At 34.5% G+C, this 144179-nt stretch overlaps 3 protein-coding genes across 6 annotated transcripts in view; 2 read left to right on the top strand and 1 right to left on the bottom strand.

Moving 5' to 3' along the window:
• The first annotated feature begins 5724 nt into the window (after positions 1–5724).
• Positions 5725–7961, top strand: nkx2.1 (NK2 homeobox 1). 2 transcript variants are annotated; one of them, XM_078798970.1, is made up of 3 exons: positions 5725–5815; positions 5852–6121; positions 7239–7961. In XM_078798970.1, exons 1-3 carry the CDS (start codon positions 5725–5727, stop codon positions 7958–7960), a joined length of 1083 nt encoding a protein of 360 aa, XP_078655096.1. In that variant the 3' UTR covers position 7961. The 2 variants fall into 2 exon arrangements, with proteins under 2 accessions (XP_078655096.1, XP_057912447.2); XM_058056464.2 differs by having other exon boundaries at positions 5725–6121.
• Positions 7962–37721: 29760 nt separating this feature from the next.
• Positions 37722–84255, top strand: mbip (MAP3K12 binding inhibitory protein 1). Of its 2 annotated transcripts, XM_058056466.2 has the most exons (10): positions 37722–37861; positions 38361–38477; positions 38559–38729; positions 41588–41684; positions 41982–42047; positions 43268–43423; positions 43496–43593; positions 48935–48973; positions 49050–49163; positions 83643–84255. In XM_058056466.2, the coding sequence occupies exons 1-9, from the start codon at positions 37736–37738 to the stop codon at positions 49155–49157; spliced, it is 978 nt and encodes a 325-aa protein (XP_057912449.2). In that variant the 5' UTR covers positions 37722–37735; the 3' UTR covers positions 49158–49163; positions 83643–84255. The 2 variants fall into 2 exon arrangements, with proteins under 2 accessions (XP_057912449.2, XP_057912448.2); XM_058056465.2 differs by lacking the exon at positions 83643–84255 and having other exon boundaries at positions 49050–49751.
• A 48397-nt stretch (positions 84256–132652) lies between these two features.
• The window catches only part of rps6ka5 (ribosomal protein S6 kinase, polypeptide 5), a 28650-nt gene continuing 17123 nt past the window's right edge, over positions 132653–144179 (bottom strand). For both annotated transcript variants that reach the window (XM_058056493.2, XM_058056494.2), the window contains exons 12-18: positions 143281–143414; positions 143110–143203; positions 140793–140963; positions 139238–139429; positions 138831–138990; positions 138589–138752; positions 132653–135013 (exon numbers count right to left, since the gene is read on the bottom strand). In XM_058056493.2, coding sequence (XP_057912476.2) covers positions 134690–135013; positions 138589–138752; positions 138831–138990; positions 139238–139429; positions 140793–140963; positions 143110–143203; positions 143281–143414 — 1239 coding nt within the window. In that variant the 3' untranslated portion in view covers positions 132653–134689. The remainder of the gene's footprint in view (positions 135014–138588; positions 138753–138830; positions 138991–139237; positions 139430–140792; positions 140964–143109; positions 143204–143280; positions 143415–144179) is intronic.

Below are 144179 nucleotides of genomic sequence, written 5' to 3'. Positions count from 1 at the left end.
GTTCTTGGACTAACGTTCTTGGACTAATGTTCTTAAAAACAGCGTTCTTAAAAACAGCTTTCTTAAAAACTCCTACCATAAATAGTCTTTGACTCTGTTTTTTTATGGAACTACCGTTGAGGGGCTTGGACTATCTTTTTTTTGGAGTAGGTCTTTAAAAATAGCTAAGTAGTTTTTCATATAGAGGATCTTTGACCAACATTTTAGCAATTAGTCCTTTAAAAACAACTGATTAGGTCTGGCTTGTACTGTTGAGGACCATTGACTAGGATTTTGCAGTAGGCCGAGTAGCTTTGTTATTAGAGGATCTTGGACTAACGTTCTTGGACTAATGTTCTTGGACTAACGTTCTTAAAAACAGCGTTCTTAAAAACAGCTTTCTTAAAAACTCCTACCATAAATAGTCTTTGACTCTGTTTTTTTATGGAACTACCGTTGAGGGGCTTGGACTATCTTTTTTTTGGAGTAGGTCTTTAAAAATAGCTAAGTAGTTTTTCATATAGAGGATCTTTGACCAACATTTTAGCAATTAGTCCTTTAAAAAGAACTGATTAGATCAGTCTTGCACTGTTGAGGACCATTGACTAGGATTTTGCAGTAGGCCAAGTAGCTTTGTTATTAGAGGATCTTGGACTAACGTTCTTGGACTAACGTTCTTAAAAACAGCGTTCTTAAAAACAGCTTTCTTAAAAATTCCTACCATAAATAGTCTTTGACTCTGTTTTTTTATGGAACTACCGTTGAGGGGCTTGGACTATCTTTTTTTTGGAGGAGGTCTTTAAAAATAGCTAAGTAGTTTTTCGTATAGAGGATCTTTGACCAACATTTTAACAATTAGTTCTTTAAAAACAACTGATTAGGTCTGTCTTGTACTGTTGAGGACCATTGACTAGGATTTTGCAGTAGGCCAAGTAGCTTTGTTATTAGAGGATCTTGGACTAACGTTCTTGGACTAACGTTCTTAAAAACAGCGTTCTTAAAAACTCCTACCATAAATGGTCTTTGACTCTGTTTTTTTATGGAACTACTGTTGAGGGGCTTGGCCTATCTTTTTTTTGGAGTAGGTCTTTAAAAATAGCTAAGTAGTTTTTCATATAGAGGATCTTTGACCAACATTTTAGCAATTAGTCCTTTAAAAACAACTGATTAGGTCTGTCTTGTACTGTTGAGGACCATTGACTAGGATTTTGCAGTAGGCCAAGTAGCTTTGTTATTAGAGGATCTTGGACTAACGTTCTTGGACTAACGTTCTTGGACTAACGTTCTTAAAAACAGCGTTCTTAAAAACAGCGTTCTTAAAAACAGCTTTCTTAAAAACTCCTACCATAAATGGTCTTTGACTCTGTTTTTTTATGGAACTACCGTTGAGGGGCTTGGACTATCTTTTTTTTGGAGTAGGTCTTTAAAAATAGCTAAGTAGTTTTTCGTATAGAGGATCTTTGACCAACATTTTAGCAATTAGTTCTTTAAAAACAACTGATTAGATCAGTCTTGTACTGTTGAGGACCATTGACTAGGATTTTGCAGTAAGCCAAGTAGCTTTGTTATTAGAGGATCTTGGACTAACGTTCTTGGACTAACGTTCTTAAAAACAGCATTCATGGAAGTACTGCAAAAACAGCACTTTAGCAATTTATGAAATCTGTTTTTAAAAACAGCTGATTAGATCCATCGTACATTGTTGAGGGGCTTGGACTATCTTTTTTTGGAGTCGGTCTTTAAAAACAGCTCAGTATTTTTTGTATAGAGGATCTTTGACCAACATTTTAGCAATTAGTCCTTTAAAAACAAATAATTAGATCAGTCTTGTACTGTTGAGGACCACTGACTAGCATTTTGCAGTAGGCCAAGTAGCTTTGCTATTAGAGGATCTTGGACTAACGTTCTTGGACTAACGTTCTGAATCATCAGTATGAATTAAATCAGAATTCCAACAAAGTACCCTTTAAAGGGTTAAAACTTGAAATTGATTGAATATTTTGGAGCATGGCTCAAGCGATTTGGATAAAACACCACAGCACTTCTGTTATATAAACAATCTTTGGCAGTCGGTCCCTAAAAACAGACTGTCACAGGTGGAATCGAACTCCGGTCTCCTAGCTGTGTGGCCTGCATGCTACCCACTCATCCTTAAGTGTGACAAACATGCAAAAAAAATTTAAAAATCAGGAAAAAGGAAAATACTTTTTCACACCACCGTAAAGGATCTTGGAGTATTCCTATCAGATATTATCTTTGAATTACTTATTATTATCTTTGACATGAAAATTATCTCCACTAGATGGCGCCGTAACACCTCCAAACCTTTCAATCAGACCCTGCGTTTCCCTTTGTGGCCTGCACGTATATAGTCGTCCACCAGAGGGCGCTTTGCACCTGGATATGAGCGCCCTTCTGCTTGCTCTTTGTGACGTCACGGCCCCGCTGCCAGTTCACGGGGAATTACGGACACGTGATGTGGAACACATTTATTAGTATTTCTTACAAGATTGGATACATTTGCAGTAAATGTATATAATTTTATTAATTTTTATAATTTAGTTTGTGATTTATACCACAGTTAAATCATTCTTATTATACAAAAGCTGTATATTAAATTTGACTAATTAGGGCTTGGTTGTTTTATTCTATTTTGACCTTAACATAAAATGGATATGATTATTAATTTATTACTTAGTGTTTCTATCACTTATTAATATACAATACAATAATATTGTTCTGCATCTTGCTGTATTTTGACAGCCCGTGCTTGTTGTTTCTTCATGAAGACGTCAAATCAAAAAAAATAAATAAAAAATAAAAAATAAAAAATAAAAAATAAAAAATAAAAAATAAAAAATAAAAAATAAAAAATAAAAAATAAAAAATAAAAAATAAAAAATAATATTAATTCATTCATTTTCTACCGCTTTTCCTCATGAGGATAATAAATAATAAATAATAAATAATAAATAATAAATAATAAATAATAAATAATAAATAATAAATAATAAATAATAAATAATAAATAATAAATAATAAATAATAAATAATAAATAATAAATAATAAATAATAAATAATATATTATTATATATTATTATTATAATATTCATTCATTCATTTTCTACCGCTTTTCCTCACAAGGGTCATAAATACTAAATACTAAATACTAAATACTAAATACTAAATACTAAATACTAAATACTAAATACTAAATACTAAATACTAAATACTAAATACTAAATACTAAATACTAAATACTAAATAATATTCATTCATCCATTCTTTTTCTACCGCTTTTCCTCACAAGGGTACTAAATACTAAATACTAAATACTAAATGATAAATACTAAATGATAAATAATAAATAATAAATAATAAATAATAAATAATAAATAATAAATAATAAATAATAAATAATAAATAATAAATAATAAATAATAAATAATAAATAATAAATAATAAATAATAAATAATAAATAATAAATAATAAATAACAATCCTGACCTGTATGTAGTTATTTACAGTACGGGTGCAGCTATAACCAGAATTATAAATACTTACCAATTATATAGTATACTGGAAAAATATTTGTAAAAAAAATACATACATCTCAGTAATATGCGGAAAGTCTTCTAAAATAATTTGGTATGAAAGAGTCTCCATAATTACAGTAAATAAAATGAATCAAGCTCTCAGTTTGGTCAAGTCGTAATAAATTACCATAATACCTAAAAAAATGAGCATCTATTATTTTTCTAAGGCATGTTTTTCAGAAAGAAAGTATCACATATTATCCAATATGCACCATCAAGGATCAAGGATGATGCCGGTATCATCTCCACATAGCCGGCTGCCATTTGACGCCCCTGCACAACCTGAAGCTCCATTGTTCCATTAAATGGTTTTTCGACTGGTCTTAATAAATTGATAAGAAGTACATACACATGATATCGGTATCAGATTTTTTCGTGAAAACTGATATAAAAAATGGAGAGATATGTCACGGTACATATATCGTTATCAGTATCGGCTGATATCAGTATCCGAAACTGGGCAAAAAAAAAAAAAAACAATATCGAAACATCCTTCCACATTACAGTAATAAAGTACTCCGCAAAAACATAATACATACACGACATGCATGTATTACTCTGACCGTGTACTGTATTATGTACATCAACCACTATAATAAACATATTGATAAACAAACACAAACCTTGTCAAAAATATGAATTATTTTTGTGATTTGGATTTCAGGTGTACCTAATGAAGTGTCCCGTGAGTGTACATGAGTATTTTAGGGGGGCTAAAAATGTGATATTTTTTAATTATTTTATATTATTATTCATTATTATTATTATTATTATTATTTATTATTATTTTATAGATTTTTTATATTTTTTTACATTAAAAATCTCTGACAAATTTCATATAATAGGGCAAAAGCAGGCTAATAAGCAAGCCAATAAGCAGGCTAATACTAGTAGTAATAATCAAAAGAAGAATAATGATAGTAATAATAATAATAATAATAATAGGCTAATTAATTATATAATAATGATTATTGCATAATTGATTCTTGTTCGTTATTTGATTTTTTTTAGATGTTTTACATCTAAAATTTTTTACATTTTTTGTGCATCTCCAGGGGGCTAAGCCCCCCCCCCTCTTGTCCTCAGAGCCTAGTGACGCCCGTGACATCACATTAAAAAAATACATAAATTAATAATCTACTAAATACTTTCATGCCTTAGCACCAATTTAGTATTTTTTTAATTTTTTTAAATCATTTTGCTGTCAGTGTTAATAAACGCAAAAAGCGTTAAATTACCGTAATACCTCACAAAAAATGACCACGAAAATTTTCAGCCCGTGTCGTTTTGTGTACCTAATAAAGTGTCCCATTATGCGATATGATTTGCTTGCAAAATGCAATATTTGCTTTACTTCGGTGCTATTTTTTTTTCCCCGTGGAGTGGGGTGTGAAGGTATCTTTCCCGGTGATTGAGGCGAGGCGCCTCGGTGATTAAGACAAGATGTCGCCGGTGGAGAGCGGGCCACTTTAGTCGGCGCTAACTTCCCCCACAAGAGCCTCTTCTTCTTCTACTTCTTCTTCTCTATCTCATTCCGGACCACGCTCGGCTTCCTTGCATGTTGCTGCGTGGACGCCAAAACAAAAACCAGTGGGGGTTAATCACTCACTGCGAGTGTTTTGCAAGTGCGCTTTTTTTTCTTCTTCTTCGTCCTCCACGCAAATACTGCAATCACGCGTGTGAGGCTATTAAAAAAAAAAAAAAAAAAAAAAAAAAAAAAAGTCACCACGCGTGAGGAGTCCCTCTCAACTCGTGGGGCCCCTCCTGTTCATGAAGAGGCCCTCGTAAACATCAGTTCAGTTAATAAAGTGCATTGTGGCGCAAACTCTGCAGAAGTGACGTTGCCGCAAGTGGGAGTAAGAGAAGAGGTAAAAAAAAAAAAAAGGGGGAGAGGCGGGGCGAGTGTGCAGCACAGCACGCATGTCTTGTTGCAAAGTGACATGACAGCTCGGTTCTGCCTGCATTGTCACCGATGCCCCGCCTCTGCTCGCATGCAGCCTTAAACCCCGCAGCCCGGTTAAAAGACACCCGGAGCCCAGTACCGAGCTCCATACAATTAAAGGCGGACTCAGCTGCAGCCTACCCGGGACAGGAACCACAGTGAGGGGCTTGTGGGCTTTCCAAAGAAGCTAAATCTAATTCAGGACAATGTCGATGAGCCCCAAGCATACGACCCCCTTTTCAGTGTCCGACATCCTGAGTCCCCTGGAGGAGAGTTACAAGAAGGTGAGCATGGACGGCAACAACAACAACAACAACACCACCGGAGGAGGAGGCGGAAACCTCGGGGCCCAGCTGGCAGGCTACCGGCAGCCGCAGGTGTCCCAAGCGGCCATGCAGCAGCACCACATGGGCCACAACGGCAGCGTGTCGGCGGCGTACCACATGAGCGCCGCCGGGGTGCCGCAGCTGTCGCACGCCGCCGCGGTGGGCGGCTACTGCAACGGCAACATGGGGGAGCTGGCCCCCTACCAGGACGGCATGAGGGGCAGCGCCACCGCCGCGGGATGGTACGGAGCCAATCCGGATCCGCGCTTCTCCACCAGTGAGTTCTCCATTATTATATTATTATTATTATATTTTTAGTCGTTTTTTTAATATTAGGCCTATAATTTTTTCTAAAATTTTTCTTCACTTTATTCAAATTTATTATTATTAGTTATATTTCTAATGTCTAATAATAATAATAATAATAATATTCTTTAGAATCATATTTCATATATATTTTTTGACTTTCTTACAACATTTATGATCATTATTAAACCTATTATTTTTATTTTCTTAACACTTTTTAAAATTTATTTTTATTTTAATTAATTTTAATAAATTGTACCACAACATATTCTATTATTTCTAATATTTTTAACCCCAAAAAAGGACAATAAAATGTACACTTTTTGAATCTAATGTTATATTTTTTATGTTATAATACTTATATTTAATTATAATAGTACTATGATAATTTTTTTATACTATTATAGTATATAATAGTACTATTATAATTCTCCAAAAATATCTAAAAAAAAATACACAGCAGGAATTAATATGACTATTGACAAATACTGAATGAGTACATAAAAACTCAAATGTATTTATATGACATATTAATAATACTAATATTAAAATACAATACTCCGAATCGCTTATATTTAAGTCTAGCTTATTAATGTCATTTATGTTATAAATTATATCAAATTATGATTATTAATGAATGGGAATATTTTAAAAAGTCATTATTTTTGGAAATAAAACACGCAAATGAAGAATATAGGCCCATATTGTGTATTAATATTTTTTTTATGTTTTATTTTATTTTATAAATATATATATATATCGCCTCACTGTAGGTTTTATGCTTTCTTTGTAGTACTTTGAGATTTATGTAATGTAAAGTGCAATATAAATAAAATTTATTATTATTATTATTATTATTAATAATGCCTTAATAATTTTAAAATATTGTTTGTGTTGAGGAAAAATGCAAAAAAAAAATCATATAGCGTGGTGAAAATGCCAACTTTAAGAACATTTATATTTTGTATAATTGATAAAAAAAATATGATTTATGATAAATAAGCAGTTTCCATAACGGTTAAATCGTGGGCGACAAAAGTGGAGTCCGGGTTTGAAAATGTGTTTTTTCTCCGCCCCGGGCCTTCCAGTTTCCCGCTTCATGGGCTCGTCTTCCGGCATGAACATGAGCAGCATGGGCGGCCTGGGTTCCCTGGCGGAGGTCCACGCCAAAGGCATGGGCTCCCTGGCCTCCACCCCGCGGAGAAAGCGCAGGGTGCTCTTCTCCCAGGCCCAAGTCTACGAGCTGGAGCGACGCTTCAAGCAGCAGAAGTACCTCTCCGCCCCGGAGAGGGAGCACCTAGCCAGCATGATCCACCTGACCCCCACGCAGGTGAAGATCTGGTTCCAGAACCACCGCTATAAAATGAAGCGACAAGCGAAAGATAAAGTGTCCCAGCAGCAAATGCAGCAAGAAGGGGGGTCCTGTCAACAGCAGCAGCAGCAGCAGTCCCCACGCAGGGTCGCGGTGCCCGTGCTGGTGAAAGACGGGAAGCCGTGTCAGAACAGCGGCCACACGGCCTCCAGCGCGCAGGCTCCCCACCATCACCACCACCAGCACCAGCAGCACCAGCATCACCACCAACAACAACCCGCTAATGTCATGATCATGTCCGCGAGCAGCAACCACGCCCCCGGGTTGGGGCACCAGCAAGTGGGCAGCGCCGGTCATTCTCCGGATTTGGGCCCTCACTCCTCCAGCCCACCGGCGCTGCAGAGCCAAGTCGCCGGCCTCTCTCACCTCAATTCCCCCGGCGCAGAGTACGGCTCTGCGCTGCAGTGTTCCGCTCTCTTGTACGGCAGGACTTGGTGACCCCCCCACCTTATATTATCTCTATTTAATATCACTCCAGATATCTTTTTTAAAACATTTTTTTGACATTTTGGAAGAGTGACGGACACATAACGGACATTTTTTTTTTTACCGGAATCCGCACTCCTCCAGCCCACCGGCGCTGCAGAGCCAAGTCGCCGGCCTCTCTCACCTCAATCCCCCCGGCTCTGCGCTGCAGTGTTCCGCTCTGTTGTACCGCAGGACTTGGTGACCCCCCCACCTTATATTATCTCTATTTAATATCACTCCAGATATCTTTTTTAAAACATTTTTTTGACATTTTGGAAAAGTGACGGACACATAACGGACTTTTTTTTTTTCTACCGGAATCCGCACTCCTCCAGCCCACCGGCGCTGCAGAGCCAAGTCGCCGGCCTCTCTCACCTCAATCCCCCCGGGGCAGAGTACGGCTCTGCGCTGCAGTGTTCCGCTCTGTTGTACCGCAGGACTTGGTGACCCCCCCACCTTATATTATCTCTATTTAATATCTCTCCAGATATCTTTTTAAAAACATTTTTTTGACATTTTGGCAAAGTGACGGACACATAAGGGACATTTTTTTTTCTACCGGAAGCTTGAAGTCTTGGGATTTATTTATGTAAATTATATAAAAAAAACACACAAAACATGAAAATTCAGAAACGCATTTTAATGTCAGCGGTATAGATTTAGCATTTTAGCTTTATTGTTGTACGGTATTTTTTTTTTTGGACACTTTGTTGGTATTTGTACGTTTCATTTATTTGTAACTTATATCGATATTTCACTTACAACGAAAAAACAGTACTATTAATAAATTATGGAAGAAGAAAACTTGTGGAATATTTTGGTGTTAAAACTAAAAACACTTACTGCGGGGATAATATTCATTTTATATTAATGCATTTTTTCCATGCGTGAGTTTCGTGTCCGTGGGGAATTCTATTTATGGGCAAGGCAAAGTAAACTAAACAGCTTTATCAGCGGCTTTTATTCCGGAATTGGGTAAATACTGAGGCCATTCTTGTAGGTTTATTTAACAGTTTAAACACATCGTTTGCAGAGTAAACTGCGTGTGTGCGTGTGTGTGTGTGTGTGGGCTTTTCTTCATGTTTGCGGCGGGTGGGGGTGGGGGGGGGATCAAACACAAGCTTATCGATAACCAAAACGCGTCTTATCACCAATCAGTCATGCCAAGAATGAGTCATTTATTTGAAGGCGGCCTATAATAATCATTAGGGACCATCTAATGGGGCCGGACCCTAACAATGTGGTTGCTAGGCGACAAGGATCCCGCCAAAGGGTGGAAATCAGTTTTCAATTCAGTGTTGACATATTACTATGATTTGGAACGGCCACGTGCTGTAAATGTATCAATATGGCAGAATAATTCATTTTAAAATGTGTTATTATAATAGTAATAGTAACTCTTACGGGTAATTGCGAGTGTATTATATTGGATTTTTAAATAATCTTATCATTATGGGCAATTTACCTGTGCAGTTTGAGGTTTATTTGAAATTTATTCCCGAGATCACGGGTGTCAAACTCAAGGCGCGGGGGCCGGATTTGGCACAACATATCATTTAATGCTTGGAAATAATATTTATTTATTATTTTATATTTATAGCATCATACAAATATTTGTATATGCATTTTATTATTTGCATTTTATTTTTATTATTTTTTATTATTTTTTAATAATTTCTTATAATTTATAATTTTTTTATAATTAATATATATATTTTTTTAAATATACCATATAATTGAATGTGGCCCACAGAAGCTTGGAAATAATATTTATTTATTATTTTATATTTATAGCATCATACAAATATTTGTATATGCATTTTATTATTTGTATTTTATTTTTATTATTTTCAATAATTTTTTAATAATTTTTTATAATTTATAATTTTTATAATTAAGATATATATATTTTTTAATATACCATATCATTGAATGTGGGCCACGGAAGCTTGGAAATAATATTTATTTATTATTTTATATTTATAGCATCATATAAATAGTTGTATATGCATTTTATTATTTGTAATTTATTTTCATTATTTTTTTATAATTTTTTAAATAATTTTTTATAATTTATAATTTTTTATAATTAAGATATATATATTTTTAAATATACCATATCATTGAATGTGGGCCACGGAAGCTTGGAAATAATATTTATTTATTATTTTATATTTATAGCATCATACAAATATTTGTATATGCATTTTATTATTTGTAATTTATTTTCATTATTTTTTATAATTTTTTAAATAATTCTTTATAATTTATAATTTTTTATAATTAAGATATATATATTTTTAAATATACCATATCATTGAATGTGGCCCACAGAAGCTTGGAAATAATATTTATTTATTATTTTATATTTATAGCATCATACAAATATTTGTATATGCATTTTATTATTTGTATTCTATTTTTATTATTTTTTGATAATTTTTAAATAATTTTTTATAATTTATAATTTTTATAATTAAGATATATATATTTTTTAATATACCATATCATTGAATGAGGCCCACGGAAGCTTGGAAATAATATTTATTTATTATTTTATATTTATAGCATCATACAAATATTGGTATATGCATTTCATTATTTGCATTTTATTTTTATTATTTTTTAATATTTTTTAAATAATTTTTAAATAATTTTTTATAATTAAGATATATATTTTTTTAAAATATACCACATCATTGAATGTGGCCCACGGAAGCTTGGAAATATTATTTATTTATTATTTTATATTTATAGCATCATACAAATATTGGTATATGCATTTCATTATTTGCATTTTATTTTTATTATTTTTTAAATTTTTTTTATAATTTATAATTTTTTATAATTAAGATATATATTTTTTTAAATATACCATATCATTGAATGTGGCCCACGGAAGCTTGGAAATAATATTTATTTATTATTTTATATTTATAGCATCATACAAACATTCGTATATGCATTTCATTATTTGCATTTTATTTGTAATATTTTTTGTTTTTTAATTTTATTTATACATTTTAATATTATTGTGGTATGCATTTTAAGATATATATTTTTTTTAAATATATAGTTATATTACCTTAAGTTTTATTTCAAATTTATTCCCGAGATCACGGGTGTCAAACTCAAGGCGCGGGGGCCGGATTTGGCACACCATGTCATTGAATGTGGGCCACGGAAGCTTGGAAATAATATTTATTTATTATTTTATATTTATAGCATCATACAAACATTTGTATATGCATTTCATTATTTACATTTTATTATTTTTCTTACAATGTTTTTATTTTATTCATACATTAAGCATATAAATATTTTTTTTTAATATATAGTTATATTACCTTAAGTCAAAAATAACAAACTATTTATTAATGAATAATGAATGAAATCATTAATTGACGTTTTTTAATGTAAATTTGTTGGACAAAATTATAATAATCAAATGTGTAGGGATACTACTACTAGTAATAATAATAATAATAATAATAATAATAATAATAATAATAATAATAATAATAATAATAATAATAATAATAATAATAATAATCATGTGATTACAGATGAACACGGTTTCAGGAGGCCCCCCCGAGGGACGAAAATGAATTTGATGCCCCTTCTCTAGATTTTCACATTTTATTTATATATATAAAATTCATAAAAAAATCAATTTAATGTTTATTACATACGTTACATTCAGTTGATGTTACATGTGTATTAATTGTGACCATATCTTAGTTTATTATGATTTATTTGTGGTCTATTTGTTTCTTTTTTTAATGTAAAATTGTAATATCCATTGAGTGGACCTTACTTAATTTTTTTTTTTTTTTACAGTTGACCACAATACATAAATAATATTTTTTTATAGGTTTGTTATAGTTATTTAGTATTTGAGGTAAGAGTGCTATTGGAGTTTACAGTAATTCTGTGTAAAATAGTTGGATTTTTTTATTATTAATAATATAGTAAGTGGTAGTATTTTTTTGTTTTTAGATTAAAAAAATAATGTAAATAATGTAATTTTTTAAAATTTTCTACATTTTCATTTTTTTTCATTTTTATTCATACTCTCATAAATATTTTTACAACAAGAAGCAAATTGGGTTTAGCAGGCCAATTATGATTTTGCGAGTTTTTTTCAATTTTTTTTCACATTTTTTTTTTATTATTAATAATATAGTAAGTGGTAGTAATTTTTGTTTTTAGATTAAAAAAAAATAATGTAAATAATGTAAATTTTTTAAATTTTCTACATTTTCATTTTTTCATTTTTATTCATACTCTCATATTTTTACAACAAGCAGGCCAATTAGGATTTTGCGAGTTTTTTCATTTTTTTTCACATTTTTTTTATTATTAATAATATAGTAAGTGGTAGTATTTTTTGTTTTTAGATTAAAAAAAATAATATAAATAATGTAAATTTTTTAAATTTTCACATTTTCATTTCTTCATTTTTATTCATACTCTCATATTTTTACAACAAGCAGGCCAATTATGATTTTGCGAGTTTTTTTCATTTTTTTCAAATTTTTTTTATTAGTAATAATATAGTAAGTGGAAGTATTTTTTGTTTTTAGATTTAAAAAAATAATGTAAATAATGCAAATTTTATAAATTTTCTACATTTTCATTTTTTCATTTTTATTCATACTCTCATACTTTTACAACAAGCAGGCCAATTATGATTTTGCAAGTTTTTTCACATTTTTTTCACATTTTTTTCAAGTGAGTCATTCCAGTCTGTCCCCCCCCATGCAAGAAAAAGCTCAGAGTGAATCAACTTTCGTCTTCTTTCATAGCGGACAAGTTTTTTGGTGGTGGGGGGGTTGGGTGGGATTACATTAACATGTCTTTGGCGCCGTGTGTGGTCTTTGTGTGGGTCTTGTAGCTGTTGAGGATGACTTGTCGGAGGCGTGTGCGCTCTCATGGACCTCCTTTGTGGCCGAACGCCCCCCCCCCCCAGCAATTAGTCTCTAATCTCCAGCTCATCATATTTGACTTACAAGACGGGCCGCTGCATTTTATTCGCCCGTTTAGCCGCGCTGACACCACTTTTGGCTCCGATGCAGCTCAATATTCCCGTTAAATGGAGAGGATTACCAAAAAGCAGGGAACTGAAGAAGCGCTATTGGAAATGTTCATTTTACTTGCAATATTTTAACATTTTAATTTGAATATATTTGTATTTATTAATACAGTTATGTCTAATTTTATGTTGGATTAGGATTACGTTTATAAGGCTGTCCATGCTGCAAAACTGGGCAATTTCTTATTGCAAATTGGCTCCTTCTGTTTTTATTGTATTTTTAAAAAATATTCAAAGATATACAACATTTTGAAAATACCTTAAAACATAAAAAAATATAAAAAAATAAAAATGAATAAAAAAAAATAGAAAAATAAAAAAATATGTAAAAAATAAAAATAAAAAACAAAAAATAAAAAATAAAAAATAAAAAATAAAAAATAAAAAATAAAAAATAAAAAATAAAAAATAAAAAATAAAAAATAAAAAATAAAAAATAAAAAATAAAAAATAAAAAATAAAAAATAAAAAATACAAAATAAAAAATACAAAATAAAACAAAATAATAAATAAAACAAAAACAAAAACATGAATAAAATTATGGATTAGGATTACGTTTATAAGGCTGCCCAGGCTGCAAAACTGGTCAATTTCTTATTGCAAATTGGGTCCTTCTGTTTTTATTGTATTTTTTTAAATATTCAAAGATACACAACATTTTGAAAATACCTTAAAACATAAAAAAAAATAATAAAAAAATAATAAAAAATAAAAATAATAAAAAAATATGTAAAAAAAAAAAAATAAAATAAAAAGAATAAAAAAAATAAAAAATAAAAAATAAAAAATAAAAAATAAAAAATAAAAAATAAAAAATAAAAAATAAAAAATAAAAAATAAAAAATAAAAAATAAAAAATAAAAAATAAAAAATAAAAAATAAAAAATAAAAAATAAAAAATAAAAAATTGGGTGCTTCTGTTTTTATTGTATTTTACATACACAACATTATTTTAGATACACAACATTTTGAAAATGCCTTAAAACATAAAAAAAATTAAAAAATTAAAAAATTAAAAAATTAAAAAATTAAAAAATTAAAAAATTAAAAAATTAAAAAATTAAAAAATTAAAAATAATAAAAAATAAAAATAACATTAAAAAAATATATAAAAAATAAAAAGTACAAAATAAACCAAAACCAAAACCAAAAACCAAAAACAAAATCAAAAACAAAAATATAAATAAAATTATAAAATTATAAAATTATAAAATTATAAAATTATAAAATTATAAAATTATAAAATTATAAAATTATAAAATTATAAAATTATAAAATTATAAAATTATAAAATTATAAAATTATAAAATTATAAAATTATAAAATTATAAAATTATAAAATTATAAAATTATAAAATTATAAAATTATAAAATTATAAAATTATAAAATTATAAAATTATAAAATTATAAAATTATAAAATTATAAAATTATAAAATTATAAAAAAAACCCTGAATATTTTGGGTGTTAATTTCTACAATTTCCTTGAACTGGTATGCCTCCCCCCCTCCCCCCCACCGCACGGAACGCGAGATGAGTTTGGAAAAACTAATCCGAACTCAACAATGCAGTCACAAACTGGCCTATTTGTAGCATTTTCATTTGAATTAATATAAAAGCTGCACCTGGGTTGCTGTCCAGGGTACTGAAGCTATAAACCCAGTTCATAAGCAGCTTTTCAAAGTAAGAATTCTTGGTACAACCTCGTAGCGAAAGTATCATATTTGTCAAGATGTCACCGCAGCGATGCGGCCGCGTATCCACGTGCACAATTACGCCGCAGCGGCAATCACCCGGGCCTGAATAAACGTTATTGCCAGGTTGGTGCAAAGAAGAAAAAGCAACATTTTCCAGCCTTTATCTGCTTCTTCAAGGTATTGTACCACGAATACTTTGCATGCCAGGCGGAGCCCAATATGTCGTAATACTTGACCTTTCGGCATGTCATTGTCGGCGGCATGAAATGCTGCATTCAGAGCTCGCCGAGTGCAGGAGAGCTTTTCTCCGACAAACGCAGCGCTCTTTACGTGCGCCGCCTTTGTTTCTCTTTCCAGGCGTGACTGCAATTTGTCTTAACTTTAATAGGAGGCCTTTTTTCCCTTTGCCACTTAACTGGAGACAGGAAAAAAAACATGTAAATGTGTCCATTTATGGAGGAAAAGATGCATAAACCGGCTGTGCTGGTACGGCGTATCGGGGGAAAGTAAAGGATGATTGCGTTAACATGCAAACAATACCCAAGGACGACAGCGTTGCCGTCTTTAGCGTAGCAAAGGCATCTTTATTCATGCCTTTGTGGGACATGCATGGCGGACCTTCTTCACACTTACTGCACACGCTCGCACACGCTCGCACACGCTCGCACACGCTCACGCGCTCGCACGAAAAATTCACAACTACAGTGGAGTCTTGAGTACGTCTTCATATTGTAGTCCTGTGTAAGTCTTTATATTGTAGTCCTGTGTAAGTCTTTATATTGTAGTCCTGTGTAAGTCTTTATATTGTAGTCCTGTGTAAGTCTTTATATTGTAGTCCTGTGTAAGTCTTTATATTGTAGTCCTGTGTAAGTCTTTATATTGTAGTCTTGTGTAAGTCTTTATATTGTAGTCCTGTGTAAGTCTTTATATTGTAGTCTTGTGTAAGTCTTTAGGTCGTATAGTCTTGTGTACGTCTTCATATTGTAGTCCTGTGTAAGTCTTTATATTGTAGTCCTGTGTAAGTCTTTATATTGTAGTCCTGTGTAAGTCTTTATATTGTAGTCCTGTGTAAGTCTTTATATTGTAGTCCTGTGTAAGTCTTTATATTGTAGTCTTGTGTAAGTCTTTATATTGTAGTCTTGTGTAAGTCTTTAGGTCGTATAGTCTTGTGTACGTCTTCATATTGTAGTCCTGTGTAAGTCTTTATATTGTAGTCCTGTGTAAGTCTTTATATTGTAGTCTTGTGTAAGTCTTTATATTGTAGTCTTTTGTAAGTCTTTATATTGTAGTCTTGTGTAAGTCTTTATATTGTAGTCCTGTGTAAGTCTTTAGGTCGTATAGTCTTGTGTCGCTCATTACATTGTAGTCTTGTGTAAGTCTTTAGGTAGTATGGTCTTGTGTAAGTCTTTACATTGTAGTCTTGTGTAAGTCTTTAGGTCGTGTAGTCTTGTGTAAGTCTTTATATTGTAGTCCTGTGTAAGTCTTTATATTGTAGTCCTGTGTAAGTCTTTATATTGTAGTCTTGTGTAAGTCTTTAGGTCGTATAGTGTTGTGTATGTCTTCATATTGTAGTCCTGTGTAAGTCTTTATATTGTAGTCCTGTGTAAGTCTTTATATTGTAGTCCTGTGTAAGTCTTTATATTGTAGTCATGTGTAAGTCTTTATATTGTAGTCCTGTGTAAGTCTTTATATTGTAGTCCTGTGTAAGTCTTTATATTGTAGTCCTGTGTAAGTCTTTATATTGTAGTCCTGTGTAAGTCTTTATATTGTAGTCCTGTGTAAGTCTTTATATTGTAGTCTTGTGTAAGTCTTTATATTGTAGTCCTGTGTAAGTCTTTAGGTAGTATAATCTTGTGTAGTTCTTTACATTGTAGTCTTGTGTAAGTCTTTAGGTCGTATAGTCTTGTGTCGCTCATTACATTGTAGTCTTGTGTAAGTCTTTAGGTCGTGTAGTCTTGTGTAAGTCTTTATATTGTAGTCCTGTGTAAGTCTTTAGGTAGTATGGTCTTGTGGAGCGCTTTACATTGTAGTCTTGTGTAAGTCTTTACATTGTAGTCTTGTGTAAGTCTTTAGGTAGTATGGTCTTGTGTAAGTCTTTACATTGTAGTCTTGTGTAAGTCTTTACATTGTAGTCTTGTGTAAGTCTTTAGGTAGTATGGTCTTGTGTAAGTGTTTACATTGTAGTCTTGTGTAAGTCTTTACATTGTAGTCTTGTGTAAGTCTTTACATTGTAGTCTTGTGTAAGTCTTTAGGTAGTTTCGTCTTGTGTAAGTCTTTAAATTGTAGTCTTGTGTAAGTCTTTAGGTTGTAGTCTTGTGTAAGTCGTTTGTGTAAGTCTTTAGGTTGTAGTCTTGTGTAAGTCTTTTGTGTTAGTCTTTAGTTTGTAGTCTTGTGTAAGTCTTTTGTCTTTAGTTTAGATTGTAGTCTTGTGTAAGTCTTTAGATTGTAGTCTTGTGTAAGTCTTTTGTGTAAGTCTTTAGGTTGTAGTCTTGTGTAAGTCTTTTGTGTAAGTCTTCGGTTGTAGTCTTGTGTAAGTCTTTTGTGTTAGTCTTTAGGTTGTAGCCTTGTGTAAGTCTTTTGTGTAAGTCTTTAGGTTGTAGTCTTGTTTAAGTCTTTAGGTTGTAGTCTTGTGTAAGTCTTTTGTGTAAGTCTTTTGTGTAAGTCTTTAGGTTGTAGTCTTGTGTAAGTCTTTTGTGTAAGTCTTTAGGTTGTAGTCTTGTGTAAGTCTTTTGTGTAAGTCTTTAGGTTGTAGTCTTGTGTAAGTCTTTTGTGTAAGTCTTTTGTGTAAGTCTTTAGGTTGTAGTCTTGTGTAAGTCTTTTGTGTAAGTCTTTAGTTTGTAGTCTTGTTAAAGTCTTTAGGTTGTAGTCTGGTGTAAGTCTTTTGTGTAAGTCTTTAAGTTGTAGTCTTGTGTAAGTCTTTTGTGTAAGTCTTTAGGTCGTATAGTCTTGTGTAAGTCTTTAGGTTGTAGTGTTGTCTAAGTCTTTTGTATACGCCCCTACGTTATAGTTTTGAGGTTACTTTGTAGACACAAGCGTTTCTCACCCCACCACTGTCCAAAGACGTCTCCTTCAAGCATATTTAGCTAGAAAGCGACATTAGTTTCATTGGCAAATAGAAGCCAGATTGCCGCCCTCTCCTCCAAATGACCAAGTGCCCCCTCCAAACTCGGCAGCTCCTCACATTTGCATCCCATCAACATCCCAACATCCAGCTCCACCGCCTTTAAACGGATTGTTGCTTTCAAATCAATTCAGGGAAGATATTTCATGCATGTGATATCCCCTGCATGCCGCAAGTCAGCATTCCAGTTAAAAGTGCCGGGGCATGTCGCTGTCACCCCCCCCCCCTTCTTCTCTCTGTGTACAAGGCCAGCAGGGGGTCCTTTCAGGCCCGACGAACCATCACTAACCGAGTTAAGACAACTCTCTCCGGGTCCCGCAGGGATAACTTCTCCATTTAATGAGAGGCTGAATAGTCCAAGGGCGTCTCTTTCAGCCAATGGAAATAGACCTGCTGTTCCGCACTAAAGGAAATCACCTCATCGACCACATCATTAGGTACACCCGGTCATATACAACAACATATAGGGCTAAGTTACTATAGTAACAGTAGTAACTCATTTATTTCATTAATTATGTTAATTTTTGTTTGTTATCTCTTACTTGTTAACTCTTACTGGATTTAAGTATGCCCAGAAGCCCGGAAAATAAACTTAAAACATGTTAAATCAACTTAAATTACACAGTGACTTTATAACGAGGTTTTAAAACTATTACCGAAATCGATTTTTTTTTTTTTTACATTCAAATACATTCAATACATTCAAATATAAAGGATGTCATTCTGGTAATTCTTTTTACGGTAAAATACAGGAACATTTCAAAGACTTAAAAATAGTGATTAATTGTGATTAATTCATATGAAAACTGCAATTAATCTGATTAAAATGCGTATCATTTAACAGCTTAAACAAATACAAATATGACAGAAATGTTACATTCAAATATATTCAAATATAAAGGATGTAATTCTGTCCTGTCTTTTATATTTTTTTCCCGCAAAATACAAAAAAATTTGGTCTATTTCAAAGACTTAAAAAATACTGATTAATTGTGATTAATTCATATGAAAACTGCAATTAATCTGATTAAAATGCATATCATTTAACAGCTTTAATAAAGCACCAATATAGATTTAAACAGATCATCATAATAAGTGAAATTAATGAAATGAAATAGACATAAATAAATATATCAATAAAAAATTATGTAGTAATACATAATAACATATATAATAATAATATATATAATATAATTATATAATAATATAATTAATTTAATTATAAAATAATATAATAATTGCAACCGCAATAATACATTATTACTTTAACAAAAGAGAGAATTATTATATAATATTATTATATTATAAATAAACATATCAATAAAAATGTATGTAATATATATAATAATATATATGATAATAATATATATAATATAATTATATACTAAAATAATTAATTTAATTATAAAATAATATAATAATTGCAACTGCAATAATACATTATTACTTTAACAAAAAGAGAATTATTATATAATATTATTATATTATAAATAAATATATCAATCAAATAAAAAATTCATGTAATAATATACATGATAATAATACATATAATATAATTATATAATAATATAATTAATTTAATTATAAAATAATATAATAATTGCAACCGCAATAATACATTATTACTTTAACAAAAAAGACAATTATTATATAATATTTTTATATTATAAATAAATATATCAATCAAATAAAAAAATATGTAATAATATACAATAATATATATTATAATAATATATATTATAATTATATAATAATATAATTAATTTAATTATAACATAATATAATAATTGCAACCGCAATAATACATTATTACTTTACCAAAAAAGAGAATTATTATATAATATTATTATATTATAAATAAATATATCAATCAAATAAAAAAAATGTAATAATATATAATAATATATTATAATAATATATATTATAATTATATAATAATATAATTAATTTAATTATAACATAATATAATAATTGCAACTGCAATAATACATTATTACTTTAACAAAAAAGAGAATTAATACATAATGTTATTATATTATAAATAAATATATCAATCAAATAAAAAAATTATGTAATAATATATAATAATATATATTATATTATATATTATTATAATTATATAATAATATAATTACTTTAATTATAACATAATATAATAATTGCTACCGCAATAATACGTTATTACTTTAACAAAAAAGAGAATTATTATATAATATTATTATATTATAAATAAATATATCAATCAAAGAAAAATATTTATGTAATAATATATATTATAATAATATATAATATAATTATATATTAATATAATTAATTTAATTATAAAATAATATAATAATTGCAACCGCAATAATACATTCTTACTTTAACAAAAAAGAGAATTATTATCTTTATAGAAGCTGGAGGTTTTGGTTATATTTTTGGTTATATTACTTATAAAACACACAACGTGCAGCCATTTACACACACACACACACACACACACACACACACACATGTTAATGAATGCTAGTTTGTATGCTTTGGGAGGCCGACCCCCCCCCCCCCAAAAAAAAAAAAACCTTGAATGTTCCAATACAATAAGCAATCAAGATCCCAAATGAGACAGCTTAATAAGGTCTGGCGGAGCGCTCCGCCCGGACCACATCATGATCCCAGCTGAGAAAAGGCACAAATGTCCATTTAACCCCCAGCGAGGACCACCCCCAAAGTTCATTTAACAGTGCAAGGGGGCGTGTGTAAATAGGTGCCTCATATTAGGACCTGTTGAGACTGAACGTATTTTCTTCTGCACCCTGCAGGGGATTAGATGGGAGGAGTCGGTGCTGATATTTACCCCCCCTCCCCAAATGAAATATGTCATTAGGAGGAATTCATGTGACACAAAAGGGGCGACAGTCAAAAAAAAAAATGGAGCAGTAATTATATAGTTTGCCCTGGCAGAGCCCGCAGGCAGGTGGCTGGTCCATCATGCAAATGGCTTGGCTGCGCCGACGCAATTAGCCTCTGGCAGCCGCCTCAATTAACAATTAGCTAACATGCAATTCACCGAGCGACGCCCCCGCTTCTCTTTTTAGCCTCGATTGTCACGCGTTTTGTCACGTGGTCAATTTATACGCTCAATGAACGCAAGTCTGGGCGGGGCTTATGGAGGACTGATTTAAGGCAAAATTTGAGCATGTTTGTTCACAAACTGAAAAAAGAATGGCTAATAACCGAAAGGGACGTTGCAAAAGAAGGAGAGAGATTCTTATTAGAAGTCACAAAAATTAGAGCACTACACTGCCTGGTTATGACAAAGCAGATAGTTTAGCAGCAGAAACCGTGTTCAATTTGTTCAATAATACTATCATTTCTTTGCTCTAAAAGTCTATTTTACAGGCTTTTGATGAAATTTAAAATAGTAAGTAGTAGAATATAAAAATAACCTACGTATTTAACCCATCAGACGGCATTGTGTCTGGATGGAGTATATGTTTTATCTCATGTAATATGCCATGTAAACTCTTCAAAAGTCTATTTTACAAGCTATTGATGAAATGTAAAATAGTAAGTAGCAGAATATAAAAATAACCTACGTATTTAACCCATCAGATGGCATTGTGTCTGGATGGAGTATATGTTTTATCTCATGTAATATGCCATGTAAACTCTTCAAAAGTCTATTTTACAAGCTATTGATGAAATTTAAAATAGTAAGTAGCAGAATATAAAAATAACCTACGTATTTAACCCATCAGATGGCATTGTGTCTGGATGGAGTATATGTTTTATCTCATGTAATATGCCATGTAAACTCTTCAAAAGTATATTTTACAAGCTATTGATGAAATTTAAAATAGTAAGTAGCAGAATATAAAAATAACCTACGTATTTAACCCATCAGATGGCATTGTGTCTGGTTGGAGTATATGTTTTATCTTGTGTAATATGCCATGTAAACTCTTCAAAAGTATATTTTACAAGCTATTGATGAAATTTAAAATAGTAAGTAGCAGAATATAAAAATAACCTACGTATTTAACCCATCAGACAGCATTGTGTCTGGATGGAGTATATGTTTTATCGCATGTAATATGTCATGTAAACTCTTCAAAAGTCTATTTTACAAGCTATTGATGAAATTTAAAATAGTAAGTAGCAGAATACAAAAATAACCTACGTATTTAACCCATCAGATGGCATTGTGTCTGGATGGAGTATATGTTTTATCTCATGTAATATGTCATGTAAACTCTTCAAAAGTCTATTTTACAAGCTATTGATGAAATTTAAAATAGTAAGTAGCAGAATATAAAAATAACCTACGTATTTAACCCATCAGATGGCATTGTGTCTGGATGGAGTATATGTTTTATCTCATGTAATATGCCATGTAAACTCTTCAAAAGTCTATTTTACAAGCTATTGATGAAATTTAAAATAGTAAGTAGTAGAATATAAAAATAACCTACGTATCTAACCCATCAGATGGCATTGTGTCTGAATGGAGTATATGTTTTATCTCATGTAATATGCCATATAAACTCTTCAAAAGTATATTTTACAAGCTATTGATGAAATTTAAAATAGGAAGTAGCAGAATATAAAAATAACCTACGTATCAAACCCATCAGACGGCATTGTGGTCTAGATGGAGTATATGTTTTATCTCATGTAATATGCCATGTAAACGCTTCAAAAGTATATTTTACAAGCTTACAAAAAGTATATTTTAGAAGCTTTTGTTGAAATGTAAGCTAGTAAGAAGAGCAGAATATAAAAATAATCTACATATTTAAACCAGGAGATGGCATTTTCCTTTGGAATATTTGTGCGACATCACAAAATTTGTCACAAGAGCTCTTTAAAAGTATATTTTAGAAGCTTTTGTTGGAATGTAAGATAGCAAGAATAGCAAAATATAAAAATAATCTAAATATTTAAACCAGGAGATGGCTTTTTGGTTTGGGATATTTGTGTGACATCACACAATTTGTCACAAAAGCTCTTTAAAAGTATATTTTAGAAGCTTTTGTTGGAATGTAAGATAGCAAGAATAGCAAAATATAAAAACAATCTAAATATTTAAACCAGGAGATCGCTTTTTGGTTTGGGATATTTGTGTGACATCACACAATTTGGCACAAAAGCTCTTTAAAAGTATATTTTAGAAGCTTTTGTTGGAATGCAAGATAGCAAGAATAGCAAAATATAAAAATAATCTAAATATTTAAACTCGGAGATGGCTTTTTCCTTTGGAATATTTGTGTGTCATCACAAAATTTGTTACAAAAGCTCTTTAAAAGTATATTTTAGAAGCTTTTGTTGGAATGTAAGATAGCAAGAAGAGCAAAATATAAAAATAATCTACATATTTAAACCAGGAGATGGCTTTTTCCTTTGGAATATTTGTGCGACATCACAAAATTTGTCACAAGAGCTCTTTAAAAGTATATTTTAGAAGCTTTTGTTGGAATGTAAGATAGGAAGAATAGCAAAATATAAAAATAATCTAAATATTTAAACCAGGAGATGGCTTTTTGGTTTGGGATATTTGTGTGACATCACAAAATTTGTCACAAAAGCTCTTTAAAAGTATATTTTAGAAGCTTTTGTTGGAATGCAAGATAGCAAGAATAGCAAAATATAAAAATAATCTAAATATTTAAACTCGGAGATGGCTTTTTCCTTTGGAATATTTGTGTGTCATCACAAAATTTGTTACAAAAGCTCTTTAAAAGTATATTTTAGAAGCTTTTGTTGGAATGTAAGATAGCAAGAATAGCAAAATATAAAAATAATCTACATATTTAAACCAGGAGATGGCTTTTTGGTTTGGGATATTTGTGTGACATCACACAATTTGTCACAAAAGCTCTTTAAAAGTATATTTTAGAAGCTTTTGCTGGAATGTAAGATAGCAAGAATAGCAAAATATAAAAACAATCTAAATATTTAAACCAGGAGATGGCTTTTTGGTTTGGTATATTTGTGTGACATCACAAAATTTGTCACAAAAGCTCTTTAAAAGTATATTTTAGAAGCTTTTGTTGGAATGCAAGATAGCAAGAATAGCAAAATATAAAAATAATCTAAATATTTAAACTCGGAGATCGCTTTTTGGTTTGGGATATTTGTGTGACATCACAAAATTTGTCACAAAAGCTCTTTAAAAGTATATTTTAGAAGCTTTTGTTGGAATGCAAGATAGCAAGAATAGCAAAATATAAAAATAATCTAAATATTTAAACTCGGAGATGGCTTTTTCCTTTGGAATATTTGTGTGTCATCACAAAATTTGTTACAAAAGCTCTTTAAAAGTATATTTTAGAAGCTTTTGTTGGAATGTAAGATAGCAAGAAGAGCAAAATATAAAAATAATCTACATATTTAAACCAGGAGATGGCTTTTTGGTTTGGGATATTTGTGTGACATCACAAAATTTGTCACAAAAGCTCTTTAAAAGTATATTTTAGAAGCTTTTGTTGGAATGCAAGATAGCAAGAATAGCAAAATATAAAAATAATCTAAATATTTAAACCAGGAGATGGCTTTTTGGTTTGGGATATTTGTGTGACATCACACAATTTGTCACAAAAGCTCTTTAAAAGTATATTTTAAAAGCTTTTGTTGGAATGCAAGATAGCAAGAATAGCAAAATATAAAAATAATCTAAATATTTAAACCAGGAGATGGCTTTTTGGCTTGGGATATTTGTGTGACATCACATAATTTGTCACAAAAGCTCTTTAAAAGTATATTTTAGAAGCTTTTGTTGGAATGTAAGATAGCAAGAATAGCAAAATATAAAAACAATCTAAATATTTAAACCAGGAGATTGCTTTTTGGTTTGGGATATTTGTGTGACATCACAAAATTTGTCACAAAAGCTCTTTAAAAGTATATTTTAGAAGCTTTTGTTGGAATGCAAGATAGCAAGAATAGCAAAATATAAAAATAATCTAAATATTTAAACTCGGAGATGGCTTTTTCCTTTGGAATATTTGTGTGTCATCACAAAATTTGTTACAAAAGCTCTTTAAAAGTATATTTTAGAAGCTTTTGTTGGAATGTAAGATAGCAAGAAGAGCAAAATATAAAAATAATCTACATATTTAAACCAGGAGATGGCTTTTTGGCTTGGAATATTTGTGCGACATCACAAAATTTGTCACAAGAGCTCTTTAAAAGTATATTTTAGAAGCTTTTGTTGGAATATAAGATCAACCGATATCGCCAAATTGCCGTATCTGCTGTCGATGGTAAAAATGTCGGCTTAGCAGCCGTCAGACCACATGCTGTGTCTGAGGCGTCCCCAGAAGGTTTTGCTTTCCTAACCCCTCCACTGATCCCCTTTGCCTCTGCGCGGGCCAATCAGGGCCCACCCACATGCTCATTATTCCTGCTGGCCTTCGACATGACACGGGAACAAAGTAGACATTAAGCGACATTAAACCCTGGGATGGAAGTAATCAGGAAGCCGTTATCTCTTAATGAAGGCAAACACATGCGCGGCGATACACCAAGGCGCCAATCAATAGAGGCCCCCACCCCGGACAAAGAAGATGGAGGCGGTGTTAGCCCCCCCCCCCCCCCACACTCCCCAAGCTTCCCACCACAAAAAAAGGAAATCAATTAGAATCGTTGTTTGCTTTGACGGCGTTCAGTCCATTTTCAATAATGGCGTGTTCATTAAAAGTAATTCGTTCCAGGCAACGACGAAGACGCATGGCTCATGTCCAAGTCATGTCCACTTGTTGGACACCCTTAACGTCACTTTTAAAAATACCGTTTGTGGACCGACTCACAGTGACTTCCTGTTCAGTGCAAAGTAAGCTTCAAGACAACTAAAAAGTCACAAAAGGCACACGTTTCATTTTTTTTTTTAGTACTTTAGAAAGCCAGCCATTGATGCAAATTGAAGAAAGGTTCTCCTCCCATTCTGTGTGGAAGTGGTAAGTTTGTGGCGTCTCACTTTGTCCGACTTCCCTTTCTTAAGTATAGAAAAAATTAATTTGAGGTTCATGGGTTTGCTGACGGCTGCACGGTGTGCAGCGCGAGTGGTTAGCGCACAGGCCTCACAGCTCGGAGACCCGAGTCCAATTCCACCCGAGGCTATCTCTGTGTGGAGTTTGCATGTTCTCCCCGTGTATAACTTTGTTTTCCTCCCACATTCCAAAAACATGCTAGGTTAATTAGCGACTCCAAATTGTCCATAGGTATGAATGTGAGTGTGAATGGTTGTTTGTCTATATGTGCCCTGTGATTGGCTGGCAGGCCACCAGTCCAGGGTGGACCCCGCCTCTCACCCCAAGATGGCTAAGATAGGCTCCAGCACCCACCGTGAGGATAAGCGGTAGAAAATGAATGAATGAATGAATGAATGAATATTTATTTTAATATTATATTCTAATATTCGTGATACTATATGTATATTCTCAGAAATTATATAGAAAATAAAAAAAATTTAAAAAATATATAAAAAATATAAAGATATATATAAAAATATAAAACATATAAAAAATATAGTCTATATTCTCAGAAATTATATAAAAATATTACATGTTAAATATAAAAATATAAAAACATATAAAAAATATAAAAATATAAAAAATATAGTCTATATCCTCAGAAATGATATAAAAATATTACATATTAAATATAAAAATATAAAAATATAAAAATATAAAAATATAAAAATATAAAAATATAAAAATATAAAAATATAAAAATATAAAAATATAAAGAAATATGAAAAATATGAAAAATATAAAAATATAAAAAATAAAAAAATAAAAAAATATATAAAATATATAAAAACACAAAAAAATATAAAAGTATAAAAAATATAAAAAATATAAAAAATATAGGCTATATTCTCAGAAATTATATAAAAATATTACATATTAAATATAAAAATATATAAAAAATATAAAATATATAAAAAATATAAAAAATATAGTCTATATTCTCAGAAATTATATACAAATATTACATATTAAATATAAAAATATAAAAATATAAAAATATAAAAATATAAAAATATAAAAATATAAAAATATAAAAATATAAAAATATAAAAATATAAAAATATAAAAAATAGGAAAAATATAAACTATATAAAAATAAAAATAATTTAAAATATATAAAACAATATAAAAATATAAAAGTATAAAAATATAAAAAATATAAAATATATAAAAAATATAGTCTATATTCTCAGAAATTATATAAAAATATTACATATTAAATATAAAAATATATAAAAAATATAAAATATATAAAAAATATAAAAAATATAGTCTATATTCTCAGAAATTATATACAATATTACATATTAAATATAAAAATATAAAGAAATATAAAAAATAGGAAAAATAGAAACTATATAAAAATAAAAAAAATGTTAAATATATAAAAAATATAAAATATATAAAATATATAAAATATATAAAATATATAAAATATATAAAATATATAAAATATATAAAATATATAAAAAAACAAAGTTGTAATTTTGGGGAAAGTGGGTTCGCTTTGAAAATGAACCCTAATTTTTATCATAATAAAGTCATAATAACAAAAAGAAAATATACAACAGGATAGTTAAAAAAATACACAAAAAAACCCACCAGTTGCCCCGGTCTGTCTGGTGCTCAGACCATACACAGTACACCGCATCAAAACAACGTATGGTTGGTTTTCCATGAATGTGAATTGTAAAAAAAAAAGGAGGATTGTGATGTTTTATGTTTTGTGATGTGTGACACCATCATCACGGTCTGCATGCATAAGAGATGATTTTTTTTTACTCAGCCAACCAACCAACCGAAGCTCCCTTTGCTTGGTTGCTATAGCATTTTCAAGCACCACTTTGCTAAATCCCCACCCCCACATGGACCTGCTCGCCACACTTATAATAAATTATCCTCAAGTGAAGAGTGGAAAATATATATATATGTATATATGTGTATATATATATATAAAAGAAACTAGAGTTGGACCGGTTTCATTGTGACGTGACATCATCCCGCCGTGCACTGATGCCTGCGCTGTTACGCAATGCAAAGTCTTTAGGATGCGCCTCATGCCGAGCCTCGTCGTCGTCGTCGTCGCCTGAAGTGCAAACACATGCGAGTAGAGCAGTGATTTGCTGATTAATTAAACACGGCCCCCCTCACAATGCAGCAAGTTTAGTGGCGCACAAGTGGAGAGATGTGAATCACACTCCTTACGCCGTCGTCGTCGCCGTCATCGTCGTCGTCGTCGTCTTTGCCAAATTGAAAGCAGATTGAAAATATATTTTCGGCTCTTGACTCGGGCCTATTCACGGCCCCCCGTTCAATTGACGTTGCCACTGTAACACGCTGGCACACAAACGTAAATAAAAGCCTGCCGTTTGGGAGAAAATCCTGTCACTGATTGCTTGTGCTCACTTTTTATTTTATTAGTTTACTACACATGGAATCAGAACACACACATTTTAACATCATTTTATATAAAGTGCTAGCCCACTTGGAGGGATGAAACGCGATGGAAATTGAACATTTAAGACGTGAAAGGACTTTTTTTTAAAAGTCAGATTAAAGTGGAAAAAGAAGTGAAGCGCTGTGACAATTAGGGATGTCCGATAATTATCGATTGATATCGGTATTCATTTTCTACCGTTTATCCCAGCTGTCTCTGAGCACCAGACCCGTGTTTTTTTGTGTATTTTTTTACATTTGTGTATTGTGTATTGTGTATTTTTTAATTTTTTTTTCTTCTTGTTATTATGACTTTATTATGATAATATTTAGGCTTTATTCTCAAAGCATTGGAATTTTTTTCCCCGACCAACTTTCCCCAAAATTACAACTTTATGTTTTTTTTGTTTCTCTTTGATGTCTTTTTAAAATAAGGTCAAAATATGAAGAAATTAGTATTTTAACAAAAAAAGAGAATATATATTTTTTATTTTATATATATTTGGAATATTTTTATATAATTTCTGAGACTATACTTGTAGTACTAACATAATATTATATAATAATAATAATAATAATAATAATAATAATAACAATAATAATAATAATAATAATAATAATAATAATAATAATAATAATAATAATAATAATAATAATAATAATAATAGTATTATATATAATATAATATTAAAATAAAGGTCTGACTCAAAGCAAAACAAACTGTAACCAAAGCTCTTATGGAGCCATTTCTAAAGCTTTAGGACTCCAGCTAACCACAGTGAGAGACATTATCCACAAATGACTAAAACATGGAACATGACCTTAAAAAGGCTTCCTCCAATGTGACTGAATGACGACAATTCCTCCACAGCGCTGGAAGAGACTCATTGCAAGTTATCACAAACGCTTGATTGCAGTTGTTGCTGCTATTTATTTATGATAAATATGGTTAATAAAGTATTCCAGCGATGCCTTGGTTAGCGTCATTAATCCTTCCCAGAAGGTCCGACTAAAAGCAAAACAAACTGTAACCAAAGCTCTTATAGAGCCATTTCTAAAGCTTTGGGACTTCAGCTAACCACAGCGAGAGCCATTATCCACAAATGGCCAAAACATGGAACATGACCTTAAAAAGGCTTCATGTTGGAAAAGCCTCCAATGTGGCTGAATGACAACAATTCCCCCATAGGCCTGGAAGAGACTCATTGCAAGTTATTACAAACGCTTGATTGCAGTTGTTGCTGCTATTTATTTATGATAAATAAAGTATTCCAGCAGTGCCTTGGTTAGCATCATTAATCCTTTCCAGAAGGTCCGACTCATAGCAAAAAAGACTCTTATGGAGCCATTTCTAAAGCTTTGGGACTCCAGCTAATCACAGTGAGAGCCGTTATTCACAAATGGCCAAAACATGGAACATGACCTTAAAAAGGCTTCCTCCAATGTGGCTGAATGACGACAATTCCTCCACAGCGCTAGATGAGACTCATTGCAAGTTATCACAAACGCTTGACTGCAGTTGTTGCTGCTATTTATTTATGATAAATAAAGTATTCCAGCAGTGCCTTGGTTAGCATCATTAATCTTTTCCAGAAGTTCCGACTCAAAGCAAAACAGACTCTTATGGAGCAATTTCTAAAGCTTTGGGACTCCAGCTAACCACAGCGAGAGCCATTATTCACAAATGGCCAAAACATGGAACATGACCTTAAAAAGGCTTCATGTTGGAAAAGCCTCCAATGTGGCTGAATGACAACAATTCCCCCATAGGCCTGGAAGAGACTCATTGCAAGTTATTACAAATGCTTGATTGCAGTTGTTGCTGCTATTTATTTATGATAAATAAAGTATTCCAGCAGTGCCTTGGTTAGCATCATTAATCCTTTCCAGAAGGTCCGACTAAAAGCAAAACAAACTGTAACCAAAGCTCTTATAGAGCCATTTCTAAAGCTTTGGGACTCCAGCTAACCACAGCGAGAGCCGTTATCCACAAATGGTTAAAACATGGAACATGACCTTAAAAAGGCTTCCTCTAATGTGAAAGAGACTCATTGCAAATTATCACAAACGCTTGATTGCAGTTGTTGCCGCTATTTAGTTATGATGATAAATAAGTGAAGTATTCCAGCGGTGCCTTGGTTAGTGTCATTAATCCTTCCCAGAAGGTCCGACTAAAAGCAAAACAAACTGTAACCAAAGCTTTTATAAAGCCATTTCTAAAGCTTTGGGACTCCAGCTAACCACAGTGAGAGCCGTTATCCACAAATGGCCAAAACATGGAACATGACCTTAAAAAGGCTTCCTCCAATGTGGCTGAATGACGACAATTCCTCCACAGCGCTAGATGAGACTCATTGCAAGTTATCACAAACGCTTGATTGCAGTTGTTGCCGCTATTTATTTATGATAATAAATAAGTAAAGTATTCCAGCGGTGCCTTGGTTAGCGTCATTAATCCTTCCCAGAAGGTCCGACTAAAAGCAAAACAAACTATAACCAAAGCTCTTATAGAGCCATTTCTAAAGCTTTGGGACTCCAGCTAACCACAGCGAGAGCCGTTATCCACAAATGGTTAAAACATGGAACATGACCTTAAAAAGGCTTCCTCTAATGTGGAAGAGACTCATTGCAAGTTATCACAAAGGCTTGATTGCAGTTGTTGCCGCTATTTAGTTATGATAATAAATAAGTAAAGTATTCCAGCGATGCCTTGGTTAGTGTCATTAATCCTTCCCAGAAGGTCCGACTAAAAGCAAAACAAACTGTAACCAAAGCTTTTATAAAGCCATTTCTAAAGCTTTGGGACTCCAGCTAACCACAGCGAGAGCCGTTATCCACAAATGGCCAAAACATGGAACATGACCTTAAAAAGTCTTCCTCCAATGTGGCTGAATGACGACAATTCCTCCACAGCGCTAGATGAGACTCATTGCAAGTTATCACAAACGCTTGATTGCAGTTGTTGCCGCTATTTATTTATGATAAATAAAGTATTCCAGCGGTGCCTTGGTTAGCATCATTAATCCTTTCCAGAAGTTCCGACTCATAGCAAAAAAGACTCTTATGGAGCCATTTCTAAAGCTTTGGGACTCCAGCTAACCACAACGAGAGCCGTTATCCACAAATGGCCAAAACATGGAACATGACATTAAAAAGGCTTCCTCCAATGTGGCTGAATGACGACAATTCCTCCACAGCGCTAGAAGAGACTCATTGCAAGTTATCACAAACGCTTGATTGCAGTTGTTGCTGCTATTTATTTAAAATAAAGTATTGCAGCGGTGCCTTGGTTAGCATCATTAATCCTTTCCAGAAGTTCCGACTCATAGCAAAAAAGACTCTTATGGAGCCATTTCTAAAGCTTTGGGACTCCAGCTAACCACAGCGAGAGCCGTTATTCACAAATGGCCAAAACATGGAACATGACCTTAAAAAGGCTTCCTCCAATGTAGCTGAATGACGACAATTCCTCCACAGCGCTGGAAGAGACTCATTGCAAGTTATTACAAATGCTTGATTGCAGTTGTTGCTGCTATTTATTTATGATAAATAAAGTATTCCAGCAGTGCCTTGGTTAGCATCATTAATCCTTTCCTTAAGGTCCGACTCAAAGCAAAACAGACTCTTTATGGAGCCATTTCTAAAGCTTTGGGACTCCAGCTAACCACAGCGAGAGCCATTATCCACAAATGGCCAAAACATGGAACATGACCTTAAAAAGGCTTCATGTTGGAAAAGCCTCCAATGTGGCTGAATGACAACAATTCCCCCATAGGCCTGGAAGAGACTCATTGCAAGTTATTACAAATGCTTGATTGCAGTTGTTGCTGCTATTTATTTATGATAAATAAAGTATTCCAGCAGTGCCTTGGTTAGCATCATTAATCCTTTCCAGAAGGTCCGACTAAAAGCAAAACAAACTGTAACCAAAGCTCTTATAGAGCCATTTCTAAAGCTTTGGGACTCCAGCTAACCACAGCGAGAGCCGTTATCCACAAATGGTTAAAACATGGAACATGACCTTAAAAAGGCTTCCTCTAATGTGGAAGAGACTCATTGCAAATTATCACAAAGGCTTGATTGCAGTTGTTGCCGCTATTTAGTTATGATAATAAATAAGTAAAGTATTCCAGCGGTGCCTTGGTTAGTGTCATTAATCCTTCCCAGAAGGTCCGACTAAAAGCAAAACAAACTGTAACCAAAGCTTTTATAAAGCCATTTCTAAAGCTTTGGGACTCCAGCTAACCACAGTGAGAGCCGTTATCCACAAATGGCCAAAACATGGAACATGACCTTAAAAAGGCTTCCTCCAATGTGGCTGAATGACGACAATTCCTCCACAGCGCTAGATGAGACTCATTGCAAGTTATCACAAACGCTTGATTGCAGTTGTTGCCGCTATTTAGTTATGATAATAAATAAGTAAAGTATTCCAGCGGTGCCTTGGTTAGCGTCATTAATCCTTCCCAGAAGGTCCGACTAAAAGCAAAACAAACTATAACCAAAGCTCTTATAGAGCCATTTCTAAAGCTTTGGGACTCCAGCTAACCACAGCGAGAGCCGTTATCCACAAATGGTTAAAACATGGAACATGACCTTAAAAAGGCTTCCTCTAATGTGGAAGAGACTCATTGCAAATTATCACAAACGCTTGATTGCAGTTGTTGCCGCTATTTAGTTATGATAATAAATAAGTAAAGTATTCCAGCGGTGCCTTGGTTAGTGTCATTAATCCTTCCCAGAAGGTCCGACTAAAAGCAAAACAAACTGTAACCAAAGCTTTTATAAAGCCATTTCTAAAGCTTTGGGACTCCAGCTAACCACAGTGAGAGCCGTTATCCACAAATGGCCAAAACATGGAACATGACCTTAAAAAGGCTTCCTCCAATGTGGCTGAATGACGACAATTCCTCCACAGCGCTAGATGAGACTCATTGCAAGTTATCACAAACGCTTGATTGCAGTTGTTGCCGCTATTTAGTTATGATAATAAATAAGTAAAGTATTCCAGCGGTGCCTTGGTTAGCGTCATTAATCCTTCCCAGAAGGTCCGACTAAAAGCAAAACAAACTATAACCAAAGCTCTTATAGAGCCATTTCTAAAGCTTTGGGACTCCAGCTAACCACAGCGAGAGCCGTTATCCACAAATGGTTAAAACATGGAACATGACCTTAAAAAGGCTTCCTCTAATGTGGAAGAGACTCATTGCAAATTATCACAAACGCTTGATTGCAGTTGTTGCCGCTATTTAGTTATGATAATAAATAAGTAAAGTATTCCAGCGATGCCTTGGTTAGTGTCATTAATCCTTCCCAGAAGGTCCGACTAAAAGCAAAACAAACTGTAACCAAAGCTTTTATAAAGCCATTTCTAAAGCTTTGGGACTCCAGCTAACCACAGTGAGAGCCGTTATCCACAAATGGCCAAAACATGGAACATGACCTTAAAAAGGCTTCCTCCAATGTGGCTGAATGACGACAATTCCTCCACAGCGCTAGATGAGACTCATTGCAAGTTATCACAAACGCTTGATTGCAGTTGTTGCCGCTATTTATTTATGATAATAAATAAGTAAAGTATTCCAGCGGTGCCTTGGTTAGCGTCATTAATCCTTCCCAGAAGGTCCGGCTAAAAGCAAAACAAACTGTAACCAAAGCTCTTATAGAATCATTTCTAAAGCTTTGGGACTCCAGCTAACCACAGTGAGAGCTGTTATCCCCAAATGGTTAAAACATGGAACATGACCTTAAAAAGGCTTCATGTTGGAAAAGCCTCCAATGTGGCTGAATGACAACAATTCCCCCATAGGCCTGGAAGAGACTCATTGCAAGATATTACAAACGCTTGATTGCAGTTGTTGCTGCTATTTATTTAAAATAAAGTATTGCAGCGGTGCCTTGGTTAGCATCATTAATCCTTTCCAGAAGTTCCGACTCAAAGCAAAACAGACTCTTTATGGAGCTATTTCTAAAGCTTTGGGACTCCAGCTAACCACAATGAGAGCCGTTATCCACAAATGGTCAAAACATGGAACATGACATTAAAAAGGCTTCCTCCAATGTGGCTGAATGACGACAATTCCTCCACAGCGCTAGAAGAGACTCATTGCAAGTTATCACAAACGCTTGATTGCAGTTGTTGCTGCTATTTATTTATGATAATAAGTATTCCAGCGGTGCCTTGGTTAGCATCATTAATCCTTTCCTTAAGGTCCGACTCAAAGCAAAACAGACTCTTTATGGAGCCATTTCTAAAGCTTTGGGACTCCAGCTAACCACAGTGAGAGCCGTTATCCACAAATGCAGTTGTTGCTTTTGGGGGCAATCACTTGTTTTTCATCAAAAGCCAAAAAGATAGCAAAGCAGGCATACTTTTATGAGTATTTGCTAGTATTTGCTAAGCTAAATAATATACGCTACCTACGCATCAGAGTCTCCCTTTTGGAGCTCACCCCCTGCAGTAGTGGGCTCCCGGCGCAGGAGCAAGGGCGCCCGCTGCGTTTCTGGCAGGAAATCAATACCGAGGGGAAATGTGTCCTAATCATCTGTACATTTACCATCACAATCAACAATCAAAGCCAAGACCCTGAACCTTTATTCGCAAAGGCCCCCGAGCGCCACAATTTCCCCCCACTGTGAAAGGCACGCCAAATTAGAACCCTCGGCTCCCCGTCAGCGGCGCCTAATGGCTCTGATTTGTGAACTGCTAAACGAGGTTATGTAAATTACACTGAATGTAGGCAGCGGGTCCCCAGGTGACAGGTGCACTCACTTGCAAAAAAAAAAAAAAAAAAGTGTGGGGGGGGGGGGGGGGGTGGCGGGGGTGAAAGTAAGCAGGAAGTAATGCGGCAAATTCTATTCCTGGCTTTGTGAAGTGGAATAGGTGTACTCACCGGACGCTTCATTAGGTATAGTACACCTGCATCGTCATCTGGCGGCTATTTGTTTTTAGCATATGTTCAACCTTTTTTTAGCATTGGCTAAAAAAATTAATTAGAAACTGTAACAAAAACAGTTATTATTATTATTAATAGTTTTTAGAAATGTTATAATTAGTCATGTCATTTATTTTTGATGGTATTGATTTATTTACATTTTTTTTACATAAAAAAACATAAAATTAATGACTACAGTTGTTTTATTTAATAATTTGATGTAAATTAATTACTACTTCAACACTAGCTAATGCTAATTATTTGTTCCACTTTCTCTTTCGCATGTATAGAAATAATTTAACAGATGTAATAATAACAACAAATAAATGATAAATAATTATTATAATTTTATAATATTTATTTAATTTTATTTTTTATTATTAAATTTATTTTATTGTATTTATTTATGATAATACGTATTCCAGCTGTGCTTTGGTTAGCATCATTATTTACTATACATTATTTATTATACTTATTTGCTTCCACATTCTCTCTTTCGCATGTATAAAAATAATCGAACAGACGTAATAATAACAATAAATAAATAATAAATAATAAATTAGAATTATAATAAGAATTATTAGAATTTATAAGAATTTATTTTATTTTATTTTTTTATTTTTATTATTACATTAATTTTATTGTATTTATTTATGATAATACGTATTCCAGCTGTGCCTTGGTTAGCATCATTATTTACTATACATTATTTATTATACTTATTTGCTTCCACATTATCTCTTTCGCATGTATAAAAATAATTGAACAGACGTAATAATAACAACAAATAAATAATAAATAATAGTTATATTATAGTTATATTATATTATATATGGTGAATATGTGTTTTATTATTTTAGTTTTATTTAGTTATATTATATTATATATGGTGAATATGTGTTTTATTATTTTAGTTTTATTTAGTTATATTATATTAGGTGAATATGTGTTTTATTATTTTAGTTTTAGTTAGTTATATTATATTATATATGGTGAATATGTGTTTTATTATTTTAGTTTTATTTAGTTATATTATTTTAGTTTTATTTAGTTACATTATATTATATTATATATGGTGAATATGTGTTTTATTATTTTAGTTTTATTTAGTTATATTATATTATATTATATTATATTATATTATATTATATTATATTATATTATATTATATTATATTATATATGGTGAATATGTGTTTTATTATTTTAGTTTTATTTAGTTATATTATTTTAGTTTTATTTAGTTATATTATATTATATTATATATGGTGAATATGTGTTTTATTATTTTAGTTTTATTTAGTTATATTATTTTAGTTATATTATATTATATTATATATGGTGAATATGTGTTTTATTATTTTAGTTTTATTTAGTTATATTATATTATATTATATTATATTATATTATATTATATTATATTATATTATATTGTATTGTATTGTATTGTATTATATTATATTATATTATATTATATTATATTATATTATATTATATTATATTATATTATATTATATTATATTGTATTATATTATATTATATTATATTGTATTATATTATATTATACTCACTACAGTTTGTAGCATTAAATTTGAATTAAAAAATTATTTTTTTAGGAAATTGCTGTGTGAGAACAATCAGCAACCGGCTCGGCATGTCAAACCATGTCAAGTGTTACAGTTCCGCTCCGTTTCAGAGGGGGCGAATATCGCCCTGGAGACGAATTAAACCAAGAGACTTGTCTTCAGACCCCCTTTTTCCTAAAATGATTAACCCTTCTCGAGAGCTTTAGTAGACTTGTGAGTGCTTGTGCTTTCTGCTTGCCAGTAGCTGTCATTTTCCCGTTGTTGCCCTCATCAGTCTCTCTCTCGCCATTATGTGACAAGAAGGGAAAATGTCTGAATAGAGCAGGGAGATTTTCCCACAGTCACTCAACACACACACACAATAAAATAGCCATTGTGGCCAGGTTCTCATCCCAATGCCCCATTGCACAGTCTCAGCAACAATGTTCTCATTATAGGATGACTATTCTTTCATTCCTGTTGCTTTATTAAGTACACTGTGAATTGTCACGCTTGAGTCACCAGGGTTTGGAAATCCTAACAGTATTATAATTGAAATTTCACAGAGTTTCACTAATGCATGTATACATGCTTTTTGTAAACATAACAGCAACTTGCACACTGTTTAAAAAAAATACATAAATTAAGCAGTGTAATAAATTGTAAATTATACTTTTAAGGTGTTTCAAATATCAACAAAATTCACTAAAAGAGCAAACAAAGTCTTTTGATGAATAAAATGATGTCAATATAGTCACATTTGCACGTGGACAAGCAATGGCTCCGCCCATTTTGTGACGCACAATGCGCAGCCAGTGTGTCTATCCACTTCCTGTATTCCAGCCAATCAGCGACTACCTCCTAGCCGATGACGTAGAAACCCCAATGGCGGCCACACTGATGAATCCGAGCGGGGATTGTTCTATCGGGAACGAGTCCATTAATAAAATATCCAGCTCCTCCGGCTGCCTGAGTTCGCTTCTGAAGGCGCTGGCAGACTTCGGGAGAGAGGTTAGTTGGGGTTGTTTTTTGTGCCGTGAAAGTGTTTCGCTGCCGAACCCGTGTGGTTGCTACTGCTAGCTAGCATGCTAACGTTGTCTGTGTAGCCGCTCAGCAACAGGCAACATTCAGAAAGAGCAGGAAGTCGGAAAAAAGGCTCTTTAAATTCAATTCAGAATAAAATGTTTACATGTTTTTAGTTGATATTTTTTCCCCAAGTAAAAATGACCAATTTTTTTGCGACGTCTAAATATTCTACTCGTGTACATTAGTTTGTTTACATTGTAGTATGTGTGCAGTATAATTAGCTTAGCTGTTTAAGTGATACATTAAGTGATACATTCACCAAGCACAATATTAATATATTAGTAATATACAATATTAACTAACTGAACTCAATGTTTACTGATGCAGTTTACAACTAAAAGACCCTTTTTTATTTATGATAATGGGCATGTAGTAGTAAAGCTAGTTTTACCATGCTAGTAATTACTGTTTGTGTATAACGCAGCTCAAATTAGGCGACGCCGCGCTAAGAGTGGATGTCAACATGGACGCCGCAAGTCTTCAGGATATGGACGCCGCTCACATTTACAGCTGTTTGCAGCAGCATATTACTAAGTTGCAGGTACGCTAGGAACTGGTTAGATATTTTTATTTATATGGAATGTATATGTTATAGTCTTACATGTTTTTTTTTTTTTATCAGGCTGTGTCAGAAAGCCTGAGGAGCCTGACGGACGCATCATTAGCGACGGAGAATGAAATGACACCCCAGGGTTCCGTGTCCATTTCGGCTCTTGAAGACCCGACCCTCACCGACGGCGCAGAAGAGGCAAACGGCGACGTACTGGTGCAGATCCGAGCCGGCAAGTCCGAGGTCTGGCAGCTTTCGAGCTCTCTTTTATTTGTAATTTTATTGAATTTATTGTCTTTTACTCCATGTCACCCGAAATGAATAAACGCTCGGTAACTGACGTGTGGCGGCAGCACACGCAGAGCAGATGAAGAGGCGAGTCGGGGACAGAATAAAGGAGGGGTCCTTTAGCGGCGTGGTTCGGCTAGAAGAGACCGCATTGCTGGAGGGCTCTGAGAGAGGGCCGGGTCCTTGATGGATTATGAAGTGGATGCTCATTACTCTGAGATTGGATGTGGATGGAGGACAAGAGGCCCCCATTCTGTTGCGCATTTATTTTGGTAGCCAAGCAAACAGTATTCATATTTCATCGTGTGTGCAACGCTAGCCGGTGTGTTTTGGCTACCTGGGATTGCATTTGTGATTCCACATCATGCAAATTGCTACGCGTTCCTCAGTTTGCCTCTGTACATTATCATTACGTCTGCAGCGTGGCAAAAAAAAAAAAAAACACAATTGTTTTGTGCAGCTTATCGATTCATCATCCGCTATTACCTTGCACAAAACACATTTTAGAGACAACAATTATTGTTTTACATGCAGAAAATGTTGCACAAATGATATATTATATTATATATATTATATAAATATTTGCCTACTTTTGTTGGGAAAAAAACCTTCACAAAACCATCATCAAAAAAATAAGACAAAATAAAACATTATTGTGCTGCAACAGCAATTGACAAAAATGTACAAAAAATTAATCAACTCGATCTGAAATGAGGTCATCTTCTCTTTAAGCCCTAAAAGTCGGAGGTCTTGAACCCTTGTCTCTTTGGTGCGATCCGTGTGCGATCGTTACATTGTGTATTTTTGCTACAAATGTTTTTTTAAACCGACTAAAATGGCGACCGCGATATAGAACGCATTGAATGATCACATCCAAGTATCGCAAGATTTCGTCTTGGTTTGCGTGATCCAAACTGGACGGTATTTAAATGCTAAATAAACAAGCCAAGGCAACGTTTTAGCAAAAATTTGGGTTGTTAACCAAAAAAAGCGCTAACCAGGGCGGACGTTAACCAAGGTGCCACTGTATATGTTTTTAAATTGTTTCATGTAAAGTTACTTAATACAGTGGTTAGCTTCTTTGTAGACTTGCGGACGCTAATGCTAACAACAGATGTTACAACTAAATGTAATCTTAGCATTGGCTAGCATTAGCTGTAATAACAATTCAATGTAATGTATCCTTAATTTTCCTAGCCTTATCTGTTGGACAAGCGTAAAAAGAAGTTAGCAATTCATGCATACATTTTAATCATTTTACCGTTGACCACTTTGGTATTAACACGTTAGACTTCACACATTTTTTTCAGCGTTAGCTGTCACACAGCGGTTAAAAACTTCATGCTAAAAATTAAAAAATACATTAACGTCACTATGGAGAGGGTCAAAATATTAGAAACAGCTCTCGGTGTGATGCAGGGCAGTTCGGTATATATATCACTGCAAAGTACTACCACATAAATAATGGTGAATATGTGTTTTATTATTTTAGTTTTATTTAGTTATATATGGTGAATATGTGTTTTATTATTTTAGTTTTATTTAGTTATATTATATTATATATGGTGAATATGTGTTTTATTATTTTAGTTTTATTTAGTTATATTATTTTAGTTTTATTTAGTTATATTATATTATATATGGTGAATATGTGTTTTATTATTTTAGTTTTATTTTGTTATATTATATTATATTATATATGGTGAATATGTGTTTTATTATTTTAGTTTTATGTCCACAAGTGTACAACACTTGTGGACGCTAATGCTAACAACAGATGTTACAACTAAATGTAATGCATCCTTAGCATTGGCTAGCATTAGCTGTAATAACAATTCAATGTAATGTATCCCTAATTTTCCTCGCCTTATCTGTTGGACAAGCGTAAAAAGAAGTTAGCAATTCATGCATACATTTTAATCATTTTACCGTTGACCACTTTGGTATTAACACGTTAGACTTCACACATTTTTTTCAGCGTTAGCTGTCACACAGCGGTTAAAAACTTCATGCTAAAAATTAAAAAATACATTAACGTCACTATGGAGAGGGTCAAAATATTAGAAACAGCTCTCGGTGTGATGCAGGGCAGTTCGGTATGTATATCACTGCAAAGTACTACCACATAAATAATGGTGAATATGTGTTTTATTATTTTAGTTTTATTTAGTTATATATGGTGAATATGTGTTTTATTATTTTAGTTTTATTTAGTTATATTATATATGGTGAATATGTGTTTTATTATTTTAGTTTTATTTAGTTATATTATTTTAGTTTTATTTAGTTATATTATATATGGTGAATATGTGTTTTATTATTTTAGTTTTATTTAGTTATATTATATTATATATGGTGAATATGTGTTTTATTATTTGTTTTATTTAGTTATATTATATTATATATGGTGAATATGTGTTTTATTATTTTAGTTTTATTTAGTTATATTACATATGGTGAATATGTGTTTTATTATTTTAGTTTTATGTCCACAAGTGTACAACACTTGTGGACGCTAATGCTAACAACAGATGTTACAACTAAATGTAATGCATCCTTAGCATTGGCTAGCATTAGCTGTAATAACAATTCAATGTAATGTATCCCTAATTTTCCTCGCCTTAGCTGTTGGACAAGCGTAAAAAGAAGTTAGCAATTCATGCATACATTTTAATCATTTTGCCGTTGACCAACACGTTAGACTTCACACATTTAAAAAAAAAAACACAATTGTTTTGTGCAGCTTATCGATCCATCATCCGCTATTACCTTTGTCGTTTCTGCTCTGCCCCCCCCCCCCCCCCCCCCCGCAGATTGAACGGAGAATATCTGCATTTATGGAGCGCAAGCAGATGGAGATCAATGAAAACAACGTGCGGGAGTTTTGCAACGTGATCGACTGCAATCAGGGTGAGGGTGGAACAGGGAGGTGGAGGAGGTGGGCGGTGGGGGAGCTTTGAATGTGTCAGGGTGGAGTGGGAGCCCGCGCGCAGATTGCCAATGTTTGGGAGAGAGCTGATTTCCACACAAGGCGAGAGGTCAGCCCGAGCTTGCGGCGAGAGCGCGGCTCAAGTAGCTAACGGCCTCCAAAAAACGCGGCCGGCTCGGCCGAGAACAACACGTTTGCGCAAGCTGGTGGCAATAGACGGGATGCCATTTCTCTTTTAATCGTTTTTTTTTTTTGTCGCTCTTTCCACGCCCACGCAGAGAACAGCTGTGCCAGAACAGATGCTGTGTTTACGCCTTACCCGGGATTTAAAAGCCACGTGAAAGGTGGGATGTATAAATCAAGAGTACATTTATTACTCTATTGTACAGTATACTTCCACTTCTGACTGTTAAATATGAATATAGTATAATACATATACTACAGCAGGGGTGTCTAGACTTCTTTTCAACCAATGAAAACATTATTTTTCAAAGCAACTCATGTAAATATAAATAATAAATATGTGCGTTTTTTTATATGTAAAGAAAAAAATAGTGTATTTTTGGTATATAAAATATTTCAACTTTATACTTGCACATTTTTGTTTTTCTGAAAATATTTACATATTTACATATGTTTTATTTTATTCTTTTTTTCTCCTCTTATTACGACTTTATTCTTTTAAAATTGCGACTTATTATGTCTTTGAATTGTGACTTTTTTTTTCCATAATATTTTGAATTTATTCTCATAAAATGACAGCTGTTTTTAAATTTTTTATTTAAAAAAAAAAAGACCTATTCTGTTTTTCTTCTTGCAAATTATCTTCTAATATTTACATATTTTCAGAATATGTAAATGCTATGATTTTTTTACTTTAAATTTTCAACTTCATGCAACTCAATTTTTTGTCTTATGTTTTTTTTCTCATTTATTTCTTTTTAAAATGAGGTCAAAATATGAAGAAAGAAATTAGTATTTTACAAATATTTTTATATTTAATATTTTTATATAATTTCTGAGAATATACTTTATAGTATTATGAATATTAGAATATAATATTAAAAGATATTAATTCATTCTCTACCACTTTTCCTCACGAGGGTCACGGTGGTGCTGGAGCCTATCCCAGCTGTACACCCTGGACTGGTGGCCAGCCAATCACAGGGCACATATAGACAAACAACCATTCACACTCACATTCATACCTATGGACAATTTGGAGTCGCTAATTAACCTAGCATGTTTTTTGGAATGTGGAGAAAACCCACGCATGCACGGGTAGAACATGCAAACTCCACACAGAGATGGCCGAGGGTGGAATTGAACCCTGGTCTCCTAGCTGTGAGGTCTGCACGCTAACCACCAAGACCACCGTGCCGCCGTACTTTAGTCTTTTTTCATTTTTACCGTGTTTCTTTAAATGTTCTTGTATAATCGTACCAAAAATGGCCCCTGGGCCTCATTTTGGGCACCCCTGTGTAGACTTTACCACCTTTGATGACAAGAGTGGGCATTTCCTTTGCTGAATCTACGTTTCAACTTTGTGGATGTTTGCGTGCAGTCACACGGGTGGTGAACACATACGGGCCTCAAACCTGTGCGGGGGGCCAAGGAAAAGCCGGCGATCCGGCGCGAGGGTCCCTGGCGCGCGACTGCGGAAATTCGGCCATCGAGGAACGCCTCAACAACATAGAATTCCATCTCAAGCTCCCGACAGGTAAGGCCCTTCCACAATAAAAGCTCAGCGCCGAATCGAGAAGTCGGCGTTATCAGTGTTTTGGTTCTACAGCGGGTCCGGTTCCGTTGAACGTGTACCAGAGGTTGAAGAAACTGGAGGACCGCATCCTGCAATTGGAGGGACTCTCGCCAGAGTACTTCCAGTCCTCGGTGAGCACTTTATCTGAAGTCCATCAATGGTTCTGCTATAATAATATCATAATAATAATATCATAATTTAATAAGACTAGACTTCTTCAAGTGAGGGTCACATAGTTGGAAAAAGACCCTAAAAAATTGTACCTCAGCTTTGATATACGTAGATGAAACAGCGTATTGCTACAAAATTAGCTTTTTAAAAAAAAAAAAATATTTGCAGTTTTTTTTCCTCACAAATATTTCAATTTCATGAATAAATTTCATAAAGTTTCTCATAATATTGCGACTTAATTAAAATAACATATGTTTTATTTTCTTTTTTTTCTCCTCTTATTACGACTTTATTCTTTTAAAATTGCGACTTATTTTGTCTTTGAATTGTGACTTTTTTTTCCATTATATTTTGACTTTATTCTCATAAAATGACAGCTGTTTTTTAATTTTTTTATTTAAAAAAAAAAAAGACCTATTCTGTTTTTCTTCTTGCAAATTATCTTCTAATAATTACGACTTTCTTCCCATAATATTTGGACTTTATTCTCATTACATTATAACCTAATGTTTATTTTTTCTTGAATATTTACATGACTTTATGGCCCTAATTTTTCCTCATAATTAACATTTGATTAACGTTAATATTTAACGCTGAATATTTTGACTTCTGATTTTTTTCATTTTTGCTGTTTTTTTTTTTCATTTCATGTTAAATAATGTTTTTAGACTTTTTCGTGGACCAATAAAAACCGCTGTGGGCTGTAAATGGCCCTCAGGCTGCAGTTTCAACACCACTGCGGATAGTAATAGTTTCTCTCCCCCCTATTCTGGATTTCGGAAGTTTAAAAATTGGAAAAATTTTTTTTTTAAATATTTGCAGTTTTTTTTCCTCCCAAATATTTCAATTTCATGAATAAATTTCATAAAGTTTCTCATAATATTGCGACTTAATTAAAATAACATGTTTTATTTTCTTCTTTTTTTTCTCCTCTTATTACGACTTTATTATTTTAAAATTGCGACTTATTTTGTCTTTGAAATGTGACTTTTTTTCCCATAATATTTTGACTTTATTCTCATAAAATGACAGCTGTTTTTTTATTTTTTTATATAAAAAAAAGACCTATTCTGTTTTTCTTCTTGCAAATTATCTTCTAATAATTACGACTTTCTTCCCATAATATTTGGACTTTATTCTCATTACATTATAACCTAATGTTTATTTTTTCTTGAATATTTACATGACTTTATGGCCCTAATTTTTCCTCATAATTAACATTTGATTAACGTTAATATGTAACGCTGAATATTTTGACTTCTGATTTTTTTCATTTTTGCGTTTTTTTTTTCATTTCATGTTAAATAATGTTTTTAGACTTTTTCGTGGACCAATAAAAACCGCTGTGGGCTGTAAATGGCCCTCAGGCTGCAGTTTCAACACCACTGCGGATAGTAATAGTTTCTCTCCCCCCTATTCTGGATTTCGGAAGTTTAAAAATTGGAAAAAAATTTTTTTTAAATATTTGCAGTTTTTTTTCCTCCCAAATATTTCAATTTCATGAATAAATTTCATAAAGTTTCTCATAATATTGCGACTTAATTAAAATAACATGTTTTATTTTCTTCTTTTTTTTCTCCTCTTATTACGACTTTATTATTTTAAAATTGCGACTTATTTTGTCTTTGAAATGTGACTTTTTTTCCCATAATATTTTGACTTTATTCTCATAAAATGACAGCTGTTTTTTTATTTTTTTATATAAAAAAAAAAGACCTATTCTGTTTTTCTTCTTGCAAATTATCTTCTAATAATTACGACTTTCTTCCCATAATATTTGGACTTTATTCTCATTACATTATAACCTAATGTTTATTTTTTCTTGAATATTTACAAGACTTTATGGCCCTAATTTTTCCTCATAATTAACATTTGATTAACATTAATATGTAACGCTGAATATTTTGACTTCTGATTTTTTTCATTTTTGCTGTTTTTTTTTTCTTCATTTCATGTTAAATAATATTTTTAGACTTTTTCGTGGACCAATAAAAACCACTGTGGGCTGTAAATGGCCCCCAGGCTGCAGTTTCAACACCACTGCAGATAGTAATAGTTTTTTTCAACCCCTATGTTGGATTTCGGAAGTTTAAAAATCAGAAAAAAAATTAAAAAAAAATATTTGCAGTTTTTTTTCCTCCCAAATATTTCAATTTCATGAATAAATTTCATAAAGTTTCTCATAATATTGCGACTTAATTAAAATAACATATGTTTTATTTTCTTCTTTTTTTCTCCTCTTATTACGACTTTATTATTTTTAAAATTACGACTTATTTTGTCTTTGAAATGTGACTTTTTTTTTCCATAATATTTTGACTTTATTCTCATAAAATGACAGCTGTTTTTAAATTTTTTATTTAAAAAAAAAAAAGACCTATTCTGTTTTTCTTCTTGCAAATTATCTTCTAATAATTACGACTTTCTTCCCATAATATTTGGACTTTATTCTCATTACATTATAACCTAATGTTTATTTTTTCTTGAATATTTACATGACTTTATGGCCCTAATTTTTCGTCATAATTAACATTTGATTAACGTTAATATTTAACGCTGAATATTTTGACTTCTGATTTTTTTCATTTTTGCTGTGTTTTTTTTTCATTTCATGTTAAATAATGTTTTTAGACTTTTTCGTGGACCAATAAAAACCGCTGTGGTCTGTAAATGTGAGACTGGGCCGCATCAGGTTTTCCAAAAAACAAAACAAAACCAAAAAAAAACCCATTTATTAAAAACAGAAAAATGAATAAAATTTGCTTTGGTTCCGATTTTCTACAAGAAAAGTTCTGATAAAACATTCCACTGTTCTCAAATATCTTAATTTTTATTTTTCTACACAAAATAAGATGAAAAATAAATAAATCAAGAATCAAGGCGGGGGCCTCAAATTTGTGTCCTGTGGGCCACATTTGGCCCGCGGGCCACGTGTTTGGGATCCCTGATTTACAACATATTGCGCAAACTGCAAGATCTCGCAAACCACAGAGCTAGCGACCTAAACGATAGCCTTCGAATTATTTCCTTTCAACTTAAATAGCCAAAAAGTTTACCGCTTCCACATGGATAGGGAGGATAACTATTAACAGTTATTTAACCTTTAACATGAACATGAATCAAACGTAATCATTTTTTCTGGGTACATGATACCATACAGCATCCATATCAAACTTGCGTGGGGCCGAAGTAACATTAAGCTTTCATATCAAGGCAGGGGCCTCAAATTAGTGTCCTGCGGGCCACATTTGGCCCGTGGGCCGCGTGTTTGAGACCCCTGATTTACAACATGTTGCGCAACTGCAGGGTCTCGCAAACTAGAGCGCTAGCCACCTAAACGGTAGCCTTCGAGTTATTTCCTTCCGACTTAAATAGCCAAAAAGTTTACCACTTCCACACGGATAGGGAGGATAACTATTAACAGTTATTTAACCTTTAACATGAACATTAATCAAACGTAATAATTTTTTCTGGGTACATGATACCATACAGCATCCATATCAAAATTGCGCGGGCCGCACTAACATTAAACTTTCATATCAAGGCGGGGGCCTCAAACTAGTGTCCTGTGGGCCACATATGGCCCGCGGGCCGCATGTTTGAGACCCCTGCATTAGACAGTATTTAGTAAAGCTGGACCCCTGCAAGGAATGAGTTGCCTCAGGATGGGCCGGCGTTCCACTTCCGATGCAGATACGACCCGCCTGGAGGAAAACGGGGTCCGTCCAGAGCGTTCAATGCCGGCGTCAGAGCGTGCTTGAGATGAGCGGCACGTCTCCATGCCGCCATCAATCAGTCGGCACAGCACGCCGCGCTCTTCATGCGCTTTTGACTTGCCGCATGTTTGTGCGAGCGCAGATGTCGAGTGTCTTGTGAATAAACGGATGGGGTTCTTTTTTCTAGTCCAAGTACCGACACTTTTTTTTTTTTCTCCTCCCTTACTTCACCCTTTTCTGAAAAATAACCTGTTTTGGGATTTTCGCTCACTGTAGTTGGCCCACATTGGCTCAAAGAGCGTTATCGCAGCTTTTTCCCCCTCATAATGACAACGTATCAACGCGGCACTGATTTGAACTTTGACCCCCACTCATTGAAATCAATAGCATTCTTACTGCGATACATACATACATAGGCGGAGAAATGGACTAAATATTCAGTATAGCAACTGAACGTTATACTTTATATACTCACTAGTCCACAACTTGCGCGGGCCGCACTAACGTTAAACTTTCAAACTAGTGTCCTGCGGGCCACATTTGGCCCGCGGGCCGCGTGTTTAGGACCCCTGATTCACGACATATTGCGCAAACTGCAGGATCTCGCAAAACTACAGAGCTAGCCACCTAAACGGTAGCCTTTAAGTTATTTCCTTTCAACTTAAATAGCCAAAAAATGACCACTTCCACATGGATAGGGAGGATAACTATTAACGGTTATTTAACCTTTAACATGAACATTAATCAAAGGTAATCATTTTTTCTGGGTACATGATACCATACAGCATCCATATCAAACATTAAACTTTCATATCAAGGCGGGGGCCTCAAACTAGTGTCCTGCGGGCCACATATGGCCCGTGGGCCGCGTGTTTGAGACCCCTGATTTACGACATGTTGCGCAACTGCAGGGTCTCGCAAACCAGAGAACCTAAACGGTAGCCTTCAAGTTATTTCCTTTCAACTTAAATAGCCAAAAACTTACCACTTCCACACGGATAGGGAGGATAACTATTAACAGTTATTTAACCTTTAACATGAACATTAATCAAACGTAATCATTTTTTCTGGGTACATGATACCATACAGCATCCATATCAAACTTGCGCACTAACATTAAACTTTCATATCAAGGCGGGGGCCTCAAACTAGTGTCCTGCAGGCCGCGTGTTTGAGACCCCTGATTTACAACATATTGCGCAAACTGCAGGGTCTCGCAAACTAGAGAGCTAGCGACCTAAACGGTAGCCTTCAAGTTATTTCCTTTCAACTTAAATAGCCAAAAACTTACCACTTCCACACGGATAGGGAGGATAACGATTAACAGTTATTTAACCTTTAACATGAACATGAATCAAACGTAATAATTTTTTCTGGGTACATGATACCATACAGCATCCATATCAAACTAACATTAAACTTTCATATCAAGGCGGGGGCCTCAAACTAGTGTCCTGCGGGCCACATGTGGCCCGCGGGCCTCGTGTTTGAGACCCCTGATATAGATTGAGGCTACTTTCCATTGTAAATGAATATCCCACTGCTCCAGTGAAAGCTAATCACCAAAGTCTGTGCTTCTTTGCAGAACCTCGCACACAAACGACCCAAGACGTCACCGACTCAGGTTTGTTTTTTTTTTTTTTTGTTTTTTTTTTTACTTCCTGGCTCACTTTGACCCCGACCGGCTTTTTGTCCGTCAGGCCTGCAGCTTGATGGAGCTGGATGAAAAGATCAGCGCCGTCAAGGCGGCCCTGCTGAAGAAGGCCAACGAGTTCGGACCTGCATACGGACCAGAGTACGCGCTCTGACCTAAGGTGGAATAATAATAATAATAATAATAATAATTTTATACTAGTAATCCCTGCACAAAAATATAAATGCAACCTTTCACCCTTTATTGCATCATTCAGTTCCCACTAATACTAACCATGCACATGAGGTACATTTTTGTCTCACTTCATAGGTTGTATTTATATTTTTGTTGACAAATTGACAACAGGAAGAAACCCGGGGGTATTGGTTATCAATGATTGCGCTAATTGACGAGCAGACAAAAGCAAACAAGCCGCTAACACGGAGGCGTTCGCCGCTGCGCGTAATTGAAGAGGAAGCCGAGCGAGGGCACCTGATTTCTGCGCCCGACTGCTGCGCGCCGACGATCAGCGCTAATGGTTGTCATTATGACAAATGACCTGATTACTTGGTACTCTTGTTTGCCAAACATTAAAAAGGGGACACCGCTGTCGTCGTCGTCGTTTGACTGCGGGCAATTATGTTGTTGTTTTTTTTTTGTGATGTTTCCATCACAATGCTTAACCTATATGTTGCCGAATAACCGTTTTATGTTCACGTGCCGTAGTCACAGTCACATACACTCCATGTTGAAATTCTATCGTTCAATGCTAGCTGTTTTTCAAAAGACAACCCCTTCAGTTTTACTTGGGGGCCACTGGAGCTCGGGTCTGGGTTTCCCCCCCCCCAAAAAAATGCATTTATTAAAAAAATAATAATAAAAAAAAAATTGTTTGGTTCCAATTTTCTACAATAAAATATAAAATAATATAAATATAATATAATAAATATAAAAATAAATATAATAATAATAATAAAAACTTAAGAAACCACATATAGTTTTTTTCATATTAAAATAAACAAAGCATTATTAGAGCCCTGTAGACATGACAAAACACGACTATAGTCACATTTATACTCTTTTTATTTACAACATATTGCGCAACTGCAGGGTCTCGAGACACATGCTAACTCGCAAACTAGAGAGCTAGCCACCTTAACGCTAGCCTTCAAGTTATTTCCTTTCAACTTAAATAGCCAAAAACTTACCACTTCCACACGGATAGGGAGGATAACTATTAACAGTTATTTAACCTTTAACATGAACATTAATCAAACAATCATTTTTTCCGGGTACATGATACCATACAGCATCCATATCAAACTTGCGCACTAACATTAAACTTTCATATCAAGGCGGGGGCCTCAAACTAGTGTCCTGCAGGCCGCGTGTTTGAGACCCCTGATTTACAACATATTGCGCAACTGCAGGGTCTCGCAAACTAGAGAGCTAGCGACCTAAACGGTAGCCTTCAAGTTATTTCCTTTCAACTTGAATAGCCAAAAACTTACCACTTCCACACGGATAGGGAGTGTCCTGCACTAGTTTAAACATTAGTTTTAACATATTTTGAGTATGCAACATATTTGGTAATGGTTTTATTTCATTTGAACATGCATCAGATTACAATTGAGTGCATCCCATAATCAGTTCCCAGTTCCACATGTCCAAAAGGAGTAGGAAGAAGCAAAGCTTATTAAATCCTACCCCTCCATCTGGTACTTTTACAATCACTAACTGTTACATTTGTTCACTTCCTGCCTTTCTGATATAATTTTTAATTATTTGAAATTATTTTAAATGTTTTTTTTTATTTCTTTTAATATTTTTAAAAATGTAAAAAAATGTATTTAATTTTTTTTATTTTAATTTGATTTATTTTCTATTATCTATGCTAATGCTAACGTAGTCCTAGCATATAAGTGTTTCAAATGTAGTTCTTCCCTGAGATCATATGTTGGATGACATTTTTAGCTTATTTTTAGCCTTATGAATTATTTTAGCTGTTTGAAGATGAACTATATCAGCAAGTTGAAGTATTTGTCATTTTACAAATAAGGAGTTAGTATGTTCTCTGTAGGCGGCATTATGAATTATCCTTACTGACCTTTTTTGCAGTACATTTAGCCAGTGAAGATTGCGTTTGTAGTTATTAGCCCATATTTCCTATATTTCCATATTTGGGCACGCTTGATGGCAGCGTTTCCAGGAGGCTAGTCGGAACGTTGCTCCAGGTGGTGAAGATGGCTTCACCGTCTGTTTTTTGTCAACTACCGTTGCCATCCATCATCTCCGAAAGTTCTACACTCGATTTAGACGACGGGAACACGCAGGGTGGGTCAAAACAGGGAGCTTTTCGTGTTTTCGTGAAAAAAAGCCGGTCATGACCACACAAACGAGGGGCCAACAGTCATGACGGATGCCCCACTGGAACATCTCCGCATCTTCCATTTGACGCCCCTGCACAACCTGAAGCTCCATTTTTCCATGGAAGGACCTGCAAAGTGTCCAGGATATACAGTTTGTTTTGCTAAAGTAAATGTTAAATAATAATATAAAGTAAGAATAATGTTAAATGTACAAAAGTACACACAATCTATACTGCAAAACCGCTGCTCAAGCTCTGCAACCATTCTGTCCAGTGGACAGTGATCAGTGATATAATAATCATTATTATATTACTCATTAGCTTATTATTATTACTATCATTATTTTTCTTTTGATTATTACTACTACTACTAGTAGTAGGCTAGTATTAGCCTGCTTATTGGCTTGCTTATTAGCCTGCTTGTGCCCTATTATATAACATTTGTTAGCTTTTTTTTGTATAGAAACCTGCAAATTATTTCGCCTCAAAATAAAAAATATTAAAAATATTTTATATATAATATATAAAATTGTCACGCTATATTTTATATTTTTATGTTAAAAATTGTGCTCAATTTTTTAAATGATGTGAAATCATTTTTTACAAAAAAGCTTTTTTATATAGAAACCTGCAAATTATTTCACCTCAAAATAAAAAAATGGTAAAAAAAATTTTAAATAATATTTTATATATACAATATATATATAATATATGAAATTTTCTGTTAAAAATTGTGCTAAATTTTTTTAAATGATGTGAAATCAATTATTTGATTTTTTTGCCGCCAAGTGTATATAATTTTCAATAAAAATGTGAATTATAGATGTGCAGTATGTTTTATGTGAAAATGTATAGTTTGGCATATTTGGATATAGAAACCTGCTAATTATTTCGCTAATTTTTTATTTTTTTAACAAAAAAATCTCGACATTTTTTCTAAATCAATAACAAATTTGAAATTATTTCAGGGGTCTTAAGAACATTTTAGGGGGGCTGAAATTTTTTTTCCCCAAAAAAAATCTAAAAAAAAATTTTTTAATCAATAAAAAATATCAAATTATTTAGGTGGTCTTAAGAACATTTTAGGGGGGCTGAAAATGATTTTTTTTTACCAAAAAAAACTAATTTTTTTTTAATCAATAAAAAATATGAAATCATTTCAGGGGTCTTAAGAACATTTTAGGGGGGCTGAATTTTTTTTTTGCAAAAAAAATCTCAATTTTTTTTTAATCAATAAAAAATATCAAATTATTTAGGTGGTCTTAAGAACATTTTAGGGGGGCTGAAAATGATTTTCTTCCCAAAAAAAAACCTAAAATTTTTTTTTTAATCAATAAAAAATATGAAATTATTTCAGGGGTCTTAAGAACATTTTAGGGGGGCTGAATTTTTTTTTTTGCAAAAAAAAGTCTCAAAATTTTTTTTAATCAATAAAAAATATCAAATTATTTAGGTGGTCTTAAGAACATTTTAGGGGGGCTGAAAATGATTTTTTTTTACCAAAAAAAAAAAACCTAAAAATTTTTTTTTTCAATCAATAAAAAATATGAAATTATTTCAGGGGTCTTAAGAACATTTTAGGGGGCTGAATTTTTTTTTTTGCAAAAAAAAATCTCAAATTTTTTTTTAATCAATAAAAAATTTCAAATTATTTAGGTGGTCTTAAGAACATTTTAGGGGTGCTGAAAATGATTTTTTTTAACCAAAAAAAAAACCAAAAAATTTTTTTTTTAATCAATAAAAAACATGACATTATTTCAGGGGCCTTAAGAACATTTTAGGGGGGCTGAATTTTTTTTTTGCAAAAAAAATCTCAATTTTTTTTAAATCAATAAAAAATATCAAATTATTTAGGTGGTCTTAAGAACATTTTAGGGGGGCTGAAAATGATTTTCTTCCCAAAAAAAAACAAAATTTTTTTTTAATCAATAAAAAATATGAAATTATTTCAGGGGCCTTAAGAACATTTTAGGGGGGCTGAATTTTTTTTTTGCAAAAAAAATCTCAATTTTTTTTAAATCAATAAAAAATATCAAATTATTTAGGTGGTCTTAAGAACATTTTAGGGGGGCTGAATTTTTTTTTTTGCAAAAAAAAGTCTCAAATTTTTTTTTAATCAATAAAAAATATCAAATTATTTAGGTGGTCTTAACATTTTAGGGGGGCTGAAAATGATTTTTTTTTACCAAAAAAACCTAAAAAAAATTTTTTAATCAATAAAAAATATTAAATTATTTCAGGGGTCTTAAGAACATTTTAGGGGGGGCTGAATTTTTTTTTGCAAAAAAAAAATCTCAAATTTTTTTTTAATCAATAAAAAATATTAAATTATTTAGGTGGTCTTAAGAACATTTTAGGGGGGCTGAAAATGATTTTTTTTTTACCAAAAAAAAACCTAACAATTTTTTTTTAATCAATAAAAAATATGAAATTATTTCAGGGGTCTTAAGAACATTTTAGGGGGCTGGATTTTTTTTTTTTTGCAAAAAAAAATCTAAAATTTTTTTTATCAATAAAAAATATCAAATTATTTAAGTGGTCTTAAGAACATTTTAGGGGGGGCTGAAATGTATTTTTTTTTTACCAAAAAAAAATCTTAAAATTTTTTTTTTAATCAATAAAAAATATCAAATTATCTGGGGGTCTTAAGAACATTTTACAGGGGGGCTGAACCCCCCCTTAAAATAGGCCTAATGACGCCACTGCCTTGTAGAAAGACTTTACATCCAAAGGCTGCACACATCAGACGGTCCCCACAAATAAATCCATAATAATGATTTACACACACAGCAATATTTATTAATAAATCAATACCTACATCTCCTTTTTAAAGGCTGGATGGAAGCGCAAAGAATATATATATTTATATATGTATATATATATATATATATATATATATATATAGGGATAGGATGGTCCATGAAGGATTGAATAGTTTGAATGCAGAGGAGGAGGAAGAGGAGGAGGACTCATTTGGAGGAGCGTTTGTGCGGCGCGATGACATCATTCAAGTCACAAATGCGTACTCGTAGGTTGGGTTTGATGCCATATTTTATTATGTCTACTATGTCGGGTATGAGTAAAGAGGGTCTGGAACTGATTAACTGTACTAAGCCACGGATTAATCAGAGAATAAGAAGATGAAGCAAGAGGCTTCAGTGTTGCCGACGTAGGGACTTTGTCATCACATGTAGACTCAATAGTAGCAGTGAGTGCTGCGCTAAGTCTCTTGACCAGGGGTCTCAAACTAGTGTCCCGCGGGCCAAATGTGGCCCGCAGGACACTAGTTTGAGGCCTCCGCCTTGATATGAAAGTTTAATGTTTGATATGGATTCTGTATGGTATCATGTACCCAGAAAAAAATATTACATTTGATTAATGTTCATGTTTTTTTTTAAATTTTGAGGCGAAATAATTAGCAGGTTTCTGTATCTCAATATGCCAAACTATACATTTTCACATAAAACATACTGTACATCTATAATTCACATTTTTATTGAAAATTATATACACTTGGTGGCAAAAAATTAAAATGATCGATTTCACATCATTTAAAAAATTTTAATTATAATTTTAACAGAAAATATAGCGTGACAATTTTATATATCTAATATTATTTTTAATTTTTTTTTACCATTAAAAAAATTATTTTGAGGCTAAATAATTCATATTATATATATACATATATATAAAATATTATTTTTAATATTTACCATTTCTTTAGAATTTTTTTTAAATTTTGAGGCAAAATAATTAGCAGGTTTCTGTATCTCAATATGCCAAACTATACATTTTCACATAAAACATACTGTACATCTATAATTCACATTTTTATTGAAAATTATATAGATTTGGCGGCAAAAAATTAAAATGATCGATTTCACATCATTTAAAAAATTTAGCATAATTTTAACAGAAAATGTAGCGTGACAATTTTATATATCTAATATTATTTTTAATTTTTTTTTACCATTAAAAAAAATATTTTGAGGCTAAATAATTCATATATATATATACATATATAAAATATTATTTTTAATATTATTTACCATTTCTTTAGAATTTTTTTTAAATAATTAGCAGGTTTCTATATCTCAATATGCCAAATTATATATTTTCACATAAAACATACTGTACATCTATAATTCACTTTTTTTTGAAAATTATATACACTTGGCGGCAAAAAAATGTAATAATTGATTTCACATCATTTCAAAAATTTAGCACAATTTGGAACAGAAAATATAGCGTGACAAAACACAGCTGGTTAAACAGAATATATTTTATTAATAATTAGCATTTTAATTAAAATAGCATTTTGTTCATTTAAATACTCTTTAAATACGATGGTTGCTTGAATGTAGTCCAGTGATGACCTCAACTTTTTTAATAATAATAATAATAATAATAATAAGTAAACAAAACAGCTGCTTGTTTATAATCTTCACCACCATATGTCAAATTGAGTGGAAATAGGTTATACCAGGGGTCTCAAACACGCGGCCCGCGGGCCAAATGTGGCCCGCAGGACACTAGTTTGAGGCCCCCGCCTTGATATGGACGCTGTATGGTATCATGTACCCAGAAAAAATGATTACGTTTGATTAATGTTCATGTTAAAGGTTAAATAACTGTTAATAGTTATCCTCCCTATCCGTGTGGAAGTGGTAAGTTTTTGGCTATTTAAGTTGAAAGAAAGTAACTTGAAGGCTACCGTTTAGGTCGCTAGCTCTGTAGTTTTGCGAGATCCTGCAGTTTGCGCAATATGTTGTAAATCAGGGGTCCCAAACACGCGGCCCGCGGGCCAAATGTGGCCCGCAGGACACTAGTTTGAGGCCCCCGCCTTGATATGGACGCTGTAAGGTATCATGTACCCAGAAAAAATGATTACGTTTGATTCATGTTCATGTTAAAGGTTAAATAACTGTTAATAGTTATCCTCCCTATCTGTGTGGAAGTGGTAAGTTTTTGGCTATTTAAGTTGAAAGAAAGTAACTTGAAGGCTACCGTTTAGGTCGCTAGCTCTCTAGTTTTGCGAGATCCTGCAGTTTGCGCAATATGTTGTAAATCAGGGGTCCCAAATACGCGGCCCGCGGGCCAAATGTGGCCCGCAGGACACTAGTTTGAGGCCCCCGCCTTGATATGGACGCTGTATGGTATCATGTACCCAGAAAAAATGATTACGTTTGATTAATGTTCATGTTAAAGGTTAAATAACTGCTAATAGTTATCCTCCCTATCCGTGTGGAAGTGGTAAGTTTTTGGCTATTTAAGTTGAAAGAAAGTAACTTGAAGGCTACCGTTTAGGTCGCTGGCTCTGTCGTTTTGCGAGATCCTGCAGTTTGCGCAATATGTTGTAAATCAGGGGTCCCAAACACGCGGCCCGCGGGCCAAATGTGGCCCGCAGGACACTAGTTTGAGGCCCCCGCCTTGATATGGACGCTGTATGGTATCATGTACCCAGAAAAAATGATTACGTTTGATTAATGTTCATGTTAAAGGTTAAATAACTGTTAAGTTATCCTCACTATCCGTGTGGAAGTGGTAAGTTTTTGGCTATTTAAGTTGAAAGAAAGTAACTTGAAGGCTACCGTTTAGGTCGCTGGCTCTGTCGTTTTGCGAGATCCTGCAGTTTGCGCAATATGTTGTAAATCAGGGGTCCCAAACACGCGGCCCGCGGGCCAAATGTGGCCCGCAGGACACTAGTTTGAGGCCCCCGCCTTGATATGGACGCTGTATGGTATCATGTACCCAGAAAAAATGATTACGTTTGATTAATGTTCATGTTAAAGGTTAAATAACTGTTAAGTTATCCTCACTATCCGTGTGGAAGTGGTAAGTTTTTGGCTATTTAAGTTGAAAGAAAGTAACTTGAAGGCTACCGTTTAGGTGGCTAGCGCTCTAGTTTTTAATGAATGCATTTTTTTTTAAAACCTGATGCGGCCCAGTCTCACCCAGACCCGAGCTCCAGTGGCCCCCCCAAGTAAATAGAGTTTGAGACCTCTGTTCTAAGTCAATTGTCAGATGTCAAAGCGCTGTTGAGAAATGTCACATTGAATGGATTGCATTGTAGTGGGTTTTTTTGTCTGTCCCTTCCACGGAAATGGGAAGTTTTTTTCCCCGTATATATTTTTTAATCCGGTGAACCTGATTTGTTGGCCGGATTCCGTCTGTGGATGTTAGACTGGAATGTTCCAGCCAACAAGGGGGCCGAAATGTGCAGGGACCACTTGAGCTTTGCTACAACGTTGACAAATGGGGGTTGGTTCGCATTGGTGGGGGGGTGGTGCGTTCAGGGAAGGGGTTGTCCATTGTTCCGTAGGAGCTTTTGTCTCAGACATGGTCCCCTCATGAGGGTTAATGAGGACAAATTGGTCCAAGGCTAACAAATGGATTATGTTCTGGGACAAAAGATTGTATTTTGGGGGCCCGCGTTGGCCGGACTCCGCCCATCATGCGCCCATTGAGGGCGGCTCGCTTGCCGGCGTCTGCCTCAAGTGCCTCGCCAAATATCTCATTATCTTCATCCTGCCTGTTTGAATTCATGTCGCTTCCCTCCGGGGGTTTCAGCTGGCTGTGGACTGTACCACTTTACAGGAGCCAGGACTTGCACACCGTGCATTCAGCTCGGCATGCACTGTAAAATGCTATTATATATAACCTATAATCTATTAATAGCTATTAAATGCTATTATATATAACCTAGAATCTATTAATAGCTACTAAATGCTATTAAATATAACCTATAATCTATTAATAGCTATTAAATGCTATTATATATAACCTATAATCTATTAATAGCTACTAAATGCTATTATATATAACCTATAATCTATTAATAGCTACTAAATGCTATTATATATAACCTATAATCTATTAATAGCTATTAAATGCTATTATATATATAACCTATAATCTATTAATAGCTATTAAATGCTATTATATATAACCTATAATCTATTAATAGCTATTAAATGCTATTAATAATGCTAAAGGGTCATGACTTGTTCAGCACGCCTTCAGAAACACCTCCCATTTTAGATTAACATTTGCAATAAAAATTCATTATCGCTTATAGCGCCAATAACATTTTTCCATCTCTCTTTAATTGCCGTTGTGACCTCTATCACGGGTTTTTGAAAATAAATATATTCATGAATCATACTGTTTTGTGGTCGACTATGGCTTATTATACGGAAATAAAAATGCATATTTGAGCAAACTTTGCATATTTCTGGCCTAAATGAAGCATTTTCAAACATAAAAATGGCAAAATTATGAAATATAAGGCAGAGTACGCAATCTAAGACATGTTAGTTTGACTTTATCTCGTTATTTTGACTTTTTATCTCGTTATTTCCAATTTCTATCTCGTTATTTCCAATTTCTATCTCGTTATTTTGACTTTCTATCTCAAAATTTTGACTTTCTATCTCATTATTTCGACTTTCTATCTCGTTATTTTGATTTTCGATCTCAAAATTTTGATTTTCTATCTCGTTATTTCGACTTTCTATCTCGTTATTTTGACTTTCTATCTCGTTATTTTGACTTTCTATCTTGTTATTTCGACTTTTTATCTCATTATTTTGACTTTTTATGTCATTATTTTGACTTTCTATCTCAAAAATTTGACTTTCTATCTCATTATTTCGACTTTCTATCTCGTTATTTTGACTTTCTATCTCGTTATTTTGACTTTCTATCTCGTTATTTTGACTTTCTCGTTATTTTGACTTTCTATCTCGTTATTTTGACTTTCTATCTCGTTATTTCGACTTTCTATCTCGTTATTTCGACTTTCTATCTCGTTATTTCGACTTTCTATCTCTAAATTTTGACTTTATCTCATTATTTCAACTGTCTATCTTTTTATCTCGACTTTCTATCTCGTTATTTTGATTTTCTATCTCGTTATTTTGATTTTCTATCTCGTTATTTCGACTTTCTATCTCGTTATTTTGACTTTCTATCTCGTTATTTTGACTTTCTATCATTATTTTGAATTTCTATCTCGTTATTTCAACTTTCTATCTCTAAATTTTGACTTTCTCATTATTTCGACTGTCTATCTTGTTATCTTGACTTTCTATTTTGTTATTTTGACTTTCTATATCAAAATTTTGACTTTCTATCTCGTTATTTTGATTTTCTATCTCAAAATTTTGATTTTCTATCTCGTTATTTCGACTTTCTATCTCTAAATTTTGACTTTCTATCTCGTTATTTTGACTTTCTATCTTGTTATTTCGACTTTTTATCTCATTATTTTGACTTTCTATCTCAAAAATTTGACTTTCTATCTCATTATTTCGACTTTCTATCTTGTTATTTCGACTTTCTATCTCGTTATTTTGACTTTCTATCTCGTTATTTTGACTTTCTATCTCGTTATTTTGACTTTCTATCTCGTTATTTCGACTTTCTATCTCGTTGTTTCGACTTTCTATCTCTAAATTTTGACTTTATCTCATTATTTCGACTGTCTATCTTATCTCGACTTTCTATTTTGTTATTTTGACTTTCTATATCAAAATTTTGACTTTCTATCTCATTATTTCGACTTTCTATCTCGTTATTATGACTTTCTATCTTATTTCGACTTTCTATCTCGTTATTTTGATTTTCTATCTCATTATTTTGATTTTCTATCTCGTTATTTTGACTTTCTATCTTGTTATTTTGACTTTCTATCTTGTTATTTCGACTTTCTATCTCATTATTTAGACTTTCTATCTCAAAATTTCCACTTTCTATCTCGTTATTTTTATGACTTTATCTCATTATTTCGACTGTCTATATCAAAATTTTGACTTTCTATCTCATTATTTTGACTTTCTATCTTATTTCGACTTTCTATCTCATTCCCACACTGGATGCCAGTAATGTTACAGCGATGAGACAATAGCCACCGCAGGAAGTACTGTGCAGAAACCAGAAGTAAAAATTACGTCGCTCTCCCGTTGCTAACTCGGGTCTTATTTTCGGTAATACTAGTGGAAGATGACTACAGTGTTCCATGTTTGTGCATGTTCTCCCTCCGAGTTTTCTCCGGGTACTCCGGTTTCCTCCCACATTCCAAAAAACATGCTAGGTTAATTAGCGACTCCAAATTGTCCATAGGTATGAATGTGAGTGTGAATGGTTGTTTGTCTATATGTGCCCTGTATTGTATTGTATTGTACTACTGCTACCAGTAGAGGGTGTTGTACTCATGTACTCAGGTTCGCCTTCATATGTGTTTAGCCAGCTAAATAAAGAGTCCTGATTGGCTAAGGGAGAACTTGCGTTGTGATTGGCTGTACATTTAGCTGTTGTATGATCGCTAGAGCTGTGAGCAATTGTACATGTAGAATGAAGGCATGAGTTACACAGCTGTAAATGAAGCTTCGGGTTTAACAAGGATACAAAAACGCTACTGAGCTGTGATCAATTGTACACGCCGAATGAAGGCATGAGTTACACAGCTGTAAATGAAGCTTCGGGTTTAACAAGGATACAAAAACGCTACTGAGCTGTGATCAATTGTACACGCTGAATGAAGGCATGAGTTACACAGCTGTAAATGAAGCTTCGGGTTTAACAAGGATACAAAAATGCTACTGATCTGTGAGCAATTGTACATGTAGAATGAAGGCATGAGTTACACAGCTGTAAATGAACCTTCGGGTTTAACAAGGATACAAAAACGCTACTGAGCTGTAAGTAATTGTACATGCCAAATGAAGGCATGAGTTACACATCTGTAAACGAACCTTCAGGTTTAACAAGGATACAAAAACGCTACTGAGCTGTGAGCAATTGAAGGCATGAGTTACACAGCTGTAAATGAAGCTTCGGGTTTAACAAGGATACAAAAACGTTAATGAGCTGTGAGCAATTGTACATGTAGAATGAAGGCATGAGTTACACAGCTGTAAATGAAGCTTCGGGTTTAACAAGGATACAAAAACGCTACTGAGCTGTGAGCAATTGAAGGCATGAGTTACACAGCTGTAAATGAACCTTCGGGTTTAACAAGGATACAAAAACGCTACTGAGCTGTGAGCAATTGTACATGTAGAATGAAGGCATGAGTTACACAGCTGTAAATGAACCTTCGGGTTTAACAAGGATACAAAAACACTACTGAGCTGTGAGTAATTGTACATGCCAAATGAAGGCATGAGTTACACATCTGTAAACGAACCTTCAGGTTTAACAAGGATACAAAAACGCTACTGAGCTGTGAGCAATTGAAGGCATGAGTTACACAGCTGTAAACGAACCTTCAGGTTTAACAAGGATACAAAAACGCTACTGAGCTGTGATCAATTGTACATGTAGAATGAAGGCATGAATTACACAGCTGTAAATGAAGCTTCGGGTTTAACAAGGATACAAAAACGCTACTGAGCTGTGATCAATTGTACACGCTGAATGAAGGCATGAGTTACACAGCTGTAAATGAAGCTTCGGGTTTAACAAGGATACAAAAACGCTACTGAGCTGTGAGCAATTGTACACGCTAAATGAAGGCATGAGTTACACAGCTGTAAATGAACCGTTGGGTTTAACAAGGATACAAAAACACTACTGAGCTGTGAGCAATTGAAGGCATGAGTTACACAGCTGTAAATGAACCTTCAGGTTTAACAAGGATACAAAAACGCTACTGAGCTGTGAGCAATTGTACATGTAGAATGAAGGCATGAGTTACACAGCTGTAAATGAAGCTTCGGGTTTAACAAGGATACAAAAACGCTACTGAGCTGTGAGTAATTGTACATGCCAAATGAAGGCATGAGTTACACATCTGTAAACGAACCTTCAGGTTTAACAAGGATACAAAAACGCTACTGAGCTGTGATCAATTGTACATGTAGAATGAAGGCATGAGTTACACAGCTGTAAATGAAGCTTCGGGTTTAACAAGGATACAAAAACGCTACTGAGCTGTGAGCAATTGAAGGCATGAGTTACACAGCTGTAAACGAACCTTCAGGTTTAACAAGGATAAAAAAACGCTACTGAGCTGTGAGCAATTGTACATGTAGAATGAAGGCATGAGTTACACAGCTGTAAACGAACCTTCAGGTTTAACAAGGATACAAAAACGCTACTGAGCTGGGAGCAATTGTACATGTAGAATGAAGGCATGAGTTACACAGCTGTAAACGAACCTTCAGGTTTAACAAGGATACAAAAACGCTACTGAGCTGGGAGCAATTGTACATGTAGAATGAAGGCATGAGTTACACAGCTGTAAATGAAGCTTCAGGATTAACAAGGATACAAAAACGCTACTGCCTAAGAGCGATTTTATCTACGTACAAGATATGATTATTGATGATCAACCAGCATGCTAATGTCAATATCGTGAAATCCCGGTCGTGACTTTGTTATTTCCAGAAGCGGTGCGTCGGCGGTTAGCGCTCCAGGTCACACGGGCACCATGCAGCCTTTCACGCTAACAAAGGAACCACTTCCACATTGACTCGAACTAATTCCTGCCTGTCAATCAGCCCCCACGTCCCACCAAGTCCTTGGGAACCGGTCTGAAAAGACACAGAGGTGTTCCTTGTGCCCCCTTTTTTTTTTTGGGTGCGCTTGTTTTTTTTTTTTTTCCGGCGAGGTCGCAGGGAGAGGATTCATATCTATTCATATCTCAGCAACTCTTAATGGGCTCCAGGCCCTCCAGAGAGAAAGCTCTTTCCTGTGACTAGTCAGCTCCAGTCTTTATTCAGCGGCGGCTCCGTGTCAAAAAAGACTGTTGCTCGTTTGAGCCGCCCAACAATGAGGAACAAGGCTGAATCTCGAGCGGGGAACAAAGGACAGAAAACAGGCTTTTCACTCTGCAGAACATTAGATTCTGACACATTTTGCCATGGCAGTTTTTCCGCTTCCCGACCCCCCCCCCCCCCCACGTCCTTTTTCCTCCCCATCATCCTGAGTGCTGTGGCTCTGGTCTTCTAAAGAGACCACCTGTTGGCAACAAGCCTGTTCTTCATTACAGGCAGGCCCATTATCACAGGGTGAGGAGCGCCACAGGCTAACTTTTTTAGCTTAACCCTGAAGAGCTGTCGAAAACGCACGCTAGCAACGGCGCATTGCTACTGGAACATTTTTTTTTTTTTTCCACGGTAATTTTCAGTGTTAGTGAGGCCTTTTGTCGCCGTGAGAGGAAGTGCTTCGTTTGTGCTCTTGTTCGTCAAAACAAAAGAACTGCTAAAGACCCGGAATGTTCACATGCATTGTTGACTTACGTGTATAGTTGTTCGTATAACCCAGGGGTCTCAAACTTCATTTACCTGGGGGGGGGGGCACTGGAGCTAGGGTCTGGGCAAGGCATCAGGTTTTCCAAAAAAAAAAAAAAATTATTAAAAACAGAAAAATATACAAACTTTTTCACTGCTTTGGTTCCGATTTTCTACAATAAAAGCTCTGATAAAACATTCCACTGTTCTCAAATATCTTCATTTTTATTTTTCTACACAAAATAAGATGAAAAATAAATAAACAAATCAAGAATAAAGAAAATCAATCAACTCGCAAACTGTAGCCTTCGAGTTATTTCCTTGAAACTTAAATAGCTAAAAAATTACCACTTCCACACGGATAAAGAGGATAACTATTAACAGTTATTTAACCTTTAACATGAATATTAATCAAATGTAATATTTTTTTCTGGGTACATGATACCATACAGCATCCATATCAAACTAACATTAAACTTTCATATCAAGGCGGGGGCCTCAAACTAGTGTCCTGCGGGCCACATTTGGCCCGTGGGCCGCGTGTTTGGGACCCCTGATTTACAACATATTGCGCAAACTGCAGGATCTCGCAAACCAGAGAGCTAGCGACCTAAACGGTAGCCTTCAAGTTATTTCCTTTCAACTTAAATAGCCAAAAACTTACCACTTCCACACGGATAGGGAGGATAACTATTAACAGTTATTTAACCTTTAACATGAATATTAATCAAATGTAATATTTTTTTCTGGGTACATGATACCATACAGCATCCATATCAAACTAACATTAAACTTTCATATCAAGGCGGGGGCCTCAAACTAGTGTCCTGCGGGCCACATTTGGCCCGCGGGCCGCGTGTTTGAGACCCCTGCTATAACCTATTTCACCTCAATTTGACATATGGTGGTGAAGATTATAAACAAGCAGCTGTTGCGTTTACTTATTATTATTATTATTATTATTATTATTATTAAAAAAGATGAGGTCATCACTGGACTACATTCAAGCAACCATCGCCAAAAATGGAGTATTTAAATGAACAAAATGCTATTTTAATTAAAATGCTAATTATTAATAAAATATATTCTGTTTAACCAGCTGTGTTTTGTCACGCTATATTTTCTGTTACAAATTGTGCTAAATTTTTGAAATGATGTGAAATCAATTATTACATTTTTTTTAGCCACCAAGTGTATATAATTTTCAAAAAAAATGAATTATAGATGTACAGTATGTTTTATGTGAAAATGTATAGTTTGGCATATTTGGATATAGAAACCTGCAAATTATTTCGCCTCAAAATTTGTAAAAAATTCTAAAGAAATGGTAAATATTAAAAATAATATTTTATATATAAAAAAAATTATATATTTATATATATATATATACATACAATATAAAATGTGCAGTATGTTTTATGTGAAAATGTATAGTTTGGCATATTTAGATATAGAAACCTGCAAATTATTTCGCCTAAAAAAAAATTAAAAAATCAAAAGAAATGGTAAATAGTATTAAAATAATATTTTATATATTAAAAAATATAAAAAACATATAAAAATTATATTTTTGAATTATTTTAGCATGTGACATTATTTTCCTGGAAATAGTTAATAACGAAAAAGTGTCAGAAAAAGATGATTCCACTCATTCATGCATGATCCTTGATGTCACACTTGATGTCACACTTAATAATAAAATAATATTTTATATATAAAAATATATAAAATAAAGAATATATAAAATATTTTATATTAAAATAATATTTTGGAATTATTTTAGCACATGACATTATTTTCCTGGAAATAGTTCATAGCAAAAAACTTTCTTTGCATGATCCTTGATGTCAGAATTAAAAAGAAATTCAAAAGAAATGGTAAATAATATTGAAAATAATATTTTATATATATATAAATATAAAAAAAATAAAAATATATAAAATATTTTATATAAGAATAATATTTTTGGATTATTTTAGCATGTGACATTATTTTCCTGAAAATAGTTAATAATGAAAAAAGTGTCAGAAAAAGACGATTGAACTCATTTGGTGAACTTTCTTTGTATGATCCTTGATGTCAGAATTTTAGAAAATTCAAAAGAAATGGTAAATAATATTGAAAATAATAATAAAAAAATATATAAATACATATTAAATATTTTAGAATTATTTTATCACGTGACATTATTTTCCTGGAAATAGTTAATAGCGAAAAACTTTCTTTGCATGATCCTTGATGTCAGAATAAAAAAAAAAAATCAAAAGAAATGGTAAATAGTATTGAAAATAATATTTTATATATTAAAAAAATATCTATATATAAAATAAAAAATATATAAAATATTTTAGATAAAAATATTTTTGAATTATTTTAGCACGTGACATTTTCCTGGAAATAGTTAATAGCGAAAAATTTCTTTGCATGATCCTTGATGTCAGAATTAAAAAAAAATTCAAAAGAAATGGTAAATAATATTGAAAATAATATTTTATATATTAATATATATATATAATAAAAAATATTTTATATAAAAATAATATTTTTGGATTATTTCAGCACGTGACATTATTTTCCTGGAAATAGTTAATAGCGAAAAACTTTCTTTGCATGATCCTTGATGTCAGAATTAAAAAAAAATCAAAAGAAATGGTAAATAATATTGAAAATAATATTTTATATATTAAAAAAATATATATATATAATAAAAAATATTTTATATAAAAATAATATTTTTGGATTATTTTAGCACATGACATTATTTTCCTGGAAATAGTTAATAGCGAAAAACTTTCTTTGCATGATCCTTGATGTCAGAATAAAAAAAAAAAAAATCAAAAGAAATGGTAAATAATATTGAAAATAATATTTTATATATTTAAAAAAATATATATCTATATATAATAAAAAATATTTTAGATAAAAATAATATTTTTGGATTATTTTAGCATGTGACATTATTTTCCTGGAAATAGTTAATAGCGAAAAACTTTCTTTGCATGATCCTTGATGTCAGAATAAAAAAAAAATTCAAAAGAAATGGTAAATAATATTGAAAATAATATTTTATATATTAAATATATATATATATATAATAAAAAATATTTGATATAAAAATAATATTTTTGGATTATTTTAGCATGTGACATTATTTTCCTGGAAATAGTTAATAACAAAAAAAGTGTCAGAAAAAGACGATTGAACTCATTTGTTGAACTTTGAGAATAACGAATAACTTTGAGTGCTGCATTTGCACACACTTCCTGTCAAGTGTCTTTTTGGGGGGGGGGGGGGGGGTGACAATTTTCATTTACCAACGCCGAGCAGCATCGCCGTCCGTCATGCGCCATCACTGTCGGAATGCATGCGGCTCGGTTCCACTTTGGTAAACACCCGAAAAGGAGGGAGGTGTGCACCTGCGACCCCCGCCCCTGCTCTTCAAGAAACCGTCACATGCGACACAGTTGAAGGGGAGCATCCCCCTCGGAGGCGTCAACAAGTCAGCTGTTCCGCCGGGCTGTGTGGAGTTAAATGTCCCGGGGGGGGGGGGGGGTTAGCAGCAGGAGTTGAATTCGGGCAATTACAATCAAGTCGGGGTATAGTTAGCACGCGCGGGCCCCGGCAGCACCTGAGCTGGATGCTGATGAGACACTTAGCCCCCCCCACCCAAGCCACCCTTGTTCACCAGCCCCTCCCCCCCTGCTGGACACTTGCAGTACCTGTGCTTTATATATAGGTGGCGTGGAGTACGAGGCGTTCAATCACGGCTCGGTAATTGACTCTCGTCTCGTCGGTCAAGCACCAAAACGTTGCGGAAGTTATTTGCGGTACGAGCCACTTCCTTTTATTACACGCTTATTACACGCTAAACATGTCTGCATGTGCAGGTGGCGTCCTATATGCGGACGTAGGACATTTAGCATGGAGATCAAGATGGGGGCGGGGGCGCCGTTCGGGAATATCTGCGACCTCAGAATATCGCGTCGCACTCTTAGCCCCCTTCACGCTTCATGACATGCGCTTAGATCTTTTCAGAGGGGGGGGGGGGGGGGGCGCACTTTGCTGAAGCACCATCAGGGGCGTAAAGGGCGGGTCGCCATAGAGCCGCCGCTCATGGATCCGACCCACAAAAGAACCTAAAGGCTTGAGCGGGTTCTTGATGCGTTGGGAGACCTCGAGAAGAAATATTCCACTGCGCTGAAGAGGATGGATACCTTCAAGTGGCCGACGTAAACAAAAAACATGGCCGACTTAAGCTACTATTTGTTTGGTTGCAATAAATACACGGAGATATATACTCCATGTAGTAATTTAGCAAAGTATTTGGCCATACACATTCTTTCCATTGTGCGTTTGCTTGGTGCAATTCCATGTAAATTCCCCGGAAAATGAAGTATTTCATCACTTCAAGTACTCCTCAATGTACTCACAATCAGGAGAGAAGAGCTGCTGCTGTGACTCTACTACAAAGATATCTCGTTATTTATACTTTTTATCTCAGTATTAGGACTTTCTAGCTCATTAGTTACACTTTCTTATCTCTAAATTTCAACTTTTTATCTCCTAATTTCGACTTTCTATCTCATAATTCTGACTTTCTATCTCATAATTTTGACTTCATATCTCGTAATTTTGACTTTTTATCTCATTATTTTGACTTTTTATCTCATAAGTTTGACTTCATATCTCGTTATTTCAACTTTTTATCTCATTTTGACTTTCTATTTCGTAATTTCTACTTTCTATCTCATAATTTTGACTTTTTATCCCGTTATTTTGACTTTCTATCTCATAATTTTGACTTTATATCAAACTTTTGACTTTTTATCACATAATTGACATTTTCTCATTATTTCGACTGTCTAGCTCATTATTTCGACTGTCTATCATATTTCCACTTTCTATCTCATAATTATGACTTTATATCAAAATTTTGACTTTATATGTCGTAATTTTAACTTTTTATCTCGTTATTTTGATTTCTATCTCATAATTTTGACTTCATATCTCGTAATTTCGATTTTTTTCTCATTATTTTGACTTTTTAGCTCATTATTTTGAATTTCTATCTCAATTTCGACTTTCTATCTCATAATTTCGACTTTCTTATCTCATAATTATGTCGTAATTTCAACTTTTTATCTCGTTATTTTGACTTTCTATCTCATAATTTTGACTTCATATCTCGTTATTTCGACTTTTTATCTTATTATTTTGAGTTTTATCTCGTTATTTTGACTTTATCTCGTAATTTTGACTTTCTATCTCGTAATTTCGACTTTCTATCTCATAATTTTGACTTTCTATCTCATTATTTTGACTTTATATCAAAATTTTGACTATCACGTAATTGACATTTTCTCATTTTGACTTTTTAGCTCATTATTTTGACTTTGTATCTCAATTTCGATTTTCTATCTCATATTTCAACTTTCTAGCTCATTATTTTGACTTTCTATCTCGCAATTTCGACTTTCTATCTCGTTATTTTGACTTTCTATCTCGTTATTTTGACTTTCTATCTCAGTATTTCGACTTTATATCTCAGTATTTCGACTTTCTATCATTATTTCGACTTTCTATCTCGTTAATTCAACTTTTTAGCTTGTTATTTTGACTTTCTATCTCATAATTTTGACTTTCTTATCTCAATTTTGACTCTCAACATTTCAACTTTCTATCTCGTAATTTCGACTTTTAATCTCGTTATTTCGACTTCCTTATCTCAAAATGTTGACTTTTTATCTCATACTTTTGACTTTTTATCTCGTTATTTCAACTTTCTATCCCATAATTTTGACTTTCTATCTCATTATTCCGACTTTCTATCTCGTTATTTCAACTTTCTATCTCAAAATCTCAACTTTTTATCTCATTATTTCGACTTACCATTGGTACATATATTTTTTTTCAGTGGCGGAAACGGGCTTCCTTACATCTGACCTCAAAGTAAATTTCAAAAACTGACAACTGCAATAAAGTCATACTCATTTTGACTGGCAGCTGTCATTTTACAGATGCGTAACGAGTACATGTAATATGTCGACATGCGGAATAGCCAATAACTACATCTGGATGCACCAATCAACGCCGCAGTTTTCAGGAATGCAGGATCAATCTGCATTTGCTCCCGGGTGTACTTAGCTTAGCATGTTAGCGGGATCCGGGCAAAGTGTTTACTGCGCTTTGACGGGGGTACAAGAAAGGTGGGCGGCCTCCGTGTGCCGTAATGGTTGTCTTTTGATTTTCCTCTCCGTGGGCCTTTGGGAGCCGCAGGGATTGTCTCTTTGAAATTATTCCATTTTGCCCAAGAAAAAGAAAATGGATTGCACTGATCCTGTTTTGTTCCTGGAGGTGGTGAGGGGGGGAGCAGTGGTGTTAGTGTGGGGTGGAGGGGGGTGCAGTATTATCCGGGGGGGGGGGGCTGACACCGGTGGCGAAGAGGCAATCACAGTGGCCCTCGCTCTGACAAAAACACTCCATCTGCGAGGAGAGGAGGAAATCACACCACAATGATGCCCGACTCTCCTGCCTCAGTCTGGCAGCTGGGCCCTGGGACCCGGGCGGCGCTTGCTCGCTACACAAACGCCACCCAAATCAGCAGCTGGAGCGGACAAAAGGGCCCATGCACCTGCCGTCGCGCAACAAGTTATCGATAAATGTGTTGCTAGCCTGGTCAACGAACAGATGCTAAACATTAGCCAGCAACCTTTATACCGTCTTTTTCGTTAGGGAGTGAACAATGGAATGAAACGGAACAAGAGGCACGCTACAAACGACAATAAGGTCGGAAAAGTCGGAATAATTTCCGCCTTCCTGACCACGACCCCCTCCAAATGCCACATACTGTATGTCCCGCCTTTTCATAGCTGTCCCGGGAAATGCCTGTAAGTTACCATTTTTTTTTCTCCTAAATTTACGACTTTATTCTCGAAATTTCACATTATTTTAACACAAACATGTACTATTTCAACTTATGACTTTATTCCCATAAATTTATGACTTTTTTTCTTGTAGATTTATGACTGTAAATTTACAAGTTTTATTCCCATAAATTTACAGATTTTTTTTCTTGAATATTTTACACTTTTTTCGTGTACATTTACAACTTTTATTCTTGTAAATGTAATTTTTTTTCTTGTAAATTTACAACCTTTTTCATAAAAGTTTTTTTAATTCTCATAAATTTACGAATTTCAGATTTGGGTCCCTGTGAATGTACAACTTTTATTCACGTAAATTTAAGATTTTTTTTCTAAATTTACAACTGTATTCACGTAAAATTTACGACCTTTATTCTCGAAAATTTTCAACCTTTTTCATGTAAATTCCGACAACATTCTCATGAATTTACGAATGTAAGATTTGTATCCCTGTAAATTTACAACTTCTATTCTCGTAAATTTACAACTTTTTTCAGGTAAATTAAAATTGTAATTCTCATAAATTTAGGAATTTAAATATTTGTTTCCCTGTAAATTTACAACTTTTATTCTCGTAAATTTACAATTTTTTTTTACAAAAATTCAACTGTATTCACGTAAATTTAGGACTTTTATTCTCGTAAATTTGCAACCTTTTTCATGTAAATTACGACAACATTCTCATGAATTTATGAATTTAAGATTTGTATCCCTGTAAATTTACAACTTTTATTCTCGTAAATTGACGACTTTTTTCTTGTAACTTTACAACTGTATTCACGCAACTTTGCGACCTTTATTCCCGTAAATGTACAACATTTTTCACGTAAATTAAAATTGTAATTCTCATAAATCTAGGAATTTAAGATTTGTTTCCCTGTAAATTTACAACTTTTATTCTCGTAAATTTACGACTTTTTTCTTAACAAAAATTCAACTGTATTCACATAAATTTATGACTTTTATTCTCGTAAATTTGCAACCTTTTTCATGTAAATTACGACAACATTCTCATAATTTACGAATTTAAGATTTGTATCCCTAAAAATTTACAACTTTTATTCTTGTAAGTTGACGACTTTTTTCTTGTAACTTTACAACTGTATTCACGTAACTTTGCGACCTTTATTCCCGTAAATGTACCACCTTTCATGTAAATTACGACATTCTCATAAATTTACGAATTTAAGATTTGTATCTCTGTAAATTTTTGACTTTTCGTAATTTTAAAACTTTTATTGTCATAAATTTACAACCCTTTTCATGTAACTACATTCTCATAAATTTCAGATTTTTATCCCTGTAAATTTACGGCTTATTGTCATAATTTTACAACTTTTATTGTCGTAAATTTACAATTTTTTTGTAACTTTACAACTGTATTCACGTAACTTTGCGACCTTTATTCCCGTAAATGTACCACCTTTCATGTAAATTACGACAGCATTCTCATAAATTTACGAATTTAAGATTTGTATCTCTGTAAATGTTTGACTTTTCGTAATTTTAAAACTTTTATTGTCATAAATTTACAACCCTTTTCATGTAAATTACAATTAAATTCTCATAAATTTCAGATTTTTATCCCTGTAAATTTACGACTTTTATTGTCACAATTTTACAACTTATATTCTCGTAAATTGACAACTTTTTTTGTAACTTTACAACTGTATTCACGTTACTTTGCGACCTTTATTCCCGTAAATGTACCACCTTTTTCATGTAAATTACGACAGCATTCTCATAAATTTACGAATTTAAGATTTGTATCCCTGTAAATTTTTGACTTTTTGTAATTTTAAAACTTTTATTGTCATAAATTTACAACCCTTTTCATGTAACTACATTCTCATAAATTTCAGATTTTTATCCCTGTAAATTTACGACTTTTATTGTCACAATTTTACTACTTTTATTGTCGTAAATTTACAACTTTTTTTGTAACTTTACAACTGTATTCACGTAACTTTGCGACCTTTATTTTCGTAAATGTACCACCTTTTCATGTAAATTACGACAGCATTCTCATAAATTTACGAATTTAAGATTTGTATCTCTGTAAATTTTTGACTTTTTGTAATTTTAAAACTTTTATTGTCATAAATTTACAACCCTTTTCATGTAACTACATTCTCATAAATTTCAGATTTTTATCCCTGTAAATTTACGACTTTTATTGTCACAATTTTACAACTTTTATTGTCGTAAATTTAGAACTTTTTTTCAACTTTTTTTTAGATCCCTGTAAATTTACGACCGTTTTCATGTAAATTACGACGGCATTCTCATAAATCTACAAATTTAAGATTTGTATCCCTGTAAATTTACAACTTATATTCTCGTAAATTGACAACTTTTTTGTAACTTTACAACTGTATTCACGTAACTTTGCGACCTTTATTCCCGTAAATGTACCACCTTTTCATGTAAATTACAACAGCATTCTCATAAATTTACGAATTTAAGATTTGTATCCCTGTAAATTTTTGACTTTTCGTAATTTTAAAACTTTTGTCATAAATTTACAACCCTTTTCATGTAACTACATTCTCATAAATTTCAGATTTTTATCCCTGTGAATTTACGACTTTTATTGTCGTAAATTTACAACTTTTTTTCAACTTTTTTTTAGATCGCTGTAAATTTACGACTTTCTTGTAAATTTACAACTTTACTTATATACATTTTACAGCCTTTATTCTCATAAATGTATGACTTTTTTTATATAAATTTGCGACTTTGACACACGTTTACGATTTTAGCCTCGATATATTTATTTTAGCTAATATTGGAATTCGGCTCTTAAGTCCTGTAAGTCCAACTTTAAAGGAGAGCAATGAATGTTACGTATTGAGTGTTTTATTTGTGACATAAATATATCATATTTTTGTAAATATTGTAATGCAGATGGCTGCAATTTATTTTTTATCAATCTAAACCTTGCTGTTTTTGTGTTATTGTGTATAAGAAATTATATTTACTTTGCAAAAAATGTCCGTGTTTACCCTTGACGCCACAGCCACAGCGCCACCTGTTGCTTGAGCATTTTCAGCTACCAATTTGTGGAAAAAAAGCATGCAGCTAACTGAGATGTTTGCTGGCAAAAGAAGAGCCATTAGGAAGTTAAAAGTGCAGCTCGGCCCCTATTAGCATTCAACAGCGTCACCTCTCTTCTCCACGCCGTGTGCCGTACCTGGGGAGACACACACACACACACACACACACACACACACACATGAAAAAGAGGGGCCTGACCCCCGCGCCGCGACCCGCTCTCTCTACCCCCACCCCCGCTATTAGCAAACAGAAGAGAGCCCAGCTGACACCGCTCCTCGAGATGTGCCATGCAGGCAGGCCTGTGATTACAGAGCAATCCTGAGGAGACGCACACCACACACACTACACACACACACACACTACACACAGGCTCCGGCAAACGCACACCTTACAAAGTCAACCATCTCTGAAATTGATGTTAATCTCCGGCCAGACGAGCTGCACCAGCCATGAATAATCAATACAGCACACAGCCGTCATAGCCGGGATCACACGGATTTACGCTCAAATGGAGCACTGTCATACCGCCATGTGGCACGATGTGGCGGGTGGAGCATACGGACCTATACCGTGATGTAGGAGGGGGATCATGGTGTATACCATGATGTAGGAGGGGGATCAAGGTGTATACCATGATGTAGGAGGGGGATCAAGGTGTATACCATGATGTAGGAGGTGGATCATGGTGTATGGTGTGATGTAAGAGGGGGATCATGGTGTATACCATGATCTAGAAGGTGAATCAAGGTGTATGCCATGATCTAGAAGGTGAATCATGGTGTATGCCATGATCTAGAAGGTGAATCATGGTGTATGCCATGATCTAGAAGGTGACTCATGGTGTATACCATGATCTTGAAGGTGAATCAAGGTGTATGCCATGATCTAGAAGGTGAATCAAGGTGTATACCGTGATCTAGAAGGTGGATCATGGTGTATACCGTGGTCTAGAAGGTGGATCATGGTGTATGGCGGGATCTAGAAGGTGAATCATGGTGTATACCGTGATCTAGAAGGTGGATCATGGTGTATGCCGTGATCTAGAAAGTGAATCATGGTGTATACCGTGATCTAGAAGGTGGATCATGGTGTATGCTTTGATCTAGAAGGTGAATCATGGTGTATGGCGGGATCTAGAAGGTGAATCATGGTGTGTACCGTGATCTAGAAGGTGAATCATGGTGTATGCCATGATCTAGAAGGTGAATCATGGTGTATGGCGGGATCTAGAAGGTGAATCATGGTGTGTACGCCATGATCTAGAAGGTGAATCAAGGTGTGTACGCCATGATCTAGAAGGTGAATCAAGGTGTATGCCATGATCTAGAAGGTGAATCATGGTGTATACCGTGATCTAGAAGGTGAATCATGGTGTATGCCATGATCTAGAAGGTGAATCAAGGTGTATGGCGGGATCTAGAAGGTGAATCATGGAGTATACCTTGATCTAGAAGGTGAATCATGGTGTATACCGTGATCTAGAAGGTGAATCATGGTGTATACCGTGATCATGGTGTATGGTGTGATGTAAGAGGGGGATCATTGTGTATACTGTGATCTAGAAGGTGGATCATGGTGTATGCCGTGATCTAGAAAGTGAATCATGGTGTATACCATGATCTAGAAGGTGAATCATGGTGTATGGCGGGATCTAGAAGGTGAATCATGGTGTGTACCGTGATCTAGAAGGTGAATCATGGTGTATGCCATGATCTAGAAGGTGAATCATGGTGTATGGCGGGATCTAGAAGGTGAATCATGGTGTGTACGCCATGATCTAGAAGGTGAATCAAGGTGTGTACGCCATGATCTAGAAGGTGAATCAAGGTGTATGGCGGGATCTAGAAGGTGAATCATGGAGTATACCTTGATCTAGAAGGTGAATCATGGTGTATACCGTGATCTAGAAGGTGAATCATGGTGTATACCGTGATCATGGTGTATGGTGTGATGTAAGAGGGGGATCATTGTGTATACTGTGATCTAGAAGGTGGATCATGGTGTATACCGTGATGTAAGAGGTGGATCATGGTGTATACCGTGATCTCGAAGGTGGATCATGGTGTATACCATGATCTCGAAGGTGGATCATGGTGTATACTGTGATCTAGAAGGTGGATCATGGTGTATACCGTGATGTAAGAGGTGGATCATGGTGTATACCATGATGTAAGAGGTGGATCATGGTGTATGCCGTGATCTAGAAGGTGGATCATGGTGTATACTGTCATGTAGGAGGTGGATCATGGTGTATGCCGTGATCTCGAAGGTGGATCATGGTGTATACCGTGATCTCGAAGGTGGATCATGGTGTATACGTGATGTAGAAGCCATCTTATCTTAGAAGGAGGACCTGTATGGGTTCTGCGTTGGACCTAAGCAAGTGTTAGCATTTCTGGAAGTATTTACTATGAGAGGCTCAAGTACGACATCCAATAGAAATAAATGAGGCCTTTTTGAGGACATGATGATGGACATATAGAGGTAGTACACACCACACATGCCAAGAAAACTCTACATATTATCTTGTGGGAAGGAGGGGGGGGGAGGAGGAAAAGGGGGGGGGCAGAAATCAATCTCAGGTCTCTTTAGTTAATCCGCAACGGCTCTCTCCAGATCCGTGCCACTAATAAGGTATCGAGCAGGTGAGGCCAAGGGTTGCGAGGAGGCGAAGGAGAGGCCCGCGGTCCGACCGGCGGCGGCGGCTGGCGCGGCTCCAGTGCAATTACGGAGCACGTGTACGGGATGGAAGCGGCAGAGATAGAGGAGGGAGGCTGCCGCGGTGGGGAGAAAGAAAAAGCGAAAGAGAAAGCGAAAGAGAAAAAAAAAAAATCGATCCCATCTGCGGTATGATGGTTAATTAAAGCAGCTCTCGAGCGGGCCGAGGATGAGAGGCTTGGCCGAGCTCCTGGAGGCACAGCTCTGATTACTGGCACAGAATGGATGGTTTCTTAGCAATGAAAGGAGGAGGCCAAGAGCCGCCTGGTGGGGAGCGCTCACCACGTCAAGGAGCAGCAGGAAGAGAAGGCGGTGGTGGACGTGCGTGCGTGTGCGCACAAACATCCATGCATGCGGGTGTGCGTGCGTGTCGCCACTTGAACACGCGCGTATACGTCGGCGTGGTTTGCCGATGAAAATCAGGATGTAGGCCGCTAATGAATTCTAATGTGTCTGCAACAAGAGGAAGTTAATGGAGATAACAGGAAGGGGGTCACCTCGCAATGCTAGCTACAGCCATCATGTACTTGTACATGCGTGTTAAAAAAAAAAAAAAAAAAGGACTGGCGTGTTTTCATTCCCAGCTACATCGTGAAAAAATGTACATACATGATAACAGTCATGATGACTGGACACCATGTGAATATTATATATATATATCAGGGGTCTCAAACTCAATTTACTTGGGGGCCACTGGAGTTCGGGTCTGGGCCGCATAAGTTTCCCCCTCCCAAAAAAAACAAAAAAAACACATTTATTAAAAACAAAAAAATTAATAAACTTTGCTTTGGTTCCGATTTTTTACAATTTTCTGCACAAAATAAGATGAAAAATAAATAAATCAAGAATAAAGAAAATCAATCAATCAGTAATAAATAAATATAATAATAATAATAATAAAAACTTAAGAAAAAAACTTAAGAAACCACATATAGTCGGATTAAAATGAACAAAGCGTTATTAGAGCCCTGTAGACATGACAAAACACGACTATAGTCACATTTATACTCTTTTTATTTACAACATATTGCGCAACAGCAGGGTCTCGAGACACATGCTAACTCGCAAACTAGAGAGCTAGCCACCTAAACGGTAGCCTTCGAGTTATTTCCTTTGAACTTAAATCGCCAAAAAATTACCACTTCCACACGGATAGGGAGGATAACTATTAACAGTTATTTAACCTTTAACATGAACATGAATCAAACGTAATAATTTTTTTCTGGGTACATGATACCATACAGCATCCATATCAAACTAACATTAAACTTTCATATCAAGGCGGGGGCCTCAAACTAGTGTCCTGCGGGCCACATTTGGCCCATGGGCCGCGTGTTTGAGACCCCAGATTTACAACACTTTGCGCAACTGCAGGGTCTCGAGACACATGCTAACTCGCAAACTAGAGAGCTAGCGACCTAAACGGTAGCCTTCGAGTTATTTCCTTTCAACTTAAATCGCCAAAAAAATTACCACTTCCACACGGATAGGGAGGATAACTATTAACAGTTATTTAACCTTTAACATGAATCAAACATAGTAATTTTTTCTGGGTACATGATACCATACAGCGTCCATATCAAGGCAGGGGCCTCAAACTAGCATCCTGCGGGCCACATTTGGCCCGCGGGCCGCATGTTTGACACCCCTGATATATATATATATATCATTCGATACATAATCAAATTGGCCCCATAACTATAACCTGGCTTGTTGCTTTGCAGCTGGGGTGTGTGAGAAGCAAAACATAAAGCATAAAAATGCTAATTAATTAATTAACAGACAGGAAAGGTTGGGACTGCTATTATATTTCATATTTTGCAAACAGCACATTAAAAATCAGCATACAAATATATATATATATACAGTATATATACAACTTAATAAACATGTGTGGGTGTACTTAATGATTTGCTCGTCTCAAACTGGGTGCCAGGATGCTCCCAACATTTTGGTGTGACCCCACCCCCCTATGGTGATAAATGGTATTGCATAAGCTGAAGTGGGGAGCTTTTTTTCCCCCCCAAAATTGGACTTATTTGGACACATAATTTATTATTATTATTATTATTATCACTCGACGTCATAGCAACCCACTGTTTTGGAAACAAAAATGTACATGAAAAAAGTCTAAAATATTCAAGAAAAAAAGCTGTAGATTTATGGGAATAAAAAAAACTAAATTTACAGTCAAAAATCTACAAGAAAAAAGTCATAAATTTATGGGAATAAAGTCATAAGTTTGAAATATTACGTTTATTATATTACGTCCTGCCTCTTCACAGCTGTCCCAGGCAATGCCTGTTACATTTATTAAAATAATGTCAGATTTCAAGAATAAAATCGTAAATTTAGGAAAAAAAAAAAATTGGTAACTTACAGGCATTTCCTGGGACAGCTATGAAACAGTATTTGGCATTTGGAAAGGGGCGTGGTCAGGAAGGCGGAAATTATTACGCCTTTTCCGACCTTATTTTCGATTGTAGCTTGCCTCTTGTTCCATTTCATTCCATTGTTCACTCCCTAATGAAAAAGACGGTATAAAGGTTGCTGGCTAATGTTTACCGTCTTTTTTTTTTAAAAAGCTAAAATTAATTTTTGGATCATAATGCGGTTTAAAGTAGAGGCGGGGGCGGGACAAAAACAACAATTAAGTGAAATTAGCTGTTTATCAGATCAAAAACATGACTCAAAACTCTCCAAATGTTCCGAATCGACCCCCCCCCCCCCACTGTGACGGGTATAAAACATCTCAGGTGGGATCTCCTTGTCATGTCGGTAACCGTCAAGGTTACATTTTTTTTTTCTCATCAGAGAATAAAACGTCTTTCCGCCTTTCAATGTCCCGTGTTTGATGCTCCTTGGAAAAGCTGAAGGAGACGAGGTCTTTGAATTTCGTTTTATAAGGCGAAAAATTAACCACCATACATGTGGCAAACTTAAAAATCTAATTATTTTGTTGAAAAAAATAACTTTTACTGAATATATATGTATTTGTGTCTTTGTTATATATTTTTTTTACTTTGTTTTAAAAAGATTTTTTGCTTAATTTGCAATTTTTTATGCCAATTTTGATGCAGTGACAATTTTTCACTTGTTTTTCTTCATCATTTAATTTTTTGATAAATTAAAAAAAAAAAAAAGTGCTGAAGTCAGAAAAAAAATAAAAAAAAATAGTTTACCCTTCCCAAAATCGGCACACAAAATATATCCTTAAATTAACTTTAAAACTCACTCAAGCAGGATAAAAATAGCCAAGCATAACCAATGACTCGATAGTGCTGTTGCACTCCAGTCCTGCAGGTGGCAGCAATGTGCATTATGAAGTCAATATTAATATTTTCTTTGTAATGTACAGACGATGAAGGTGGAGAACAAAACATCTAATTAGATAAGTACATTTATTCCACTTTTTTTTGCTTTGTTTTTTTAAAGACTTAAGCACTTTTTCCCCAAAAGAAAATTTTCAAAATAAAATATTGGTCTTGATTTTATTTTGAAAATTTTCTTTTGGGAAAAAAGTGCTTAAGTCTTAAAATAAAAAACTTTGTTTTTTAAGACTTAAGCACTTTTTCCACAAAAGAAAATTTTCAAAATAAAATCTTGGTCTTCATTTTATTTGATTTTTGCTTGATTTTTATTTTATTTTTCCACAAAAGATAATTTTCAAATAAAATCAAGACCAAGATTTTATTTTGAAAATTTTCTTTTGTGGAAAAAGTGCTTAAGTCTTAAAAAAAAAACAAAGCAAAAAAAAGTGGAAAAAATGTACTTAAGTCTTTTTAAAACTTAAGCACTTTTTCCACACAAAAAAATAAAAATAAAATCAAGACCAAGATTTAATTTTGAAATATTTCTTTTGTGGAAATTGCTTAAGTCTTAAAAAAAACCAAAGCAAAAAAAGTGGAAAAAATGTACTTAAGTCTTTTTAAGACTTAAGCACTTTTTCCACACACAAAAAAATAAATAAAATCAAGACCAAGATTTAGTTTTGAAAATTTTCTTTTGTGGAAAAAGTGCTTAATTAAAAAAAAAAAAAACAAAGCAAAAAAAGTGGAAAAAATGTACTTAAGTCTTTTTAAGACTTAAGCACTTTTTCCACAAAAAGGAAATTCAAAATAAAATCAAGACCAAGATTTAATTTTGAAAATTCTCTTTTGTGGAAAAAGTGCTGAAGTCTTAAAAAAACAAAGCAAAAAAACAAGTGGAAAAATGTACTTAAGTCTTTTTAAGACTTAAGCACTTTTTCCACAAAAGAAAATTTTCAAAATTAAATCTTGGTCTTGATTTTATTTTGAATTTTTTGTTTATTATTTTATTATTTTTGTTTGTTTTTTAAGACTTAAGCACTTTTTCCACAAAAGAAAATTTTCAAAATTAAATCTTGGTCTTGATTTTATTTTGAATTTTTTGTTTATTATTTTATTATTTTTATTTGTTTGTTTTTTAAGACTTAAGCACTTTTTCCACAAAAGAAAATTTTCAAAATAAAATCAAGATTAATATTTTAGTTAGAAAATTTTCTTTTGTGGAAAAAGTGCTTAAGTCTTAAAAAAACAAAGCAAAAAAAGTGGAAAAAATGTACTTAAGTCTTTTTAAGACTTAAGCACTTTTTCCACAAAAGAAAATTTTCAAAATTAAATCTTGGTCTTGATTTTATTTTGAATTTTTTGTTTATTATTTTATTATTTTTATTTGTTTGTTTTTTAAGACTTAAGCACTATTTCCACAAAAGAAAATTTTCAAAATTAAATCTTGGTCTTGATTTTATTTTGAATTTTTTGTTTATTATTTTATTAATTTTATTTGTTTGTTTTTTAAGACTTAAGCACTTTTTCCACAAAAGAAAATTTTCAAAATAAAATCAAGATTAATATTTTAGTTAGAAAATTTTCTTTTGTGGAAAAAGTGCTTAAGTCTTAAAAAAACAAAGCAAAAAAAAGTGGAAGCACTTTTTCCACAAAAAGGAAATTCAAAATAAAATCAAGACCAAGATTTAATTTTGAAAATTCTCTTTTGTGGAAAAAGTGCTGAAGTCTTAAAAAAACAAAGCAAAAAAAAAGGTGGAAAAATGTACTTAAGTCTTTTTAAGACTTAAGCACTTTTTCCACAAAAGAAAATTTTCAAAATTAAATCTTGGTCTTGATTTTATTTCGAATTTTTTGTTTATTATTTCATTATTTTTATTTGTTTGTTTTTTAAGACTTAAGCACTTTTTCCACAAAAGAAAATTTTCAAAATTAAATCTTGGTCTTGATTTTATTTTGAATTTTTTGTTTATTATTTTATTAATTTTATTTGTTTGTTTTTTAAGACTTAAGCACTTTTTCCACAAAAGAAATTTTTCAAAATAAAATCAAGATTAATATTTTAGTTAGAAAATTTTCTTTTGTGGAAAAAGTGCTTAAGTCTTAAAAAAAACAAAGCAAAAAAAAGTGGAAGCACTTTTTCCACAAAAAGGAAATTCAAAATAAAATCAAGACCAAGATTTAATTTTGAAAATTCTGTTTTGTGGAAAAAGTGCTGAAGTCTTAAAAAAACAAAGCAAAAAAAAAGGTGGAAAAATGTACTTAAGTCTTTTTAAGACTTAAGCACTTTTTCCACAAAAGAAAATTTTCAAAATAAAATCAAGATTAATATTTTAGTTAGAACATTTTCTTTTGTGGAAAAAGTGCTTAAGTCTTAAAAAAAACGTGGGAAAAATGTACTTAAGTCTTTTTAAGACTTAAGCACTTTTTCCACAAAAAGGAAATTCAAAATAAAATCAAGACCAAGATTTAATTTTGAAAATTCTCTTTTGTGGAAAAAGTGCTTAAGTCTTAAAAAAACAAAGCAAAAAAAAGGTGGAAAAATGTAGTTAAGTCTTTTTAAGACTTAAGCACTTTTTCCACAAAAGAAAATTTTCAAAATTAAATCTTGGTCTTGATTTTATTTAGAATTTTTTGTTTATTATTTTATTATTTTTATTTGTTTGTTTTTTTAAGACTTAAGCACTTTTTCCACAAAAGAAAATTTTCAAAATAAAATCAAGATTAATATTTTAGTTAGAAAATTTTCTTTTGTGGAAAAAGTGCTTAAGTCTTAAACAAACAAAGCAAAAAAAGTGGAAAAAATGTACTTAAGTCTTTTTAAGACTTAAGCACTTTTTCCACAAAAGAAAATTTTCAAAATTAAATCTTGGTCTTGATTTTATTTTGAATTTTTTGTTTATTATTTTTATTTGTTTGTTTTTTAAGACTTAAGCACTATTTCCACAAAAGAAAATTTTCAAAATTAAATCTTGGTCTTGATTTTATTTTGAATTTTTTGTTTATTATTTTATTATTTTTATTTGTTTGTTTTTTTAAGACTTAAGCACTTTTTCCACACAAAAAAAAATTTCAAAATAAAATCAAGATTAATATTTTAGTTAGAAAATTTTCTTTTGTGGAAAAAGTGCTTAAGTCTTAAAAAAACCAAAACAAAAATATAAAAATCCACATTATATTTTTATTATTATTATATATTTGATTGCTCCTTGATTTGTTTTTATCTTTGGTATTGCAAACTAAAATGCTGATGTTCCACTCCAGCCCTGTGGGTGGCAGTAACGGTCACGGCTACAAAGTGCTCCCCTTGGCCCCGATACCAGTGGACTGTAACGCTACATAGTCCACAAAGTTTAGTATAAATGATGTAGTTTTTTTGCGTAATCCCGCCAAGTAAGCGTCGCTAATGGATGAAAGGCTCATCGGGCTCACTCAGCCGTGGAGTGCTTACATTAAAGCGGCGAGGTGAAGGTGTATGAATTATGTATATGATGCTGATTTCCATGGCGCCGATCAAGCGGCTAAGCGGGCTGATTGAGGCGCAGACGTCTGAGGTCAGGGCCCCCGCGCTAACCGCCGTCGGGAGCTTAATGAGAAAATGACACGCTCTCGCCGACGGAATCAGACGGAACCGGCGGCGGATGGCGAGGAGACGAGCGGCGTCTTTTCTGGCTTTCCGTTTGTTGGGCGGCGGCGGGGGGGGGGGGGGGGGGGGGGGGGGGGGGGGCGTTTGCTTTTCAAGTGTCACCGACACGACATGAAATTTATTTATGAGTACAATTCAAAGTGCGAGACTCTTCAAGGTGAGCGACAGGAAGCCGGTACAGAGACCCGATGCTCAAATCCAGTGGGATACATGGTGGTCGTCTCCAGCGACTGTAAAAAAAACACAGTGTTACTTCTTCAGTGCGTATCCGCAGGTGAATGATTGACACGCAAACGCAGCATTCCTGCACCGCGGGCGCCGCACCCGGCAAACACACAAACGGTGACTCTTTTTGGCCTGTGTAAACGCCATTAACTGTTTGCTCGCCTTTGTGTCGCTATCAGGTGTTGTCAAAGATTTGCGCTGTGGCGGAGTGGACCAGCCAGTCCACCGACAACCTCGGCAGATCATCAGGATGGAACATTTTTTTCACATTTTTTTTTGTATTTTAATCTTCCTACATTTACAAAAATATATTATAACTTTAATCCCTTAATATTATTTTTTTTTCCAAAACCTAATTTTATATTAGGTTGAAAAATAATTTTTTTTTCATCATATTCCCATCTTATTCTCTTTTTTTCTTTTAATATTTTGACTTTATTCTTATAAGATTACAGCTCTTTTGGCCATTTCCACCTATTTAAACTTTTTTCTCATACAGTAAATGCTCTTCCCATAATTATCACTTAATTTTTATAATTTTTTCACGTTATTTTGGTAACATTTTAATTTTTTCCCACACTAATTTTCGCCCCAGAAATTAATTTTATTACTTTATTAATTGTTTTGTTTGTTTCTTATGACCGATTATTAAGACCACATTTGGGAAAAAAAAATCAGAGATGTTCAGAAAGTCATAAATTCATGATAAAAAAGTCATAAATTGATGAGAAAAAAGGATAAATATTAATTTTTAAAAAAGGATGGATATTTTTCAGTGTTAAGTAGATCATACATAGTAGAAAAAGTCTAACTTTATGCTACTAAAGTGGTGTCATTTTAATGTTATGACATTATTCTTGTTAGATTTTGACATTAATATTTTGACTTTATTTTTGTAAAATAAAAAAATTAAAATGTCTTTGTGTGTGTGATTGTATATCTATCACTATTAAATTATATTTATATTTTATGTTGATTTTATATTAAGATGCAGTATAAGATTTTTATATGATACAGTCTATTTTTTATTACTGTATCACCTTATTTTAAATTTACTTGCATTCTGAAATATTGTAGTATAGTATAGTATATATATTATATATATTTTGTATTCATCATTATTATTTTGTCTTATTTTTTATTACTGTGAAATTATGATTTCTATTATATGAATCTTATGTTAAGATGCAGTATAACATTTTTTATTACTGTATCACCTTATTTTTAATTTACTTGCCGTCTCAAATATTGTAGTATAGTATGTATAATATACTATATATATTTTGTATTCATTATCATTATTATTTTGTCCTTTTTTTACTATGAAATTATTATTTCTATTATATGAATCTTATATTAAGATGCAGTATAAGATTTTTATATGATACAGTCTATTTTTTATTACTGTATCACCTTATTTTAAATTTACTTGCGTTCTCAAATATTGTAGTATAGTATATATATTTTGTATTCATCATTATTTTGTCTTATTTTTTTATTACTATGAAATTATGATTTCTATTATATGAATCTTATATTAAGATGCAGTATAAAATTTTTTATTACTGTATCACCTTATTTTTAATTTACTTGCCGTCTCAAATATTGTAGTATAGTATGTATAATATACTATATATATTTTGTATTCATTATCATTATTATTTTGTCCTTTTTTTACTATGAAATTATTATTTCTATTATATGAATCTTATATTAAGATGCAGTATTAGATGTTTATATGATATAAAGTACATATTTTTAATTATATTAATATATTTAAAAAAAATATTTTAAATATACTTGCTGTCTTAAAAGTGGTATATTTTTTCTAGTCAGTTATTTTTTTTATTAATTTTATTATTTGTCTTATTATTATTATTATATACAGTGAAGAAAATAAGTATTTGAACACCCTGCTATTTTGCTATTTCTCCCACTTAGAAATCATGGAGGGGTCTGAAATTTTCATCGTAGGTGCATGTCCACTATGAGAGAGATAAACTAAAAAGAAAAATCCAGAAATCACAATGCATGATTTTTTAACAATTTATTTGTGTGATACAGCTGCAAATAAGTATTTGAACACCTGAGAAAATGAATGTTAATATTTGGTACAGTAGCCTTTGTTTGCTATTACAGAGGTCAAACGTTTCCTGTAGTTTTTCACCAGGTTTGCACACACTGCAGGAGGGATCTTGGCCCACTCCTCCACACAGATCTTCTCTAGATCAGTCAGGTTTCTGGGCTGTCGCTGAGAAACACGGAGTTTGAGCTCCCTCCAAAGATTTTCGATTGGGTTCAGGTCTGGAGACTGGCTGGGCCATGCTAGAACCTTGATATGCTTCTTACGGAGCCACTCCTTGGTTTTCCTGGCTGTGTGCTTCGGGTCGTTGTCGTGTTGGAAGACCCAGCCACGACCCATGTTCAATGCTCTGACAGAGGGAAGGAGGTTGTTCCCCAAAATCTCACAATACACGGCCCCAGTCATCCTCTCTTTAATGCAGTGCACTCGTCCTGTCCCATGTGCAGAAAAACACCCCCAAAGCATGATGCTACCACCCCCATGCTTCACAGTAGGGATGGTGTTCTTCGGATTGTACTCTTCATTCTTCTTCCTCCAAACACGCTTATTGGAATTATGACCAAAAAGTTCTATTTTGGTCTCATCTGACCATAAAACTTTCTCCCATGACTCCTCTGTATCATCCAAATGGTCATATGCAAACTTAAGACGGGCCTTGACATGTGCTGGTTTAAGCAGGGGAACCTTTCGTGCCATGCATGATTTCACATCATGACGTCTTAGTGTATTACCTACAGTAACCTTGGAAACGGTGGTCCCAGCTCTTTTCAGGTCATTGACCAAGTCCTGTCGTGTAGTTCTGGGCTGATTCCTCACCTTTCTTAGAATCATTGAGACCCCACGAGGTGATATCTTGCATGGGGCTCCACTCCGATTGAGATTGACCGTCATGTTTAGCTTCTTCCATTTTCTAATGATAGCTCCAACAGTGGACCTTTTTTCACCAAGCTGCTTGGTAATTGCTCCGTAGCCCTTTCCAGCCTTGTGGAGGTGTACAATTTTGTCTCTGGTGTCTTTGGACAGCTCTTTGGTCTTCGCCATGTTACAAGTTAAAGTCTTACTGATTGTATGGGGTGGACAGGTGTCTTTATGCAGCTAACGACCTCAAACAGGTGCATCTGATTCAGGATGATACATGGAGTGCAGGTGGACTTCTAATGGGCAGACTAACAGGTCTTTCAGGGTCAGAATTCTAGATGATACACAGGTGTTCAAATACTTATTTGCAGCTGTATCACACAAATAAATTGTTAAAAAATCATGCATTGTGATTTCTGGATTTTTCTTTTTAGTTTATCTCTCTCACAGTGGACATGCACCTACGATGAAAATTTCAGACCCCTCCATGATTTCTAAGTGGGAGAAATAGCAAAATAGCAGGGTGTTCAAATACTTATTTTCTTCACTGTAGCATATTTTATATTATTGTAATTTGGATTATACCATTATTTCGTTAACTCAATATTATTTAGTGTTTCTAAAATATATTCCTAATTTAAAAAAGCTGTTTATTATTATTTTTGTAGTTGTATGATATTGATAAAAACAAACTAAACCATAAAAAAAATGAAAGAATATAATGATTATGTATAAATATAATATTTTTTGCTGCCCAATAGTGGAAGCCTCCGATTCCTTAAAGGAATATTCCGGGTGAATAGATGGTCTGATCCGAGCACTAATGATCCGAGTATTGATGAAGAGGCGTGTCCATGCAGCACACGTATGACATGGTGTACATTAGCTGCGTTTCAAAAGGCTTTTAGCGTCCTTACTTATGGCTGAAGAACCTCCTCTTATCTCCTCTCCTCTTATGATGCACACGAACGCATCATCAGCATCTTCCTGCTCTTACGCTGCAAGATGGTTGAAGACGAGATGACATGCGGGGAGAGACGGGCGCTCCCCGCGGCGCTAAGTAAATACTCGCCTAATGGCCTCAAGGAATTCCTCATAGTGACCCACACGTCTATGTTCTCTTCTCTTCTATCTCCAATATTCAACCCCGCCTCTCCCCTCCCCTGCCTTGCTCCACCACCTCCTTTGATTATGAATTAAAAGGGATTGCAAATGGCGTGGCTGTCCCCTCTTGATTGCCGTATTTGATTAAGAAATGTCACCGTATGTGTTTGTCCTTTTTTTTTTTTACATTTTTCGTTTTAGCGTGCTAGCGAGGCGCACAATGGCGCGGCGAGGACGTCAAAGTTGCACTAATCAAACACATTCTTCATTGAAGGCTGGCAGACACGGCAACAAGAGGACAAATGACAATTAAACCAGCATTGACAGGGAAAGGTAGAGCTAGATTAGATAGAGCCAGGGAGCAAAAAAAAAAAATCACCGATACTGGTGCGCTGATTGTGATGCAAAGTCGCCTTGTTATGCAACGTACTTTTCTCGAAGCGCCGGGTCGACTTGATGGGGATCGACTTTGCTTTATACGCACGATCTTTTCACATGAACTTCCCTGGTCTAAGCGTCGTCAGGGCAAAAGAGGAAGCCGTGAAAAGTCATCATGGAGGAACCTCAAAAGTTGGCGTTCCACCAACTCTGTGCCATTCGGGAAATCAAATGCACATTCCAAAGGTGTATTTAAAGGGGAAGTCTTCGTAGCGAAATAAAGAGCTAGCTAGCTAGTTTTTTTTCTAGTCATTGTTATTTTTTATATTATTTTTATTGTTATATAGCATATTTTATATTATTGTAATTTGGATTATATCATTATAATTCCAAAGGTGTATTTAAAGGGGAAGTCTTTGTAGCGAAATGGAGAGCTAGCTAGCTAGTTTTTTTTCTAGTCATTGTTATTTTTTATATTATTTGTCCTATTGTTATTGTTATATAGTAGCATATTTTATATTTTTGTAATTTGGATTTTATCATTATAACTCCAAAGGTGTATTTAAAGGGGAAGTCTTTGTAGCGATAGCTAGCAAGTTTTTTTTTCTAGTCATTGTTATTTTTTATATTATTTTTATTGTTATATAGCATATTTTATATTATTGTAATTTGGATTTTATCATTATAACTCCAAAGGTGTATTTAAAGGGGAAGTCTTTGTAGCGAGAGCTAGCTAGTTTTTTTTTCTAGTCATTGTCATTTTTTATATTATTTTTATTGTTATATAGCATATTTTATATTATTGTAATTTGGATTTTATCATTATAACTCCAAAGGTGTATTTAAAGGGGAAGTCTTTGTAGCGAGAGCTAGCTAGTTTTTTTTCTAGTCATTGTTATTTTTTATATTATTTTTATTGTTATATAGCATATTTTATATTATTGTAATTTGGATTTTATCATTATAACTCCAAAGGTGTATTTAAAGGGGAAGTCTTTGTAGCGAGAGCTAGCTAGTTTTTTTTCTAGTCATTTTCATTTTTTATATTATTTTTATTGTTATATAGCATATTTTATATTATTGTAATTTGGATTTTATCATTATAACTGCAAAGGTGTATTTAAAGGGGAAGTCTTTGTAGCGAGAGCTAGCTATTTTTTTTTCTAGTCATTTTCATTTTTTATATTATTTTTATTGTTATATAGCATATTTTATATTATTGTAATTTGGATTTTATCATTATAACTCCAAAAGTGTATTTAAAGGGGAAGTCTTTGTAGCGAGAGCTAGCTATTTTTTTTCTAGTCATTGTTATTTTTTATATTATTTTTATTGTTATATAGCATATTTTATATTATTGTAATTTGGATTTTATCATTATAACTCCAAAGGTGTATTTAAAGGGGAAGTGCACTTTTTGGGGGAATTTCGCATTTTCCTTTTGCCGGCACATTGATACACATACTTATGCTACTTCCGTCAACAACACTTACGATGTCCGCGTCTTCCAGCACACCTCAGGTAAAAAATGCTAACCAGCATCTTGTCGAGTCTTTGTATAGCAAAATGGAGAGCTAGCTATGCTTCGTGTTACATACAATACACACATAATCCACATGTATGTCCATTCACATACAGTATAAACATAATCCACACACACAGTATGTTTGTCCATTCACATAAAGTACAAACAAAGCACACATAGTGTGTTTGTCTTTTCACATACAGTACAAACATAATCCACGTTTGTCCATTCACATACAGTATAAACATAATGCACACATATCGTATGTTTGTCCATTCACATACAATACAAACATAATCCATGTTTGTCCATTCACATACAGTACAAACAAAGCACACATACAATATAAACATAATCCACACATACAGTATGTTTGTCCATCCACATAAAGTACAAACAATCCACACACAGTATGTTTGTCCATTCACATACAGTACAAACATAATCCACTTATACAGTATGTTTGTCCATTCACATGCAGTACAAACATAATCCACAAATACAGTATGTTTGTCATTTCACATACAGTACAAACATAATCCACACATACAGTATGTTTGTCCATTCACATACAGTATAAACAAAGCACACATACAGTATGTTTGTCCATTCACATACAGTACAAACATAATCCACAAATACAGTATGTTTGTCCATTCACATACAGTACAAACATAATCCATACATAGAGTATGTTTGTCCATCCACATAAAGTACAAACAATCCACACGCAGTGTTTGTCCATTCACATACAGTACAAATATAATCCACATATACATTGTTTGTCCATTCACATACAGTACAAACATAATCCACAAATACAGTATGTTTGTCATTTCACATACAGTACAAACATAATCCACACATACAGTATGTTTGTCCATTCACATACAGTATAAACAAAGCACACATACAGTATGTTTGTCCATTCACATACAGTACAAACATAATCCACAAATACAGTATGTTTGTCCATTCACATACAGTACAAACATAATCCACACATACAGTATGTTTGTCCATCCACATAAAGTACAAACAATCCACACACAGTATGTTTGTCCATTCACATACAGTACAAACATAATCCACTTATACAGTATGTTTGTCCATTCACAACAGTCCAAACAAAGCACACATACAGTATGTTTGTCCATCCACATAAAGTACAAACAATCCACACGCAGTGTTTGTCCATTCACATACAGTACAAATATAATCCACATATACATTGTTTGTCCATTCACATACAGTACAAACATAATCCACAAATACAGTATGTTTGTCCATTCACATACAGTACAAACATAATCCACAAATACAGTATGTTTGTCCATTCACATACAGTACAAACATAATCCACACATACAGTATGTTTGTCCATTCACATACAGTACAAACATAATCCACACATACAGTATGTTTGTCCATTCACATACAGTACAAACAAAGCACACATACAGTATGTTTGTCCATTCACATACAGTACAAACAAAGAACACATACAGTATGTTTGTCCATTCACATACAGTACAAACATAATCCACATACAGTATGTTTGTCCATTCACATACAGTACAAACAAAGCACACATACAGTATGTTTGTCCATTCACATACAGTACAAACAAAATCCACAAATACAGTATGTTGTCCATTCACATACAATATGTTTGTCCATTTACATATAGTATAAACAAAGCACACACACAGTATGTTTGTCCATTCACATACAGTACAAACATAATCCACATATATAGTATGTTTGTCCATTCACATACAGTACAAACATAATCCACATATATAGTATGTTTGTCCATTCACATACAGTACAAACATAATCCACACATACAGTATGTTTGTCCATTTACATATAGTATAAACAAAGCACACATACAGTATGTTTGTCCATTCACATACAGTACAAACATAATCCACATATATAGTATGTTTGTCCATTCACATACAGTACAAACATAATCCACAAATACAGTATGTTTGTCCATTCACATACAGTACAAACAAAGCACACATACAGTATGTTTGTCCATTCACATACAGTACAAACAAAATCCACAAATACAGCATGTTTGTCCATTCACATACAGTACAAACATAATCCACAAATACAGTATGTTTGTCCATTTACATATAGTATAAACAAAGCACACATACAGTACTATGTTTGTCCATTCACATAAAGTACAAACAATGCACACATACAGTATGTTTGTCCATTCACATACAGTACAAACATAATCCACATATATAGTATGTTTGTCCATTCACATACAGTACAAACATAATCCACAAATACAGTATGTTTGTCCATTCACATACAGTACAAACAAAGCACACATACAGTATGTTTGTCCATTTACATATAGTATAAACAAAGCACACATATATTACTGTTTGTCCATTCACATACAGTACAAACAACGCACACATACAGTATGTTTGTCCATTCACATACAGTACAAACATAATCCACATATATAGTATGTTTGTCCATTCACAAACAGTATTAACATAATCCGCATATACAGTATGTTTGTCCATTCACATACAGTACAATACAAAGCACACATACATATGTTTGTTCATTCACATACAGTATAAACAAAGCACACATACAGTATGTTTGTCCATTCACATACAGTACAAACAAAGCACACATACAGTATGTTTGTCCATTCACATACAGTACAAACAAAGCACACATACAGTATGTTTGTCCATTCACATACAGTACAAACATAATCCACAAATACAGTATGTTTGTCCATTCACATACAGTACAAACAAAGCACACATACAGTATGTTTGTCCATTTACATATAGTATAAACAAAGCACACATACAGTACTGTTTGTCCATTCACATACAGTATAAACAACGCACACATACAGTATGTTTGTCCATTCACATACAGTACAAACATAATCCACATATATAGTATGTTTGTCCATTCACAAACAGTATAAACATAATCCGCATATACAGTACGTTTGTCCATTCACATACAGTACAATACAAAGCACACATACATATGTTTGTCCATTTACATACAGTATAAACAAAGCACACATACAGTATGTTTGTCCATTCACATACAGTACAAACATAATCCACGTTTGTCCATTCACATATGATGGTACATGGACACACATGGACACACGTGTGTGTGTGAGATAATGGGTGGTGTCCATCAGCACACAGAGCACGAGCGCGTTAGACAAGAAGAAACGCTTAATGCTTGTCACAGGGTCAGCTCACATCTGTACAAAGGAGAATTGATTCTTTTGAAAAGCAGAATCCAAACAAGGACAGTTTTCCCATTTGGCGAGGAGTTAGGAAGAAAGCGCCCATGGGGGAGGAGGAAGAGGAGGAGGAGGAGACAATGGCCGTGGCTGATGAAATGTGTTGATCTTCTGCAGCGGGCGGGCGAATGAGCTGCAAAATGGAATGCTTGAGGCTGCGGGGCCAAGGCTGCATGCATGTTTCCACCCAACCCCCCCGAAACGGACCTCCTTTGGATGAAGCCAGAGCCAAACGGGGAGCAGGACCTTGGGTGGGATGGAAATCCGGGTGCCCCCTCACAATGATGCTTTACTCCACACGAGTGGACGTCTTGAGAAGAAGAGGGGGTGGTGGTGGTGGTCCACCAACAGGAAGAAGACCCCAGAAGGCCAGAGTGGAGACCGTGACACCCCCACCTCCGCCCCCTCAAAGAAGGAGCTCTTTGGTTCAAGACTCTTCATGTGGCCATCTTCCTCTCTTCTTCTTCTTCTCCTTCAAACATCCTCCATTTCCCTCCCCCCGAATGCGCCCCCCCCCCACCACCCCCCAGAGTGGGATGCCAGTTGCCTGCTCCCAACTGCTTTCTATGAAGTGTGTCAAAGTGTGTCAAAGGATCTCATGTCTTCTTTTTGCTGTCGGCCATCCAGGGACGTAGCGGAGCTAAAGAGGGCCTTTTTGTCCCTTCTACACTCTTTTTCTTTATTTTCTTTGTAAATCCATTCACGTCGTTCTAATCTCCACACAACAAATCCACTTGTCACTTCTCAGAAAGCAATTAAGATGTGTTTGTGTTCACATACAGTACATACTATGTACATAATCCATGCGTTTGTCCATTCACATACAGCACAAACATAATCCACACACATCGTATGTTTGTCCATTCACATACAATACAAACATAATCCACGTTTGTCCATTCACATACAGTACAAACAAAGCACACATACAGTGTTTGTCCATTGACATACAATACAAACATAATCCATGGTTGTCCATTCACATACAGTATAAACATAATCCCCACATACCGTATGTTTGTCCATTCACATACAGTACAAACAAAGCACATATACAGTACAAACATAATCCACATGTTTGTCCATTCACGTACAGTATAAACATAATCCACACATACCGTATGTTTGTCCATTCACATACAATATACACGTAATCCACATGTTTGTCCATTGACATGCAGTAGAAACAAAGCACACATGCAGTGTTTGTCCATTCACATGCAGTACAAACATAATCCACACATACAGTATGTTTGTCCATTCACATACAATAAACATGATCCACATGTATATCCATTCACATACAGTATAAACATAATCTACACATACAGCATGTTTGTCCATCCACATAAAGTACAAACAATCCACACACAGTATGTTTGTCCATTCACATACAGTACAAATATAATCCACATATACAGTATGTTTGTCCATTCACATACAGTACAAACAAAGCACACACACAGTGTGTTTGTCCATTCACATATACAGTATGTTTGTCCATTCACATACAGTGCAAAAATAATCCACATATACAGTATGTGTGTCCATTCACATACAGTACAAATAAAGCACACACAGTGTGTTTGTCCATTCACATACAGTGCAAAAATAATCCACATATACAGTATGTGTGTCCATTCACATACAGTACAAATAAAGCACACACAGTGTGTTTGTCCATTCACATACAGTACAAATATAATCCACATATACAGTATGTTTGTCCACTCACATACAGTACAAACATAATCCACACATACAGCATGTTTGTCCATTCACCCTCTTCACGATGCAATACAATATGATAATCATATAGTTCAAATCAATGCAATCCAATATTCTATGATGAAATTTTTAGCGATAAGATGCAATTCAACATGATGCAAGTAAGCAAAGGGAAAAAGTGGAATCCAGTATGGTCCTACAAAAGGGAATTGGCTTTATTCCTTTTAGGCACTTGGCAGTAATTCAACTAAAGTGCTGTTTGTCTTTTTTTTTTTTACTATGCGCCACTTCTTGATCATTCTTTTTCATCTTAAAACAGCAACAACTTTTCAAAATCAACTTTCCTCACACTTTCACATCAGCTATGCAATTCCAATAGCAGTGGTTCAATGGTGGCGTAAAACAATTAACAATAATTACTGCTGTAAAAAATACAGTACAGCAACAACACAGTTAAAGTGACACTTTCAACAGTGGAATCAATGTTTGTTTATATTCCTGTCTGCTAAACTTACTGCTAATATGAATGAGCTAGCAGCTAGGCTAATACAGTAGCGAGAAGCAGAACGTAAAACAACTTATTACCCTTTTTAATTGTTTCTAAAGTCAAGTCGAAGCCGGGGGGGGGGGACACTTGTTGGGGAGGGACAATTAGCTCCTGGACAATTAGCAAAGCAACTGAAGATCCACTCACCTGATTTGCTTGGTTCTTCCCCGGTGTCCGACCAGGAAGTAGACGGAGGACGGCGGTACATGTTCGTGTTGTGGTGTCCCTATTTTTGGGGGGGGGGCGTCTCCATGTTGCCGTTGTACGTCATCTTAACGCGATATTCTTTCCAAATGGCGGACATTTTGTCGAGCTTCCCGCCGTTCTTTGCGAATCCGTAGCGTCTCGGAACATACCATTTAAACGTAGCGCGCGGGGGGGTGTTGACTATAGACACTTCCTCGCTGCTGCTTGAGTGCGAATGTCCATGCTGTTTTACTAGTAGTTATATGTACCTCACGGCTTCCGTAGTTTTCGATACAAACCGCGAATGATGGCGCATTTAGTGCGCCTGGGGAATAGTATATGGGGCGAAGTTTAACATTAATAAAACGGCGCGTGCATCGGATTTTACCGATACCCACAAACGCATCGCGATGAATGAATTGTAAACTAAACTGTAAACTACTTTGGACTCAGTGGATTCCTTTAAAATGGATCTAAAGACTTATTTTAGACAAGCATTTAAATTAAATTAAATTAAATTCAATTCAATTCAATTCAATTCAATTCAATTCAATTCAATTCAATTCAATTCAATTCTCATTCATTCATTCATTTTCTACCGCTTACCCTCAAGAGGGTCGCGGGGGCTGGTGGAGCCTAACCCAGCTGTCTTTGGGCGAGAGGCGGGGTCCACCCTGGACTGGTGGCCAGCCAATCACAGGGCACATATAGACAAACAACCATTCACACTCACATTCATACCTATTGACCATTTGGAGTCGCTAATTAACCTAGCATGTTTTTGGAATGTGGGAGGAAACCGGAGTACCCGGGTCTCCTAGCTGTCAGGTCTGCACGCTAACCATTCGACTGCTGTGCAGCCCAAACAAATTAAATTAAATTAAATTAAATTAAATTAAATTAAATTAAATTAAATTAAATTAAATTAAATTAAATTAAATTAAATTAAATTTATTTAATTTATTTAATTTATTTAAATTTAATTATTTTATTTAATTAAATTAAAAACTTAATTAAATTAAATTAAAAACTTAATTAAATTAAATTAAAAATTTAATTTAATTTAATTTAATTTAATTTAATTTAATTTAATTTAATTTAATTTAATTTAATTTAATTTAAATAAAATAATTAAATAAAATAATTAAATTAAATAAAAAAAATTAAATTAAATTAAATTAAATTAAATTAAAATTAAAAACTTAATTTAATTAAATTAAAAACTTAATTTAATTTAATTTAATTTAATTTAATTTCATTTCATTTCATTTCATTTCATTTCATTTCATTTAAATAAATTTAATTAAACTTAATTAAATTTAATTTAATTTAATTTAATTTAATTTAATTTAATTTAATTTAATTTAATTTAATTTAATTTAATTTAATTTAATTTAATTTAATTTAATTTAATTTAATTTAATTTAATTTAAAAAATGTTTTAATCATTCAAACATTTGGAGTCGACTCGACTGCTGTGCAGCCCTCACAAATTAAATTAAATTAAATTAAATTAAATTAAATTAAATTAAATTAAATTAAATTAAATTAAATTAAATTAAATTAAATTAAATTAAATTAAATTAAATTAAATTAAATTGGAACCAAAGCGAAGTTTTTCAAAAATTTTTGTTTTTAATAAATGCGTTTTTTTTGGGGGGGGAAACCTGATGCGGCCCAATCTCACCCAGACCCGAGCTCCAGTGGCCCCCAAGTAAATTGAGTTTAAGACCCCTGTTGTAAACACTCCATTATGATACATAAGTAATGTATATGTAATGTATGTAACCCATTCATATATAAAGACATTGTTCTTTATTATATTCACTATCCATAAGGGAAGGCCCCATAAGGGGGGGCACACATGTTGGCACATCTGCCAACAGAGGATCAAGTTCCTAACCCAGCTACCTCCCACCGCCGCCCCGTCCCCGCCTCCACGGCGCGGGGGGGGGCTTGAAGAGGATCCATAAACAAAATCAGAGGGTAGAGTGAGGCCTCCAATCAAGGCAATCAGTGGTGTTTTCAGAGGTGTGCGGAACTGCAGCAGCACTGGTCTCGTCTTCATCTCCGCTTTAATTACTTGCTTTTGCATTTTTCACGGGCGGAGGTGGGGGCCTGTGATTGTGTCTTATCACCTATCTCGCCAGAATAAAAGACTACCCAATTACTTTGTTTGGATGCTAATGATTGCATTTCATTAGTAGCCGCTCTCAGCCCTCGTCGCCCCGCTAAATGAGTGAATATGCCGTTAATTCCAATTATTGGAATTATGAAAATTGCTCTTTAAAAAGGGGACGTGGCGGGTGTCATCAGCTCGCGGCGGCGCCATAATGCCGCTTTAATTCCTATAATGGTTTTAATTGTCAGTGCCCCACGCCGTGCATTAATCATTTAATTGTATTGTCTTTCCACGCTGCAAAACACCAACGCCGCCCCCCCCATACGCCCCCCCCAGCGCCAACTCTTCCCGCTCCTGAGGTACACCCACGCACTTTACACGGCACTGACGGAACACTTGGCTGGTGATCTTGATAAGATAATGTTACCTGCTTAGCTTGTGAAGGTGGAACCAAATTCTGTAGTTTGGCCTCTATTTTTTTCCAGATTTCTTGGTTGGAAAAAAAACCTTCCATTACTCAGTTAGCTCTTGAAGCTGGAACCAAATGATATAATTGATGGTTTTCCTGATTTCCAAAAAATGAAACACCTCCAATCAAATGGTTAGCTCGTGAAGGTGGAACCAAATCATATAATCTATGTTTCTCCAGGGTTTGGGGCTGGTGACCATCAATAAGATAATTGTGTGACCTGGTTAGCTTGTGAAAGTGGAACCAAATTTTATAGGCCGGCATCTGTGGCTTTTTAGGTTTTGTGGTCGGAAAAAAAAAGAAACACCTCCAATCAAATGGTTAGCTCGTGAAGGTGGAACCAAATTTTATAGTACGGCCTCTGTGGCTTTTCAAGTTTTGTGGTCGGAAAAAAAAATGAAACACATCCAATCAAATGGTAATGAAACACCTCCAATCAAGTGGTTAGCTCGTGAAGGTGGAACCAAATTATACAATCTATGTTTTTCCAGGGTTTGGGGCTGGTGACCATCTATAAGATAATTGTGTTACCTGGTTAGCTTGTGAAGGTGGAACCAAATTCTGTAGTTTGGCCTCTATTTTTTTCCAGATTTCTTGGTTGGAAAAAACAACCTTCCATTACTCAGTTAGCTCTTGAAGCTGGAACCAAATGATATAATTGATGGTTTTCCGCTTTAAATCCCAACCTGTACTTAATGTTGTGTCCAAACAGGAAAATAATTGTGCGGGATGAAACAAAGGTGTCGCATCAAGAGACAGCAACTTGAGTGACAGCCTTGAGAAGCTCTCCATCGTCTCCTCCGTCGCTGCCTCGAGGGGGAGGAGGTCAAGTGTGCACCCTCGAACAAACACACACACATACACACACACACACACACTCGCATGCCCATGCAGAAATGCCTCGTGGAGCCATTTGGTCACATGCAGCTACCCTTGGTGAACGTCTCTCCTCGTGTAGACGGAAGCAAATACTTGGACGACGTATTGGGAAAGACTTCAGGGCACCTTGGACTTGGAGGAGGACTCGGGGAAGAAGTAGGACACGTTAGAGAGACTAGGTCTTTCTACTGGCCTGGGAATCCACTACTTCCCTCGCGACCCGGCCTCGGATGGATGGATGGGTGGATGGATAGTTGGGTGGATGCATGGATGGATGGATGGATGGTTGAGTGGATGCATGGATGGATGGATAAAGGATGGATGGACAAAGGATGGCTGGATGGATGGATGGATGGATGGATGCATGGATGGTTGGATGCATGGATGGATAAAGGATGGATGGATGGTTGGATGGATGGTTGGATGGATGGTTGGATGGATGGTTGGATGGATGGCTGCATTGATGGATGGATACATGGATGGATAAAGGATGGGTGGATGGATGGATGGATGAATTGATGGATGCATGGATGGATGGATGGATGGATGATGGAAGGATGCATGGATGGATTGATGGATGCATGGATGGATGGATGCATGGATGGATGGATGGATAAAGGATGGATGGATGGATGGATGGTTGGATGGATAAAAGATGGATGGATGAATGGATGGATGGATGTATGGATGGATGGTTGGATGGATGGATGGAAGGCTGGATGGATGGATGGATGGTTGGATGGATGGACGGATGCATGGATGGATAAAGGATGGATGGATAAAAGATGATAAAGGATGGATGGATGGATGGATGGATGGATGGAGAGTTGGATGGATGGCTGCATTGATGGATGGATGCATGGATGGATAAAGGATGGATGGATTGATGTATGCATGGATGTATGGATGATGGAAGGATGCATGGATGGATGGATGGATGGATGGATGGATGCATGGATGATGGATGCATGGATGGATGGACGGATGCATGGATGGATAAAGGATGGATAAAGGATGGATGGATGCATGGATGGATGGATGGATAGTTGGATGGATGGATGGTTGGATGGATGGTTGGATGGATGGATGGATGGATGCATTGATGGATGGATGCATAGATGGATAAAGGATGGATGGATGGATGGATGGATGGATGGATGGATTGATGGATGGATGGATGGATGGATGGATGGATGGATTGATGGAATGATGGATTGATGGATGGATAGATGGATGCATGGATGGATGGTTGGATGAATGGACAGATGCATGGATGGATAAAGGATGGATAAAGGATGGATGGATGCATGGATGGATGGATGGATAGTTGGATGGATGGATGGATGGATGGATGGTTGGATGGATTGATGGATGGATGGATGGATGGATTGATGGATGGATGGATGGATTGATGGATTGATGGATTGATGGATTGATGGATTGATGGATTGATGGATGGATGGATGGATGGATGGATGGACGGATTCATGGATGGATGGATGGATGGATAGTTGGATGGATGGTTGGATGGATGGTTAGATGGATGGTTGGATGGATGGCTGCATTGATGGATGGATGCATAGATGGATAAAGGATGGATGGATGGATGATGGATGCATGGATGTATGGATGGATGGATGATGGGAGGATGCATGGATGGATTGATGGATGATGGATGCATGGATGATGGATGCATGGATGTATGGATGGATGGATGATGGAAGGATGCATGGATGATGGATGCATGGATGGTGTTCAAGGTTACTTGGTTGGAGATAATGAAACCTCTTCTTCCAAAAGAGTATTTCCAGGTTAGCTCATGAGGTTGGAGCCTCATTCTGTGATCTGACTTAAACGGTCTTCACAATCTCCTGGTTGGAAACACAAAAAACCTTCTTCCTAGAGTGTTTTTCGTGCTTAATGTGTAACTAGTTAGCTCTTGAAGCTGGAACCAAATGACATAATTGATGGTTTTCCTGATTTCTGGGGCTGGGGACCTTCTAAAAAAATGTGTTACCTGGTTAGCTTGAGAAGGCGGAACCAAATTTTATAGTTCGGCCTCTGTGGCTTTTCGGGTTTTGTGGTTGGAAAACAAAATGAAACACCTCCAATCAACTGGTTAGCTCGTGAAGGTGGAACCGAATTAATAATCAATGATTTTCCAAATTTCTTGGCTGGTGATCTTGATAAGATAATGTTACCTGCTTAGCTTGTGACTGTGGAACCAAATTCTGTAGTTCGGCCTCTATTTTTTTCCAGATTTCTTGGTTGGAAAAAACAACCTTCCATTACTCAGTTAGCTCTTGAAGCCGGAACCCAATGATATAATTGATGGTTTTCCTGATTTCCAAAAAATGAAACACCTCCAAACAAATGGTTAGCTCGTGAAGGTGGAACCAAATTATATAATCTATGTTTTTCCAGGGTTTGGGGCTGGTGACCATCTATAAGACAATTGTGTTACCTGGTTAGCTTGTGAAGGTGGAACCAAATTTTATAGTCCGGCCTCTGTGGCTTTTCAGGTTTCGTGGTTGGAAAAAAAAAGAAACACCTCCAATCAAATGGTTAGCTCGTGAAGGTGGAACCAAATTTTATAGTCCGGCCTCTGTGGCTTTTCAGGTTTTGTGGTCGGAAAAAAAAATGAAACACATCCAATCAAATGGTAATGAAACACCTCCAATCAAATGGTTAGCTCGTGAAGGTGGAACCAAATTATATAATCTATGTTTTTCCAGGGTTTGGGGCTGGTGACCATCGATAAGACAATTGTGTTACCTGGTTAGCTTGTGAAGGTGGAACCAAATTTTATAGTCCGGCCTCTGTGGCTTTTCAGGTTTCGTGGTTGGAAAAAAAAGAAACACCTCCAATCAAATGATTAGCTCGTGAAGGTGGAACCAAATTTTATAGTCCGGCCTCTGTGGCTTTTCAGGTTTTGTGGTCGGAAAAAAAAATGAAACACATCCAATCAAATGGTAATGAAACACCTCCAATCAAATGGTTAGCTCGTGAAGGTGGAACCAAATTATATAATCTATGTTTTTCCAGGGTTTGGGGCTGGTGACCATCGATAAGACAATTGTGTTACCTGGTTAGCTTGTGAAGGTGGAATCAAATTTTATAGTCCGGCCTCTGTGGCTTTTCAGGTTTCGTGGTTGGAAAAAAAAAAGAAACACCTCCAATCAAATGGTTAGCTCGTGAAGGTGGAACCAAATTTTATAGTCCGGCCTCTGTGGCTTTTCAGGTTTCGTGGTTGGAAAAAAAATGAAACACATCCAATCAAATGGTAATGAAACACCTCCAATCAAATGGTTAGCTCGTGAAGGTGGAACCAAATTTTATAGTCCAGCTTTGTTGTTGGAAAAAAAAGAAACACCTCCGATCGACTAGTTAGCTCGTGAAGGTGGAACCAAATTTTATAGTCCGGCCTCTGTGGCTTTTCAGGTTTCGTGGTTGAAAAAAAAATGAAACACATCCAGTCAAATGGTAATGAAACACCTCCAATCAAATGGTTAGCTCGTGAAGGTGGAACCAAATTATATAATCTATGTTTTTCCAGGGTTTGGGGCTGGTGACCATCGATAAGACAATTGTGTTACCTGGTTAGCTTGTGAAAGTGGAACCAAATTTTATAGTCCAGCTTTGTTGTTGGAAAAAAAAGAAACACCTCCGATCAACTAGTTAGCTCGTGAAGGTGGAACCAAATTTTATAGTCCGGCCTCTGTGGCTTTTCAGGTTTCGTAGTTGAAAAAAAAATGAAACACATCCAATCAAATGGTAATGAAACACCTCTAATCAAATGGTTAGCTCGTGAAGGTGGAACCAAATTATATAATCTATGTTTTTCCAGGGTTTGGGGCTGGTGACCATCTATAAGATAATTGTGTTACCTGGTTAGCTTGTGAAGGTGGAACCAAATTTTATAGTCCAGCTTTGTTGTTGGAAAAAAAAAGAAACACCTCCGATCGACTAGTTAGCTCGTGAAGGTGGAACCAAATTTTATAGTCCGGCCTGTGTGGCTTTTCAGGTTTCGTGGTTGAAAAAAAAATGAAACACATCCAATCAAATGGTAATGAAACACCTCTAATCAAATGGTTAGCTCATGAAGGTGGAACCAAATTATATAATCTATGTTTTTCCAGGGTTTGGGGCTGGTGACCATCTATAAGATAATTGTGTTACCTGGTTAGCTTGTGAAGGTAGAACCAAATTTTATAATCCAGCTTTGTTGTTGGAAAAAAAAAGAAACACCTCCGATCGACTAGTTAGCTCGTGAAGGTGGAACCAAATTTTATAGTCCGGCCTCTGTGGCTTTTCAGGTTTCGTGGTTGAAAAAAAAATGAAACACATCCAGTCAAATGGTAATGAAACACCTCCAATCAAATGGTTAGCTCGTGAAGGTGGAACCAAATTATAAAATCTCTGTTTTTCCAGGGTTTGGGGCTGGTGACCATCGATAAGACAATTGTGTTACCTGGTTAGCTTGTGAAAGTGGAACCAAATTTTATAGTCCAGCTTTGTTGTTGGAAAAAAAAAGAAACACCTCCGATCGACTAGTTAGCTCGTGAAGGTGGAACCAAATTTTATAGTCCGGCCTCTGTGGCTTTTCAGGTTTTGTGGTTGAAAAAAAAATTAAACACATCCAATCAAATGGTAATGAAACACCTCCAATCAAATGGTTAGCTCGTGAAGGTGGAACCAAATTATATAATCTATGTTTTTCCAGGGTTTAGGGCTGGTGACCATCTATAAGACAATTGTGTTACCTGGTTAGCTTGTGAAGGTAGAACCAAATTTTATAGTCCAGCTTTGTTGTTGGAAAAAGAAAAGAAACACCTCCGATCGACTAGTTAGCTCGTGAAGGTGGAACCAAATTTTATAGTCCGGCCTCTGTGGCTTTTCAGGTTTCGTGGTTGAAAAAAAAATGAAACACATCCAATCAAATGGTAATGAAACACCTCTAATCAAATGGTTAGCTCGTGAAGGTGGAACCAAATTATATAATCTATGTTTTTCCAGGGTTTGGGGCTGGTGACCATCTATAAGATAATTGTGTTACCTGGTTAGCTTGTGAAGGTAGAACCAAATTTTATAATCCAGCTTTGTTGTTGGAAAAAAAAAGAAACACCTCCGATCGACTAGTTAGCTCGTGAAGGTGGAACCAAATTTTATAGTCCGGCCTCTGTGGCTTTTCAGGTTTCGTGGTTGAAAAAAAAAATGAAACACCTCCAATCAAATGGTTAGCTCGTGAAGGTGGAACCAAATTATATAATCTATGTTTTTCCAGGGTTTGGGGCTGGTGACCATCGATAAGACAATTGTGTTACCTGGTTAGCTTGTGAAGTCGGAACCATATTCTATAATCAATGATTTTCCAGATGTTTTGTCTGTTGATCTTCTATAGGATTACCGTGTTACCTGGTTAGCTCGTGGACGTGGAACCAATGTCTTTCACGTGGAATCAGATGTGAATGAAATCTCATCCGTAGGAGGTTTTCAGCCCCGAATGCTTATTTTTTTTTTATTCTTCCATCGGTCTCCAGGGGTGTCCTCCCGTGTCCTTTGTGACCGGGGTCATCAGCTATCAGAAAGGACGGATGATACAGCGAAGGACAAGGCGAAGTGCGTTGATAGCAGACTCCAAGCGAAGGCTGCGGATGAAAAAAAAACACACAAAAAAAAAAACGCAGAAATGAAAAATACACTCGGCTGACAAAAGACTCTTGGTAACTTTCAATTCCATGAATGTGTCGCATGCATCCCCACCATGTTGCATTCTTCCTCTTATGCGCTTCTCTTTCTTCTTCTCTGCATTCAAATGAAGCAGGCCGTGACATTTTGGCAACTTGTCAAAACTGTCTTGGGTCCCGGGGGTCAAGAGGTTCTCTTAACATGCAGCGAACAAAGATGGAGAGCGTCTGAGGGACGAGACCTTGCTGACAACCTCTTCATTGAGCCCGCGATCAATGCCTGGCCGGGCACCAGCCCCGACACAATCATGCCACCTTCTGGACTAAATGGGAGCGAGTCCATCAAGGCCAGCGGAGGACGACTTGCTTCAATAACTGTGAGTGCGGCAAAGAAATGTTTTTTTTTTTTTTTTTTTTCCTCTTTTATCTAGAAATGTCGAGCACGTTCTTTTCAGACCCGATCCTACGACTTGCCGCCAAACATTCTCAAACTGCAATTTCTTTCACTTCTTTTTATTAAACTGAGCTAATGTCGCGCACGTTCCCTTGTTTTTCACTGTCAAATAAAATGTTTAACTACATTTCATTCCCAAAACACATTTTGAAAATCAATCAATACAAATAATTGAAATGATTCATGACCAGTGTGAATGGTTGTTTGTCTACATGTGCCCTGTGATTGGCTGGCCTGGCCACCAGTCCAGGGTGGACCCCGCCTCTCGCCCCAAGACAGCTGGGATAGGCTCCAGCACCCCCACGACCCTCGTGAGGATAAGCGGTAGAAAATGGATGAATGAATGAAAGTATGCGAATGGACAAACATACTGTTTGTGTGGATTATGTTTGTATTGTATGTGAATGGACAAACATACTGTATATGTGGATTATATTTGTACTGTATGTGAATGGACAAACATACTGTATGTGTGGATTGTTTGTATTATATGTGAATGGACAAACATACTGTATGTGAATGAACAAACATGCTGTATGTGTGGATTGTTTGTACTGTATGTGAATGGACAAACATACTGTATATGTGGATTATGTTTGTACTGTATGTGAATGGACAAACATACTGTATCTGTGGATTATGTTTGTACTGTATGTGAATGGACAAACATACTGTATGTGTGGATTATGTTTGTACTGTATGTGAATGGACAAACATGCTGTATGTGTGGATTATGTTTGTATTGTATGTGAATGGAAAAACATACTGTATATGTGGATTATATTTGTACTGTATGTGAATGGACAAACACACTGTATGTGTGGATTATGTTTGTACTGTATGTGAATGGACAAACATGCTGTATGTGTGGATTATGTTTGTATTGTATGTGAATGGAAAAACATACTGTATATGTGGATTATATTTGTACTGTATGTGAATGGACAAACATACTGTATGTGTGGATATTTGTACTGTATGTGAATGGACAAACATACTGTATGTGTGGATTATGTTTGTACTGTATGTGAATTGACAAACATACTGTATGTGTGGATGATGTTGGTACTGTATGTGAATGGACAAACATACTGTATGTGTGGATTATGTTTGTATTGTATGTGAATGGACAAACATACTGTATATGTGGATTATATTTGTACTGTATGTGAATGGACAAACATACTGTATGTGTGGATATTTGTACTGTATGTGCATGGACAAACATACTGTATGTGTGGATTATGTTTGTACTGTATGTGAATGGACAAACATGCTGTATGTGTGGATTATGTTTGTATTGTATGTGAATGGAAAAACATACTGTATATGTGGATTATATTTGTACTGTATGTGAATGGACAAACATACTGTATGTGTGGATTATGTTTGTACTGTATGTGAATGGACAAACATGCTGTATGTGTGGATTATGTTTGTATTGTATGTGAATGGAAAAACATACTGTATATGTGGATTATATTTGTACTGTATGTGAATGGACAAACATACTGTATGTGTGGATTGTTTGTACTGTATGTGAATGGACAAACATACTGTATGTGTGGATTATGTTTGTATTGTATGTGAATGGACAAACATACTGTATATGTGGATTATATTTGTACTGTATGTGAATGGACAAACATACTGTATGTGTGGATATTTGTACTGTATGTGAATGGACAAACATACTGTATGTGTGGATTATGTTTGTACTGTATGTGAATTGACAAACATACTGTATGTGTGGATGATGTTGGTACTGTATGTGAATGGACAAACATACTGTATGTGTGGATTGTTTGTACTGTATGTGAATGGACAAACATACTGTATGTGTGGATATTTGTAATGTATATGAATGGACAAACATACTGTAAGTGTGTATTATATTTGTACTGTATGTGAATGGACAAACATGCTGTATGTGTGTATTATGTTTGTACTGTATGTGAATGGACAAACATGCTGTATGTGTGGATTGTTTGTACTGTATGTGAATGGACAAACATGCTGTATGTGTGTATTATGTTTGTACTGTATGTGAATGGACAAACATACTGTATGTGTGGATATTTGCACTGTATGTGAATGGACAAACATACTGTATATGTGGATTATATTTGTACTGTATGTGAATGGACAAACATACTGTATGTGTGGATTATGTTTGTACTGTATGTGAATGGACAAACATACTGTATGTGTGGATTATGTTTGTACTGTATGTGAATGGACAAACATACTGTATGTGTGGATTATGTTTGTACTGTATGTGAATGGACAAACATACTGTATGTGTGGATTGTTTGTACTGTATGTGAATGGACAAACATACTGTATGTGTGGATTATGCTTGTACTGTATGTGAATGGACAAACATAATGTATGTATGTGTGCTTTGTTTGTACTGTATGTGAATGGACAAACATACTGTATGTGTGCATTATGTTTATACTTCATGTGAATGGACAAACATGTGGATTATGTTTGTACTGTATGTGAATGGACAAACACACTGTACGTGTGCTTTGTTTGTACTGTATGTGAATGGACAAACATATGGTAAGTGTGCATTATGTTTATGCTGTATGTGAATGGACAAACATGTGGATTATGTTTGTACTGTATGTGAATGGACAAACACACTGTATGTGTGCATTGTTTATACTGTATGTGAATGGACAAACATGTGGATTACGTTTGTACTGTAAGGGTTCTATCTCTCAGTTAAGGTCGGAGTTCATGGAGTTCAGGCTGGTCTCCATTTTGCCAGGAAACATCAAAAATGATGATTTTAAATCGGGTTACATTATATATTGCATGCGGTAAATAGAATGTATTTATGCTTGTGATATTGGTGTTGTTTGTTATGGAAGAATAACCTTCAAGGTTACAGCCTTACATAAAAAAGATACTGATTAGAATTATTATTCATTGGGAAATGAATAAAAAGCATTTTGGGAGGTTGGCGGTGGGGCTGTGGAGAAGAAGAGGGCGATAGAGAAGATTGGGAGGGGGGGGGTTCAATGGCCACACCAATCGATGGAGCCTCACATCATGGCTGGTGCACAGCTGGACCTGCCCTAATTGGAGAGGGCGAGGAGTGGCGAGGAGACGTCCTCAGAGAGCACGCCCGGCCAGCGACACGCACGCCAAACACGGCTGAGCAATCTGAGCATCTTGACTGGCTAATCCATTTGCCTCCACACATACCAGCAATGGAATCACTGGAGAACTCCAACATTTATGCTGTTGTTACTTCTACTTCCATCATACTTTTTATTTATTTTTTTTAATTTTTTTACTTTACATTATATTTTTACATTTTATAACTATTTCAGCTTCCTTCTAGTACATTTCCTTCTCATAATTGCAATTATGTTCCCAAATATTCCCCAAATACTTCGATTTTTACTAGTTTTAGTTCAGCGTGTTAACACTGGCCCTTTAAGAAGAATTGCATTGTGGGAAGTTGAGTGTTTTAGTCCAGCGCTTTAGCAAGAGGCGGCGGTTTCGCGCGTCTTTCTGTTACCGCCCATTGTATTCTGCGTCCTGATTGGCTGTAGAACACTGTCAATCAGTCTTCCTTCGTGCTGCTGTGACCATGGCTACCAAACTAGCTAACCGTGTGAAATGCTCGACGCCGTAGAAGAAACAAAAGAAGCTAACCGTGTGACGGAAATAGGACGACAGGAGAAATATGTTTTAACGAGGATAAACAAGTGCTAAAGTGAAATATTTTTACATTTTATAACTATTTCAGCTTCCTTCTAGTACATTTCCTTCTCATAATTGCAATTATGTTCCCAAATATTCCCCAAATACTTCGATTTTTACTAGTTTTATTTCAGCGTATTAACACTGTTACAGGATAACACTGGTCCTTTAAGAAGAATTGCATTGTGGGAGGTTGAGTGTTTTAGTCCAGCGCTTTAGAAAGAGGCGGCGGTTTCGCGCGTCTTTCTGTTACCGCCCATTGTATTCTGCGTCCTGATTGGCTGTAGAACACTGTCAATCAGGTTCCTTCGTGCTGCTGTGACTATGGCTACCAAACTAGCTAACCGTGTGAAATGCTCGACGCCGTAGAAGAAACAAAAGAAGCTAACCGTGTGACGAAAATAGGACGACAGGAGAAATATGTTTTAACGAGGATACACAAGTGCTAAAGTGAAATACGCGTGAGTAATGTTGAGAGTTTGTACAGCTTTAAACATATGTAATCGTTGTAAACAAACAAAATTAGCTACTTCCTGGAGTTCACTTATTGTGGGCTAATTTAGGAACCTATCCCCTGCGATAAACGAGGGAACGCTCTATTATCATTTTTTGATGCAACTAAAATTACATTATTTTTCCTCATATTACATTATAACGGACGTGTATAACTGCCAATGTAAAATACATGTTATTAAAAGTGTTGGCAGTTTTTTACCTTCATCTACATCATTACTTTTTCCACATTGTTTATCAAATGTTCAATTGTTGTATCTTTCTTATCAATTTAATAATTCTTATTAAATTATACATTTAATATTTTAATTAAATAAATATTATTAATAATTATTTTAAATTCTCATAATTATTACTTTATTCTCCACAACCTTCTTTTTCTATGCTACTAAAATGCGATAATTTTTCCTCATAATTTTTTTATAAAATTGCACTTTTTCCTGAATATTTTTAATTTCAATTAAACTTTCTCCTTAGAAATGTAATTGTAATATTACAACATTATTCTTATAAAATTAGTTTTTTTTTCCTCATTAGAGTACAAATTTTCTGTGTTAATATTTGAATTAATTTGTGTAAAATTACTGCTGATTTTTCTGTTTTGGTGAAATTATTTTTTCAATTAATTTTTTAGACTGTGCGATGGGCCAATAGAAAAACAGCCGCTGCTCACAAATGGCCCCCGGGCCACACTTTGGATAGCCCTGCCCTAACCCTAAACCAGCTTCAAAGAACCCCAACACTAACCTTAATCTAATCCCAATTCTGTATCGCCGACCCGAACCCTAAACAGGGGGGGTTCCATCTCCTGGCCCCCCCAGTGGGACCTGGGTCTGAGTGGCATGTCGGAAACACGGAGAAGGAAAATAAATGCTTCCTCACATCTTAAGCTGGAAAAGTTCATGATGTAGTTTTTTTTATCTTTGGAAATTTATGTCGGGGGGGGGGCATGGGGGGGCATTAGTGTGCAAACACGGTCCAGTCCACGTCTGGCTTCTGAAGCAGGCAGGACGGACCCGCCCTCTCGCCGTGTTCCCATTGTGGCGACCATTGTAGCAGTTTTGTCGCGGCCATATGGGCTGATTTAGGGATGCGGACCCCCGGCAGCTGAGCCTTTGTGGCGGTGTCACGGGGGGGGGGGCGGCGGGTTGTGTTCCTGTCTAATTCCCTCTTTCAGGGAACTGCAGATCAGAGTCTATAATGATCTGGGGCGGCCCAGCGCGGGGATTAGCCACATCAACAGCCTGGTGTTCTTGTCCTTGCGGCTTTGTGGGGGCCGACCCTTGACATCCAACCTGCTCTGTGGGGACGGGGACGGGGACGTCTTACCTCAACCGTGCGCGGAAATGCTGGAAGGCCCTTCTTGGACCTGATTAGACCATCACAGTCCTTAAAAAAAAAACTAAAAACCTGCACCTTCCACTCCCAGGAGCGTCAAAACAAACTCCTCACCCCCTCACTTGCTAACTCGGGGTCACAGAGGGGGGGGCTACACAAAGCGGGTGGGGGTGGGATTAAGCCAGATGACATTTTAAGATGAAACGGACTCAAACAAGGAACCGATTCATCCCAAACATACACTTTCATTTTCTACCTCATTTCCTTCAGTGTAGTGCAGGGGTGTCCAAAGTGGAGATCGGGGGCCGCTTGTGGCCCGCAGCGCATTAAAAAAAAATACCTTTTTACAGGAAAACAGGAAAAAGTCTGAGTTGATGAGAATAATATTTACAAGAAAAAAGTTGAAATGGAAAAAAAATAAAAAGCTTAAATTGAAAAACAGCTGTAGTTTTCCAAAAAGAAAAAAATGCAAATATTAAGAGATAATCTAAAAAAAGAAAAAAGCTGCAAATGTATGGAAATAAAAATATAATCTAATTTTCGTCATAAAGTTGCAGTCAGTGGAAAAATTACACACAAATTATACACAAAACAATAGCACACATGACCAAAAAATTATGTCATTTTATGAAAAAAATTGCAATATTACCAGTAGAAAGTGGTAATATTATAAGGAAAAATTACTTGCTTTTTACTTGCTTAGAGTCGAAATATTGTAATATGATAATGTTATTATATATAAGTGTAAAGTGCGTGGGTTTTCTCCGCGTATTCCGGTTTCCTCCCCATTCCAAAAACATGCTAGGCTAATTAGCGACTCCAAATTGTCCATAGGTATGAATGTGAGTGTGAATGGTTGTTTGTCTATATGTGCCCTGTGATTGGCTGGCCACCAGTCCAGGGTGGACCCCGCCTCTCGCCCTGAGACAGCTGGGATAGGCTCCAGGATTGTTTGTACTGTGTGTGAATGGACAAACAAACTGTATGTGTGGATTGTATTTGTACTGTATGTGACTGGACAAACGAACTGTATATGTGGATTATGTTTGTACTGTATGTGAATGGACAAAATATTGTATGTGAATGGACAAACATACTGTATGTGTGGATTATGTTTGTACTGTGTGTGAATGGACAAACAAACTATGTGTGGATTATATTTGTACTGTATGTGACTGGACAAATGTACTGTATATGTGGATTATGTTTGTACTGTATGTGAATGGACAAAATACTGTATGTGTGGACTGTTTGTAGTGTATGTGAATGGACAAACATACTGTATGTGTGGATTATATTTGTACTGTATGTGAATGGACAAACATACTATATATGTGGATTATGTTTGTACTGTATGTGAATGGACAAAAATACTGTGTGTGGATTGTTTGTACTGTATGTGAATGGACAAACATACTGTATGTGTGGATTGTTTGTAGTGTATGTAAATGGACAAACATACATACTGTATGTGTGTATTATATTTGTACTGTATGTGAATGGACAAACATACTGTATGTGTGTATTATATTTGTACTGTATGTGAATGGACAAACATACTGTATGTGTAGATTCTGTTTGTACTGTATGTGAATGGACAAACATACTGTATGTGTGGATTGTTTGTACTGTATGTGAATGGACAAACATACTGTATGTGTGGATATTTGTACTGTATGTGAATGGACAAACATACTGTATGTGTGGATTGTTTGTACAGTATGTGAATGGACAAACATACTGTATGTGTGGATATTTGTACTGTATATGAATGGACAAACATACTGTATGTGTGGATTATATTTGTACTGTATGTGAATGGACAAACATACGATATATGTGGATTATGTTTGTACTGTATGTGAATGGACAAAAATACTGTGTGCGGATTGTTTGTACTGTATGTGAATGGACAAACATACTGTATGTGTGGATATTTGTACTGTATGTGAATGGACAAACATACTGTATGTGTGTATTATATTTGTACTGTATGTGAATGGACAAACATACGTACATACTGTATGTGTGTATTATATTTGTACTGTATGTGAATGGACAAACATACTGTATGTGTGTATTATATTTGTACTGTATGTGAATGGACAAACATACTGTATGTGTAGATTCTGTTTGTACTGTATGTGAATGGACAAACATACTGTATGTGTGGATTGTTTGTACTGTATGTGAATGGACAAACATACTGTATGTGTGGATATTTGTACTGTATGTGAATGGACAAACATACTGTATGTGTGGATTGTTTGTACAGTATGTGAATGGACAAACATACTGTATGTGTGGATATTTGTACTGTATATGAATGGACAAACATACTGTATGTGTGGATTATATTTGTACTGTATGTGAATGGACAAACATACGATATATGTGGATTATGTTTGTACTGTATGTGAATGGACAAAAATACTGTGTGCGGATTGTTTGTACTGTATGTGAATGGACAAACATACTGTATGTGTGGATATTTGTACTGTATGTGAATGGACAAACATACTGTATGTGTGTATTATATTTGTACTGTATGTGAATGGACAAACATACTGTATGTGTGTATTATATTTGTACTGTATGTGAATGGACAAACATACTGTATGTGTGGATTATATTTGTACTGTATGTGAATGGACAAACATACTATATATGTGGATTATGTTTGTACTGTATGTGAATGGACAGAAATACTGTGTGCGGATTGTTTGTACTGTATGTGAATGGACAAACATACTGTATGTGTGGATATTTGTACTGTATGTGAATGAACAAACATACTGTATGTGTAGATTCTGTTTGTACTGTATGTGAATGGACAAACACACTGTATGTGAATGGACAAAAATACTGTGTGTGGATTGTTTGTACTGTACGTGAATGGACAAACATACTGTATGTGTGTATTATATTTGTACTGTATGTGAATGGACAAACATACTGTATGTGTAGAATATGTTTGTACTATGTGAATGGACAAACATACTGTATGGGTGGATTACCACTAAACCACTCGGCAAGCTTTTATTTCTAAGGTTTTTCGTCCCCCCCACGTGCCCAAGGCCAAAGGTCACATAAGCCCCCCCCCTTTTTTTCCATAGCTACATAAATGTACTTTATTCTCCAAAATCGCAGATTATTTTAATACTCGGTCATAACAGTTAATATTCTATACAGAGGAGTGGTATGTAGAGTACGTAGATACGGTACAGTATATATATGGAGGATGTACATACGTGCTGAATGAGACTTTACATACATTGTACATGAAGGGTACTTCATTGTTTACCTTATTATTCTCAACAAGGCGGCGGGAAAACAAAACTTGCTTTCACTTTTAATTTGCTGCAGTCGCTGTTGGCATCTTTTTTCATATTGGATTGTGTGTGTGTGTGTGTGTGTGTGTGTATATGTGTGTGTGTGTGTTCCCCAGGTGGAAAGGGCTTTCATTGAAATGCGTGCACTCAAAGGCCGGCGCCCGTGCAAGGCCAAGAGAGAAAAGGTGACCTATTTATCCTGCACTGTTATTTCTTTCTTTCTTTCTACCTCTTCTCTCGCGCTATTCGTCTATTCTAACAACACACACACACACACACACACACACACACGCATGGAGGGTATTGCTGCGAGAGGACAGCTGCCTCCCGTGTGTTATTAGCATTGCAAATGATAGAAGACGACGACTCAACAGGCCGCATCCTCCTGCTAGCCAGCTGCTGCTGAACCAAGATGGACGCCGCACATGATGTTCATCAGGGGTATGACCCTAAAATGATATCGTCTTCTACTCTAACCTTTAACATCGTACGTCGTAAACCGGCACCCTCAATGTATGCTACTATTACACCGATCACATGACGTAGCATCTATTGTACACAGTACGTGTTATACTACTAGTTAGCATCCACTTTAGCAACCATTAAGATAATTATTTAGAAAGAAATAGACAAAATTAAGGTAAGACTGTTAACGAGGGGACGGCGACGCGCCAATGAGCTACACGGTCAGTCGGCTAACCCATGCTAACTCCTCGACAGGAAGTAGGGACACAAACACCAAAGAAAAAGAAGATGTATGGGAAAAAAGGCCAATGTTGGAATTTACATTATTATTCTTGTAAATGTACTACGAAATCGGCAATTCACTAAATTATTCTTATCAATTCATGTTTTTTTTTTCTCGTAAATGCACAATTTATTCTCGGAAGTTTGCCAATTTTTTCTCATAAATTTGCTACTTTATTCTTGCATAACTTGTCTATAACATTATGAACCACTTTATTCTTGTGAAGTTAGAACTTTATTCTTTATTCTATTTTGACACTTTTTACTAAATTTTACAATTTTTTTTTATCATGTACAACTTTCCGCACATCAATTTACGACTTTATTCTTGTAAATTTACTACTTTTTTCTCATAAAGTTATGAATTTATTCACGGAAATTTACGACTTTATTTTAAAATGTATCACTTTTCTAGTAAATTTATGACCCTTTTCATTTTTTTGAGTAAATTTATGTTTTTTTCATAAATGTATGAGAAAAAATTACCACAAATTTACCACTTTTTTCTCATAAAGTTATGAATTTATTCACATAAAACTACAATTTTATTTCAAAATGTATCACTTTTTTCGAGTAAATTTATGACCATTTTCTCATAAATGTATGAGAAAAAATTACCACAAATTTACCAATTTTTTTCTCATAAAAATATGAATTTATTCACCTAAATCTACGACTTTATTTCAAAATGTATCACCTTTTTTCTAGTAAATTTATGACCTTTTTTCTCATAAATGTATGAGAAAAAATAACCACGAATTTACCACTTTTTTTCTCATAAAGTTGTGAATTTTTTCACGAAAATCTACAACTTTATTTTAAAATGTATCACTTTTTTCTCGTAAATGTATGACTTTTTTCCTCATAAATGTATGAGAAAAAAATACCACAAATTTACCACTTTTTTCTCAAAGTTATGAATTTATTCACGTAAATCTACGACTTTATTTCAAAATGTATCACTTTTTTCTAGTAAATGTATGACCTTTTTCTCATAAATGTATGAGAAACAATTACCACAAATTTACAGCTTTTTTCTCATAAAGTTATGAATTTATTTACGTAAAACTACGATTTTATTTCAAAATGTATCACTTTTTTCGAGTAAATTTATGACCTTTTTCCTCATAAATGTATGAGAAAAAATTACCACAAATTTACCACTTTTTTCTCATAAAGTTATGAATTTATTCATGTAAATTTACGACTTTATTTCAAAATGTATCACTTTTTTCTAGTAAATTTATGACCTTTTTTCTCATAAATGTATGAGAAAAAATAACCACGAATTTACCACTTTTTTCTCATAAAGTTGTGAATTTATTCACGTAAATCTACGACTTTATTTCAAAATGTATCACTTTTTTCTAGTAAATGTATGACCTTTTTCTCATAAATGTATGAGAAAAAAATACCACAAATTTACCACTTTTTCTCATAAAAATATGAATTTATTCACGTAAATCTACAACTTTATTTCAAAATGTATTACTTTTTTGAGTAAAATTATGACGTTTTTCTCATAAATGTATGAGAAAAAATTACCACAAATTTACCACTTTTTTCTCAAAGTTATGAATTTATTCACGTAAAACTATGATTTTATTTCAAAATGTATCACTTTTTTCTAGTAAATGTATGACCTTTTTCTCATAAATGTATGAGAAACAATTACCACTAATTTACCACTTTTTTCTCATAAAGTTATGAATTTATTCATGTAAATTTACGACTTTATTTCAAAATGTATCACTTTTTTCTAGTAAATTTATGACCTTTTTTCTCATAAATGTATGAGAAAAATAACCACGAATTTACCACTTTTTTCTCATAAAGTTGTGAATTTATTCACGTAAATCTACGACTTTATTTCAAAATGTATCACTTTTTTCTAGTAAATGTATGACCTTTTTCTCATAAATGTATGAGAAAAAAATACCACAAATTTACCACTTTTTCTCATAAAAATATGAATTTATTCACGTAAATCTACAACTTTATTTCAAAATGTATCACTTTTTTGAGTAAAATTATGACGTTTTTCTCATAAATGTATGAGAAAAAATTACCACAAATTTACCACTTTTTTCTCAAAGTTATGAATTTATTCACGTAAAACTATGATTTTATTTCAAAATGTATCACTTTTTTCTAGTAAATGTATGACCTTTTTCTCATAAATGTATGAGAAACAATTACCACAAATTTACAGCTTTTTTTCTCATAAAGTTATGAATTTATTTATGTAAAACTACGATTTTATTTCAAAATGTATCACTTTTTTCGAGTAAATTTATGACCTTTTTCCTCATAAATGTATGAGAAAAAATTACCACAAATTTACCACTTTTTTCTCATAAAGTTATGAATTTATTCACGTAAATTTACGACTTTATTTCAAAATGTATCACTTTTTTCTAGTAAATTTATGACCTTTTTTCTCATAAATGTATGAGAAAAAATAACCACGAATTTGCCACTTTTTTCTCATAAAGTTGTGAATTTATTCACGTAAATCTACGACTTTATTTCAAAATGTATCACTTTTTTCTAGTAAATGTATGACCTTTTTCTCATAAATGTATGAGAAAAAAATACCACAAATTTACCACTTTTTCTCATAAAAATATGAATTTATTCACGTAAATCTACAACTTTATTTCAAAATGTATTACTTTTTTGAGTAAAATTATGACGTTTTTCTCATAAATGTATGAGAAAAAATTACCACAAATTTACCACTTTTTTCTCAAAGTTATGAATTTATTCACGTAAAACTATGATTTTATTTCAAAATGTATCACTTTTTTCTAGTAAATGTATGACCTTTTTCTCATAAATGTATGAGAAACAATTACCACAAATTTACCACTTTTTTCTCATAAAGTTATGAATTTATTCATGTAAATTTACGACTTTATTTCAAAATGTATCACTTTTTTCTAGTAAATTTATGACCTTTTTTCTCATAAATGTATGAGAAACAATTACCACAAATTTACCACTTTTTTCTCATAAAGTTATGAATTTATTCATGTAAATTTACGACTTTATTTCAAAATGTATCACTTTTTTCTAGTAAATTTATGACCTTTTTTCTCATAAATGTATGAGAAAAATAACCACAAATTTACCACTTTTTCTCATAAAAATATGAATTTATTCACGTAAATCTACAACTTTATTTCAAAATGTATCACTTTTTTGAGTAAAATTATGACGTTTTTCTCATAAATGTATGAGAAAAAATTACCACAAATTTACCACTTTTTTCTCAAAGTTATGAATTTATTCACGTAAAACTATGATTTTATTTCAAAATGTATCACTTTTTTCTAGTAAATGTATGACCTTTTTCTCATAAATGTATGAGAAACAATTACCACAAATTTACCACTTTTTTCTCATAAAGTTATGAATTTATTCATGTAAATTTACGACTTTATTTCAAAATGTATCACTTTTTTCTAGTAAATTTATGACCTTTTTTCTCATAAATGTATGAGAAACAATTACCACAAATTTACCACTTTTTTCTCATAAAGTTATGAATTTATTCATGTAAATTTACGACTTTATTTCAAAATGTATCACTTTTTTCTAGTAAATTTATGACCTTTTTTCTCATAAATGTATGAGAAAAATAACCACAAATTTACCACTTTTTCTCATAAAAATATGAATTTATTCACGTAAATCTACAACTTTATTTCAAAATGTATCACTTTTTTGAGTAAAATTATGACGTTTTTCTCATAAATGTATGAGAAAAAATTACCACAAATTTACCACTTTTTTCTCAAAGTTATGAATTTATTCACGTAAAACTATGATTTTATTTCAAAATGTATCACTTTTTTCTAGTAAATGTATGACCTTTTTCTCATAAATGTATGAGAAACAATTACCACAAATTTACAGCTTTTTTTCTCATAAAGTTATGAATTTATTTATGTAAAACTACGATTTTATTTCAAAATGTATCACTTTTTTCGAGTAAATTTATGACCTTTTTCCTCATAAATGTATGAGAAAAAATTACCACAAATTTACCACTTTTTTCTCATAAAGTTATGAATTTATTCACGTAAATTTACGACTTTATTTCAAAATGTATCACTTTTTTCTAGTAAATTTATGACCTTTTTTCTCATAAATGTATGAGAAAAAATAACCACGAATTTGCCTCTTTTTACTCATAAAGTTGTGAATTTATTCACGTAAATCTACGACTTTATTTCAAAATGTATCACTTTTTTCTAGTAAATGTATGACCTTTTTCTCATAAATGTATGAGAAAAAAATACCACAAATTTACCACTTTTTCTCATAAAAATATGAATTTATTCACGTAAATCTACAACTTTATTTCAAAATGTATCACTTTTTTGAGTAAAATTATGACGTTTTTCTCATAAATGTATGAGAAAAAATTACCACAAATTTACCACTTTTTTCTCAAAGTTATGAATTTATTCACGTAAAACTACGATTTTATTTCAAAATGTATCACTTTTTTCTAGTAAATGTATGACCTTTTTCTCATAAATGTATGAGAAACAATTACCACAAATTTACAGCTTTTTTTCTCATAAAGTTATGAATTTATTTACGTAAAACTACGATTTTATTTCAAAATGTATCACTTTTTTCGAGTAAATTTATGACCTTTTTCCTCATAAATGTATGAGAAAAAATTACCACAAATTTCCCACTTTTTTCTAGTACATTTATGACTTTATTCTTGTAAATGTATGACTTCTTTTTCCTCGTAAATTGGCAACTTTATGAATTTATTTGTTGTAAATTTACTACTTTTTTCTCATAAATTTACCAATTTTTTTGTCTTGCAGATTTTTTTTTCTCATAAATGTAGTTTTTTCTAGAAGTTGAAACATTTTTGTTCCAATGTTGGCAACGGCGATCCCTCCTGCTACATCTTCTTATTCTCTGGCAACTAAGACTTGTTAAGAAATAGAGTTCCAATGCCATCTACTGTACGGAGTTGGAGCAACAAGCTACATTGACGGACAGTCCTGTTATCATGTGTTTATGGTGCTAGTAGCGCTAGCACACATGAAGGTATGCCCATAATGATAATAAAAAGCCCAGGTATGGTCTAGGTAACCAGGAATGTGTGGCATAGTCGTCGTGTATACATATTCAGACGCCATGAAAGCTTTGTTTAACAGTTTTGTACCAAAGGGGGCGTTGAAGGTCACATTGCTTAAGGAGATGCTGCAGCAAGCACATGAATCTGGGCAATGTGGAAATATGAATACATTTATATTCAAACCAACATGGTGTAGATGGCCACAGTGTTTCACAGTGGCTCACCTTCATTGGGATTGGTTCTCAGACCCCCCCCCCCCCCACAACACCCCCCATGTCTGAGTGATGGCAGCGGCATTGTGAGGGTCCCACAAAGAACAGGAAGCCTGGAGGTCGACGGGGGCCGGCCTGAAGGTCAGCACCATCAGTGTCGCTGTGATGGATGCCCGTGGGGGGAAAGGGGGGGGCTGGTTACCGGTCACCAACAAGATGGCCGAATCCGACTTTAGATTGTTTGTCATTCCTGGATTCTCCACCTGATTTCTTAATGATTCATACTTTTTTTCGACATTAGAATGTTGACCATGTGACTTTTCCTCCGTACTGACATGACCAAGGAGGGATGGAACGCCCCCCCCCCCCCCCGCCATGAAGCTGAATGGGCAGACCCTAAATATTGTCAATTCATACTCAAGGGCAAAACACATCACTGAACTTGGACTTCATATTCACTGCTGAGTCTGTTCATGCTACCCACATAATGTAACATACTGTTACGTACTGTTACATACCGTAACATACTGTACATATTGTTAGATACTGTAACGTACTGTTACATACCATAACATACTGTACATATTGTTAGATACTGTAACGTACTGTTACATACCATAACATACTGTACATACTGTTAGATACTGTAACATACTGTTACATGCTGTACATACTGTTACAGACTGTAACATGCTGTACATACTGTTACATTCCGTAACATACTGTACATATTGTTAGGTACTGTAACATACTGTTACATGCGTACATATTGTTAGGCACTGTAACATACTGTTACATGCTGTAACATACTGTTACATGTCGTACATATTGTTAGACACTGTAACATACTGTTACATGCCGTACATATTGTTAGACACTGTAACATACTGTTACATGCTGTAACATACTGTTACATGCCGTACATATTGTTAGACACTGTAACATACTGTTACATGCTGTAACATACTGTTACATGCCGTACATATTGTTAAGACACTGTAACATACTGTTACATGCTGTAACATACTGTTAAATACTGTACGTACTGTATCATACTGTTACATACTGTAACATGCTGTACATACTGTTACATTCCGTAACACACTGTACATATTGTTAGACACGGTTACATACTGTTACATGCCGTACATATTGTTAGACACTGTAACATACTGTTACATGCTGTACATGCTGTAACATACTGTTACATGCCGTACATATTGTTAGACACTGTAACATACTGTTACATGCTGTACATGCTGTTACATGCCGTACATATTGTTAGACACTAACATACTGTTACTTCTGTAACATACTGTTAAATACTGTACGTACTGCATCATACTGTTACATACTGTAACATGCTGTACATATTGTTAGATACGGTTACATACGTAACATACTGTACATATGTTAGATACTGTAACATACTGTTACATACCGTAACATACTTTACATATCGTTAGATACTGTAACATACTGTTACATACCATAGCATACGTACATATTGTTAGATACTGTTACATGATGTACATACTGTAACATGGTGTTACACACGGTAACATGCTGTACATACTGTTACATTCCGTAACATACTGTACGTATTGTTAGATACTGTAACATACTGTTACGTACCGTAACATACTGTACATATGTTAGATACTGTAACATACTGTTACATGCTGTACATACTGTAACATGGTGTTACACACGGTAACATGCTGTACATACTGTTACATTCCGTAACATACTGTACATATTGTTAGATACTGTAACATACTGTTACATACCGTAACATACTGTACATATGTTGGATACTGTACATATTGTTAGATACTGTAACATACCGTAACATACTGTACATATGTTAGATACTGTACATATTGTTAGATACTGTAACATACTGTTACATGCTGTACATACTGTAACATGGTGTTACACACGGTAATGTGTGTTACATTCCGTAACATACTGTACATATTGTTAGATACTGTAACATACTGTAACATACCGTAACATACTGTACATATGTTAGATACTGTTCATATTGTTAGATACTGTAACATACTGTTACATGCTGTACATACTGTTAAATAATGTACATACTGTAACATACTGTTACATACTGTACATACTGTAACATACTGTTAAATGTACATACTGTAACATACTGTTACATACTGTACATACTGTAACATACTGTTAAATAATGTACATACTGTAACGTACTGTACATACTGTGCAATTTGGTCTTTGAACTCGGCCATGCAGGCCTTTTTTTGCCCAGTGTCTTTCTTACGGTGGAGTCATGAACGCTGACCTTAACTGAGGCCTAAAGTGAGGCCTGCACTTCTTTGGACGTTGTTGTGGGGTCTTTTGTGACCTCTTGGATGAGTCGTGGCTGCGCTCCTGGGATCATTCTGGTTGTCCGGCCACTCCTGGGAAGGTTCACCACTGTTCTGTGTTTTCGCCAGTTGTGGATAGTGGCTCTCACTGTGGTTGGCTGGAGTCCCAAAGCTTTAGAAATGGCTTTCTAACCTTTTCCATACTGATAGATCTCTATTCATCTCAGTCAGAAAAGTAGACTCCATTGATGATGATGATGATGATGATGTAGTGGGTGGGAGAAAGAGATGTATCTGAGCTGAGGGGGGGGGGGGGTCGCCAGGGCGACGTGTGTGTGTGGGAAGCCGTCCAAACATGGCCGACTTTACTGACTCAAGGTGACTGGGCCGAGGTGGGAGTAGTGGGGGGGGGACAATGGCGGCTCCATTGGTGCTAATGGGGTACACATGTAACAAGATTAGGATGAGGACACCTGGGGGGCGGTGGGGGGGGGTCACATGGGGAGATGCCACAGCCAATTACATCTTTGCATCCGCGTATGCAGTATACTGTATGTATCCAGTGTGTACTGTACTGCATATGAAATATACATACATCGAGACTTATGTACTTTGTGTGTACCCACTTACTGTTGTGTGTCACAGTGGGGGCTCTTTTGGGGGGGTTGGTTCTCCTTGGAAGGGGTGAAGTGGCTTCTTCTCTTTGGGAGTGGAGCGCATTTCGTTTTGTGCCCCCCCCCCAGTACAAACCCCACCCAACGTATACGTGCGCACCCCCCAAGTCCCAAGCATCCAATACTGGGTTCTTCCTAAAAGTAAATGGCATTCCTCGGGGGGCCACCAGTGTAGCGGCTTTAGTGAGAGCATGGGGGGGGGGGGGGGTTGGGTCTCCTGGGTGGCCCCTCGGAGGGGGGCGGAGACAATGTCTTATTAATTGACTGGGCGTCCTCAGCAGAGTGCAGGAATTTGGGGAAAGGGATATGGGGGCGGGTTAGTGGGGGCGGTCTGCGGGGGGTTGGCGGTCTTGGGGGATCTAGGGATTGTGTGTCAAATTTCTAAGCAAAAACAGTGCCGCATCTTATAGTTGCTGGGTGCGTCGTTAATGCTAATTCATGCTAAATGCTAATGCTAATGCTAAATGTTTTTTGCATGATAGAGGTGTGATTGTGCGGCCGAGTCATAATATTTTGGAGCAATATTTCATACAAGTCCATGCTGCAAAGCGACCCCAGCGAGCGCTTGCTGAATTAGCTGATAGCTTTTGGAGTGGCGAGCCTCCATCTGGATACTTGACCACACACACACACACACACACACACACACACACACACACACACACACGGTTTATAATGAGTTTCTACACACGCCTCAATTAGCTGAGCTGCCGGTACTTGTAGAAGTGTAGCATACGTAAGTCTCCATTGTCCAAAAGGCCACAGCGTGAAACCACCATAAAGTACGCTATCAAAGACAAAAAAAACAAAAACAAAACAAATTATCTTTCCTCTTCTCTTCAAATCTCCAAAATGGAACCAATTGCTTTAAAGTTGCAGATAAAAAAAAATGCATAAAAAATAAATACACGGCACAAAAGTCCTAATATCCACGCCAAAGTAGAGTCAAAATGAACACAGCACAACTCATTATAAGGCTGTGGTGTCATGTGACATCTCCCAGCCAATCAGCAGGTACCCCAAAGCAATAATAATAATAATAGAACTAAAATATTCCATTAGAATTAGATTTTTAAAACACGCTCTTGACTAGCAACAATATTATTTTATAATAATACTTTATTATATTATAATATATAATAATATATTATGTATTACATATTATTGGTTAAAATTATTTTAAAAAATAGGAAAAGGTAATTAAAAGGTATTAAACTACTATATAAATAAAAACTCCATTAGAATTAGATTTTTAAAACATGCTCTTGACCAGCAACAATATTATTTTATAATAATATTATGTTATTATATTATATTAAAATATATTATATATTATATTATATATTACATATTATTGGTTATAATTCTTTTTAAAAATGGGAAAAGGTAATTAAATGTATGTTACTCATTTTTGCAGATAAACTACACTAAACTACTATAAAAATAAAATATTCCATTAGAATTAGATTTTTAAAAAATGCTCTTGACCAGCAACAATATTATTTTATAATAATATTATATTTTATTTTATTATATAATATTATATATATTATTATATATTATATTACATATTATTGGTTAAAATTCTTTTTAAAAATTGGAAAAGGTAATTAAATGTATTTTACTCATTTTTGCAGATATACTACACAACTACGCTAAACTACTATAGAATTAAAATATTCCATTAGAATTAGATTTTTTAAATAATTTGTATATATAATTTATAATTTAATTTATTTATAATTATTTTATGTATTTATTTATTATATTATATATTTATATTATAATTATAAATATACTTATTTATGATGTTTTATTTTTATAATAATATAATATTTTATTTTATTATAATATTTTATATATATATATAACATTATTGGTTAAAATTAAAAAATGGGAAAAGGTAATTAAATGTATTTTACTCATTTTTGCAGATAAACTACACTAAACTACTATAGAAATAAAATATTCTATTAGAATTAAAATAATTTAAATAATTAAGTTAAAATAATTTTTATATATAATTTAATGTATAATTATTTTATGTATTTATTTATTATATTATATATTTATATTATAATTACAAATATAATTATTTATGATGTTTTATTTTTATAATATAATATTTTATTTTATTATAATATTATATATATATATATCATATTATTAGTTAAAATTTCAAAATGGGATAAGGTAATTAAATGTATTTTAATCATTTTTGCAGATAAACTACGCCAGTTTTAGTACTACACAAGGGGAAATAAACTACTGTAGAATATTAATTATTTACTCTCCTTTCTTTTACTATTTCGAAAACTGCCAATATTAATGTAAAATATGGAGCTATGATATAATAATATGAATAATGAGCTCTTGAGCTTGACGATAGCTTGTTAAAAACATAATAGATAGCACCTTTTAGTAAACATAAAGGAACTTTTTTATTGGAACATGACAAACAAATACTTCCAAGGACCTTAAAAATGTTAAATAAATATTTCCACGTTACTCAATGGTCATGGAGGGGGGGGGGGGTTGGGGGGTGGACTGCAGACAGTGAACTGTCAGTCAAATACAAACAAATACAGTAGTTTTCTCACTTCAATGTAAAAAAAGGCTCTTTACACATTGACACAATGCTGCCATCTAGCGGCCGTTCACCGAATGACCTTTCAATGTTAATAAATATACTGACGGAGTTACACAGGGGACTAAAATCATGTCATGGGCAAAGGCCTCAACCAATCACAGTGGACCATGTGAGGGACGGAAGAAAGATGAGTCGCATGGTAAAAACGGGTTCAAGTGCAAAGTTTTTTTTTTTAAAGCTTGTAGAAGGAAGTGGCAAAGGGATTTACTGCTACAGTACTTTCTGACGTGTGGAACCAACACAAGCCGTGAAAATCAAGCAGCCGCACACGTGGGGAATCGGTCGGAATATGTACAAAAAAGTGTTACTTTAAAAACAATAATAGTAAAAAAAAAAAAATAGTGAATTATCACGTCATGGAGTACACAAAAAAAACCACATCAGCCACATGGAAAGACTTTTGTGGCGTCACGCCGGCTGCTCGGAGGGCGTGTCCGAATACAGTACACCTTGCTGAGCCACGCCAACATGGTGCGTCTCTACTTTTAAAAGGAAAAGTCAACTTTTTAGGGCTTTTCTGCTCCTTCCAAAGATTTAAAATTGATTAAAAAAAAGAGGCAGCTAAGAATGCAAGTAATGGGACTCACCTATTCTGTCTATAAATTTAGCCTTGTGAAAAAAAAATCTCCAAAAAGCACCAACAATGCTCCGTTTTCATCATGTGACCTGCATATTAGCCAAACTACAGCAACATTATTATTATTATTATTATTATACCGAAGAACTACATTACGAGAAGGAAAAAAGAGAAGAAAAGATAGAAAAAGAGAGGAGAGAGAGAGAAAAAAGAACGGACAAAAAGGAAAAAAAGAAGAAAAGAAAAACAAGAAAAGAAGAAAAGATAGGAAGAGAAGAGAGAGAAAAAGAAAAAAAAATAATTGAAAAAATGTTTAATTAAAAAAAAAAGAACTATGTTACCGGCGTAGAGAAGGAAAAAAGAAGAATAAATGATAGAAAAAAAGAGAAGAGAGAGAGAGAAAAAAAAGAAGAGACAAAAAAGGAACAAAAGAAGAAAAGAAAAACAAGAAAAGAAGAAAAGATAGGAAGAGAAGAGAGAAAAAAAAGACACAAAGAAAAAGAAAATTAAAAAAAAATTAATTAATTAAAAAAATATAATTAAAAAAAAGAACTACGTTACCGGCGTGGAGAAGGAAAAAAAGAGAAGAAAAGAGAGGAGAGAGAGAGAAAAAGAAAAGACAAAAAGGGAGAAAAGAAGAAAATATAGGAAGAGTAGAGAGAGAAAAAGAAAATGAAAAAAAAATTATTAAAAAAATAGGAAGAGAAGCGAGAGAAAAAGACAGAGAGAAAAAGAAAAAAAAAACTACGTTACCGGGGTAGAGAAGGAAAAGAGAGGAGAGAGAAAAAAGAAGAGAAAAAATGAAAAAAGAAGAAAAGAAAAACAAGAAAAAACAGAAAGAGAAGAGAGAGAAAAAGACAAAAAAAAGAAATTTAAAAAAAAGAACTACGTTACCGGCGTGGAGAAGGAAAAAAGAGAAGAAAAGATAGGAAGAGAAGAGAGAGAAAAAGAAAATGAAAAAAAAAATATAAAAAAAATAGGAAGAGAAGCGAGAGAAAAAAACAAAGAGAGAAAAATTAAAAAAAATAAATAAAAAAAGAACTCCCATTACCGGGGTAGAGAAGGAAAAGAGAGAAGAGAGAGAGAAAAAAGAAGAAAGGAAAAACAAGAAAAGACAGAAAGAGAAGAGAGAGAAAAAGACAAAAAAAGAAATAAAAAAAAAAAGAACTACGTTACCGGCGTGGAGAAGGAAAAAAGAGAAGAAAAGAGGAGAGAGAGAAAAAAAGAAGAGACAAAAAGGGAAAAAAAGAAGAAAAGATAAAGACAAAGAGACCAAAGGAAAAAAAAGAAATAAAAAAAAGAACTACGTTACCGGCGTAGAGAAGGAAAAAAGAGAAGAAAAGTGAGAAAATAAGAGAGAAGAGAGAGAGAAAAAAGAAGAAAAAAAAGAGAAAAAAGAAGAACAAGAAAAGAAGGAAAGATAGGAAGAAAAGAGAGAAAAAGACAAAGAGAAAAAAAAGAACTACGTTACCGGCATAAAGGAAAAAAGAGAATAAAAGAAAAAAAAAGAGAAAAAAGAGGAGAAAAAGGAAAAAAAGAAGAAAAGAAAAACAAAAGAAGAAGACAGAGAAAAAGACAAAGAGAGAAAAAGAAAAAAAAGAACTACGTTACCGGCATAGAGAAGGAAAAAAGAGAAGAAAAGAAAGAAAAGAGAGAAGAGAGAGAGAAAAAAGAAGAGAAAAAAGAAGAAAAGAAAAACAAGAAAAGACAGAAAGACAAGAGAGAGAAAAAGACAAAAAAAAGGAAAATAAAAAAAGAACTACGTTACCGGCGTGGAGAAGGAAAAAAGAGAAGAAAAGAGGAAAAAGAGAGAAGAGAGAGAGAAAAAGAAGAGACAAAAAGGAAAAAAGAAAAAAAGAAGAAAAGAAAAGCAAGGAAAGAAGAAAAGATAGGAAGAGAAGAGAGAGAAAAAGCGAATTAAATTTTTTTTAATAATTAAACAGAATTTAAATAAAAAAAAATTGGAAAAAAAACTACGTTACTGGCGTAGAGAAGGAAAAAAGAGAAGAAAAGATAGAAAAAAAGAGAAAAAGAAAATAAAAAACATTTTTTAAAAATTTATTAAAAAAATTTCAAATATAAAAAAAGAAAAAGAACTACGTTACCGGCATAGAGAAGGAAAAAAGAGAAGAAAAGATAGAAAAAAAAGAGAAAAAAAATAAAAACATAAAAATTTTTTTTTTTAAATTTCAAAAAAAAAACAACGTTACCGGCGTAGTGACGCCTCGCCACACCCGCTCCCAATGCCTCCACCCTGAAAGCTAACGCTAGGTCCAGTATTCCTTTCTATGTTGCTATGTGAAACCAGTACACCCGGGAAGGAAGTACTTCATGTCATCATGAATGTATGTACCAGTTACTACAAACTCCCAGCATGGATTGAACACCATAAAACCTTGTTTGGCGTTAATATGTACATTCATTCATTGCCTCTTTTAGCTCTTTTTATATCTTTAGAATGCACAGAAAAGAGACTTTCCTGTAAAAATGTTTTATTTATGTTCATATGTCTGCGTACATTTTTCATTAGTGTCTTATAAATTGTCATGTGATCGCATTGTAGGGACTCAAGGACTGTCGGGGGGGGGGGGTTATTTATAGCATCCGTGACCCCCTCCTGAGAAAAAGCTGTCGGTCGCCCTACTTGCACTGAAGCATTCTGGGTAGTCTTTGCAGATTTTGTGTCGGGGATTCGGTCCTACTGTCTCTTTTAGGGTCGCCATCTTTTTTTTTTTTTTTTTTTTTTTGGTTTTCTTGTTTGCGGCACGGCGGTCGAGTGGTTAGCGCGCAGACCTCACAGCTAGGAGACCAGGGTTCAATTCCAAGCTCGGCCTTCTCTGTGTGGAGTTTGCATGTTCTCCCCGTGGGTTTTCTCCGGGTACTCCGGTTTCCTCCCACATTCCAAAAAAAAAACATGCTAGGTTAATTAGCCACTCCAAATTGTCCATAGGTATGAATGTGAGTGTGAATGGTTGTTTGTCTATATGTGCCCTGTGATTGGCTGGCCACCAGTCCAATATGTGTACCCCGCCTCTTGCCCCAAGACAGCTGGGATAGGCTCCAGCAACCCCCGCGACCCTAGTGAGGATAAGTGGTAGAAAATGAATAAATGAATGAGTTCTCCTGTTTTGTGTGGAAGTGGTAACTTTTTGTCTTCTTATTTTGTCTTTCCCCACCCTCGGTTATCTCTGTGTGGAGTTTGCATGTTCTCCCCGTGCATCTCCGGGTACTCCGGTTTCCTCCCACATTCCAAAAAAAAAAAAAACATGCTAGGTTAATTAGCCACTCCAAATTGTCCATAGGTATGAATGTGAGTGTGAATGGTTGTTTGTCTATATGTGCCCTGTGATTGGCTGGCCACCAGTCCAATATGTGGACGCCGCCTCTCGCACCAAGACAGCTGGGATAGGCTCCAGCACCCCCCTGCCACCCTCATGAGGATAAACAGTAGAAAATTAGTACTACTACTACTAGTAGTAGTAGGCTAGTATTAGCCTGCTTCTGCCCTATTATATAAAATGTCAGACATTTTTATTTTTAATAAAAAAAAATCAATGAAAAAAAATCAATAAAAAATATCAAATTATTTAGGGGGGCTTCAGAATATTTTTAAATAAGCCTAACAACGCCACTGGCCCTTAAAAGTAAAAAAAAAAATAAAATAAAAAAAAACGTTAGGTTAATTAGCGACTCCAAATTGTCCATAGGTATGAATGTGAGTGTGAATGGTTGTTTGTCTATATGTGCCCTGTGATTGGCTGGCCACCGGTCCAATATGTGTACCCCGCATCTCGCCCCAAGACAGCTGGGATAGGCTCCAGCACCCCACTAAGTAAAGGCTAAAATATGATGGAGGAACAGAGGCGTTCAGCACCACGGACAGAGCCAATACACACTCCTAGGAAGGATCTCAATGTCTCCAATATGGCTGCCAGTGTATCCTCGTTTGGAAGCAGCCGCTAGGAGAGGTGAAGAGGAGTAGGAGGGTGTTTTCTTTTGGAACAAACACAAGTGCGGCACATCAGCTAATAGAGTTGGCTCCCGGAGGAGCACGAGGAAGAGGAGGAAGAGGAGGAGGAGGGGGAGGGGCTGAATGTAGGACACTCATCCCTTTGCCCCACTTGAGCTATTAATACACCAAAGAAAAGGGGGGGAGGCGGGGTTGGGAGGCGGGCTGAATGAAGAACTCATGAGAACTCTACATCGTGAGACGATGGCTTTGTAGTGCTTCGTCAGTCCTACTTCCTGCGGCGGCGGCGGCGGCGGTGGCGCCGCTTTCAAGTTGAGGGAAACGCGGTCACGGTTTTGTTTGAACGACACAAAAGCATCACGGAGAGAGAGAGAGAGAGAGAGAGAGATGCATAGTTGAAAAGCGATGAAATCCCACGGCCAACACGTGGTCACGTGGGGAGGGAACGTCACGGCTACTTCCTGGTTATTCCACGTTTTTTGGTTTTTACCGCCGAGAGTGCATCCTAGAAGGAAGACGACGAGGGAAAACATGGTGCTCGTGAACGCACCACACGGAACATCGACTCGAGGCCAGGACGACCTCGCATGCACGCGCTTCAGTTTGCATAAAAAAAGGAAAGAAAAAGAAGAAAAGATAGGAAGAGAAGAGAGAGAGAAAAAAGAGACAAAAAGGAAAAAAAGAGAGAAAAGAAGAAAAAATAGGAAGAGAAGAGAGAGAAAAAGACAAAGAGAGAAAAAGAAAAAGAAAAGAACTACGTTACCGGCGTAGAGAAGGAAAAAAGAGAAGAAAAAAGAGAAGAACAGACAGAAAAGAGAGAGAAAAAAGAAGAGAAAAAAAGGAAAAAGAAGAAATGATAGGAAGAGAAGAGAGAGAAAAAACAAAGAAAGAGAAAAAAAAGAAATTTAAAAAAAAAGTACGTTACCGGCATAGAGAAGAAAAAAAGAGAAGAAAAAAAGAGAAGAGAGAGAGAGAAAAGAAGAGAAACAAGGGAAAAAAGAAGAAAAGAAAAACAAGAAAAGAGAAGAGAGAGAAAAAGAAATTAAAAAAAGAACTACATTACCGGCATAGAGAAGGAAAAAAGAGAAGAAAAGAAAGAAAAGAGAGAAGAGAGAAAAAAAAGGAAAAAAAGAAAAAGAAGAAAAGATAGGAAGAGAAGAGAGCGAAAAAGACACAAAGGAAAAACCAAAGGAAAAAAAAAGAAATAAAAAAAAGAACTACGTTACCGACGTAGAGAAGGAAAAAAGAGAAGAAAAGTGAGAAAAAAAAGAGAGAAGAGAGAGAAAAAAGAGGAGAAAAAAAAGAAGAAAAGAAAAACAAGAAAAGAAGAAGATAGGAAGAGAAGAGAGAGAAAAAGACAAAGAGACAAAAAGAAAAAAAAAGAACTACGTTACCGGCCTAAAGGAAAAAAGAGAAGAAAAGGAAAAAAAGAGTGAAAAGAGGAAAAAAAAGGAGAAAAAAGGAAAAAAATAAGAAAAGAAAAACAAAAGAAGATAGGAAGAGAAGAGAGAGAAAAAGACAAAGAGAGAAAAAGAAAAAAATAAATAAATAAAGAACTACGTTACCGGCGTACAGAAGGAAAAAAGAGAAGAAAAGAAAGAAAAGAGAGAAGAGAGAGAGAAAAAAGAAGAGAAAAAAAAGAAAAGAAAAACAAGACAGAAAGAGAAGAGAGAGAAAAAGACAAAAAAAGAAATAAAAAAAAAGAACTACGTTACCAGCGTGGAGAAGGAAAAAAGAGAAGAACAGAAAGAAAAGAGAGAAGAGAGAGAGAAAAAAGAAAAACAAGAAAAGAAGAAAAGATAGGAAGAGAAGAGAGAGAAAAAGACAAAGAAAGAGAAAAAAATAAATAAAAGTACGTTACCGGCATAGAGAAGGAAAATAGAGAAGAAAAGAAAAAAAAGTGAGAAGAGAGAGAGAAAAAAGAAGAGGAAAAAGGGAAAAAAGAAGAAAAGAAAAACAAGAAAAGACAGAAAGAGAAGAGAGAGAAAAAGACAAAAAAAGAAATTAAAAAAAAGAACTACGTTACCGGCGTGGAGAAGGAAAAAAGAGAAGAAAAGAAAGAAAAGAGGAAAAAGAGAGAAGAGAGAGAGAAAAAAGAAGAAAAGATAGGAAGAGAAGAGAGAGAAAAAGACAAAGAGAGAAAAAGAAAAAGAAAAGAACTACGTTACCGGCGTAGAGAAGGAAAAAAGAGAAGAACAGACAGAAAAGAGAGAGAGAAAAAAGAAGAGAAAAAAAGGAAAAAGAAGAAATGATAGGAAGAGAAGAGAGAGAAAAAGACAAAGAAAGAGAAAAAAAAGAAATTAAAAAAAAGTACGTTACTGGCATAGAGAAGGAAAAAAGAGAAGAAAAGAAAAAAAGTGAGAAGAGAGAGAGAAAAAAGAAGAGAAACAAGGGAAAAAAGAAGAAAAGAAAAACAAGAAAAGATAGGAAGAGAGAGAAAAAGAAATAAAAAAAGAACTACATTACCGGCATAGAGAAGGAAAAAAGAGAAGAAAAGAAAGAAAAGAGAGAAAAAAGAGAGAAGAGAGAGAAAAAGACAAAGAAAGAGAAAAAAAAGAAATAAAAAAAAAGTACGTTACTGGCATAGAGAAGGAAAAAAGAGAAGAAAAGAAAAAAAGTGAAAAGAGAGAGAGAAAAAAGAAGAGAAACAAGGGAAAAAAGAAGAAAAGAAAAAGAAGAAAAGATAGGAAGAGAGAGAAAAAGAAATAAAAAAAGAACTACATTACCGGCATAGAGAAGGAAAAAAGAGAAGAAAAGAGAGAAAAAAGAAGAGAAGAAAAGAAAAAGAAGAAAAGATAGGAAGAGAAAAGAGAGAAAAAGACAAAGAGAGGACGACCTCGCATGCACGACCTTCATTTTGCATCATTTCATCAAAATGTCCGCCCTTTGGGAAAACCACAAGAAGAGCCAACTTAAGGGTTGGTCCGTTTCTATCAATCTGCAGTCGATTGGTCATGTCTGATCACACTCCTCAGGATGCTTGCGGCGTCCAAAATTCCACCATGATGCTGGAATTGCCACAACTTAAAAGTGCTCATGCTGAACGAGTCTGGTGACTCTCGGTTCCAAAGTACCCGGGTTCTGCCCCGGGTTCTGCCAGTGTTTGTCTCGGCGTCAGCAGGACAAGCAAACGAGTCAACACAGACGAATACCCAAAAGAAAGTCGTTTTGAACGACTCGGTCAATAATCCACCATCTTGTATTCCGTACACAAATGGACAAAAAACATCATCATCTTTGGCAAGCCAATATTTTTGGCCATGACTATGTCAGGGGTATCCAAAGTGCGGCCTGGGGCCCATTTAGAGCCCATGGCTGTTTTTTTTTATTTTAAAAATACAAGAAAATGAAAAAAATACTTTTTTTTGCTCTTGTTTTGCTGTTTTATTTGTGCATTTTTTTGTCTTATTTATACTGTTAAAAAAATTATTTTCAGCCTTTAATATTTCAACCTTTTTTGCCTCTTATTCTCCTAATATTTTTTCATTTTGGTTGTTTATTTGTATTATTACAAAGTGCTAACGGCCAATAAAAAAACAGCGGCGGGCTGTTAATCCCCCCTGAGCTGCACTTTGCACACCCCTGCGCTAAGCTAAGTGGCTAAAGTTTGCTATCGATCATCTGTATTCCGTACACAAATGGACAAAAAACAATCATCTTTGGCAAGCCAATATTTTTGGCCATGGGGTATCCAAAGTGCGGCCTGGGGCCCATTTAAAGCCCATGGCTATTTTTTTTCAAATTTTAAAAATACAAGAAAATGAAAAAAATACTTTTTTTGCTTCTGTTTTGCTGTTTTATTTGTGTATTTTTTCTCTTATTTATATTGTTGAAAAAATTATTTTCAGCCTTTAATATTTCAACCTTTTTTGCCTCTTATTACAAAGTGCTAACGGCCAATAAAAAAAATTAGCGGTGAGCTATTAATGCCCCCTGAGCTGCACTTTGGACACCCCTGCGCTAAGCTAAGTGGCTAAAGTTTGCTATCGATGTTTTGCTTTATCCATGTGTATCCTCACAGGCTAGCTTTAGCTTTAGCATGCGTATACACCACATGCAAATGTATGCTATCGCGAATCGTTCATTTCAAGTCTAGTTTTTGGCACGTGTGTTTTTTTTTTTTTTACGATGATGCCGATCTCTCCAAACAATCTGTGGGCGCCCGTTAGCCACTTAGCACCGACGCCGACTCTACGAGCCGCTACTCCAAAACCGTCTTTTCAGTTTTGTGAGACGCAGAAAATATTCTTCTTCTGAATATGCACAAATAAATTAATAATGTTTATTAGCATAAATATTTCCATGAATTACCGTGATCCGTTTTGCCGGGGCTCCTCCCTCCAGAAAAAGCGGACCCCATCCTTTCTGTCTCCGGTTTGAGTACAAAGCATCCAACATGGTAAACACTTGGACTTTCCGACTTTCCCTTTGGAGCAACATGGTGGGTGGGGGTAAACCAGGGTGGGGGGGTGCAGGGGGACAGGTCCTTCCTGGTCCGGTCCCTGATTGACACGGCACGTGTGCGTCAGGAACGGGACGAGCTATTGCTAGTGGATATCGAGGTTGCCGCTCCTGCTGCATGCTTGCCTTTTCCGAGACGTGCACGACGACATCCATGCAAAAAAAAAAAAAAAAAAAAAACACGTAGGAAAGGTGAAAAAGAGGCAAAGGGCGTGGCCTAAGTCCTCGCTCACTTCCTGTCGGAAAAGTGAAAAGCGGGCGGGGGTGGCTCGGAGTCAGTTTCCTGGGTTGTGGCAGAGGTGGTGGCGGTGGCCAGGGGTTGGCCACCGCCACCGCCGTCGTTGTCGCCGTCGTCGTCGTTGTCGTCGTTGTCGCCCTCGGGAAAGTTCTTCTCCTGCGACTGGGACGAGGATGAGGAAGAGTGGGTGCTCTCGCTGGAGCTGCTGCGCGTCTCCGTGCTGGTGCTGGTCTTCTTCATCTTGCGGCGCTTGGCCAGCGGCGCCTTGTCCACCGTCTGCAGGCGGAATCCTTCCCGCTTGCATTTGTTAAAAGCCTGCAACGGCACAAGTACATACGTGTCACTTAGCAGAAAAATAAAATAGAAAAATGGAAATATTTGCAGAATAAAGTCAAAATATTAAAAGAGGAAAAGTTGTACTTGAATGAGGAAAAAAGAAGAGAAAAAAAGGTAAAAAAGAAAAACAAGAAAAGAAGAAAAGATAGGAAGAGAAGAGAGAAAAAGACAAGGAGAGAAAAATAAAAAAAAAAAAAAAGAACTACGTTACCGGTGTAGAGAAGGAAAAAAGAGAAGAACAGAAAGAAAAGAGAGAAGAGAGAGAAAAAAAGGAAAAAGAAGAAAAGATAGGAAGAGAAGAGAGAGAAAAAGACAAAGGAAGAGAAAAAAAAAATTAAAAAAAAAGTATGTTACTGGCATAGAGAAGGAAAAAAGAGAAGAAAGGAAAAAACAGAGAGAAGAGAGAGAGAAAAAAGAAGAGAAAAAAGAAAAACAAGAAAAGATAGGAAGAGAAGAGAGAGAAAAAGAAATTAAAAAAAAGAACTACGTTACCGGCGTAGAGAAGGAAAAAAGAGAAAAAAAGAGAGAAGAGAGAGAAAAAAAAGAAGAGAAAAGAGAGAAAAAGACAAAGAAAGAGAAAAAAAAGAAATTAAAAAAAAGTACGTTACCGGCATAGAGAAGGAAAAAAGAGAAGACAAGAAAAAAGAGAAGAGAGAGAGAAAAAAGAAGAGAAAAAAGAAGAAAAGAAAAACAAGAAAAGATAGGAAGAGAAGAGAGAGAAAAAGAAATAAAAAAAGAACTACGTTACCGGCATAGAGAAGGAAAAACGAGAAGAACAGAAAGAAAAGAGACAAGAGAGAGAAAAAAAAGGAAAAAAGAAAAGATAGGAAAAGAAGAGAGAGAAAAAGACAAAGGAAGACAAAAAAAGAAATAAAAAAAGTACGTTACCGGCATAGAAAAGGAAAAAAGAAAAGAAAAAAAAGAGAGAAGAGAGCGAGAAAAAAGAAGATAAAAAAGGGAAAAAAGAAAAACAAGAAAAGATAGGAAGAGAAGGGAGAGAAAAATAAATAAAAAAAAGAACTACGTTACCGGCATAGAGAAGGAAAAAAGAGCGGAAAAGAAATAAGAGAGAGAGAAAAAAGAAGAGAAAAAAAGAAGAGAAGAGAGAGAAAAAGACAAAGAAAGAGAAAAAAAGAAATAAAAAAAAGTACGTTACCGGCATAGAGAGAGAGAAAAAAGAGAAGAAAAGAAAAAAAAGAAGAAAAGAAAAACAAGAAAAGATAGGAAGAGAAGCGAGAGAAAAAGAAATAAAAAAAGAACTACGTTAGAGAAGGAAAAAAGAGCGGAAAAGAAAGAAAAGAGAGGACAAAGAGAGAAGAGAGAGAAAAAAAGAAGAGAATAAAAGAAAAAGAAGAAAAGATAGGAAGAGAAGAGAGAAAAAAAAGAGAGAAAAAGAAAAATAACAAAAAGAACTACGTTACCGGCGTAGAGAAGGAAAAAAGAGAAGAAAAGAGAGAAAAAGAGAGAGAGAAAAAAGAAGAGGAAAAAAAGGAATAAAAGGAGAAGAGGAGAGAAAAAGACAAAGAAAGAAAGAAAAAAAAAAAAAAAAACGTTACCGGCGTAGAGAAGGAAAAAAGAGAAGAAAAGAGAGAAAAAGAGAGAGAGAAAAAAGAAGAGGAAAAAAAGGAGAAGAGGAGAGAAAGACAAAGAGAAAGAAAAAAAAGAAAAAAAGAAGTACGTTAGCGGCGTAGAGAAGGAAAAAAGAGAAGAAAAGAGAGAAAAAGAGAGAGAGAAAAAAGAAGAGGGAAAAAAAGGAGAAGAGGAGAGAAAGACAAAGAGAAAGAAAAAAAAGAAAAAAAGAAGTACGTTAGCGGCGTAGAGAAGGAAAAAAGAGAAGAAAAGAGAGAAAAAGAGAGAGAGAAAAAAGAAGAGGAAAAAAAGGAGAAGAAGAGAGAAAAAGACAAAGAGAGAAAGAAAAAAAAGAAAAAAAAGAACTACGTTACCGGCGTAGAGAAGGAAAAAAGAGAAGAAAAGAGAGAAAAAGAGAGAGAGAAAAAAGAAGAGGAAAAAAAGGAGAAGAGGAGAGAAAAAGACAAAGAGAAAGAAAAAAAAAGAAAAAAAAGAAGTACGTTACCGGCATAGAGAAGGAAAAAAGAGAAGAAAAGAGAGAAAAAGAGAGAGAGAAAAAAGAAGAGGGAAAAAAAGGAGAAGAGGAGAGAAAAAGGCAAAGAGAAAGAAAAAAAAAAAAAGAACTACGTTACCGGCGTAGAGAAGGAAAAAAAGAGAAGAAAAGAGAGAGAGAAAAAAGAAGAGGAAAAAAGGAAAAAAAGGAGAAGAGGAGAGAAAAAGACAAAGAGAGAAAAAAAAAAAAGAACTACGTTACCGGCGTAGAGAAGGAAAAAAGAGAAGAAAAGAGAGAGAGAAAAAAGAAGAGGAAAAAAAGGAAAAAAAGGAGAAGAGGAGAGAAAAAGACAAAGAGAGAAAGAAAAAAAAAAAGAAGTACGTTACCGGCGTAGAGAAGGAAAAAAGAGAAGAAAAGAGAAAAAAAGAGAGAGAGAAAAAAGAAGAGGAAAAAAAGGAGAAGAGGAGAGAAAAAGTCAAAGAGAAAGAAAAAAAAGAAGTACGTTACCGGCGTAGAGAAGGAAAAAAGAGAAGAAAAGAGAGAAAAAGAGAGAGAGAAAAAAGAAGAGGGAAAAAAAGGAGAAGAGGAGAGAAAAAGACAAAGAGAAAGAAAAAAAAGAAAAAAAAGAACTACGTTACCGGCGTAGAGAAGGAAAAAAGAGAAGAAAAGAGAGAAAAAGAGAGAGAGAAAAAAGAAGAGGAAAAAAAGGAGAAGAGGAGAGAAAAAGACAAAGAGAAAGAAAAAAAAGAAAAAAAAGAAGTACGTTAGCGGCGTAGAGAAGGAAAAAAGAGAAGAAAAGAGAGAAAAAGAGAGAGCGAAAAAAGAAGAGGAAAAAAAGGAGAAGAGGAGAGAAGAAGACAATGAGAGAAAAAAAAAAAAAAAGAACTACGTTACCAGCGTAGAGAAGGAAAAAAGAGCGGAAAAGAAAGAAAAGAGAAAAAAAGACAGAAGAGAGAGAGAAAAAAGAAGAGAAAAAAAGGAGAAGAGAGAGAAAAAGACAAAGAAAGAGAAAAAAGAAATTAAAAAAAAGTACGTTACCGGCATAGAGAAGGAAAAAAGAGAAGAAAAGAAAAAAAAGAGAGAAGAGAGAGAGAAAAAAGAAGAGGAAAAAAAGGAGAAGAGGAGAGAAAAAGGCAAAGAGAGAAAGAAAAAAAAAGAAAAAAAAGAACTACGTTACCGGCGTAGAGAAGGAAAAAAGAGAAAAAGAGAGAGAGAAAAAAGAAGAGGAAAAAAAGGAAAAAAAGGAGAAGAGGAGAGAAAAAGACAGAGAAAGAAAAAAAAGAAAAAAAGAAGTACGTTAGCGGCGTAGAGAAGGAAAAAAGAGAAGAAAAGAGAGAAAAAGAGAGAGAGAAAAAAGGAGAAGAGGAGAGAAAAAGACAAAGAGAAAGAAAAAAAAGAAAAAAGAGAAGAAGAGAAAGCTGTTTTTTCCCTTTCTTCTCTTTGTTCCTTCTCCTTCCTGAAGCCCTCCTCGGCAGAGTGGCTGGCGTCTTACGTTGAAGGTGGCCTTGACGTAGGTGTGCACGGACACGGTTGACGACCCGAGGACGTCGGGGGTCATGAGCGGGTTGGACGACAGCTGGCTGTCGTCCTGGAGCCAGGCGTTGTGGCGAAGGCCGCTCATCTTGATCCTCTTGCTGGGGTCCACGGTGAGCAGCTCTGCACGGTAACGGAGCGACATGGAACAGGACATGAGACGTCGGACGAGAGCTGAGCTTCGGGGGGACGCGGTCTCACCTCGGATGAGGTCTTTGGCCTGCTGGGACACGTTCCTCCAGGCCTCGCCCTCGAAGGAGAAATCCCCGTGTTTGATTTTCTTCATGATTTCCTCGGCGCTGGTGTGGGTCAGGCTCTGTTCCTGACACTGGAAAGGAACCCGGCCGGAGAGCATCGTGTACTGCGGGAAAAGTCACGTCATGATGCAACTTCCGATAATGGCGGCGGCCATTTTGGATTTTTCCCTTCAAGGCAAAACATGTTCAGAGCAGCGCCGCACACTTCCGTCGGCCGTCACTCTTACGAAAAGAAATGACAACAAAGGATGCGATCTCCTTCTACGCCTTCTAAAGCCTTTTCAAGCCCCCCCCCCGCCCCCCAGGGAGAGGCCGCCGCCCCCCTCGCCATTAGATTTTAACGCCACTCACCAGTATGACCCCCAGACTCCAAAGATCGCAGGACTCGTCGTAGCCGTCGTACTTGAGTATCTCCGGCGCGGCGTACTGCAAGGTGAAGCAGGGCGTCTTCAGGAGCTGATTGTCCGGCGGTTTGAGGCGGGCGAAGCCAAAGTCTATGATTTTGATCTCCAGGTTCTCGCTTTCGTCGGTGAAGAGCAGGTTCTGCCGAGCACAATTCCAAACTGGAGCGAGAGGCGGCAATCATTGCTTTTTTTTTTTTTTTCCCACACATTTTTCCCAGCCGGGCGGCACGGTGGACAAGTGGTTAGCGTGCAGACCTCACAGCTAGGAGACCAGGGTTCAATTCCACCCTCGGCCATCTCTGTGTGGAGTTTGCATGTTCTCCCCGTGCATGCGTGGGTTTTCTCCGGTTATTCCAGTTTCCTCCCACATTCCAAAAAAACATGCTAGGTTAATTAGCGACTCCAAATTTGTAATTTTAATTTTAATTAGCCACTCCAAATTTGTAATTTTAATTTTAATTAGCCACTCCAAATTTGTAATTTTAATTTTAATTAGCCACTCCAAATTTTTTATTTGAATTAGCCACTCCAAATTTTTAATTTTTATTTGAATTAGCCACTCCAAATTTTTATTTTAATTTTAATTAGCCACTCCAAATTTTAATTTTAATTAGCCACTCCAAATTTTTATTTTAATTTGAATTAGCCACTCCAAATTTTAATTTTAATTAGCCACTCCAAATTTTTATTTTAATTAGCCACTCCAAATTTTTATTTTAATTTTAATTAGCCATTCCAAAATGTAATTTTAATTTGAATTAGCCACTCCAAATTTTAATTTGAATTAGCCACTCCAAATTTTTATTTTAATTAGCCACTCCAAATTTTTATTTTTATTTTAATTAGCCACTCCAAATTTTTAATTTTAATTAGCCACTCCAAATTTTTTATTTTAATTTTAATTAGCCACTCCAAATTTTTATTTTAATTTGAATTAGCCACTCCAAATTTTAATTTGAATTAGCCACTCCAAATTTTTATTTTAATTTTAATTAGCCACTCAAATTTAATTTTAATTTGAATTAGCCACTCCAAAATTTAACTTAACTTAATTTAATTTAATTTAATTTAATTTAGACAGCTGGGATAGGCTCCAGCACCCCCCGCAACCCTCGTCAGGATAAGCGGTAGAAAATGAATGAATTAATGAGTTCTCCTCCTGTTTTGTGTGGAAGTGGTAACTTTTTGCCTTCTTATTTTGTCTTTCCCCACCCTCGGTTATCTCTGTGTGGAGTTTGCATGTTCTCCCCGTGCATGCATGAGTTTTCTCCGGTTATTCTGGTTTCCTCCCACATTCCAAAAACATGCTAGGTTAATTAGCGACTCCAAATTGTCCATAGGTATGAATGTGAGTGTGAATGGTTGTTTGTCTATATGTGCCCTGTGATTGGCTGGCTGAGCCACCAGTCCAGGGTGGACCCCGCCTCTCGCCCCAAGACGGCTGGGATCGGCTAACGCAATCGCAGAGGGAAGCGATAAGCGACAGGAAAAAGTCAGCTGACCTCAGGTTTGAGATCCCGGTGCACCACGCCCACGTCGTGCATGTGGCTGACCGCCGACACCAGCTTGCGCATGATCCGGCTGGCCTCCGTCTCGCTGAAGTGTTGCTTCCTGCGGATGCGCTCCAGCAGCTCGCCTCCGCCGAGCAGCTCCAGGACCAAGTACGTGTGGAGCTGCCAACAGACACACCGCCAGACGCCGTCACGTTTGATGCTGCAAGAGCTCGGCTCGGTCAGTCGTTTACTTTGGTGTCGGCTTTCTAATAAGAGCACTTAAGAGAGTGCGTACTTTAAAAAAGAAATAGTAATCATAAATATTATTAAATTATATAAATTAATAACAAATATATCCAATGCAAAACACATTTAAGAAAACTAAAAAGTTTGTGTTTAAAAATTCCAAGTGCAGAGTTTAAAAATAAATAAATAAATATTGTAAAAAAATATATATACTTTAAAAAAAAATGTAAACATTTTTCTAAATCTTTACAAATTATTTTTTAAAATTGCAAAAAATAAGATAAATGTTAAAAATAAATACATTATTTTTAAAGAGGACAAACTTTTACAAATACATACATTTTTTTAAGTAAATTAAAAATAAATAAATTAATAAATATTGCAAAAAATATATACTTAAATTTTTTTCACATTTTTCAAAATTTTTACAAATTATTTTTTTTAAATGCAAAAAATTAACGTGAATGTTAAAAATAAATACATTATTATTTTTAAAATAAATTTTTAAAAATAAATGAAAAAATATTGTAAAAAATATATACTTTAAAAAATGTAACCATTTTTCAAAATCTTTACAAATTATTTTTTAAAAATGCAAAAAATTAAGATAAGTGTTAAATATAATTATTTTAATTAATTAATTTCATTATAAATTTTCATTATTTTTTAAAGAGGACAAACTTTGAAAAATACATTACATTTTTTTAAGTAAATTAAAAATAAATAAATAAATATTGCAAAAATATAGACTTACATTTTTTTAACATTTTTCAAAATCTTTACAAATTATTCTTTTAAATTGCAAAAAAATTAAATAAATGTTAAAAATAAATACATTATTATTTTTTAAAGAGGACAAACTTTTAAAAATACATTTTTAAAAATACATAAATATATATTGTAAAAAATATATACTTAAAAAAATGTAAACATTTTTCAAAATCTTTACAAATATATTTTTTTAATTGCCCAAAAATCAAAATACATGTGAAAAATAAATATTTTTAAAATACATAAATTTAAAAAATTATATTTGAAAAAATAAGTAAATAAATACTGTAAAAAATATATACTCAAAAAATGTAAACATTTTTCAAAATAATTTTTTTAAATTGCAAAAAAAATGTAAATAAATGTTAAAAATAAATACATTATTATTTTTTAAAAAGAGGACAAACTTTTAAAAATACATAAAAAAAATTTAAGTACATTTTTAAAAATACATAAATATATATTGTAAAAAATATATAATTCAAAAAATGTAAACATTTTTAAAAATCTTTAAAAATATATTTTTTAAATTGCCAAAAAATTTAAATACATGTGAAAAATAAATATTTTAAAAATACATAAATAAATTTTAAAAGTACATTTAAAAAATAAATAAATACTGTAAAAAAATATATACTTAAAAAAATTTAAACATTTTTCAAAATCTTTAAAAATATTTTTTTAATTGCAAAAAATTTAAATGAATGTTAAAAATAAATATTTTACAAATACATAAATAAATTTTAAAAAGTACATTTAAAAAAATAAATGAATAAATATTGTAACAAATATAAACTTAATTTTTTTTTTACATTTTTCAAAATTTTAAATAAATTTAAAAAATTAAATAAATGTTAAAAATAAATACATTATTATTTTTTAAACAGAGGACAAACTTTTAAAAATACAATACAATTTTTTTTTAAAGTAAGTGCAGCATATCTCGCAAGACCTCAGCAGAGTAAGCATCATTTATTCGGAAAGACGCGGCCTCAGAACGGAAGAAAAGACAACAGCTTACATAAGAAGTGCGTGGTGCTGGAATTGCTGTTAGTGTGTTCAGCTCAGAATATGCATTAATTAGGTTATTAATTAGGTTAAAAAAATGTATGGTAATGAATGAAATGATGTTATTTTTGACAAAATACACTCAACTAAGCTGCTGGACGTCTTTGCCACACAATTAGCGAGCGTATCTGGAGTGTTTTTTGGAACAAAACACATCCCTTGGGCTTCGGCATCCTCATTAATCCTCCTTCCCGGATTAATGAGGACGTAACGAGGCTACGGCATAATTCAGGGAACGCACCTGATCGTGGTAGATTTCGTGTAACTTGACGATGTTGGGGTGGCCGTCGCAGAGCTTCAGGGCGGCTATTTCCCGCTGAGTCTGCGCCTCCATGCTAAAAACACACGTAGAACCTCGGTGGACAATCTTCCTGGTCTGACAGGGATATGGAATGCTTTCCGAAATTCGTACCGTTTGCTGACTATTTTGACGGCGTATTTCTGCCCGGTTTTCTTGTGCGTGCAGCGCCTGCAGATGGAGAAGCTTCCCTCGCCGAGAGCGCTGTCCTTCAGGTCCATCTCATAGCTGATGTAGAAAGGAGAGTCCTGTAGGAGCCAACACATGAAACAAACACATTATAATGGGACTGCCATAGAAATGCTAGAGCTTTGGTCTTGTCGATACAAATGGTCTTGTCGATACGAATACTGTAGCTTTGGTCTTGTCGATACAAATGCTGGAGCTTTGGTCTTTTCGATACAAATGCTGGAGCTTTGGTCTTGTCGATACAAATGGTCTTGTCGATACAACCGCTGGAGCTTTGGTCTTGTCCATAGAAATGCTAGAGCTTTGGTCTTGTCGATACAAATATTGTAGCTTTGGTCTTGTCGATACAAATGCTGGAGCTTTGGTCTTGTCGATACAAATGGTCTTGTCGATACAACCGCTGGAGCTTTGGTCTTGTCCATAGAAATGCTAGAGCTTTGGTCTTGTCGATACAAATGGTCTTGTCGATACAAATGCTGGAACTTTGGTCTTGTCGATACAAATGGTCTTGTCGATACAACCGCTGGAGCTTTGGTCTTGTCCATAGAAATGCTAGAGCTTTGGTCTTGTCGATACAAATATTGTAGCTTTGGTCTTGTCGATACAAATGCTGGAGCTTTGGTCTTGTCGATACAAATGGTCTTGTCGATACAACCGCTGGAGCTTTGGTCTTGTCGATAGAAATGCTACAGCTTTGGTCTTGTCGATACAAATGGTCTTGTCGATACAAATGCTGGAGCTTTAGTCTTGTCGATACAAATGCTGGAACTTTGGTCTTGCCGATACAAATGGTCTTGTCGATACAACCGCTGGAGCTTTGGTCT

This window comes from Doryrhamphus excisus, linkage group LG19, assembly GCF_037039965.1.
Source record: "Doryrhamphus excisus strain RoL-2023G ecotype Guam linkage group LG19, RoL_Dexc_Guam_v1.1, whole genome shotgun sequence".
Lineage (NCBI taxonomy): Eukaryota > Metazoa > Chordata > Actinopteri > Syngnathiformes > Syngnathidae > Doryrhamphus > Doryrhamphus excisus.
The sequence above is the reverse complement of the archived record's forward strand: the minus strand, read 5'-3'. Positions and strand labels throughout refer to the sequence as shown.

What these genes read in the sequence shown, in the direction of transcription:
- mbip (XM_058056466.2), top strand. Translation starts at nt 37,736, where the DNA reads ATGGCGGCCACACTGATGAATCCGAGCGGGGATTGTTCTATCGGGAAC. An exon ending in AGCATATTACTAAGTTGCAG is followed by an intron (nt 38,478 to 38,558) that starts GTACGCTAGGAA and finishes TTTTTTTATCAG; the next exon opens with GCTGTGTCAGAAAGCCTGAG. An exon ending in TCCGAGCCGGCAAGTCCGAG is followed by an intron (nt 38,730 to 41,587) that starts GTCTGGCAGCTT and finishes CCCCCCCCGCAG; the next exon opens with ATTGAACGGAGAATATCTGC.
- nkx2.1 (XM_058056464.2), top strand. Translation starts at nt 5,725, where the DNA reads ATGTCGATGAGCCCCAAGCATACGACCCCCTTTTCAGTGTCCGACATC. An exon ending in GGATCCGCGCTTCTCCACCA is followed by an intron (nt 6,122 to 7,238) that starts GTGAGTTCTCCA and finishes CGGGCCTTCCAG; the next exon opens with TTTCCCGCTTCATGGGCTCG.